The sequence below is a fragment of the Aquarana catesbeiana genome, linkage group LG02, assembly GCF_042186555.1.
Source record: "Aquarana catesbeiana isolate 2022-GZ linkage group LG02, ASM4218655v1, whole genome shotgun sequence".
Lineage (NCBI taxonomy): Eukaryota > Metazoa > Chordata > Amphibia > Anura > Ranidae > Aquarana > Aquarana catesbeiana.
This window is the reverse complement of record NC_133325.1, coordinates 666,870,761-667,014,939: the sequence shown is the minus strand read 5'-3', so window position 1 is coordinate 667,014,939 and position 144,179 is coordinate 666,870,761. Positions and strand designations below refer to the sequence as shown.

At 42.8% G+C, this 144,179-nt stretch overlaps 1 protein-coding gene across 1 annotated transcript; it reads right to left on the bottom strand.

Moving 5' to 3' along the window:
* Positions 1-71,659: 71,659 nt before the first annotated feature.
* Positions 71,660-139,378, bottom strand: SCARF1 (scavenger receptor class F member 1). Its single transcript, XM_073616634.1, has 11 exons — positions 139,102-139,378; positions 122,102-122,163; positions 117,066-117,167; positions 114,949-115,474; positions 111,593-111,811; positions 108,767-108,895; positions 93,380-93,483; positions 83,575-83,695; positions 78,001-78,125; positions 77,695-77,832; positions 71,660-72,842 (listed from the first exon to the last, which is right to left on the bottom strand). Exons 1-11 carry the CDS (start codon positions 139,206-139,208, stop codon positions 71,794-71,796), a joined length of 2,682 nt encoding a protein of 893 aa, XP_073472735.1. The 5' UTR covers positions 139,209-139,378; the 3' UTR covers positions 71,660-71,793.
* Positions 139,379-144,179: the final 4,801 nt, after the last annotated feature.

Below are 144,179 nucleotides of genomic sequence, written 5' to 3'. Positions count from 1 at the left end.
TTATAGAAATATTTCACATGTCCTATGACTTGGGGGTCACACAAGTCGGATCCCAGGTCGTGCAAGTGCGAAAGGACCCTCTTAGACTTGCAGTTGGGGAAGTGTTAAAAAATTTTGGTTGAGCCCTGTTTTTAGGACCCCAGACCACTCGCCTTAACTTTTACTGAGGTGGGGCGGTCCGTATAGGCACAATAACGTACCTGTACTTTGGAAGCAGTTTCAGGGTTGGGGGCACGCACGCGCCACCCCGCCCACCTATTCCTCTGTGATTTAACACAGTGGGAGTCCTTCAGCAGATCGCGGCCATTGATTCATGGCCGGGACCTGCTGATCGGCTGTATCAGAGGGAACGATCACTTTGTTTCTTTTCCCTGCTTTGATCAGTATGTAATAAGCAGCACATAGATCGCTGGACTAAACTCGCATAGTTAGTACAGTGTCTCCAACCCATGCTGTCAGTTTTTTTTTTTTTCGTGAAACCCACTGGATTGCAACACAAAAAACTGTAGTGTGTACCCGGCTTAAAGTGATTGCAAAGTCTCTGTTTTTTCTCTCTAAAAATAACAAACATGTTATACTTGCCTGCTCTGTGCAGTGGATTTGCACAGAGCAGCCCGGATCCTTCTTTTTCGGGTCCCTCTTCTGTGCTCCTGGCCCCTCCCTCCTGTCGAGTGCCCTCACAGCAAGCAGCTTGGAAACTGAAATATCACATGGTCCTAAGTATTCAGACCCTTTCCTGTAAGAGCCCATTCACACAGGGGCAACACGACTTCTAGCGCGACTTTGGGAGGCAACTTGGCCACGACTTGAGTATAAATCACAGCGCGACTTGGGGCGACTTTAGCGCGACTTGGGGCGACTTACAACACGACTTGAAGTCGCCTCCAGCACAGGGAACTTTACAAGTGGCCGAGCTTGTAAACATACAGCTCTTGTGACATACAGTAGGTGACCGAGATATTGTGTCAATCTCGCCGCTGTTATCGGCGAGGTTTGACACCTGCAAGCCCCGTTGCAGGAGCCAGTGCCGAGCTGGCTCGCTCATTGTTTTTTCCTTTCCCGATGAGCGACAAGCATTGCTGACATGTGTTTGTTATGAATCTTGAGGGGGAACTCCACGCCAAATATTTAATAAAAAACCGGCATGGGTTCCCCTCCAAGAGCAAACCAGGCCCTTAGGTCTGGTATGGATTTTAAGGGGAACCCCCTATGCCGAAAAAAATGGCATGGGGGTCCCCCCAAACTCCATACCAGACCCTTATCCGAGCACGCAGCCCGGCCAGTCAGGAAAGGAGGTGGGTACGAGTGAGCGCCCCCCCCTCCTGAACCGTACCAGGCCACATGCCCTCAACATGGGAGGGTGGGCCATTGGTTGTCGGGGTCTGCGGGTGGGGGGCCTATCGGAATCCGGGAGCCCCCTTTAATAAGGGGGCCCCCAGATCTCGGACCCCCACCCTATGTGAATGAGTATGGGGTACATTATACCCCTACCCATTCACCTGGGGGAAAAAAGTGTCAATAAAAAAACACACTAAACAGGACTCTCCGGCCTCTTCTCCCGCTCTCTGGCCTCTTCTCCAGGTCTCTGGTTCTTCTCCCGCTCTCCAGTTCTTCTGCCGGGCTCCTCCGCTATCTTCTGCTCTTTTGCTGCTCATTTGCTGGCGGTGGCCCGGTCTTCTCCGTCGTCTTGTTCCTTCTTCTCTTCTTCCAATGTTGACACGACGCTCTCTCCCGCTGTAATGCTGTGTGCACGGTGCGCAACAACTTATATAGGCATGGGGCGTGGTCACCGGGTGATGTCACCCGGTGACCCCGCCCCTTATGACATCACAGTCCCGGGGCATGATGGGACTGTGACATCATAAGGGGCAGTGTCACTGGGTGACATCACCTGATGACCACGCCCCATGCCTATTTAAGTCATTGCGCACCGCGTACACGGCATTACAGCGGGAGAGAGTGTCATGTCAACATCGGAAGAAGAGAAGAGGGAACAAGACGACAGAGAAGACCGGGCCAACGCTAGCAAGAGAGCGGCAAAAGAGCAGAAGATAGCCGAGGAGCCCGGCAGAAGAACCGGAGAGCGGGAGAAGAGGCCGGAGAGAGCGGAGAAGTCAGAAGAGACCCCCGAAGTCGGAAGAAGACCCCCGGAGCTGCCTAATAAATTACTTTAAAAACCTGTCTAGTGTGTTTTTTTATTGACACTTTTTTCCCCCAGGTGAATGGGTAGGGGTACGATGTACCCCATACTCATTCAAATAGGGTGGGAGGCCGGGATCTGGGGGCCCCCTTATTAAATGGGGCTCCCGGATTCCGATAAGCCACCCCGCCCACAGACCCCGACAACCAACGGCCAGGGTTGTCGGGAAGAGGCCCTTGTCCTCATCAACATGGGGACAAGGTGCTTTGGGGTGGGGGGGCAGCAGGGGAGGGGCGCTCACTCGTCCCCACCCCCTTTCCTGACCGGCCGGGCTGTGTGCTCGGATAAGGATCTTGGATTCTGGGGGGACCCCTACACCGTTTTTTTGGCGTAGGGGGTTCCCCTTAAAATCCATACCAGACCTAAGGGCCTGGTATGCTCTTGGAGGGGAACCCATGCTGGTTTTATATTTAAAATTTGGCGTGGAGTTTGCCTAGAAGTTGGGTTGAAGTAGTACAGGAACCTTTTCTGAAGTCGGAGCGACTGCAGTAGTGTGCATTAAGACGGATCCATTCACTTACATTGATTTTTTCAGGTAGCGTGACTTGAGGCGACTAGGGACGACTTGGGGCAACTTGAAGTTGGATCCAAAGTTGCCCCTGTGTGAATGGAGTCTGACACTCATATATTTAAGTCAGGTGCTGTTCATTTCTTCTGATCATCCTTGAGATGGTTCTACACCTTCATTTGAGTCCAGCTGAGTTTGATTAAACTGATTGGACTTGATTAGGAAAGCCACACACCTGTCTATATAAGACCTTAGAGCTCACAGTGCATGTCAGAGCAAATGAGAATCATGAGGTTAAAGGAACTGCCTGAAGAGCTCAGAGACAGAAATGGGGCAAGGCACAGATCTGGCCAAGGTTACAAAAAAATTTCTGCTGCACTTAAGGTTCCTAACAGCACAGTGGCCTCCATAATCCTTAAATGGAAGACGTTTGGGACGACCAGAACCCTTCCTAGAGCTGGCCGTCCGGGCAAACTGAGCTATCGGGGGAGAAGAGCCTTGGTGACAGAGTTAAAGAAGAACCCAAAGATCACTGCGGCTGAGCTCCAGAGATGCAGTCGGGAGATGGGAGAAAGTTGTAGAAAGTCAACCATCAACCTCCACCAGTCGGGGCTTTATGGCAGAGTGGCCTGACGGAAGCCTCTCCTCAGTGCAAGACACATAAAAGCCTGCATGGAGTTTGCTAAAAAACACCTGAAGGACTCCAAGATGGTGAGAAATAAGATTCTCTGGTCTGATGAGAGCAAGATAGAACTTTTTGGCCTTAATTCTAAGCGGTATGTGTGGAGAAAACCAGGCACTGCTCATCACCTGTCCAATACAGTCCCAACAGTGAAGCATGGTGGTGGCAGCATCATGCTGTGGGGGTGTTTTCAGCTGCAGGGACAGGACGACTGGTTGCAATTGAGGGAAAGATGAATGCGGCCAAGTACAGGGATATCCTGGACGATAACCTTTTCCAGAGTGCTCAGGACCTCGGACTGGGCCGAAGGTTTACCTTCCAACAAGACAATGACCCTAAGCACACAGCTAAAATAACGAAGGAGTGGCTTCACAACAACTCCGTGACTGTTCTTGAATGGCCCAGCCAGAGCACTGTCTTAAACCTAATTGAGCATCTCTGGAGAGACCTAAAAATGACTGTCCACCAACGTTTACCATCCAACCTAACAGAACTGGAGAGGATCTGCAAGGAGGAATGGCAGAGGATCCCCAAATCCAGGTGTGAAAAACTTGTTGCAGCTTTCCCAAAAAGACTCATGGCTGTATTAGATCAAAAGGGTGCTTCTACTAAATACTGAGCAAAGGGTCTGAATACTTAGGACCATGTGATATTTCAGTTTTTCTTTTTTAATAAATCTGCAAAAATGTCAACAATTCTGTGTTTTTCTGTCAATATGGGGTGCTGTGTGTACATTAATGAGGAAAAAAATGAACTTAAATGATTTTAGCAAATGGCTGCAATATAACAAAGAGTGAAAAACTTAAGGGGTCTGAATACTTTCCATCCCCACTGTACATGGGTGCTCAGCTATTTACTCTTTTTTTTACCGCTGAGTTGCGTGCAGGCAGCCCAGAGAAAGGGAATGTGGGAATGGATTGGCTGTACAGACTCACCCACATAGCTGAGTTTGAGAGGTATGCAGGGATGGATGCACAGACCTGGATGCACAGGTGTTGCCTCCAGGTTCATGCACCCGTCCCTGCACACCTGTCAAACTTGGCTGTGCGGATGAGTCTCTACAGCCATTTCACTCCCATTCCCTTTCTATGGGCTGCCATCATGCAACTCAGCTGTGAACACAATTAAACAAATGGCTCTGGCCAATGCAGTGGACTGAGCACATATGTTAATGAGCCCTAAAATCAGTTGTATCTAGTTAGTTCATCTTATGGAAAATATCTGCTGAATTTCCTGCTGCAGCAAAATAAGTTCAAACAACTTCCTTTTGCTGAGGAATGATTTCATCCCTTTGACAATAATAAAACGAATACTGTGCTGCTGCAAAAATCAGTATTTGGCAATAATTTGGAATCTAGGGGATGCCAAATAAAAAAATATGACCATGTGTCTTGTTTTGTGCATTGGGATTGCTCATGCAGGTGTACTTTTACAGCTTAGCCTTTATTTTTCTCTGATCTTTCCTCTTTTTCTTAATCTCCTTCATTCTCATATCTTCAAGTGGGTTTACTGCCTTACTCCCTCCTTCTTTGTTTCATCTAGGCCAAGATTAGGATTCAGCACTCCAGCCCATATTTGTGTCACCTAACTAAACTTTACTTAGAATGATCAGTCAATATTGTTTATGCATTAGCGTTATCACCAATTTAGTGGCATTATGGGGTCCAACAAGTAAGGTCTATACTCTATAGGCTATAGTAATGAATGCTGTTTTATTAAAACACGACTGACTGAGGATAAGCAATCGATGGGATATCATACTATGGAGTGCCAGGACAAGGTCCTTTAGCACCAAGGTTAAAAGGCTAAAGTGCGCCTCCCTACATTAGCTGCTTTCTTGTAATATAACATCACTCTCTTTTAACATGGCAGCAGTAAAGCCAGTTTTCAGGAAGGGTGCGTGTATAAAATATATGTTTGTTGGTTAGGTTGCCTGGTTAAAAGTGGCTGGCAGGCAGGTAGGTTGTGGATCTAAAGAAACAGATCTGCATGTGTCTCTAGTGCCATTCACTAAAATATATGTTTATGCGGGTCAACTGCATCAAACTAATCCCTATCTGGCCAGTCCCTACTCTGCTCTGCAAAACACAATTGCTCCAGTGGTTATAGTGCCAATATGGGGCAAATAGACACAAGTTGCAAGAGGGCTGCAGGTTCTGGTCTGGCCACTGACCATCAGTGCAATAGAAACAAGATATACCTGTGCTCAAATCCAAAAAGCCTATACATATACTGTATATAAGACATCAGGTGCTAAAGGGGTGTGACCACATGTTACCACTAAAAATTCAGAATGAATCAGAAACACAACTTCTGGCAAGATTTAGGTGTGCTAAATAAAATGTGGCTTGTTTGCTGTAACAAGTCTTAGAATTAAAGTTATTGTAAAGCTTAGAATGGTTTAATTAAAATAATAAACATGTCATATTTACCTACTCTGTGCAAGGTTTTTGCAGAGAGCAGCTCCAATTCTCCTCTTCTGGGGTTCCCCGTCAGCGCTCCTGGCTCCTCCCCCCACCAAGTGCCCCCCATAGGAAGCAGGTTATGTGATCACTTATGAAAAAAGATGTTTAGAAATTTTGTGTATGTACACTACTGTGCAAAAGCTTTAGGCAGGTGAGAAAAAATGCTGTAAATTAAGAATGCTTTCAGAAATAGAAGTGTTAATAGTTTATTTGTGTCACTTAAAGTGGAAAGTAAATGAACAGAATCCAAATCAAATCAATAATTGGTGAGACCACCCTTTGCCTTCAAAGCAGCATCAATTCTTCTAGGTACACTTGCACACAGTTTTCGAAGGAACTCAGCAGGTAGGTTTATAAGGAAAGAACCCTCAAAATGGGACTTTAGCGATACTAGGTCATTGGTATATTAGATGAATGAGAATTATTTCTTAGACCCCTTTCACACTTGTGCGACTTGTCCTGCAACCTGGGACTGCAAAGTCGCATGACAAGTCGTCCCCCTGATTTCCAATCAGTACCATTCATATCTGTGCGACTTCAAAGCAGTCCCTGTACTACTTTTGCCCGACTTTGATGTGAATTGAGGTCCATAGACCTCAAGTTTACACAGGCATTCCCTGAGATCGCAGCAAAATCACGTCAAAATTGCAGCCGCGAAATTGCGGTAAAATTGCGACAAAATCGTGCAACTTTGAAGTTGCAATAGAGTGAAAGGGGCCTAAGTAGAATAAAAGTTAACAAAACATTATTAATACAAATTGTGTAAAACATTACAATACATCTTAAAATAATGGAAAAAAGGTTCTTGATACTGTACTCAAGATGGAATCAACGAGAGAACAAAGGATGGAATTTGCTGAACACCCAAAGCTTTTCGAATGAGATTTTCTGCTTCAGCAGGTAGGTTGTTCCAAACATCTTGGAGAACTAACAACAGATCTTCTGTGGATGTAGGCTGCCTCAAATCCTTTTTACACTGAAGATAGTTCTTAAAGCGGAGTTCCACCCCCAAAAAAAAAAATTAGTAATGTGTTTAAAAAAAATTTAAAAAAAAAACATTTGGAGAAAATGTCTTTTGTATTCACCTCTAAATGCCTGTTGCTATGGGGTCCCTCATAGTCTGCCTCCTTCGGTGCCTGGGCTCCTGACTTCACTTCCCTCGGCGCAGGAAGGGAGATCGCCTCTCTACCCTCCCTCTTGTCAATCATCTGGGACACATGACCGGTCCCAGATGATTGCAGGGCCAGTGGCGGCGCAGCTCGCGCATGCGCAGTGGGTGACGGCTGTGAAGCCACAGCCGGGCGCCCACAGTTAAAATGCCAGCCCCGCCGAGTGGAGGGGGGGACGAGCGGGGCTTCAATCCCCCGCATCACTGGATCCTGGGACAGGTAAGTGTCCGATTAAAAGTCAACAGCTGCAGTATTTGTAGCTGCTAAATTTTCATTTTGTTTTTTTTTTTAAATGGGAACCCCGCTTTAATGACATTGGCTGTATGTTTGGGATTGTTGTCCTGCTGCAGAATACATTTGGGGCCAATCACACGCCTTCCTGATGGTATGGCATGATGGAGAGGATCTGCCTATATTTCTCAACATTGAGGACACCATTGATCCTGATCAAATCTCCAACTCTATTTGCAAAAATGCAGCTCCAAACTTGCAAGGAACCTCCACCATGCTTCACTGTTGCCTGCAGACACTTATTATTGTACCACTCTCGAGCCCTTCACGGACAAACTGCCTCCTGCTACAGCCAGATATTTCACATTTTGACTCATCGCTTCAGAGTACCTGCTGCCATTTTTCTACACCCTAGTTCCTATGTTTTTGTGCATAGTTGGGTCACTTAGCCTTGCATCCACATCGGAGGTAAGGCTTTTTGGCTGCAATTCTTTCATGAAGACCACTTCTGGCCAGACTTCTCTAGATAGTAGATGAGTGTACCTTGATCCCAGGTTTCCACCAGTTCTGTGCTGATGGCTCTGTTGGACATCTTCCGATGTCGAAGAGAAGTAAGCATGATAGGGGAGATTTGCTAAAATTTGTGCACACAGGATCTGATGCAGCTATGCATCAGCTTCTAGGTTTTATTGTCAAAGCTTAATTGAACAAGCTGAAGTTAGAAGCTGATTGGTTCCTATACACAGCTGCATTAGATTCTGTGTGCACCAATTTTAGTAAATCTCCCGCGATAAGTCTTTCGGCTGCATTAGGTTTCCTTAGCTGATTACTGCGTCTACGTCCTCAACATTGCCTGTTTCTTTGTGCTTCTTCAAAAGAGCTTGTGTCTTGTTGCTGTTCTCAGTCTTGCCATGGTATGACCTGTGACATAAAACTGTCTTCCACAACCACACCTTAGTAGCAGAGCTTGGCTCCTACACAGCTGATTTGGTTAATAACCATGTTTCAGGTCGGGTTCACACTGGTACGACACGACAGTGATACCACTTTAAATCCGACATGCACCCAACTTCAATGAACAGGGATGTGACTTTGATCCCCGACCGTGTCTGGTATGAATCTTTAGGGGGAACTCCATGCCAAATTAAAAAAAAAAAAAAAAAAGGCATGGGTTCCCCCTCCAAGAGCATACCAGGCCATTCGGTCTGGTATGGATTTTAAGGGGAACCCCTACTCTGAAAAAACGGCATGGGGTCCCCACCCCAAAATTCATACCAGACCCTTATCCGAGCACACAGCCTGGCAGGTCAGGAAAGGGGGTGAGGACAAGCGAGTGCCCCCCCCTGAACCATACAGGCCGCATGCCCTCAACATGGGGGGGTGGGTGGTTTGGGGCAGGGGGGGGTCCTACATCCCCCACCCCAAAGCACCTTGTCGCCATGTTGATGAGGACAAGGGCCTCTTCCCGACAACCTTGGTCGTTCGTTGTCGGAGTCTGCGGGCAGAGGGCTTATCGGAATCTGGAAGCCCCCCAGATCCCAGCCCCCCACCCTATGTGAATAAGTATGGGGTACATTTTACCCCTACCCATTCACCCCCCAAAAAATGTCAAAAACAAAACACATTACACAGGTTTTTAAAGTAATTTATTAAGGCCGCTCCGTCGTCTCTTCTGATTTTTTCTCCCCTCTACGACTCTTCTGCCTCCTCCACTGACGTCTTCTGTTGGTTTTTTCCCCCCTCTCCGGGTCTTCTCTGCTCTTCGTTGATATTTTCTAGCCCTCTCTGGTTCTTCTCCCTCTGTCCGTTGTCTTCTCCGCTGTCCGGGTCTTCTCCGCTAACTTCTCACTCTTTTGCTGGGTCTTCTCCGCTGTCTCCTCCCTTCATTCTTCTTCCAATGTTGACTCGACGCTCTCTCCTGCTCTAATGCCGGGTGCGCGGTGTGCCACTACTTATATTGGCATTGGCGATCCGACTTTGATCCAACTTCAGTGACATTCAATGGGCGGAAGTAGGATCAAAGTCGGACCAAAGTAGTGCAGGGAGCATTTTCAAAGTCGGACCGACTTGTGTCGGACCAGTTAAGACGGCTTTCATAGGGGAACATTGATTTTCACACATCATGCGGCATGAGCTCCCAATGTCGGAGCGTTTGTCGTACCAGTGTGAACCTGGCCTCAATCTACATATGAAATTGATGATTATTGGCACCTTCTTGGTATAATTGGTTAATCATACACCTGTCTCTAATCCTACAAAATCCCTGACTACAAGTGTACAAAGTGTGCAAGTGTTATGCCGCGTACACACGATCAGATTTTCCGACAACAAAACCGTGGATTTTTGTTTGAAGGTTCTTGGCTCAAACTTGTCTTGCATACACACGGTCACACAAATGTTGGCCAAAAATTCGGAACGTGAGAATGCGGTGATGTACAAGACGTACGACAAGCCGAGAAAAAGGAAGTTCAATAGCCAGTGCGGCTCCTTCTGCTTGATTCAGAGCATGCATGAACTTTTGTGCGACGGACTTGTGTACACATGATCAGACTTTCCGACAACAAGTTTTGATGGCGGAAAATTTGAGAACCTGCTCTCAAACATTTGTTGGCGGAAAGTCAGACAGCAAATGTTTGATGGAGCATACACACGGTCAGACTTTCCGACAACAAACTCACATCCAACATTTCCCTTCGAAAGGTCCGACCGTGTGTAAGTGGCATAAGAATTGATGCTCAAAAAAACTCAAAAACTAGTCACACAAATATTGATTTGATTTATATTTTTTTCCTGATCACTCACTTTGCATTTTGTAAATTGATAAAAATAAACAATTAAAATATATATTTCTGAAAGCATTCTTACTTTGCAGCATTTCCTCACACCTGCCTAAAACTTTTGCACAGTACAGTATATACACAAATATTTTTCCTTGCATTTCTATTTAAACTGTATGGGCTATTTTACAACCCAAAAGCAAACATTTATTATAATGCAGCTTACCAATTGATGTGATGGTTGCATTTGTTTTTTTAAGCTTTTTTCTTTTATTTTTACCTGGTTATCCAGCCAGCAGGTCTGTATTTTTACAGAACGAGCTGTAAAATCTTTATCCCAAAAGGAACCAAACTGTTGGTATAACTGCTTAAAATGCTAGCCGGAGTTTGGCTTCAATTTGTTTGTGTATCTAAATCTGCTAGTCCATCTAACATTACCCTTTCCCCAAATTAACAATGCTGCTATCCAAAAGCGTCTCTGTTGCTTCTCCATCCAGAGTGGGAGCTCTGTAAAACAGGTCGTGTGTTACTATCACCAGTGTAATCACCAGCTTAAAACAGAGGGAAAAAAGCTTAACAAAAAGAAAACTGATGCAGTCACCACATCCAGTGATTGGTAAGCTGCAATATATTACATTTTTGGTTTTGGGTATAATACTGCATTAAGGGTACAAATAACATTGTACATCTCATCCACAAGGCTGTGTAGCTTTGTTTTTACCATGGTTAGAGGTACAGATTGGATGAGAACAAGATAGCTGAAACTTGTTTGCATAATAGGGACAATTTTGCACACGGGTAGTGCCAGAGCAAGGAGATACCAACTTTTGGACCATATCACTGACAGAACAAGATAATTACTAGTAGTGTTAGAGATAGACCATGCAACCCACAGCTAAATAATCCATAAAGCAAACTAGGTTGGAGCCCCAACCCCAATCATTCTGTAAACCAGGGGAATATTGTTATTGGTCAAAGCTGTGCACCTGCCTGTCACTTCAAAAGGGAGAATGCACTGGTAGGCAGTTGGTATGTAGTTAGTGTATGATGGGGTTAGCCATGGGGAGGCTTCTCTGTGCCTACTCTAATCTTTATGAGTGCCAATCGGGAGGAAATGGGGGGGGGGGTTCAAAACTGCTACCTTGCCTGGGACCCCGTTCAGCCTTAATCCATCTCTGATGCTGCATGTTTGTAGTGTTAAAACATGCCACCTTTAATGCTGGGAAGAGGCCGTACCTTCTGGGTTCACTGAAAAATCAAGACATGCCATTTGGCAGAAATACTAGTAGATGGCATTTTATAATAGTAGCAGAGGCTAAGATTATGGAATTGGAACATGTCATTGCCCCCTCGAAATAATGTCTGCCAGTGGTTCTTCAATGTGAAAGTTAGTAAGGCCAAATCCAAATCACGCCACCTAGGTGAAAAGTCAGGGGCAAATTTTGCCCCATGTTCATAGTATTTGGACAAATTTTTAATTACAGAGTTAGGAAGACACCTACTTAATGGCACAAGAGCAACAATATACCACTTGCACATCAAGATAATGTGATCTGCCAAAAGTTCCAAATTCACAGCATGCCAGTGGTACCTCAGTCAAAAGGTTGCATACACTCTTGCATCAGGGTCCCTAGTGTTCCCCCTTACATCATAGTTCCCCCCCCCCTTTCATTAGGGTCCCCAAAGTCCTCTCCTTACATCATGGTCCCCAGAGTTCCCCTCTTATACCAGACTTCCTCCTTTCATTAGATCAGGGTCCCCAGAGATCCACCTTAGCTCAGGGTCCCCAGTGCTCCCCATTAGCTTAGGGTCCCCAGTGCTCCCCCTTAGATTGGAATCCCCAGTGCTCCCCCTTAGCTCAGGGTCCCCAGAGATACCCTATTAGCTCAGGGTGCTCAGAGATACCCTTAGCTCAGGGTCCCCAGAAATCCCCCTTAGCTCAGGGTCCCCAGAGATCCCCCTTAGCTCAAGGTCCCCAGAGATCCCCCTTAGCTCAAGGTCCCCAGAGATCCCCCTTAGCTCAGGGTGCCCAGAGATCCTCCTTAGCTCAGGGTCCCCAGTGCTCCCCCTTAGCTCAGGGTCCCCAGTGCTCCCCCTTAGCTCAGGGTCCTCAGTGCTCCCCCTTAGCTCAGGGTCCCCAGTGCTCCCCCTTAGCTCAGGCTCCCTGGAGATCCCCCTTAGCTCAGGGTCCCTGGAGATCCCCCTTAGCTTAGGGTCCCCAGAGATCCCACTTAGCTCAGGGTCCCCAGAGATCCCCCTTAGCTTAGGGTCCTCAGTGCTCCCCCTTAGCTCAGGGTCCCTGGAGATCCCCCTTAGCTCAGGGTCCCTGGAGATCCCCCTTATCTCAGGGTCCCCAGAGATCCCCCTTAGCTCAGGGTCCCCAGAGATCCCCCTTAGCTCAGGGTCCCCAGATATCCCCCTTAGCTCAGGGTCCTCAGTGCTCCCCCTTAGCTCAGGGTCCTCAGTGCTCCCCCTTAGCTCAGGGTCCCCAGAGATACCCCTTAGCTCAGGGTCCCCAGAGATACCCCTTAGCTCAGGGTACCCAGAGATACCCCTTGGCGTAGGGTCCCCAGAGATCCCCCTTGGCTCAGGGTCCCCAGAGATCCCCTTTAGAACAGGGTCCTCAGAGATCCTACTTATATCATGGTTCATTTCTTCTCAGTGCAGCTACAGGACATACAGGAAGAAGCTGTGGCACTGGGATCAGGCGGGTTGCAGGAGAAAGTTCCATTCTCCTCTTACTCTGAAGACCAAAGCAGGGCGAGCACCCGATTGGTTGCTGGGATCCCGACGGTCCTATCAACTAGCCACAGGATGCTATCAGCCAGCATATTTTCACTAACAACGGCGCTGTGACTGAGAAGCAAAGCCACAACAGCAGGGACGCTGAGTGGGCATTTGTAAATGGAAGCCCCTAGCACTGGTTAATGAGAGAGCCGCTCTCTCTTCTCCTGCACTGCCAACAGGAGAAAGGAGGGGCGAGCGCGGGAAACATTCGGACAGCCCGCAGCTCGCCTCTCCCCTGTCACACCACCGCTGCCTGAGTTCAGCTGAGCTGCAGCCCGCTGGCGCTCTCACCGCTTCACTGATGGGGGGAGGGGGCTTGACAGCACCCGTTACAATTGCCTGCTTCCTTGATGTCGTCACCCCTCTGGTGAGTGTTTAACCCTCCCTCCTATAGCAAAGCCACTGTAACAGCAGTGATTTGGTGGATCAGTGAATTGTGCAGCTTGCAATTTGGCTCCCCACCTCCAGCCTCAAAAGACTCCGCCCAGGGCAAGTGCCCCTCCCGCCCCTGCCTTGTACCGGCCCTGCCAGCTGGTGACTCTAATCAGCTTCTTCGGTGGCTGTTTAACAACTCGATCAGAAGGGTGTGCATTGATCTCCCGTCTCCGTCTTCCCTTCCCTGGGGGCTCATTTTTCTTTTTAACAGGCAAGGGAGGGGAAGATGTAGCAGAAGACATTTGTTATTTTTTTTCTTTGATTCCCTCTTAACGTTGGAGCGCTGTTTTCCTCCGGGACGCTCAACTAGCTTCTTCACTGAGATCCCCTGAAGTTTCGCACCTTCTGTAAGGCCTTTAAAACTTATGTAAGTAATTGTGGGCTGATTCCAGCTTTGGGGCACTTAGCCTGAAAGTGTCCAACTTCTCCACATCCATAACATCTCTTCTCTTGTATTCGAGGGAGCTTTAACCCTCCTTGGTGAAATCCTTGCTCTTGGACCTTCGCTTGAGTTTCCATTACTTGCATTAGAGCATGATACATCTGAGTTTGCGCTTGAGCTACTTGGGTCATTCGTTCAGCTGGTCCGGATTCGCCCACTGGCTTGTTAGTATCAGGAATAGCCAGACCTGCCTGCTCTGACTCTGTTTCACTGTCCTCATCCGAGAAACCTGCTTCAGCATGGACAGCTCGGGCAGCCACTTTCTCTTTCCTTCCTCCACTAGCGCCCAATCCTCTCATTCCTTGACTCTTTTCTGCCAATAGAGCTTCCTCTTCCCTCACTTCCCTCATCAACTTGTGGACTTTTCAGTAGTAACTTTAGGACAATGGGATAGTTGGGCCGAGCCCCTTGCAAAACTCGATCTAAACGAGCTTGATCAATGCCCTTCTTGAAGATAATCTAGTGCAACATTCTGTCCACTCGAGAGATGTAACTGGAGAGGCTCTCTCCCTTTTGTTGATGAGTGTGATTAAACTTGTACAGCAAGTCAGCAGTGGTTTCAACTGTTTCGAATACAGCATACAAAGCGTTTATGTAGTCCATAGCAACACAAGTTTCCTTTCCCATTCTCAAGGTGCTGAATTTCTTCAGCGACAGGCCCTCGAAGACTCTCACTGGGTCGCTGTCGTTTCACCTCTGAAACACTCCATTCCTCCATAGCCTGGATGACCTGACTCATCCAATCTCAAACTCATCTTCTCCCACAGGGGTCGGCAGCTACCCTGAGAAAAATCGGAGTCTCCAATAACTCTGACTTGCATTTCCAGTTCCATTCTTCACTAGACTGTCAACTAGCCGGCTCATGTCAGTATAGAAGAAAGCAGGAGGGGCACTGGCTCCATGGGAGTCTGTCTCAACAGACCCTAGGCTCCTTCCCTAGGCCCTCGATGATGGCTGCCTCTCAACAGTTTCTCCCCGCACTTGCAGTGGGATCACCCTGACAGTTACCCCTTCAGCTAAGCGTACCTCTTCTTCTTGGAAACAAACAAGTATCTCTTCCTGCCACTCCGTCAGTACCCTAATATAGTCCAGGGTGAATTCAACTTCCACATCCAAAATGTAGGCCCTCTGCTCTTGGACTAAAGCTCTCACCCACTGTTGAATCTCCTTCTCAGTGCACTCTCTTCCTGAGATCTCCAAAACAGTGCTTCGCTCAATTTGTGCTCCCTGGACTCTTCTCCAAGCAACTGCAGCCACTGAAGCTGCCTCCCTCACGGATCGTGGCTCTTGTCTAGGTTGGCTAGGGCCGGCTGCAGAGTAAATCCCCGCCGAGCCCCCAAATGTAGCATGGCCCTCTAAAGGGCTGTTTGATTTACCTGTTCATCTACATCTATCGCCCTGACCCTGTGGACACTCCAAACCACCTGGCACTCTCGGTTCAGTTTTCACTTTTTTTGCAGGCAGCAGGCACCTTTAAATGACATTTAACACAAGTGAAATATATATATATATATATATATAGAGGAATCCCCTTAAAGAAACAGCTTAATTACAGTTCAACAGGACAAACACAAAATACATATATGTACAGAGGAATACCAACTAGAGAATAAACTGAAAGGATTAAAAAGAATCCACTATTTAATGCAATATGTTACCACACTAAAGGGAAATCCCAGGCCAGCCTATTAAACCTTTATATCCTAATATGAGACCAGATAGAAGAGGAGCAGGATATGGGGCCCTCTAACCAATAACAACAGCAATGTCCAGAATGCAGGTCTGCAATAGTCTTCAATGGCAGTTATAGTCAGATTATATTCAATTATGGCACAGTGATTTGATGACAAGCAAGACAGCTTAAACAAGCTAGTGGTTTCCCTTCCATTGGGCAACTAACTCTATACACTATTTGGGTGATGACCTCACTTCTGACCCCGCTAACTTGTACTCGGTGAACTTCATCCCACTGCTAGCTCGTCTTAGAACTGATCTTCTCTACTGGCACTCCCTCACATTAACGTGGTTTGGCCGCTGTAGCGCCCTCAAGATGACAATGCTACCAAGGGTGTTGTACTTGATGCAGGCGCTCCCCATTCGACTTCCACCTGCGTTCTTTAAGCGAATCAACTCCTTATTTGGAGACTTCATGTGGTCTCATCGCAGGCCACGAATCAACTTCCACCTGCTTACTTTTCCGAAGCACAGGGAATATTTGGCCTCCCTGATCTGAAAGCATACTACAGGGCGACTCATCTTACAAGACTAGTGGATTGGCACTGCCACACGGCGGCAAAACACTGGGTGGCTATGGAAACAGAAGACCCCAACGGTACAGCCAAAAGTTGGCCGTAGCTCACATCATCTTTGCCTAAAGCCCTCACAGATCACCCCACCTTAGGCAGTATGCTGGTGGTGGCTAGGGACGCCTTCCAACAATCTTCAGTGTCGCCTTCCCCCTCCCCTATGATACCGATTCTGGGTAATCCAGAGTTTTCTCCTGGCCTCCAGAATCCCCACTTTCAACGTCTGGTAGTGAGCAGACGACTCCATCTATGCGACTATGTAGACCCAGACGGTCAATTGTCCTCCTTGGCCGGGGTGTCTGCTTCTGACCACTTTTGGAGTGGTCTCCAGTTACGTACCTTTCTTCGCAGGTGTCTCCGGATACCAGGCATATCTCAAGAGCTAACGGAATTGGAAAACATTTGTCACCGAGGGGAGCCGATCCGCCATAGTCTCTCAACAATCTACTCTCTTCTGATTCGACCGGCAGATGGTCTTGACCCCCTGTTTCTGTCTAGATGGGAATCTGACCTAGATACCTAATTTACAGAGTCCCAGAAAGAGAAGATCCTTCATTTTGCACAGAAGTCCTCCATAGCTACTAGAGTCCAGGAGATGTGCTACAAAATTCTGGCTCGGTGGTACAGAGTGCCTATCACATTACACCAATTCTTCCCTCAAGTTTCTAGCCTGTGTTGGCGCTGTGGCAACATGGAGGGCACAATGTTGCATATCTTTTGGGACTGTCCCAGACTTGGACCATTCTGGCAGGAGGTGACCGGCACAATCAAATATCTGACAGATGTTGACCTGGAGGGGAACCCTGCAGCCTGTTTGCTTCATCTTTCACCGCGACCGATTAAGAAATACAAGGCCTCTCTCACAATCCAAATACTGAATGCAGCTAAGGCGTGCATCCCCCTCTGTTGGAGATCGGAGACACAACCATCCAAAGCCCTGTGGTTTTCTAAAGTTAATGAACTAAGAGATATGGAAGATCTCACTGCCACCCTGCACAACTGGGAGGAGACCTTTCGTGAAACCTGGAGACCCTGGCATTACTTTAAGTATACTGACACATATCTCCAGGAGGTTTTGTAATTCCGGCAGACCTCCTGGATTTAGCGCTGATCACTGGGGCGAGAGGCACCTATTACCTACTATCCGCTCAATTTCTTTCTTCCCTTCTCCTTCACCCAGTTCTCCTTCCTTACTAGGGACAACCGCTATACTTTTTCCTCTCCCCATTAATTAATCCTTCCCCCCCTGCCCCTGCTTACTCAAATATTGCCTTAGTTATAGGTATCGCTTTTTCAAATTCTTTTTTCTGTCCCTTTTCTTTCCCTTTCATGTTATATTTTATTTCCACCCGGCCATTGGGAAGCATAGCATCCCAAAACTGTTTGAACCTTATTTTCTAGCATAGCTTGACATTTATGTTTTTCTGCTAGGGTCACTATTATGGTCATATGTGAATTCCCTCAGCTCTACCTGTTGTCCATCATTTTTCGAAACTAGTATATCTTATGTGCTCAGCTGAGTAGGGTATTGCTGGGACAACCAATTTGTATATTGGATGCTGTGACCCTATTGTTTCTATTTCATAATGATATTATATGTTACATGTTTATGTCAGTTACTTGGGATTTATACCATATCCTCTTTGAAAAATAAAGGAATTACAAAAAAAAAAAAAAAAAGGCTAGTGATATTCCTTGAAGTAGTTTAGAGTAAGGTTGTCTATGTACAGTGTCTTATGTAATGCAGTAAAGTGCCTCAATGGGCAAGGTGTCTGTACACAGTGTTCAAGCAAGATAACCAGATAAGGATTGCAACCGCTGGGCGACTGCCCTCTCACCAACGACAGGACTAGGTAGAAGCCTCTGGAACAGCGACCCTGGATGTGATGTCCCTTGGTAAGGAGAATGAAGGTATTTCGTGTGTTTCACATCTCTTAATGAGCTCAACATTCTTACAAGAGAGGTTCAAGATTTTAAAAAAAAACAAACAATTATACTCATCTAGGTGGATGCAACATTAATTCGATGTCCCCCGCTGGGTCTGTAGTGAGAACTGAGCAAACAAACACTGCTGATCACTCAGTTATCCCCCTCCGCTCTGCTGGTCCAGGCTTCTGCGTAAATACCGACCATATGGTCAGGATCTTTCCTGAGCCTGGACCGGCTGAGTAACGTCAGCACTCTTGTGATCCATAGGAGAAGTATGGCTAAAAAAGCTTTGGTCATACTTCTCCTTTAAGGCACTGCTTTGTGCTGCTCCTCAGTAAATTTTGCACTATATTGGCCCTCATAAGTTTCCGATGTAGATAACCAAATTACTGTACATCAGTGAGGACTAATTCATAAAAAGTCCAGAAAACCTTACAACTTAATCTGTTTACAAACGCAGCCTCTGGCTTCCTCTGCGCTGCTTCCCTGAACTTCTGGTAGGGGAGAGAGAACCCTAATGTCATAGAAAGTAATCTTAAGCCCATCCTTTAGAATACATATCCCATAATTCAAAGCGCCATTGCACATGTGTGGCCCCTGTGAGTGAATCACTAACCCTTGGAGCAGGGGCAGACACACGTCTTTTATATGTAGTGTTTTTGGGTTGCCTATGCATGTTGGCACAGGCAGTGTCATCATGTCAGCCTGTAATCCTGTCCCAGAAATGTGCACATAAAGGTGACTATGGCAGGGCTCCATCGGTTTCTGCAAGCCAAGGAACCACCCTCAAACTGGAAAGGGGAGCCAGCAAACAGTGGACTAGATGAAACTGGCAGAAAGGCAACATTTCAAACATGAAGACGCTGCATATAATCTGTTACTCTTAGCAGTTGAAAGTGTTACAAAATGATGGTTTACTATCACTTTAGATGGATAAACTACAACAAAAGTTGAGGTGGTGCTGCTGCAAATAGAATCTACAACTGAGATACACTGAGACATTCAGGCTGATCTACTAAAGGAGTGAGAATCTTCACTCAAATACAGTGCCTTGAAAAAGTATTCCTACCCCTTGAAATTTTACACATTTTGTCATGGTACTTTACTCATTAGGTAACTTCTGAAGGCAATTGGTTTCACTAGATTTTAGCTAGAGGTATAAGAGTAAAGGGGTTGAATACAAATGCCCCCCACACTTTTCACATATTTATTTGTAAAAATTCTTTAAAAACATTTATCACTTTCCTTCCACTTCACAATTTTATTCCTCCTTTGTGTTGATCTATCACATAAAATCACAATAAAATACATTACGTTTTTGGTTGTAACATCACAAAATGTGGAATATTTCAAGGGGTATGAATACTTTTTAAGGCACTGTATTGTAGTTATGTTCATGTTGAATACTCAGACGTACAGATGATATAAAAAAAATGGAATTTGCTTTTCACATGACTGAATAATCTCAGTGAATCTTTCCTCAATTTATCGTATGAAGATTCTCTCCTTTAGTAAATCATCCTTACTTAAAGTAGAATTATAGGCTTCAATCACTTTATTGGGCCAAGCTGGTCTGCATTGGCCCAGTGCAGCATCTCTGCAGTTTTCTGCACTACACTGGATATCAGTGCATGTCACTGCAACAGTTCAACATACCGTGCTAGTGTACAGTGACATGAATGACGTCTCATTATGTGGCACTTTAAAGAATAATTCCAGGCATTGGAATGGTATACATAGTTACATTGATCCAGCTTGGACCAATGTAACTGTGTACAGTATCTACCAGTGGTCTCCAAATTGTGGCCCTTTACTTGCCTTTATCCAGCTCTTTGGGCATCATTCCACCCCAACTGATACAATGCACTATTTCTCTTACTGACACCAACAACGAGGACCCATTCCTTCCACTGACACTAACAGTGGCATATAATTCCTCCCACTTCCACTGACACCAACAATGGGGCATCATTTCTCCCATTGACACCAATGATGGGGTACAATTTCCATCACTGATACCAATGTTTTGGCACTATTCCTTCCATTGACACCAACAATGGGGAACTATTCCTCCAATTTATCACCATTGATGGGGCACTCTTCCTCCCACAGACACCACCTAGAGGGTGCTATTCCTTCAACTAACTATCAATGATGGAGTACTATTCCTGCTCTTACTGACTACTGCTTTGTCATTTTCTTACTTCCGTGGTTGCACCTTCTGACTTTGGAGCATTTTCTTCTCCCATTGGCCACAGTTCAGCCCCATAAAGTCTGAAGGATAAAAATTGGCCCTTTATTTAGAAAGTTTAGAGACCCATGGTATGTACCATACCTGGCTGATCCCTCTGGAGGCTGGAAATCAATGAAGTAGACACCACTGCTCAAGTGATCTCTAATGATCTGACCAGCCCAACTCTCTTTAAAGTGGTCCTAAAGGCAGAAGGTTTTTTACCTTAATACATTCTCAGCATTACGCTAAAAAATCTTCTGTGTACAGGTCGCCCCCTCTAGCCTCCTTTTATTCTTACCTGAGTGGCTACTTGCGCTCTCTTTCTCCCCACTGGACATGAAGGCAGCAATTGCTGCTGTCTACCACACCCTGTGAGGAGGCAGCAGAGGGCAAGGCCAAGCTGCGCTCTGTGTCAATAGACACACAGAGATCGAGCCTGCACAAGTGCCCCCATAGCAGGCAGAATGCTATGGGGGCACTCAGAAGGGGGAGGAGCCAGAAGTATTGGCAAGGGGACCCCTGAAGAGGATGATCGGGGCTGCTCTGTGAAAAACCATTACACAGAGCAGGTAAGGATGACATGTTTGTTAAAAAAAGAAAAACATCCATTACAATCACCTTAATTCCAGCAGCAGATGGGAAGTTGCCCACAGTGGCACATACTGTATGTAGCTAATTCTAGGAAATAGTTCTTTGGGTCAGCTTGTCCCAAACGAACTATTTATTAACTTGCCGACCCCAATACTTATACATACATTGCGATTTGCAAGTGGAAGCTATTAGCCACAACCCTGGTACCTTTTTCTTTTGCAGGTGGCTGGCTTTCTCATGAAAGTGCTCTGAGTGGCTCATATGCCACTGGAACGCTTCCAGAATCAACGGGAGGGGACGTCCGATGTTCCCCTCCCACCGGTGTTTCTCGGGCTTACCAATTCCACCAGCGCACCCGAGAAGTTGATCTGACGGTGCAGCCGGCTGGTCACAGAGGTGGTAAAAGATTAGATCCTCTTTGATCACTTTTTTGGCCTTGGAGGACCGGAGTGATGTCATGACGTCACTTCTGATCCTGGATGAAAGTAAACAATTTTTTTTTTAAGCAAAGGATCAAAAAAAAAAATGTTTTTTGATCTTTTGCTTTTAAAGGTAAAGGAGAGATTTGAGGTCTTTTTGACCCCTGATCTCTCCATAAAGTGGACCTGTCATCCTTTTTTCTATTACAAGGGATGTTTACATTCCTTGTAGCAGGAATAAAAGTGGTTAAAAAAAATACAAATGAAAGGGATCATGTAAAAATAAAAAACAAAAGCAAACGCATACGTAGGTCGCATGCGCACATGTAAGTGGTGTTTATACATGTGAGGTATCGCCGTGAACATTAGAGTGAGAGCAATAATTCTAGTGCTAGACCGCCTCTGTAATTCTAAACAGGTAACCTGTAAAAAATGTTAAAGCATCACCTATGGAGCTTTTTAGGTACCGTAGTTTGTCGCCATTCCAGGAGCAATTTTAAAGCATGACATGTTAGGTATCTATTTACTTAACATGATCATCATTCATAATTTGCAAAAATAAATAAATAAATAAATACATAAATTATTTGCAAACAATTGGGGTACATATTGTGTTTTTTTTTTAGTTCATTAAAGTGTATTTTAGCCCAAAAAGTTGCGTTTGAAAATCGGCTGTGCAAATATCGCAACAAAAAATTGCAACAATCGCCATTTTATTGCCTAGGGTGTCTGCTTAAAAAAATTAAAATATAATGTTTGAGGGTTCTAAGTAATTTTCTAGCAAAAAATAGTGATTTAAACTTGTAAACAAAAGTGCCAGAAAAGGCTTGGTCTTCAAGTGGTTAAAATTCATTGAAACCTGTAATTTTGCTTTAACTTTTAGCAGAACACTTCAATGTATTCTTTGCCTGCAATGAATTAAAGATGATACTGTAACAAGACAGTTCTAGAGGGTACATGTTTTGGTAACTCTGTTGCATATACATCTTTACAGAACTGCAATAAATCTGGCTGCCTCTGAGCGTAGAATAGATTTGTTTTTGTACAGATGTTCTCCTTTTTCCAAACAGTACATTATTCCTTGACTGGAATTCATAGAACAGAAAATCTACAAATTACTGGACTAGAGAAGAATTTTAAACCCAGACTGTTTGCAGGAGCCAGCCGTATTTTCATTCATTCAAATCTCTTGGAAAGATTTGAGATTAAAGTGACTTTTTTTAGAGGTTGTTGTTGAATAGAGCCCTAAGCGCATTGTGTAATGCTGTCTTCTATAGGATGGAAAACAGGCCACACAGTGCCCTCTTCTGGATTTTTCTGACCAGTCCATGTGTTTACAATATGAGGTTGCTTGCAGTGTATGCTCCTTAGGATTCATTAACACCAGGGGGGTAATTTACTAAAGGCAAATCCACTGTGCACTTCCAAGTACACTTGGAAGTGCTCTTGGAAGTGCAGTCGCTGTAGATCTGAGGGGGACATGCAAGGAAAATAAAAAACAGCATTTTTGCTTGCACATGATTGGATGATAAAATCAGCAGATATTCCCCTTCTTTCAGATCTTCCCCTCAGATCTACACTGACTGCACTTCCAGTCACTCCACTCCCCCCCACTATTAGAAACACCTCCCTAGGGAACACTTAACCCCTTGATCACCCCCTAGTGTTAACCCCTTCTCTGCCAGTGCCACTTATACAGTGATCAGTGCATTTTTATAGCATTGATCACTGTATTGGTGTCACTGGTCACCAAAAAGTGTCACTTAGGGTCAGATTTGTCCGCCGCAATGTCGCAGTCCTGCTAAAAATCGCTGATCCCTGTCGTTACTAGTAAAAACAATGAAAAAAAGAAAAAGTCCCTAAATCTTTCCCCTATTTTGTAGACACTATAACTTTTGTGCAAACCAATCAATAAGCGCTTATTGCGATTTTTTTTACCAAAAATATGTCGCAGAATACATATTGGCCTAAACTGATGAATACATTTGTTTTTTATATATATTTTTTTAATGTATTATAGCCGAAAGTAAAAAATATTGTTTTTTTTTTTTCAAAATTGTCAGTCTTTTTTTGTTTATAGCGCAAAAAATAAAAACTGCAGAGGTGATCAAATACCACCAAAAGAAAACTCTTTGTGGGAAAAAAAGGACATCAATTTTGTTTGGGTACAACGTCGCACGACTGCGCAATTGTCAATTAAAGCGTTGCAGTGCCATATCGCAAAAAATGGCCTGGTCATTAAGGGGGTAAATCCTTCCGGGGCCGAGCAGTGATTTTGATGATACTTAAAGTGAAACAATAAAAATGAAAAATTCCTTTTAATTTGGTACCTGGGGGGTCTCCTTAGTCTGCCTGTAAAGTGGTGCATGTGTAACATGTAAAGAAACTGACATATATAAAGAAACAAAAAATTACATTTAAATTGATTTTCCCAGCAAGCTTTATTTATTTTGTAAACAACGGCTTGGGGAGCCAGTCTGTATGATGAGGCCACATTTTAGTGCATGTGCTTTGCTGCAGACAGATGAATGAAAAAAAAAAAAAAACATTTCCGGCAATACAAAAATGTGAAAAAAACAGCATGGGGGCTCCCCCCAATCCATACCAGGCCCTGAGCCCCCCCAGTTGTGTGACAATAGCGAATTAATATTCGCAATTGTCTTCCTGATTCTCCACCTGGCCAATCAGACCCGATTGGCCCGAAAGGAGAAGCAACCGTATTGGCCACTGAGGAGAAAGCTGCCGAGGAGGAGGCGACATAGGGGAAGCTGCCATAAAGCTGCCGAGGAGAAGGAGACGCAGGAAGGAGCCGAATCTGCCCACAATCTAGATGGGTTAAGTGCAGGGCTCGTGGGCGGATGAGCGACCGAAGGGGGGGATTGACTGATCGACTGACCAAACGAATGGTGGGGGTGGGGGTTGTTTGCCGCCCTCCCCCCTCAAAAAAAAAAATGGAGCACCAGCTGCCACTGTTGCTAGCTGATTGCAGTTGGGAATAGATCACTATTGCAAGTGATCAGTTCCTGCAGCACTGAAATGGTGGGCTGGATCAGGTCTCCTCTGGCTTGATCCAGAACTCCTATAAGTAAAAAAAAATAAAACAATTAAAAAGAGAATAAAATAAATGTCGTGAGTGTGTATTATTGTATACAGCAGCACTTTATTATTTTAAATATAATATATATTATTATTAGGTTATTTTTGAAGAACCTGGAAATACCCCTTATAGTAAGTTTTGGTGGGCAGTATAATTGCCCTTCTAAGAAAACAATATAAAGTTTCATAGTATTATTTTTTTGTAGCATACACAAATATAGCACACAGACCAGATTGGTCCAGCAGTATGGCCCTAGGTTCCATTCCTTGCTAGACATACAGCAGCCAGGCACACAACAATAGCAACTACTGATCGCCCAGAGAATGAAAAGGGGGCACAATATGGGCCCACTTGGGTGAGAGTGTGGCCATCCCACCCCTGGTGTATTTAGTCAGTGAAGCTAAATAGGAAGGATACTGCCCCTTTAAGGATAAGGAAAGCAGATTGCTGGCAGGATCCAATAAGAATTCAGGGAAGGTTCTGGAATACTGAAGAGGCTATATAAGGGGGTTATGCATAGGAATTCCCCCTCTTCCGGGAAACCAGCTGAGAAGACAGAAGCCCTGAGAAAATGGAGTCCCTTATTAGGCAGCTCTTAGAGAAAGCAGGCGGTGAAGGAGGAGAGGTGTTGCTTCGCCGCTGCCTGGAGTTCATGAACAGTAATGAGGAGCAGCCGGGCAGTAGTGGAGCAGCTGTTTTAGTCATGGAAAAAAGGAGGGAGCAGCTCAGGAGTCCGAGGCTGAGAGGAGCAGCGCTGGCACAGCATGAAAGAGCCAGGAGAAGAGCGCCACCGGAGCGGAGCCGACAGGATGCGGGAACAGCCGAAGAGAATAGAGAGCGGAGCGCAGCCGAAGCACAGGTCGGAGGTGTCGCAAACCGCAGCCGCCGTGCTGTGAAGAAGAGGTCTCCCCACTAGGTTTCCATTTGAATCTAACGGTTAAGGAAAAAATATGGAAAGGGGCATTTATAGATATACTGTCACTTTTACCTTTACATAAAGCATTTATGGGTAGGAATGACAGAAAGGGTGATGAGGAGGATAGGCGTAGACCTATACCACGGTCTTTTTATAATTGGCTTCAGGCTTTTTGCATATATGCTCGAGTACTGGCTGAAAAACACCCAGGGATGTGTGGGGGTCTTTTTCAGCATGTGGACCACATTCTTGAGGCATATAAGAATTTTGGTGGGCTGGGGTGCTTCTATTATGACGAATCTTTTAGACAAAAATTGTCCATTCACCCTACGCTAAGCTGGGGAATGAAAGATGTAGGACTGTGGCTTAATCTGATATTGCCACAGAAGCAGTTAGCAGTAAAGCCGCCCACAGTTAATGCTCCACATGCAACGTTTAGAAAAGGCTGCTGTTTTGCCTTTAATGAAGGTCAATGCCGTTGGAATACATCATGCAAATATAGGCATGAATGCGCTGTGTGTGCAGGAGCGCATCCGGCGGCGAAATGTTTTAAGAAACAAGGGACTGTGGGAACCAGCCAAGCGCAAAAAGATATTTTTTCCAAAAGCCTGCACGCCTGTGAGGCTGGAAAGAATGCGCCCGTGGTTGGGCATTTACCCAGACAGGGAGAAGGCGTGTTTTCTTCTTGAAGGTTTTGCAGGTTTCCCATTACCTGTCTTCTCGGGAGAGGGGTGTAAAGTGGTTGGGAATCTAAAGTCTGTGGAATTATTTCCTCACATAGTGAGAGATAAGTTGTTAAAGGAGTTGGCGGAAGGTAGGTTTGAAGGACCATTTGCGGATCCGCCCTTTTCAAAATTTTTGGATCTCCCCTTTGGGTGTCGAATGAGTTCTGTATTATCCATCATTTATCCTTCCCAAAGGGTAGTTTGTTGAATGATGAGATAGATGGGGATTTGTGCTCGGTCTCCTATGCAACTTTTGAAGATGCATTAAGTAAGATCCGATCATGTGGCGAGGGGGCATTGTTAGCCAAAGCCGATGTGAAGTCGGCTTTCAGGTTACTGCCTATTTCCCCAGCAGCGTTTAATTCGCTAGGTTTTTATTTTGATGTTTTTTTCTTTTTCGACAAGTCTCTTCCTATGGGATGCTCTTTGTCCTGTTCATATTTTGAGGCGTTTGCCACTTTTTTACAGTGGGTGCTTTGTTTACAAAATGGTTCAGATAGTGTAATTCACTATCTGGATGATTTCTTGTTTATAGGTCCACATGATTCTTCGCTATGCCTTGACTTGTTGAATAACTTTATGGCCATGTCTCAGTATTTCGGTGTCCCGCTAGCGGCAGAAAAGACGTGTTTGCCTGCTATGGCATTAGAATTTTTAGGGATTCAAATAGGCACTTGTGCCATGGAGTTTCGGCTGACAGACGCAAAGCTTTCTAAGTTGAGGTTGTTGTTGTCTCTGGTAATTAAAAAGAAGAAAATTCGGGTAAAAGAGATGCAGTCTCTTTTAGGTTCCTTGGCCTTTGCATGTCGGATTATGCCGGTTGGCAGAATTTTTTCTCGGCGGCTTTATTTGTCTACCGCTGGGAAAAAATCGCCTTTTGCCCATATTAGAATCACCAGTTCTCTTAAGGAGGACCTTTTGGTTTGGAACAAATTTCTTGTCAGCTACAATGGGAGGTCCCTTTTCCAGTCTGAATTTATTTCTGCGCTGGATTTTCATTTTTTCACCGATGCGGCGGGATCAAAAGGCTTTGGTGCGGTTTGGCAGTCGCATTGGTGCTGCGCACCATGGCCAGAATCATGGGTCTAGAGTCAGGCTACAAAAAATGTAGTTTTGTTGGAGTAATTCCCTATCTTGGTGGCGTTAGTTATCTGGGGGCCACAGTTTGCGAATAGAAGAATTATGGTGGAAACGGATAACAAGGGTGTGTTGTACGCAGTAAATTGCTTGTCGTCTAGCTCGTTTTGAGTCATCAAGGTGTTAAGACAGATCATTTTGTTATGTTTGCAATTTAACATTTGGCTTAAGGCCAAATATACACCGGGGATTTTGAATAATATTGCTGACTCGTTATCTCGGTTTCAGATGGACCGTTTTCGGCGGTTGTTACCAGAGGCGGACGAGTTTGGCATTCCATGCCCGGAACAACTGTGGGCAGTGATCTAACGGTGGCGGATGCAATTAAAGGTTCTGTCGCTCCAAAAACATGGTATAGTTACATGGCAGCCTGGAGAAGTTGGGTGTCATTTTCCGAGAGTAAAGGTTTTAGTTATAATACCCCTTCTGAGACCACAATTTTGGCTTTCTTAGCGTCTTTAATGCAGCAGCAGTTTTCCAGTCATTATGTTATGAAAACTCTTGCTGGCATTTCCTTTTTCTTTAAGTTACGGGGGTTGCTGCCTTGTTCTGGTTATTTCTCAGTTAAACAGGCTCTGAAGGAAAATAAGAGAAGATCGTTAATCCCTGATAGTAGAAGACCGATATCGGTGGAGTTACTTGGGGGTCTGTGTGAAGCAACTAAGCGAGTGTGCTTCTCAGAGTACGAAGCCTTGCTTTTCAATACAGCCTTTTCTTTTGCATTTTTCGGTGCTTTTCGTATTTCGGAACTGGTTCCTGCAAATAAGAAGGTATTGTTGGGCATTTTGTATGAACAGGTGGTAATTGACCAATTTGGAGTGCATATTTGGTTGCAGCGTTCAAAAATGGATCAGGCCGGCAGAGGCTGTTTGGTCAATCTACAGGCTCAAGAAAACGGGCTAGTTTGCCCAGTGGCTTTAGTTCAGCGATTCCTGGGAGTTAGGCCTCCAGTTGGGGGGCTATTCTTTCTTCATGCCAATTCAGAGCCCCTTACTAAATATCAATTTGATTCAGTACTCTGAAAATGTTTAAATCATCTGGGTTTACAGAATTTTAGATTCTCCTCTCACTCCTTTAGGATAGGCGCAGCATCAGAGGCAGCCCGTAAGGGGTTATCAGAAACGGCCATTAAGGAGATGGGGAGGTGGAAGTCTAAATGTTTTAAATTATATGTTAGACCTAACCTGTTCATTTAATCCCTAGGTATGCAGCACACGGTATGGATCATAGGACACTCGTTTATATACTGGGCACGTAAGAGAGCAGAGCACCGCTGTTACTCAGCTAATTTGTCCTTACAGCCTGAGCAGTTTAAGTTATTTTGGAAAGGAATAAGAGGCCTGCAGTGGTATCAATTATTTTTTCATTTATCCAGATTGTACCAAGTTTGGCCCCCTCCTTCTATTTTGTTAATACACTTGGGTGGAAATGATTTAAGGAATGTTAGAACACTGGACTTGCTGGCCATGATCAAGCGAGACCTCCATCATTTTCATTTGTCTTCTGAGGGTACTACTATAATATTTTCGGAAGTGGTTCCTCGTCTCTCCTGGTTGTCCTCTGATCAGAGGAAGGCTATGGAGAAGATGAAGAAGAGGCTAAATAGGGCAATGGAGAAGTTCATGCCCTCGATAGGAGGCTTGTCTTATCGACACATAGATCTTGAAGGTGGCATTCCGGGCTTGTACAGGCAGGATGGTGTTCACCTTTCGGATGTGGGTCTCGATATTTTTAATACAGGCTTGCAGTGTGGCATTGAGATGGCCGCGGCGGTTGGGGTGGGCCGGACTTGATACTCAAGTCCGGCTGGTGGGGACTGGTTATTGATATTATATTGTGGATGGCTGCTCGAGTTCTGATAACTGAGCAGATAATAGTAAAATAATATTGGTTGATCAATGATGTTATTGTTTGTTAATAAAAGAGTAATAAATATTTATGTGTTTAAACCAATAAAGGTGCCGCGGCCATATTTTTGCCATAATTCAATGTTTGGTGTTGTTTATTATGATGGTTTAATGGGTTTAGATTGTAGTTGGGTGGTGTGGCCTACAGTCTCATGAAAAGGGGGCACAATATGGGCCCACTTGGGTGAGAGTGTGGCCATCCCACCCCTGGTGTATTTAGTTAGTGAAGCTAAATAGGAAGGATACTGCCCCTTTAAGGATAAGGAAAGCAGATTGCTGGCAGGATCCAAAAGGAAATCAGGGAAGGTTCTGGAATACTGAAGAGGCTATATAAGGGGGTTATGCATAGGAATTCCCCCTCTTCCGGGAAACCAGCTGAGAAGACAGGAGCACCCTCCCGCCCGCCCTTGTTGCGAGCACTTTTATGTGGTAGGGTCACCCTGGAGGTCAGGGGGGACTGGTTATTGATATTATATTGTGGATGGCTGCTCGAGTTCTGATAACTGAGCAGATAATAATAAAATAATATTGGTTGATCAATGATGTTATTGTTTGTTAATAAAAGAGTAATAAATATTTATGTGTTTAAACCAATAAAGGTGCCGCGGCCATATTTTTGCCATAATTCAATGTTTGGTGTTGTTTATTATGATGGTTTAATGGGTTTAGATTGTAGTTGGGTGGTGTGGCCTACAGTCTCAGCTAGGAAAAGTTTTTAGGTCTAGAAGGCTGTTACTCATTGTTTCCTGATCTCAGTACAGCCATGTGCAAGGTCAGTCAGTTTCGGAACTTCAGTTGCCTGTGTTCTGGATCCTTAGGAAGCTTTCTGAAAATACTCCAGGTGCGTAGAACAGAAGTCCCCAGCCAAGCACTAGTTGGGGGCCCCATAAAAGGTGCTGGCTGTTCCAGGCAGATCTTCCAGGGATGCCACAGCTCTCAGGCTGGGCCATTGGCTGAGAGCGCTGATCAGGAGCTGATCAGCAGACTTTTTTTGGGTCATGGCCAGCTTCCGTCGAACCGGCTGCAGTACACACAGGCAGAATGTCGGTCAGTTTCTATTGAACCTGGTAGATTCCGCCTGACATTCATCCCATGGGTACGGGGCTTTAGGCAGTTTCCTATATTCCAAACCCTGTCATACTGTCACATCCACACATGTTCATGACAAAAAGAATAGCACAGCTCCTGTGCCGCTTATTATATTTTGGCATTTTTAGCAGCTGGTTAAGTGCTCAGTTGCTCATCTGTAGCTTTCATACCTTTTAACACTGTAACAAGTTTTGTAGAGGCTTCAGTGGGACTTTCTAACCACACTGTATAAGAAAAATGTGTTTTGCCTTTTCCTTAAACATACATTTATTGGAAAAATGCAATTCTCAAAATTAAGTATTATATTTCTTCTCATATATCACATAAATTGTAGTTCATTGCAAACAAAGTGTATATGTCATTGCAGATGTTAGGGACAAAAAACATGTCTGTGCACCTTCATTTAAATAATAAAAGTGCTGCGCAGATAAATTGTCCGTTCAATAATAAAAATAATAAAAATAAGATGGAAGATGAGATGAGATCCCCAGTGAATAGTCAAAACGCCTAGGATAGGATCAGAGGTGACTGAAAATCCCTTCACCATATATGGATGGCCCCTCACCTGCAATCTTCGACCTGAAACAGGTCACACAGCATGTAAACCAAACAGGTAAGCTGAAAACCGGGCGATATTAACTTCACATATGCTGCTCTCACTCCTATAAGGATAAAGCTATATAGAGTAGTTCATCATAGTGACCAAGAATACGAACAATCTTCATGAGGTAGTTAAAGACGCTAAGAGCTTATCCACAGCCTGAACATCTTGAGGGATGGAAGGCAAAAAATCACAATCGACTTGCAAAGTCCAGAACTGCTATTGCAGTTAAACAGTCCTTAGTTTCTGTTGCAGGTGCATTCCCCTAGCAAGAGGCTTCCAGGCAGGACACTGCTATTTACTGTTGCTGCACACCAAAAAACACCATCCACCATCCACATTCTCCTCTACACTCCATGGTGGAGGAGTGTAGAGGAGAATGTGGATGGTGGATGGTGTTTTTTGGTGTGCAGCAACAGTGAATAGCAGTGTCCTGCCTGGAAGCCTCTTGCTAGGGGAATGCACCTACAACAGAAACTAAGGACTGTTTAACTGCAATAGCAGTTCTGGACTTTGCAAGTCGATTGTGATTTTTTGCCTTCCATCCCTCAAGATGTTCAGGCTGTGGATAAGCTCTTAGCGTCTTTAACTACCTCATGAAGATTGTTCGTATTCTTGGTCACTATGATGAACTACTCTATATAGCTTTATCCTTATAGGAGTGAGAGCAGCATATGTGAAGTTAATATCGCCCGGTTTTCAGCTTACCTGTTTGGTTTACATGCTGTGTGACCTGTTTCAGGTTGAAGATTGCAGGTGAGGGGCCATCCATATATGGTGAAGGGATTTTCAGTCACCTCTGATCCTATCCTAGGCGTTTTGACTATTCACTGGGGATCTCATCTCATCTTCCATCTTATTTTTATTATTTTTATTATTGAACGGACAATTTATCTGCGCAGCACTTTTATTATTTATATGATCTTTGAGGTTTTTGTTGAATTGGCCTTCGTGCTTGCTTGCATTTATTTTTATTGTCCTTGTGTCAGCGCTGAGTTATTTCTATATTTCTTTATATGTGCACCTTCATTGGAACATTTTCCCTTTGATGCAACAAGAAGATGTCTCTGCACTTACATTAAACAAATAGATGTGTATTCTAGGAGTCTTGGACCTCGTGAGTAGACAACAGGTAGTTCCATTTCTGAATTTTTTGGAGGAACCTCTTTGTCAGCAGTGGTATCTCATGGAATCCCAGAAATGTTTCAGAAGGATGAGCACACCACACTGATTTGTTCATTCCAGTATGAGTTATTTTATTAGATATAATGAAAAAAATACAAATCTAATGTGTTTTGAGGACCCACAAGCCCCCCTTCACCAGAGTTTGTGTGCTGACTATGATAAGAAATCTGTACTGGACTTGTGCAAATATGATGGATAAGATAGCTATTGGGCTTCAGTATTATATGTTCTCTTGACACTGGTGAAGTTCAGATTCCTGTACACCATGTTGGAACATTTAGCCCTTTGATGCAACAAGAATATCAACCATTAAAGTGGTTAAACCCACATAAAAAAAACTATTAACAAATGCTGTATTACATGCTGTTCATAGTTACCCAGTCACTATGAGATTCGCTTTCTGTATTCTGCAAAAAACCTGGTTGATCCTGCTGCTCTCTACCTCCACCTTGTGTTCATGTCCCCAATTCAGGTAGAGATTTTGCAGCTGTGGTGGCAACTCTGCACATGCTCAGTTTTCAGTGAGTTTCTATGCTGAGCATTTCCTCCCTATCACATCTGAGCAGCCCACGTGACTATAGAGTCACATGTGGGCGTATACAGAGTGGTAAATGAGAGCCCACTCCCTCCCTCCTCCCCCATGCTCACTAACCAGCTAAACACTATGGGGGCGGGATATTACATGTAGATTGATGGAGGCTTCACCTCCCTGTTATTCTAAAACACAGGCTGGAGGTGCGTGACACAGCTTGTGACTGACAGAAATACACCCACACCATGTTATTGCCACAAAATAATAAAGATTTGATTTCAAATATATATTTGTATGACAATTTATTTATTTTAACTCCATAGTCCAAAGGCTGTTTGTTTTTTATTTTGAACATGTGACCAGCAGCAGAGGACTAGACGTTCCTCCTGCTTATGTTTCCCTGCAGACAGACTGGGAGAGAGCCGGGTCATGTGACAGCTGTAAATTGATTAGGAAAAAAGGTACTTAGATGTGTTTTTTTTATTAAAATAATTACAGTGCCATCATCCATGTACAGAAATAGAAGGGACAATGTAAATTAAACAGTGTGTGTTTAGTATTACTAAGAAAAGTAAGAATTAACTGTCTGAGATAGTTTTTCTTATTTTTTTTTTCATGCTTCTATGAACACAGAAGAATGTGGAGCACCTTTTTTTTCCAACATCTGCTGGAACTGGCTTGATGTCCTGTAGCACGATTGGTAATCCAGGAGTGTATCTTTCATCTCCTAGGCTTAATTCCGGACCTCGACTGTCACCTACATCCAGCGGTTCCAGAGCTGAAGGTGGCCGGGACCCCTAGGAGCCATTGTGCCAGTGCCAATTTAAACAGCACATGGAACTCAAGCAGTTGAGGGCTTGTGCACACGAGGATTCAACTTTGTGAAGGAAGTCGGAGCAGTATGCATGCACTAATTTTCCCCATGGGGAAAAAAATGACAACCCTAAGGTTACCTCAGAAATCGTTAGGGGTTCCTTGAGCTGTGGCTGATTGATATGCCATTTGATGGTGCTTGAATATTTCCGGGGCCAACACCACTTGGCTAAGCCAGCTGCATTGCACCAGTGATCTTTTTATGTATGTGTAAGGGTGGCATTCTTCCCACTGGCCACCAATGGAAGGGGCATTTTTCCTACTAATGCCCAGATAACTGGATTAAGCAGGGGTTCTTCGAGACCTGACAAATTATTTCAAGTGGTCCTCTGGGTTAAAAAGATTACAGCATCTGTAATAAAGATAACCTTGGAAAAGTCCACTTTCTGTATAATCACTACACAAAATCATTCATCTTGCAGGCAGCTGCCAAAAAAACTATTTTAATCTTGCATGCCAAAATAAAAATTGGATCCGAGGATAGAGGACAAAATGTTGTGCAAAGCTTGACATTTCCTGTAAATGACAAGATGACCTCCACCTCCCGACTTCCCTTTTTGGTCAATGACAACACTGATTACATTAAAGGATCATTAGGGAGGGACAGAACCAAGTGTGACTTTTACATGACAAGCCAAGGTTTGCATATGATTTCAGCTTCCTATAATCTTTAGATCTAGATGTGATCGTTTTGACGTGTTATGTTCTTTGAAAATTGTTAGATAACACCAGGCCCAGACTGGGACAAAAATAGGCCTGGGCATTTTAGACTGAAGCCCACTCTAAAATGCCAGGAGGGCGAAGTTAAAAAAGAAGAATCCTTGGCTGGAAGGGATGGATGGGGGGGGAGGGAACACGCACACCTCCACATTAGTACACCAACCCCCCTGCATTTACACGCACACAAACACGCTCGTATCCACATAAATACCATTGTTCTTTATGGGGAGGTAGATGTAAATGGACATGTGACCGTTTACACCCGTTGGCATCCGAACTGTGTGGCAGATTGGATCTGATGACAGTCAGATGTAAACAGACAGGCGGTTCGTATACATCCGACTGCCCCATAGAGAGCATTGGGCTGTACGCGTGTCCGCTTTGCACAAGCGGAGTAGACACGGACCTGTCTTCAGTTGTCAGCTGTGATCAGTGTACAAAACCCCCCTCTGCTGAGCAGACAGAACTGCTTGGTGGAGTCCACCAATGTGAAAGGACCCCAAAATAAGGAAAAAGCTGAACGTTTGTTCTATCGCAAAACCCTCAGAATCAATGAACATTTTGTCTGTGATCACCTCCCCCCCATTCCATCACACCTTCCTACCACAAAGCCAGCCATGGAAACAGAAATTTATAGCGTGAATCTAGCCTTAAAGGGAACCCATTTACTGGTGCAATCTTCATAATGTATTATACCTGTGATAGTGGGCAGCAGCTGCAGCATTAGCCATTCATGTGCTGGGTGTACACACAGTCTGACAAAGAAATATTATGAAGATTGCACCAGTTAATGGATCCCCTTTTCCTCCAAACCTTCTGTTTCCATAGCTGGCCTTGTGATGTGAAGGTGTAACGGGGGTGGGGGGGTGGATAACAGACAAAATGATCATGATTGATCTGATCTGAGGGTTTCATATACCCGGCTTCACAGAATCTGCACCCCTCATGGGGACTGGGGACTTTTACTATTGTGGACTCCACAATACTCCATAGTATACTGTGAGATCATGATGGCATGGGATGGGAAGGTCAGGTGTTTGCACCAAGAGACGGGAACTGGCACTCTGGGGTTGATTTACTAAAACTAGAGACTGTAAAATCTGAGACAGCTGTGCATGGTAGCCAATCAGCTTCTAACTTCAGCTTGTTCAATTAAGCTTTGACAAAAAAAACCTGGAAGCTGATTGGTGCAGAGCTGCACCAGATTTTGCACTCTCCAGTTGTAGTAAATCAACCCCTCTGTGTGTAAGATGCTTCCTGCTAATGGTAACCTGTGTCAGAGGGACTCCCAGGGATTGCCCAAGGACTTACCGCTGCCAATAGGCACATGGACACAGATTAAAAGACAGCCGTGAGAAGGACTAAGAGCTAGGTACCACTGTATAGCTTTCCAGCGCTGGACTGTTAGATGCCGCCCCCACCCTGAACAAACGTGATGATCGGTCCTGTATCCCTCTTTGGGACAGGGTCCATGGGGATCTCTGCAGCTCGGTAACTCTGAAGTCCAACTCCAGACAGTACATGGTTGCCTGTATGGAGGTGGCAGGCATCGAGCCGCCAACTCCAGCAGAGTGCAGACCGCTGGTTGTGGGGGCTGCAACCACAAATCATGGGGCTGCCTACTGCCAGCCAAGTCCAGATGAAGACAAAAGAAAAAATGTTGCCACTCCAGACAATAGCTCCTTGAAACACACGCCCTAACAGGGCACACAGGTGCAGGCTCTGCAATAGATCAAGAAGCAAAAAGGAGTCCTGGACGGCCACACACCGATACAACACCTTTATTGGTAATTTAAAATCCAACAGTCAGTCCATATGGTGTAGAGGCAATGATAGATAGCTAACACGTTTCACACCATATGTTGGTGCTTAATCATAGCTATCATAGCTAACACAGCACACACCATTGCACATGTATCGTGTGAACAAGGCTCATAGAAAACAATGGCTATGATCTATGCTGATCACCATAGCTCAAAGGACATAGTGAGGGCAAGCCCTTACAGATCGATTAGATTCCTTAGAGGCAGTGCCTCTGTTGTCCAATCAATATCTGGGAGGTTGTGAGGGGACCACTAATCCGAAGTCCCAATTTGGAGGAGCAGGGAGCAGCCAGCACAAATAAGTCTCGGAAGAGTCAAATGCTCATGACATATGGAAAAATTCCCTCATGGGGTTTTTTAGCAGCCAAGAAATTATTCAAGGATCATTTAGTTAAAAATTCTTCTTCGATTAAAGATAAATTAGTTCAGAGAGAATATAAGGTTAAATCCATTTAAAAAAAACACTGTCCTTCTACATATGGTTCCTTGCCCTGTGGACATTGTTCACACTGTTACCTCATTAGGAGAGGAAAGTCTTTCCTACTTCCCAATGGCGAAATGTTTGATCCCAAGCACTTTGCCAACTGCCAAAAATCTGGGGTCATTTACATAATGTCTTGCGAATGCGGGGCATACTATATAGGCAAGACAAAACAACAATTTTGGCGTTGAATCTCTCAACATATATACAGCGTGGAAATTGGAAACAGACATCTACCACTGGGTAGGCATGTAGTCTTACACCATCATTACCAAATGCCAAAAGTTACCTTTGTTGCTCTCGACAGAATACATATTTCTGATCGAGGTGGAGACTGGAATAAAGTGTTGCTTCAAAATGAGCAACGCTGGATTTTTAAATTACAGGCCACCACTTTTCCTGGCCTAAATGAGTCCATAACATTTGCCCCTTTCCTAAAAGGATTTGTGTCTTGCAAAACTAATTAAATGCGATAACGTATTTTTCATTCCATGGAAAAACTTTTTTGATTTATTTCAGTTATTATTTTATGGGAAGACGGAAAGAAATAAAAAATTCAGCCTGGTTTTGGGTTCTCCTTGAAATAAATTTAATGAATGTAAAAATATGCTTTAAATACAGAGCATTAAGTAACACATTTTTCTCTGTATTTATTTTGCAATTATGTACTGTTTAAAATATGAAATATTGAATTATATATTTATTTCTATGCATTTTTAAATTATGTATTCTCTTTTTTGCAGTTCTTGTTAGCATCCCAATTCAGTAAAAAAGAATTTTTAACTAAATGATCCTTGAATAATTTCTTGGCTGCTAAAAAACCCCATGAGGGAATTTTTCCATTATACAAATGTTTTGGAGTGTGCAGCACCATTCTCTCACCTATGTGTGTTTTTCTATTCTAAATGCATTTTGATCACTGAATTCAGGAAACACTTTTAACAGTATAATAAACAAATAGGGTTGCAGGTATGCACTTATTCAACCTGACTGACCATTGTGGTGAGTAACTAATAAACTTTGATCCGGGGACAGAGTCTCTTTAAACATTGCATATATTGATAATTATAAGGAAGTCCAAAGTCAGTAGCTCTGATGATTGCTCTGTACAAATGAATAACCAAGCAAGATAAGACCTTTTTTTTACAGGAACTGATGCACCCTCTGATGCAACAATGTTTTGTTGTGACTTTACCATATTTATGGATAATAATGCACAATGCCAAACACATTCAAGAGTGATTTCATAAATAGCAGAATTAAGTCCATGTTAGAACTAGAGGCTTTTCTTTTTTTAAATGAAAAAGATAGCAGGCTGTAAGGCACTTCACATATCATGACTCCATTATCAGAAGTCAACAGGATATCCTAGGGAAATGCAAGAGTCAAATTTCACTAAAGCCATGAACAGTGGTCAGGACCATGTTTTGTAAGTAGTCACAAAACAACATAAAATGCAAAGACATAAAAAAGGGAAAAGATAAACAGGGCAATAAAAGGTTTCTAATAAAAGGTTATTAGAAAGTGTAAGTGTACTAAAAGTGTAAGTGTGTGGCCAGCTTTACTCTTTTACTCTGTTTTTTACATCACTGGTGTACAGATTATCCCCGGAAATGTAATTTCATGCTAGTGTGATTGGACTACTGATTTTCTTAGACATCTGTGCTAAGATTTGAGCTACAATTTTATACTTTCGATGCATGAGAATTTTCATTTTTGGCAAGATAGTCCCTTACTAGGCAAAGACAGACTAGAAGCAGTTGAAAAACAGCGGTGAGAGCGTCAGCGGTAAAGCGCCGCTAGTTCTAGCGGTGCTTTACAGTCATTTTAGCGGCGCTTTTTGGCTGCTAGCAGGGAGCTTTTAACCTCCGCTAGCGGCCGAAGAAGGGGTTATTAGTGCCCACAAAGCGCTGCTGCTGAAGCGCTTTGCAGGCGCTTCGGCAGAGCTGCCCAATGGTTTCAATAGGCAGGGCATTTTAGGAGCGGTGTATACACCGCTCCTAAACCGCCCCAAAGATGCTGCTTGCAGAACTTTTTTTAATGTCCCGCAAGCGCACCGCTCCAGTGTGAAAGCACTCGGGCACCTGCATTGGCCGGTGCCAGATGGCATAATTCCTGCTAATGCATAGCGGTCGGTCATCCCGGCACACAGGGAGCATGCTGGCAATGAAAGCTGAGCTGTGCATGTGCAGTTCAGCTTACATGCTGGAGATTGTTGCCAGCAGGCAGGTAGGTGTATTTTAATGCAGAAGACACATTGCATGTCTATTTTGCAATAAGGAACTTGCCTGCTTGTGGTTTGTGACAGCTTGAACTTTAGTTTCGCTTTACGAAGAAGGTTATTTGGTTTGAAAAATGATGAATGTCTCTGCTGTGCATTGTTATTCAGTTTGATGCCCAATAGAATAATGAAAATGCATGTAAATGCGCTATAATGCATGAAAATCCACTAAAACATAGAAACAATCTGGGAAAAGCAAGGCAAGACAACTTTTCCTTTAACAGCGTCTACTGCTGCCAGATATTCAGTTTGTAAAAAGCACAGCGTGCGGTGAACAAAAAATCCAGTCTCTCCCTTCAAGACCTTGTTATTTCTCCACTGGGTGTTGCCATCTTGTTTCTTTCAATGCATAGAGAAGCTGAAGCCAAACTGAAAGCCCGCATTTGAAATCTCTGCCCTTTTGTGATACTCATGTGTTACTATTATCTGCATTTGTCAGCATCCAGGGGGTGTGCTACAGATAGTTTAGCCATTGACTTTTGAAAAAAGTCAACACTTACATAACAGTAACAGCTCTGTTTAGTCCGCTTGGGTTGTATTTTTTGGGAAAGACAAATGCATTGGTGATGGAGCAGATCTTTTTTTTTTTTTTTGCTGAAAAATTAGTAATACAATATAATATAATTTTTATCACTGTGTAAAGAAAAACTGACTGGAATATAACTCAATACGCCATAATATAACTCTAACATAGGTTAAAATCTAGGCTTAGTCTGAAGTAATACTTGTCAGATTAAAATCTGCTGTACATAAATCACTCCTAAAAAATATACAATAAAGATTTTGTCCCTCCAAATGACCAATAGGGTCCGATCACACCAGTCGGTGTATTATACAACACAGTGATTGATATGTGGTGCAGTCCAGGCCGACCAGTGCAGTGTTGATTCCCTGATCTCGGCACCCTTTAATTGTTTTTTAAAGATATAGTAACTTTTCATAAAGTTTGTCTGGCATGCAATGATCCACGCTATGCTGTAAAAAAGTACTGTATGCTCATTGTGGTGGGGGTGCGGGGGGACTGCGCTGGAATAGCAGCCCAATGCAGTCCCACCACACCTTGTGTAAATGGACCCTAAGCAAAATTGTCCCTATTCTCTTATACTATGCCTTAGTATGTTCACAAATAAGCCTGACTTGGACATTGGAGCTATGACAGGAGACATTCTTCATTTTTAATAAAGGACTTTGTCAAAACCTGTTTACTGTTTTTATTTATTTTTGACACTTTTTTGGTGAATGGGTAGGGGTACCCATACTCATTCATACGGGGGGGGGGGGGGGCGGTATCTGGAGGCCCATACCCCATGTCGCTTCGCCTTTTGGCCACCAGGGGCATGCATGCGTGCCCGCAGCGCATAAGGTGAGGAGACGGAAGGTAATGTCGTTTCGCCCAGCCATGCCATTCTGCCGCAGTAAAACTGCTGCAGCTGGGCGACAAGCGGTTAAATAGATTTACCCACAAGATCAATCTTAATTTTTAGCTTGAGGATTGTCATGTTATTGTCAATGTTAGACTTTTTGCCCTAATTTTCACCTGGTGATCCAACCAGTAACCCATTTTCTGTCTACAGCTGGCCATAGATGCAAGATGAATGGAGGAATCACCCCGCCGGGACATTGTATTCTGCCAATGGGACGCTCCGCTTTCAAAATACAATGATGAGCCACTGTAGCTGATTGGCTGCAGTTACGGATTGAGAAAAGTTTTCCAACATTCTCATTCAACAGAAATCAATCTAACAATTGACTTCTGTCGAGCTTGGACAGCCACACATGGATGGAAATTCGGCAGGTCCCTGTGGAAGGCTGCTGAAATTTCATCCACCTATGGCCTCTTTAGGCCTCTTTGCACACCGAAGCTTGCAAAAGCTCAGTACAACATTTTTTTTTACTGATCTAAAATGCACACAGGCATTTTAATCGGTAGAATTTTTTTTTAAAAAATCTGAGTTCACAGTCAGTATTTTGCACCAATATGTGGCCGCAAATACGCCTAACATAAACACCAGAAAATGTGTCAAAAATCCGAAAGCTGAAACCTCAGTACTGTGTGCAAGAGACCTTAGCATGTCTATATTCTGGATGGTGAAGCAACATAGACATTTAGTACAGCAGCATTGTCAATATGGGGATAGGGTTGCGTTAGATGCATCAGATTTAGGTAGACCTGATTTACTGGAGAAATGAATAGGTGAAAATAAATAAAAAATAGCCTAAAAAATAAAACTATGTCTGATCATTCAAATTACCGTAATCTCTATTTTTCTGAGTAAAATCCCTGTTATAAGACTCTAGATCTAAAGCCGGCCATAGATTGTTTGAATCTCAGCCAGTTCAGCAGGGACCAACCGAGATTCGATCCATGTATGGGCAGGCTAATTGTACCCAAGTCAATCTATCAATCAACTTGGGTACAACATGTCAGATATTTACATGCGATTATTGCCAGTGGCTATAGCCGCTAGCGGGAATTCCCCATCAACACTGACTGGGAATTGCGCAATTTTCTCATTGCACCATCTATGGCCTGCCTAACTCTTAACATCGACCCATCGCTCTAAGGATGACTTATACCTTTTTTTTAATATTTAGTTTACTGTACATTGCACCAAAGTTATTAATAAACCTTCTGTTTATTACATATTTTAATAACAGAAGCCCCTGCCTTTGTCATAGCCACAGTCATGCATGTAGGCAGATGCAGCCTGTATTCTCCTCTGCAGGTGATGCTTAACCGCATGCATGAGGAGAAGGTAGTTGTGAGGAACTTGGTTCCTCTATGATTTCCTGCAGTCACAGGGAGACAACTATCCAATTGGATGCTGATACCCAGGTGACTTTGGCCGCCATCTTGTGTGAGGGCAGAGCCTATTTAGGGCTCCCTGCTTTGGTGCGCATTGTGCGAGTAGTTCAGACCGCTGTTTCACCGCAGGTTGTAAGTGGATCCGGACGGGTGTGCCTTCCCGCCGGACCTGTTTGCTGAACTTTTCTACAATATATTGCCTTAACCTAGCTTGGACACTGCACCTGGCTCACATACATAACCTCAAAAATTAACATGAAGTGATCAGAAAATACCATATATTATGGAAAATGGCAATTTATGTTCAGGAAAAATATTATGGCAAGTGGCAGGCTATGGGCAGCTATGACCAGTGAACTACAAATAGCCATGTCATCATCCCTTCTAAACCTGCCTATTCCTAACGGATCAGATGAATAGATGACAACCCATTCTGGTGTTGTCTGATGTGGCATTAGGATCTTGTTACTCTGCACTTGAGGTTTTCGGCAGTCCATGGAGGAAAAATTCTGTCTTGAGAATAAAGAGAGAGAAAGCTACTCTATATATACACATTTATATCTCTCTCCTGAAAACAACTGCTACTCCATTCATAATTGGTGTCACCACCTGATATTTTTTTGATCAAACTGAAAACAAGGCAGCTCTATCCATGAGATAATGATCGTAAGCCCTGCACTATAACTCAAGACAGGATATCTTTCCCATATATACCACAACATCCTCTTATTGTCATCTTGGATGGATCCCCTTATAATATCCTCTGACCAATACTTCGAATGGATCTCCCTTTAATCTTAGAAAGCATGGACTGCCTATACTTTGTTGCCCTTTGCATCCTCCCAGCATTACCCATCTGGTCCCCTGTGAGCCACAGGTGAACCCTTGCTACTTATTTGTCATGGACAGCCAAGAGACAGCTTGAAATTTTTAAACTTAGATTTTGTTCTGGTTGAGGTGCAAACAATCCCCTTACTTTTTCAAGATGTCCTTATCCAGAGTTTGATCTTTATAATCGAAACGTGTTTTCATGGACAGGTGTAATAATTATTGGAAATTCCTGTAAATAATGTCACCTGCCATTTGTCTATAGATCATAATTTTTGTAAATTGGGGAACACCAGAGCTTATATTTTAACCTCTTGCCGACCAGCCGCTGTCGTACGGTGGCAGGTTGGCACGACTACGTGTACGTCGGCTGATTTAAGAGGTATAGGGGGCGTGACGCCAGAGCCGATGCACGTGGCCGACGGCCTAGATGTTCGCCGGCCACCCGCGATCGCTCCATAGTGATCAGGAATAGCGATCTCAGTACACTCCCCCCACAGTTAGAAACACCTCCCTAAGGAAAACTTAACCCCTTGATCGCCCCCTAGTGTTAATCCCTTCCCTGCCAGTGACATTTAGACAGTAATCAGTGGTTAACTTTTAGCTCTGATCGCTGTATTAATGTCAATGGTCCCAAAAAAGTGTCAAAAGTGTCCGGCCACAATGTCGCAGTCCCGCTAAAAATTGCTGATCACTGCTATTACTAGTAAAAAAAAATAAAAATAATAAAAATGGCATAAATATATTTTACCAAAAATATGTAGAAGAATACATATTGGTCTAAACTGATGAAAAAATTCATTTTTTTTTACATTTTTTTTGGATATTTATTAGAACAAAAAGTAAAAAATGTTGTGTTTTTTTCAAAATTGTCTCTCTTTTTTTTGTTTATAGCGCAACAAATAAAAAACGCAGATGTGATCAAATACCACCAAAAGAAAGCTCTGTTTGTGGGAAAAAAGGACATTATTTTTGTTTGGGTACAACATCCCAAGACCGCGCAATTGTTAAAGGGACGCAGTGCCGTATCGCAAAGAATGGCCCGGTCGGGAAGTGGGTAAATCCTCCCGGGGCTAAAGTGGTTAAAACTGTATGTGGATTTAAATTTTTAACTTTTATACTAATAAAAATCTTGAGAATATAATTGTTTGTACATTTATTGTTCCTGCTGCCTAAAAGCCCTTGGGAGATATTTTTTGGGTATTTAGATGACAACAATTTACTCTTCTCTTTCTTCAAGGGTAAAAATATGTTACATGAAATTGTAAATGAAAGTATAAATGAAAGTACATACAAAGGCTCCTGTATGACAACTTAAACAAATACCAAATCCAGTTACTGTGTGATGCACAAGCCTCATGAAGGAAACAAAAACTTAATTTACCCATCCCGACTGTGCCAAATTCTTCTTTGTTGTCTATTATGTGTATCCCCCTTCCAGACATTGCAGTTCAGAGTGGGAGAGTTTCCATAAGACCTAATGTACATGGGACGCTGAGGCAACCTCGTCTGAACAATTTTTTTGACAGTTTGAAACCGGCGTTTAAAAACGCCCGTTTAGCCGCGTTTGCATGCCGCGTTTAGTCGTGTTTAGCCGCGTTTATACGCGTTTGCGTCTAGGAGAATTTATTTAGGATAACATCATAAAACCCTCCCAAAGCACAAAAAACAGTATTATTTAACTATTTCAGCCATTCTGTGAGACCAGAGTGAGTAACAGCAGTGTACTTTTATCTACCTCAATTTCGGTGCTTTTACTATGGATCCCATAATGAGCATATGTGAGGAAATGCTCCTGACGTTGCTGTTGATGAGGCTGGAAAGACGTCGGAAATTGCATGCAAGGACCAGAGTTCGTTGCTACTGGACTCATTCATTGATTGCGCAACGCATCTCTGTAGGATATTTTTCCAACATGTATGTACAGCAATGCTAGTGGTGTATTGGATTGGAGCATGGGCTCATTAGGGGTATATAAATGGTCTATGAAGCATTGCAAGCAATTACAAGTTTTAAAAATATTTTTTTGTGGTTTTTCACCATTTGCTATCATTTTTTAAGTTTTTGTAATGTAAAAAAAATAGGGCACCTTTAAATGAAAACGTGGCTAAATGCCGGTTTAGACGTGTTTGGCATCTGAAACGTACGAAACTTCAGTGTCTGAACCAATTTTTTTGCCTTCAAAGAAAAGCTTCTAAAAGCAACTGCCTAAAAATGACATTAAACAAACCTGTGTACATGTACACATAAGATAACATTGGATGAGTTCATGGGCAGCTGAAAAAAGCAGCCAACTGCCTCTGAACGTCCATTTACCAGCAGCAGTGTACATTACAGAGGAGGTGCTGTCAATCTAGAAAGCAGTGAGCAGGCATAGGTGTGTCAGGTGCTGATTGACAAGCTACAGGATTGTAAATCAGCACTGACAATGCTGATAGCCATGCTTCCTCCTCCAACATTTTTTCACCCCACTGCAGTGCAAGCAGACACCACTTACATAAGAATGGCTTATGTAAGCATTTAGTTGATTTGGTGCAGCTTCATTGCCATCACCATCACAGGAAGCTGCATTAGGTGGACTTCACTGGCAGGTTCAACAGGTATTTGTGGCACTTTGCAGGGAGAGAAAACTGCAAGGGCAGATGCACTGATAATTAAGGCTACATGCACACTGGATGTTTAGTCGCATGTGTTAAATCCTGGCATTCGCATTCGCCTAGGATGAACAGGTTCAGCGTCCATCCCGACTGTCAGCAGTCTGTCAAAATCTATGACAGGCTGGGCAATTTCATATGGCCCCACTGGTAATTTGGATATATATATATCTTTTGTGGCCCCCAACAAATCTCTGAGTGCCGCGCGGCACTTGGGGATTCGTTGGGGGACCATAAAAGATTTATACCGTATTTATCGTTCCTCGGAGGGGACAGGGAGGGGGTGGGATGAGTGCCGTCAGATTACATACAGGGGAATCTCCTGTTTACTCAGCGGCCTCTGTAATAGGAAGTCTCGTCTCCTGGGCTGGCATTGGACGACTGTTCTATCATAGGAGGCGAGACTTTGTATTAAAGAGGCCGCCGAGTAAACACAAGATTCTCCTGTATGTAATCTGTTGGCGCTCATCCCGCCCCCCTCCCAGGCTGCAGATGGGCATGGATCAGGCTGCACTGATGGCAATGGTGAGGTTGCATTCATGGCAATGGTGAGGCTCCATTCAGAGGCTGCATTCATGGCAATGGTGAGGCTGCGTTCATGACAATGGTGAGGCTGCATTCATGGCAATGGTGAGGGTGCATTCATGTCAATGGTGAGGCTGCATTCATGGCAGTGGTGGGGCTGCATTCATGGCAATGGTGAGGCTGCATTCATGGCAATGGTGAGGCTGCATTCAGGCAATGGTAAGGCTACATTCATGGCAATGGTGAGGCTGCATTCATGGCAATGGTGAGGCTGCATTGATGGGCGCTGATTAGGCTGCATTGATGGGCGCTGATTAGGCTGCATTGATGGGCACTGACCCTTATTTTGCTTCACAGTTCTTTACAGTGCCTTGCAAAAGTATTCACCCCCCTTGGCATTTTTCATGTTTTGTTGCCTCGCAACCTGGAATTAACATGGATTGTTTGAGGATCTGCATCATTTAATTTACAGAACATGCCCACAACTTTGAAGATTTTTTTTTTTTTTTTTTTTATTGTGAAGCAAACAACAAATAGGACAAAATAATAGTAAAAGTCAATGTGCATAACTATTCACCCCCCTAAAGTCAATACTTTGTAGAGCTACCTTTTGCGGCTATCACAGCTCCAAGTCGCTTTGGATAAGTCTCTATGAGCTTGCCACATCTTACTACTGGGATTTTTGCCCATTCCTCCTTGCAAAACTGCTCCAGCTCCTTCAAGTTGGATGGTTTGCGCTTGTAAACAGCAATCTTTAAGTCTGACCACAGATTTTCTATTGGATTGAGGTCTGGGCTTTGACTAGGACATTACTACACATTTACATGTTTCCCCTTAAACCACTCGAGTGTTGAGGTGAACCTTTGTCCTAGCCTCAAATCACACACAAAGTGGTACAAGTTTTGCTCAAGAATATCACTGTATTTAGCACCATCCATCTTTCCCTCAACTCTGTCCAGTTTCCCAGTCCCAACTGCTGAAGAACATCCCCACAGCATGATGCTGCCACCACCATGTTTTCACTGTGGGGATGGTGTTCTTTGGGTGATGTGATGTGTTGGGTTTGCGCAAGACAAAGCATTTTCTTTAATGGCCAAAAAGTTTAAATTTAGTCTCATCAGACCAGAGCACCTTCCTCCATACATTTTGGGAGTCTCCCACATGCCTTTTCGCAAACTCAAATCCTGCCATTTTGGTTTCTGCTGAAAGTAATTTCTTTCTTGTCGCCACTCTGCCATAAAGCCCAACTCTATGGCGCGTACGGCTTATTGTCATCCTATGTACAGATACTCCAGTCTCTGCTGTGGAACTCTGCAGCTCCTCCAGGGTTACCTTTGGTCTCTGTGTTGCCTCTCTGATTAATGCCCTCCTTGCACGGTCCGTGAGTTTTGGTGTGCGGCCGTCTCTTGGCAGGTTTGCTGTTGTGCCATGTTCTTTCCATTTGGTTATGACAGATTTGATGGTGCTCCTAGGGATCATCAAAGATTTGGATATTTTTTTTTATAACCTAACACTTTGACGTTTTACATCATTTTTTTCTACATCATTTTTACATCATACTCAAGCTCCATAAATCCTTAATTAATCCACCCGGCAGACCCATAGTGTCCGCCATCAATGGCCCCCTGGAAAAAACGTGGAAATTCATTGACGCACTAATTAAGGAACTGGTCTATGACCTGCCTTCCAATGTACAGGACACAAGGGATGTACTTTTACGTCTAGACACTATGGCGCTGCTGGAGGGGACCCTCATTGTGGGGATCGACGTGGAATCCCTCTAAACGTCGATCCCCCACATATGGGGCCTTAGGGCGGTTCGGTTTTTCCATGAGAGGAAATTCCCACTCATGGGACAACAGAACAAATTTATCGTTGAGATCTTAGAATTCCTATTGGAACACAACTGTTTTCAGTTCCTGGGAACCCATTACCAGCAGATTAGGGGGACTTCCATGGGAGCACTATGGGCCCCCTCATATGCTTGCTTGCATCTTGGTCTGTGGGAGGAGGAACTTGTATACCCATCGTCGCTGTACCTCAGCCACAGTGCTCATGATATGGGGGGCACCCAACAGGAGCTGGTGAAATTCATGGAGGAATTCAATATTAATGACTGCAATATCAAACTTACTTTCTCTGTGCACCCCCACACCCTCCTTGATCTAACCATAGGAGTGGAAAATGGGCTGAGTTCTACTAGAACTCATAGGAAATCCACTGCAACTAACACTCTACTACAGGCCACAAGCGACCACCCTAAGTCCATGATTAAGGGAATACCAGTTGGTCAAATCCTTAGAATCAAAAGGAATTGCTCTCACAAACAAGACTTTGATGTTGAAGCCAGGGACCTCTATGTTAGATTTAGAGAGAGAGGCTATTCCCATTCATGTATTAGGGAGGCTAAAAAGAGGGCCATACAGACAGATAGACAGAACCTACTCGTGAGGGAAAAAAGTCCATCACCCCTGAATAAATCACAGGATCCAATTAGGATTATCACCAAATTTGGTGCCCAATGGGACCAAATTAAGGGGATATTGAGTCAACATTGGCACATTTTGGCTGAATCGCCCATTCTTGGAAATATTGTGGGCGACCGCCCTCTCCTTACCGCTCGTCGCTCTAGCAACCTTCAAGACATTCTTATCCACTCTGAATACCAGAGATCCCCTTCTCCCAATTGGTTAAGCCAACTCCCACCCTTGAAAGGCATGTACAGATGTGGCAGGTGCTCTGTTTGTAAATATGTGGAACGAACGGACGTGTTCGCAGATTCTGATGGGAAGAAACAATTTAAAATCAATAACTTGATTAATTGTAATACCACCAGAGTAATCTATATGCTTACTTGCCCTTGTGGCAAGAATTACGTGGGTAAGACCAAGAGACAACTTAAAATCAGAATCGGTGAACATGTCCAAAGTATCCTCAGTAAGGATGATGAACGTCCACTGTCATTGCATTTCATCCAGTTTCATCATGGCGATCCCACTGGACTCTCCTTCAAGGGAATTTACAGACTGAACCTCCCATTGAGAAGGGGGGACTTTGACAGAATTTTGTGTCAGAAGGAAAAAATGTGGATATACAATTTAAAAAGCATGCAACCTCGAGGATTAAATAATGAGTGCAATTTCTCTGTGTTCCTCACGCCTTAGTCATGCACAGCAATATAAAATCCCTATCCATGCTGTCCTTTGGTCTTATGTCAGTAGTAGGCCCTTTTTTCTTTTTAGCTTGGTTTGTTTATCTTGCCTTGCTTTGTTTTGTATTGTTTCATTAATTTATTTAAAAAGTTTATTTATCCCTTCCATATTCCTTTTTGTTATCATTCTTTTTCTTATTTACTTTTTGTTTGAGGATTCCTGCACTCCCAGATCTGCCCGCCGACTTTGTATTGTCTGCATTGTATGTTTGGCTGTTAATTAGTTGCGCAGTTACCCAGACAACCAGATGCTGACTCGTTTACGTAGTCTGATGCTCTGGCTATTAAAGGACGTTTTTCTGGCTTCTGCGCATGCTCTGAAGAAACCCGGGTGACGGGTGAAACGCATCAGCATGACGCCATCACGCTCCCTATAACGTACACAGTGATCCACCCACATGCCAAGGGGATTCCTCTGCCATCTCCAGGAGTGCCACAGGAGAGCCCTGAAACCTTGTGACGGCCGCGCTGTCTGGGCTACTCCTTCACCTAACACCTCCCCACCCGACTGGCACTATATGGACTTAATTGGCGATATCCTGCATCAAGAAGGAAGCCATCCTGATCAACTGTTGGGAGATTAACAAGCAGTAACCGCTCGTTCATCTGTCCGGTGATGCGGTCCGATATCCACATAGCGGTGAGATTTTACTTTTTACACCTCCCAATTGGGAGGGTATTACACATATAACCATACCGCTCTCCCGCGGACACCTATCTATCTGCTGACACTGGTGTCCCCGAACCTGCTTTTGCTCCCATGCAATTACAGCCTGATTACAGGAACTCCCCTCCAGTATATCCCTCTCCACTTCGACCTGTAATATTACAGTGAATTCTATGTCTAAGGCCTCATTACGAACTGTCCACATCACTAGTAAGTCTGATGCAGTTACTGACACCCTTTGGTCATTAATTTAGTGGATAAGAGGTATACATAACCGTACGGTTACCTACATTCCCCTTCAGTTTATTTCACTCATACTGGTGCTATTTGAAGGACAATCATCTTTTCCCCTTAGATGACCCAACAGTGACCATTACTCTCATCAACTATTATATATGGGGGGATTGTATGGATTAGTGTGTGGTGGCCATCTGTGTGTGTGTAGACAACGTTGTCTATTTTAATGAATTGTTGGTGGTACTTTTTTAATTATTTTGTTTGATCAGTGTTTAAGTGAATTGCTAATAAACTTTATATTTTTTTGCTAATTGCCTATTCCTCTCTTGCTTTTTTAGGAGTTGCTTCCTCAACTCCTTCCCCCTTTTTTCTAACCCTGACTTGTACTTCTCAACAACATTGTCCCTTACTTGTTTGGAGAGTTCCTTGGTCTTAATGGCAATGTTTGGTTAGTGGTGCCTCTTGCTTAGCTGTTGCAGCCTCTTGGGCCTTTCAAAAAGGTGTGTATATGTAATGACAGATCATGTGACACTTAGATTGCACACAGGTGCACATCATTTCACTAATTATGTGACTTCTGAATGTAATTGGTTGCACCAGAGCTTTTTATGGGCTTCATAACAACGGGGGTGAATACATACGCACATGCCAATTATCAGTTTTTTATTTCTGAAAAATAGTTTTATGTATATATTTTTCTAATTTTACTTCACCAACTTAGACTATTGTGTTCTGATCCATCACATATAATTCAGATTAAAAAAACATAGAACTAAAGACTGTAATGTAACAAAATAGCTAAAAAGCCAAGGGGTGAATACTTTTGCAAGGCATTGTAAATGAACAGAAGAGAATTCCAAATCAAATCATTATTTGGCGTGACAACTCTTTGCCTTCAAAACAGCATCAATTCTTCTAGGTACACTTGCACACCATTTTTGGAAGGAACTTGACAGGTAGGGTGTTCCAAACATCTTGGGGAACTAACCACAGATTTGCTGTGGATGTAGGCTGCTTCAAATCCTTCTGTATCTTCATGTAATTCCAGACAGGCTCCATGATGTTGAGATCAGGGCTCTTTGGGGGCCACAACCCATCACTTCCAGGACTCCTTGTTCTTCTTTACGCTAAAGATAGTTCCTAAAGTGGAGTTCCACCCAAAAATGGAACTTCCACTTTAAGTGCTGGTGACCCCCTGACATGCCACACTTGGCATGTCATTTTTTTTGGGGGGGGGGGGAGCGGGTACCCAGTTTTACAGGCACCCAGCTCCCACTTCCTCCTCTGGTGCCGGAAGGAAGTTCACCTCTCCCTCTTCCCTCCCTGCAATCTTCTGGGACACGTCACAGGTTCCAGAAGATTGCCTGGCCATTCACAGCACGGTGCGCGCCCGGCTGTGAAGCCACAACCAGAAACCCACAGTTAAAATGATGCCAGCGCCACGGAGAGGAGAGGGAGAGGAGCAAGGCTTTGTGTATCCGCATCACTGGAACTCCACTTTAATGACATTGGCTGTATGTTTGGGATTGTTGTCCTGCTGCAGAATACATTTGGGACCAATCCCACGCCTCACTGATGGTATGGATAAGTACCTGCCTATATTTCTCAGAACACCTATCCTGACCAAATCTCCAATTCAATTTGCAGAAATGCAGCCCAAAACTTGCAAGGAACCTTCACCGTGCTTCACTGTTGCCTGCAGACACTCATTATTGTACCGCTCTCCAACCCTTCGGCCAACAAACTGCCTCTTGCTACAGCCAAATATTTCAATTTTTGAAATAAAGTATTGTTGTCGCCATGTTATCCAGTGAGCGTGCAAATGATTAACACACAAAAAAAAAATGATTGCAGCCAGCAGTGAAATGCGTTCCTGGACCTGCAGCAATGGTAATATTATTTCTTGAAAAAGAGAAGCCCAATCACAATATAATCCAAAGAAACATACCACAAATGTGCAAATCCAAGTTCATTGCAATATGACCTAATGGTTTAAAGTGAAATTATATGGGGGGGGGTGTGGCCGGCAGTGGAGGAAGATGGCTGCTATCTAGCTGAGCTCTGCAGCACTGACTTTCCCTGAAACGACACACGGCAACTAAAAGAGGTATTGAGGGCACAAAAAGATACTGGAATATCTGGAGTAATAGCGTGTCACAATGGGGAAAAGGAAAGACCGCGGAGGACCCAGGAAATTGGGGTAATTTAAGAATCACTATAGTGATTCTGTGAGGAAAAATGGCACAGCTTTACCTCAGCACTCTAGGGCTGAACAACAGCCAGCGCGCCTCAGTGACAGAGACAGTGAGCTTGGTAACACTGAAAACGACAGATATGTGTCTGACCCTGACGTGGGGGAGGAGATTATTGGACCTCAGAGACAAAGGAGGATTTCCCCCTCAGATGAACATGCCAGTAGTTCACTGCCTGATTATGACCAGCCACCTGTTAATAATCCCTGTGCTGATAAACTGCTTGCCTTCCCCACATCTTGACAGCCTATACTTGATACAGATATCAAAGAAATGCTTCTGTCCCTGAGAGGAGCGATTCAACAAGATGTGCAGTCATATACGCACAAAACTAATGTGGCAATAGAAGGTATAGGAGTAAGAATTGATGACATGGAAAACAAAATGGAGGATGTCGCTGACGCGCATAATGAATTGGTAGACTCTCATTTTGAGCTAATAGAAGAATTGAGGCAACTTAAGTTGAAAGTGTCAGAAATCGAGGACAGATCCAGATGCAATAATATAAAATTCAGAGGGATCCCAGAAACTGTCAAAAATACTGAATTACAGGGATTTTTGAAAAAAATTATGTCTGACCTACTCCCCAAAATCCCACATCCGGAGCTGACAATTGACAGGGCTCATCGATTGCCAAAACCTTTGCATATACCAGAAAAACTCCCGAGAGATGTTATTGCGAGAATTCATTTCTATCATATTAAAGATCTCCTGGTGCACAACAACATGTCCCACTACCTGATCCATATGCAGGTATTTTTTTCTACTCAGACCTTTCACAAGCAACCACGGAATTGGCACGGAAAAACCTGAATTCCATTACTAAGTTACTCCGTACTCATAATCTCAAATATAGATGGGGTTTCCCAACAAAATTGATCGTTGATCGTAATGATGTTTCCTACAATATCCATACACTGGATGATGGCCTGAAGTTGTTGGGAAAATGGGGGTTGCTCCCTATGGATGAAGATAACAATCAGAGCAAATCATTTGCAGTATAAATCGCACAAGAAAAGCAACTTGGTCATGCCTAAACTCACTGGATTACTACAGTTCACTGCTTATATTGCTAGACCCTCAAACCTATCTGTTCTCAGGGAAACTTTTACCCTGGAAGGAAATGGTAAATTTCCCCCTATCTATAAGTGCACATTGGTGCACCCTACAGTTGCATGGAGACTCAAAGTTTTTCTTCAACGTTCTGAATTTTTATGATTGTTTCTATTTTTGTCTCCTTATATTTTTTTCTAACGGGATTTCAAAATTACTCATACATTCAATGAGAGTCTATCTTTTTTCTTTCAAGGTTGGTCTCTCCACTCAGGAACATGATCATTATATATCTTGGCTTATCCACAATAGGATGTCGCTGCTACTTATCATCAACACCTTAAAAAATGTTGCAACTTAAAATTTTTTCTTTGAACACCAACGGGCTTAACAGTCCTCATAAAAGAAAAGCTCTCTGGACTGATGCTATCAAACTTCAGAGTGACATCATATGTGTACAAGAGTCGTATTTTGCGAAAGATAAAGCACCTACATTTTCGCATCCTCTTTTCCCACATATCTTCTGCTCTAACAACCTCAAGAAGAAGAAAGGTGTGATAACGGCAATCAAAGGGACAGTCTCATTCCACCTTTTGGACTCAGTAATAAACGACCATGATCGGTATATAATTCTAGTTGCTATTATAGACAATGTTACTTACACAATAGCCAACATTTACGCTCCTAACAAGCATCAACAAAAATTCATCCGTAAGCTGTTGAGAAAGGTACGGAAAATACAGAAAGGGCATATTATCATCTGCAGAGATTTTAATGTTACTAATGTAGATACTACTAAAAGAGATCGCACAAATAGATTAAGTCTTGGTAATATTTTCGCTGAGGAAGATTTATATGATCCATGGAGGTGTTTACATACTACTGAAAAAGACTACACATTTTTCTCTAATGTACATAAAGCGTATTCCAGAATTGATTTCTTCATTGCAGACAAAATGCTCTTACAAAAAATTTCAGATGCACAAATTCATAATATCACTTGGTCGGACCATTCACCAATCACTTTATATATTACGACAGGCCAACAAGGCCTAACGTCAACCCTTTGGAAGAATAATATATTTCTATTCTCCCAAGAGAGATACGTGTCTGCAATGAAGAACAAATTGACAGAATTCTTTGATTTTAATGATAATGGCTCTACATCCACTACAAATCTGTAGTGTACACACAAAGCCATTATTAGGGGTATCCTTATCCAGATAGCATCTAGGGATAAAAGAAAAAGGCTAAAAATTTTTGATACCCTTTTAAAAGATATATCTAGTCTTGAAAAAGAACATAAGCAATCTCCAGAAAATTCTAACTTATTACAAAAACTCAAAAACAAAAGTAATGAGCTTAGGACAACTTTATTAACTAACCATGACAAATACCTCAAACGACTGAAATTAAATTATTACTCCCAAAATAATAGGGCAGGCAAATTGATGGCTTCTGTACTACGTCACCGCCAAAGAACACAAAAAATTGATAGACTAATTCATCATAAATCTGGGAAAGCTTTAATAAACACACAAGAAATAGCAGGTGCTTTCTCAGATTATTATGGAGATCTATACAACTTAAAAAATGACAAGGATACTATCCAACCAACGTTAAAAGACATTACAGTATTCATAGACAAAGTGAACTTACCCAAAATTGACTCTAATACACTTGACGTACTAAATCAACCCATATCGTTAATGGAAACCCAGAAAGTTATAAAAGACCTTCCGCTGCATAAATCGCCAGGTAATGACGGTCTATCCAACGAATATTACAAAACATTCATTAATATTTTAGCTCCGCACTTAACAAAACTGTTTAATTGCATAGCTACAGCCAAATGTTGCCCGAAAGAACTATTAGAAGCGGTAATAATTACTCTCCTGAAATCTGACAAAGACTTAAACTATCGACCAATCTCGTTGCTCAATTCGGACATTAAAATTTATGCCAAAATATTGGCCATTCGTTTGTTTGAAATTACCCTTTACCTTGTCGACTCTGACCAAGTAGGCTTTGTTAAGGGTCGTCAAGCCCTGGACAGCACGAGAAGGATGATCAATTTGATTAACTACGTTGAGAACACATGAATGCCTTCTCTGCTCCTAGGTCTGGACGCAGAGAAGGCATTCGATAGAGTGCATTGGAACTATATCTCCAGGACTCTTGAGAAGTTTGGATTTTCAGGATTTATCCATGAAGCAATTATGCTACTTTATACACAACCATCAGCAAAAGTTTCCACGAATGGCACCAGACAGGGTTGCCCACTCTCACCCATTATATTTTCTTTGGTAATTGAACCCTTAGCGGAAACCATTAGGTCCAATGAAAATATTTTAGGAAAAAAGATAGGTGATAGAATACATAAAATTGGGCTATTTGCCGATGACATCATTCTATCTTTAACTAGCCCCAACAAATTCCTGCATGTTCTACAATCAATACTTAACTCCTTTAGTAAAGTATCTTATTACAAAATTAACAATAGGAAAAGCTTTGCCCTACCTATGAATATATCTAACGATACCTCTACCATCTGCAAAGAAAAATATAATTATAATTGGGATGCATCTTCGTTCACCTATCTAGGTATCATCCTTACATTTCCCACAAAAAAACTATATGCAGCTAATTTTCCTAAGTTATTAGACTTCATTTCTAAAGATTTTCAAAATATAAAAAAAACGCACCTATCCTGGATAGGCAAAATTGCAGCTTTTAAAATGCAAACCCTACCCAAGATACTCTACCTTTTTAGAGCCATGCTTATTCCAATACCTTCAATCTTTTTCAAGATTCTAAATACTAAATTGAGAAACCTGGTCTGGAATAACCAAAAACCAAGGGTAGCTTTCTCTATTTTAACATCTTATAAAAACAAAGGGGGTATGAACTTACCTGATATGCATAAATACTACTACGCAACACTTTTGGATCAAATGAAATACTGGTTCTTCCCAAATGACGATAAGTTGTGGTTATCCATTGAAAGAGAAATCACCAAGGGAAATGATTTATTTGCCCTGTCAGTGGCTTACATGATATTCCCTAAGGTCATAGTTTCTAAATTGCTTTCCATTAAAGCTACCCAGTTAGCATGGAAGTTTCTTGTCTCAAACTTCCATGCTCTAGGGCATTTACAAAAGATACCTATACCACTCAGAGCCCTTGACTACTGTGGAAGCCGACTCTCGATGAACAAATGGATTGCTGAGCGCTTTAACTTTTACGTACACCTTCCCTCAGGATACAAAGCCACGATTGATAATAAGTTAAATAAGCTTAACCATCTGCAAAGCTTTAATCCACATCAAGATTTTGAAATTCTATCTTTAATTTGTTCACACCTCACCATTAACAAACCTGTAAAACATAAAAGTATAGCTTTCTTCTATAAAGTTTTTTCTCAGTATCCTAAATATGAGAAAAACCCTAATATGTATAAATGGGAAAAAGATTTAGGACAATCCTTTTCGGACGAATGTTGGTACAATGCTATGAGAATAAACCAAACTGCAACATCCTGCTTAGAGCATTGGGACAACTCCCAGAAAATATTGAATAGATGGTACCTAACTCCTTACAAATTAACTAAAATATATCCATCTTCATTACCACTATGCTGGCATTGTACAGATCAAGTTGGTTCCTTAGTCCACATTTTATGGAGTTGTAAAAATCTGACCAGTTTCTGGAACTCGATATCCACCTTTATTGCCTCTCTCACAGGCAACTTGTTAAAACTATCACCTGCTATGGCCCTTTTAGGTATCAACCTTGACACTTTCCCATTTCAATACAGAATATTAGTGGCGAATATTCTTATAGCGGCTAGACTTACCATAACGAAAATGTGGAAATCAATCGAGGCCCCTAACCTGTTTGATGTCATTCTTAGAGTCAACACCCAGGCGTACTTTGAATTACTGTTAGCACTTAAAAATTATAACGTAATTCACTTTAAGAAGCACTGGTATGTATGGATCATACATCCTAAAGCATCTACAATACTAAAAGACTTGTACTACGCTCAGTCTTAACTACCACTAGGTAGCCTGTTGGTATCACTTATTCCTTGTAGAGACTTATGCTGCTTTCATTTCCTGATTGGTTTGACTTGCTAGAATACATTGATTTACTAGACGACATCCTGTTCTCTCTTTTGTTTATTCAAGTTAGAATAGACCTGTTCACAGTTTGCTCCCCTAGGGGTAAATAGGTTTATTCTTGGAGGTTTACTAGCTAGAAACTGAATTAAAGATATGAATTTGAAGGATTATTCACAATTATTATACTGACTTAATGTATTTATCAAAAATGCATTCGCTATACTATGTAACTGTAATAGTATGAATCCTGTTATACTTTTCCTAATGTCTTTATTTGTTAATTTATGTTCTGATCACTAAATAAAAAATTGAATGCTAAAAAAAAATAAAGTGAAATTATATGAATTCATGCACAAAAAAATGAAATGCGTTAACATGCTTTAAAAATCACACTATCTAAAAATACCCCCATGTAAAGTTCATGTATAAATGTGAATAAAATATAATATGTACAAAAGTCCAATCCACAGTTTAGTTGATATAATCTAAAGGTGCTCAGTGTCCAAAAACCTGTGAATCAGTGATAATAGTTCAAGATAAATTTGCCTTACACCCAGTCAATCAAAGCCAGTGACAAGGGAGTGGAGGGCGGGCCAAGTCCTGCTGTCTATGTCAATAGACATAGACAGCGAGGCTCAGGAGCAAGCTTGCATGAGTGCCCCCATAGAAAGTGGCTTTCTATGGAGGCACTCAGCAGAGGAGAAGAACCAGAAGCGTCGGTGGGGTCACATGAGAACAGGAGGTTCAGGGCTGTTCTGTGCACAGGGCCGGTGCTAGACTATTTTGCGCCCTAGGCAAGACCAGCTACTTGCACCCCCCCAAAAAAAAAAACTTCACACATTGCCCCCCTTCCTGCACATAATGCCCCCATTTAACCCTACACTCCCCTTCCTATATACACTGCCCCCTTTAATCTTACAGCCTCTTTCCTGTACACACTGCCCCCCTTTAACCCCACACCCCCTTCCTGTACACACTGCCCCCCCTTTCTACACACACTGCCCCCCTTTAACCCTATACCCCCTTCCTACACACACTGCCCTCCTTTACCGCTACACACCCTTCCTGCACACACTGCCACATTTATTATTACACAACCTTCCTGTATACACTGCCCCCTTTAACTCTACACCCCCCTTCCTATACACACTACCCCCCTTTAACCCTACACCTCCCTTTCTATACACACTGCCCCCCTTTAACCCTACACCCCCCTTCCTGTACACACTACCCACCTTTAATCCTACACCCCCCTTCCTGTATACACTTCCCAGTTTAACCCTACACCACCCTTCCTGTATACACTGCCCCCCTTTAACCCTACACCCCCTTCCTGCACTAACTACCCCCCATCCTGCACGCACTGCCCTGTATAGACTATACCCCCTGTGATGTGTGTTGCCCCCTCATTGAACTGACCTGAGCTGCCTTGCCTGACACAGCGAGCAGCACATGGTAGGAGTACCTTGTCTGTCAGTCCCCGCTCAGTCCTGCCACCCGGCTTAGTGCTCCCACGGTTCCACCTGTCAGTAGAGTTTGTCCACCTGCTCCCCCAGCCTCTGGTTCTTACACTGCAGGTCGGTGATGAGAGCGGGCCCTGCCAGGTGAAGCAACATCCTCCAGCTGCCTCTCCACCCTGTGTCTAAAGTCCTTCATTTTGGCTTGCAGCCCATGCACTGTCCCCCATAGCGGACATTCCCTCTCCTCCTCTGGTACACTCCTGAAGACCAGCAACACTGGCACCACCACCCCAAACTCCATGCTGGTGGGTGATGACAGGCAGTGATTGGAAGCTTAGGGCTGCAGCGAGTGGCGATCCCATCATCCAGTTAATGACCTTGACCTTGCCAGGATCTTAGCTCACTTCCACTGTATGCAGGTGCACTGGTGTGTGTGGGGGAGGGACGGCGGCTCTAGAGGTAACATCCACCAGGGATGAAGAGGTGACAGGCGAGGAATGTAGTACTGGTCATGGCTGCGCCCTAGGTGGCTGCCTAGTTCGCCTAGTGGCAGCACCGACCCTGTCTGTACAATTCCACTGCACAGAAGAGGTTATTTTACACCTAAAGTAAACCCAAGTAAGTGTTAGTGGCACATTGGTCTGTAACCTCTGTTTACATATCTGTACAGGTTAGTGAACCAAGTAAGAGACCTCTGCCGGGTTAGCCCCCCCATATCAAAATTAAAAAAAAAATCTTATGCAGTTTGTTAGATCTTTGTGTAGCGCAGGTAGATTTTCATCTACCGCTTATAGGTAAATTTAGTGGGTTATCTGTTTCATGCATAGTCTGATTTAGCCTCTGTTCCAGTTTGGCTATGGTTCATGTAGTTTCACACTGTGACTGTGGGTGTCGTTGTCGCCATGGGTCGGTGTTTGAAAGGCAACACGTTGAAGCGTATGAGTGTTCTTCTGTCCCGGAGATAACTCGGTGGGGGTGGTCCTCCGAGTTGCATTCTGGGAGAGGGTATTTATGGGACAGACGCCATGTTTTAGGGTTCTTTCGTTCCACCTGCTGGCCCTCCTGGCCGACAGGTATGTGTTAGGAGTACTACCGCATGGTCCTCCGACCGGGGGGACCACGTTGCTGCAGCGTGTGGGTAAGCCCAGAAGTCTGTCTGGGGCCTACCACAGCAGCGAGGGAATGGTCCTGTGCTGTCTGTCCTATGGGAAGAAGCTGGACAACTGAGAAGATCCCAGGGGAGGACCCGTCATGGAAGGATCATGCAGAGTGCTGGTCTGGAGAGGGGCCTGGTGACTCAGTTGGAGGACGCATCCTAAAGTTAACCTACCGCATAGTACTGCCGGGTCGGCTTAAAGGTTCTAGTGCTGTGTTTGCTATCCATCGTAAACCATTACATCCTGTGGCAGAGGATCGTACGGGTTTCTATTCCATTCAAGTCTGTGGCGGAGACTTTTGTTCGTGCTGCGTGCCGGTTGCTAGGTTAGTGAGAGAAACCTATCCGGGCGGGCAAAGATTTAACTCTAAAAGGAGAGTATATTCATCTGCAAGATTCCAATTCTTAATATTACATCAAGAAAAGGTATTTAAACTTCCCTGCAACTTCCCTTCTACCTCTTTCCTGCTACTTCATTCAGTTACTCTTTATTAAAGCATTGGAAAAGATACTCAAGTGTCTGGCGTCTACACTGTTTGGCATTAAACTCAATGGGACCCTAGACCCGGTTCCGGTGAAATTGAGGTAACAAAGGTGACGGTAACAGCCCGCTTTAAACCAGCAGCTCCACCGTGAGTTAGTGCTACATTTGTCAGATCAAGTTAGATCAACCGTTGTTTGCGTTAGATCTCACACAGAAGAAGCAATATTAACAGTTATTTGCTACATTTAGGTATTTTGGAAGCTATTTGTTAGATTCGGTAAAATCAAGTGCTTTTAACGTTAGATCTCACATAATTAGAGACTTATTAAGTGATTAATGAGGGGGGGCTGGCCCCCCTTACCAAATTTTCTGGCCAAAAATCATTCAGGCTAATAGATATTTGTTAGATCTGGTAAGATCAAGTGGTTTTAACGTTAGATCTCACATCATTTCAGAGATATTCCACATCAAAATACAGATATTAGGTAGTCCATATGGATGGGTTAGCCCCCCTTATCAAATTTTCTGGTCAAAAATCATTCAGGCTAATAGAGATTCATTAGATTCGGTAAGATCAAGTGGTTTTAACGTTAGATCTCACATCATTTCAGAGATGTTCCACATCAAAATAGAGATATTAGGTAGTACATATGGACGGGTTAGCCCCCCTTATCAAATTTTCTGGCCAAAAATCATTCAGGCTAATAGATATTCATTAGATCCGGTAAGATCAAGTGGTTTTAACGTTAGATCTCACATAATTAGAGACTTATTAAGTGATTAATGAGGGCCCTTATCAAATTTTCTGGCTAAAAATCATTCAGGCTAATAGATATTCGTTAGATCCGGTAAGATCAAGTGGTTTTAACGTTAGATCTCACATCAGTTCAGAGATATTCCACATCAAAATAGAGATATTAGGTGGTACATATGGACGGGTTAGCCCCCCTTATCAAATTTTCTGGCCAAAAATAATTCAGGCTAATAGATATTCGTTCGTTCCGGTAAGATCAATTGGTTTTAATGTTAGATCTCACAGAATTTCGGAGATATTCCACATAATAATAGAGATATTAGGTGGTACATAAGAACGGGTTGGCCCCCCACATGCAATTTTCTGACCAAAAATCATTTAGGCTAGATATTCGTTAAATCCAGTAAGATCAAGTGGTTTTAACTTTAGATCTCACATAATTTCAGAGATATTCCATAAAAAATAGAGATATTAGGTCGTACAGAAGGTACATCCATCTTCAACCGTCTCTGGATGGTCTCTGGAACCTTCTTTGCATGGTTCTTCAGCGGGTGCCTGTAGTCTCTCCTCATGCCTCCGTTCACCCCCCTGCCTCATGGTGATCTCTCCTCAGACCAACAAGCTTAAGTCTTTAGCTAGCTCCCCCTTCTTGCAAAGCAGACTGGGCTTGGTAGTTCCACCCCCTGTAGAAATCAATAGGGCTGTATTGTGGGCCATGGCCCTCTGCTGCTGCTTGATTGGCTCCCTCTCCCTGCCAATAGGGACACAGGAAGAGGAGAAGGAGGGGGAGAAATCCCCCACAGGGACTGACAGGCGTGCTCTCCCTCAGTGAGTGCCTGTGTCAGTGTCTATTCAGTCCAGTGGTCTCTGGCAGGAATTGTGGGAGGTGTGGGACCACGGGTGATAGAGTAGCGCCCGCTACACACTCCCCCCACCAAAGAACCTTTGGTCCGCGAAAGGAGGTAAAGAGTCTATGACCTGTTACATGTTTTTGATATACTCAGGGAAAAAAAAACAGGTTAGTGTGCACAGGAAACCATACAATTTACATCTGCATAAAACCCTGGCAGAGGGACATCCCACCAATTAGCATAGAAGGGGAGGTTGTCCTGCCTACAGGCCACCTTAACTGGAATGGCACAGTTAGATAGCCAGGGGGTGAGTGTCAGAAACCAAGAAATCAGGCCGAGACAGAAATACAGTTAAATGTATCAATCAATGTAGTGGGACAGCAAGCAGGATCTGGAGCCAGAAGGGATGTCAGCAAAGCAAGTCTTGAACAGGATCACAGGAGATTGTTTCTGTGATGTTGACCAAGGCGAAGGCAGAGATCCTCTGGACTGGACGGCTTAAGTAGGCAGGACTCACGAGCAGGATATCATCAACAGCTGAGAGTCCTTTTTGCAATGAGAACGACCTCCTCAGAGCTTTCACCCAAAGTATCATATGTTAGTCTTTTGGGTGGGTGAATAACCCTTCGCTCTCGCTGTTCTTTAGGTTCTGGGGTTACAGGCATTCTGGTCTCTTCTTCTTCCTGCATATCAGCTTCAGCTTCCTCAATGAAGGATGGAAAGTCTTAGGGGTCTGTTGTCAGCAGGGAAGATTGAGGGTCTTCCAACTCTTCAAAAGGTGGACTTTGAGGTACAAACTCAGGAGCCTCTGGCCTGAGAGTCACCTCAGTCACCTTGGGAGGAGAAGAAAGGGGGGGTGGCAGGCCCTGGCATTTTAGATGGCCACAGACAATCTTTCTCTTCATCCTCGCTGTTTTCATCTTCAGCAAGGGGGACAGAGTGAGATCTAGTCACTGGTCGGGATCTTTGAGAGGCCGTGGGTGTGGACTGTAAATCTGGCTGTAGTGGCACACGAACTGCTTCTGACAGAGGCAACAGATGATTGTGATGCCAAGTCTTCAGCAGGCCTGTGCTTCCCTCTGGCCGAATTTGATATACTGGGTGTCCTGGCAGATGCTTGCAAACGACATAGGGCTGCGACTTTCAGCGGTTAGCCAACTTGTGATTTCCAGGGACACCCAGGTTTCTCAGCAGTACCTTGTCATCTGGCTGTAGGTCCTGCACTCGTACCCTAAGGTCAAAGTTTATTTTGTTTCTCTGTCCTCGGGCATATGAGGCAGCTTGAGCCTTATCATAGGCGGTTTTCAGACGTCCACATACCCTCTGTGGAAAGTTGCTGAGGTACGTTGAGGGATGTGCCGAAGGCTAAGTCTACTGGCCTACGCTCCGAACATCAAACTATAGGGAGAGTAACCTGTGGCATCATTGGCGGTGCTGTTATAAGCATGCACAATAGCCACTCTATGCTTGCTCCAGTGCTGCTTTTGTTCTGAATTTAGAGTTCCAAGCATATCCAGGAGGGTTCCGTTGATCCCTCTGGTTAAGGATCTCCTTGAGGATGATATGGGGTGGTTTTAGACTTCCTGATGCCCAATAGGTCTAAAAGTCTCTTGATGAGGCTACTCTTGAAATCTCTCCCTTGATCAGAGTGGATGCGTTGGGACAGACCATAGTGCACAAAGGATTTCTCCGTGAAGATCTTGGCCACCATGGATGCTTGCTGGTCCCTCATGGAAAACGCCTGGGCATACCGAGTGAAATGGTCAGTCACTACCAGGATATTTCCCTGCCCACTCAGATCAGGCTCCAAGCACAGAATGTCAATGCACACCAGCTCCATGGGTCCTTGATTCTGAAGATGGTCCATTGGGGCAGCTCGGTGAGGCAAAGTCTTCCTTTGGATACATCTGATGCAGGAGTGGCAATAGTCCTCAACTTCAGCCTGCATGCAGGGCCAGTAGAACCGGTCCCTCACCAGCAGAAAAGTCCTCTTGGGCACTAGGTGGCCATGGTTGTCATGTAGGTGTCAGGGCTGGGCTCAGCCCTTCCTTTTCTGAGCTGGCCGCTCAGCTGTCGGCTAATTGCCAGCTCCTATTTCTCTCCACAGTTACCTAGCTGTTGATTCTGCTCGTCAGTCCTGCCTACTTAAAGTCGTCCAGCTCACTTGATCTCTGCCTTCGCCTTTGTCAACATCACAGAGTCTTTCTCCTATGTTTATCTCTGGCTCTCTGACATTTGCTTGGCTGACTACCCGATCTGGTTACTGAACTCTGGCTTGTTTTGACTACAATCAGATAAATAGAAAAATAATAAAGTCGCGCTAACGGGAGTGGGTGAAAACTACAAACATTGAATGCCACAAATACTGATGACAAAAATGCCTCAATATCATGTACAAAGATTGTGCACCTTTAAATCAAAAAACGTGCAAACATAAATATTACCTCACTATTATACAGGTATAAAGAATTTATGCACCTTGAAATCAAAAACGTGCAAAATAAATACATTAAAAAATGTCCATACAATAAATCAACATAGAAGTGAAATAGTGAGGTTGAAAATGGAAAAAGAGACCATAAAGTGAAAAAAGTTCCTCAGTGATGAGTGATGCAAAAAATTCTTAAAGTGCCAAGTGCGTTGATGGGACCTCCACCTCAGACAAACACTGTCGCTTACCAGAGAGCGATGGTCCCTTGTTACAGGGGACCACGCTAAGCAGATGGCTATACCCCAGCCAGGGATCTCACAGGCAGGCACCAAATATCTCAGCGTCCATGGGGATCCATACCATCAGTCACAGCAAGATGATGTATTTTCAAGAAATAAAACACATAAGGTGCTCCTTTTATGGTTTATTGAATTTTATAAAAGACAAATGCACACTTACGATAAAAAGATGTAAAAACAGCAAACAGATTCATACAAGCCGGCCGGCTTCGGATCAGCCCTAGACGAACAGCGGTGACGTCAGGACGTGGCTCCTCCTCCCTACGTCGTTTCGTCACTAGCGGACGTGTTTTGACTACGCTTACTCTGTTTACCTTATTATTATTATTATTATTATTAAACAAGTATGATTTAACTATACTTATGTCTCTGTCTGATTCATGGTTCCTGATAGTAGGGCAGTTAATACTGTCTCCATATGTTTTTCAGGTAGGAATAGCTGCCATTTTTTTCTTCAGAATCGTCAGAGGGGCCCCTTCGGTAGACCAACCCTCTGTGCACCTGAAATCGATCCCACTCTCGGTGCAGCAGATGGGTTTCCTTCGGGGAGTCAGTGAGGAGCAAGTCAGGGCGTTGGCTCTCCAAGGCTTTCAATGCCAAGCTACAGGGAGGGTCCTCCAACTGGTCCTTCCGCAGGTCTTTGACAGCTTGGGCAGACCTTCATCCCCGACTTGGGCGACATTGCAATAACATCTGGGGACACCAGCAGCTGACACTCCAACCTCTTCGGTCCTGGATCCTACTCCAGGTTGATGTTCTGCTCCTTAACATAAGGCTCGTACCCTTCAGGTGTCAGCTGGGCCTATTCTTCTGGAGGGTCTCTGGAACAATGGGGCCTTCTTGACAAAGCATCCGCGTCTTGTTTCCTGACCCCGGTCGATACTTCAGGCTGAAAATAAACCCTGATAGACCAGCCAACCATCTGTGACCCGTGGCGTCCAACTTGGTGGTAGTGAGGATGTAGGTGAGAGCATTGTTGTCGGTCTTGATCACGAAATCCGCTCCATACAGGTAATCCCTCAGCTTATCCACCACCGCCCACTTCAAGGCCAGGAACTCAAGTTTGTGCATGGGATAGTTCTTCTCGGTGGGGGCCAAGTTCCGACTCATGTAGGCAACAGGCCGTAGATGGCAGTCATGCTCTTGATATAGCACCCCACCTAACCCACCTCGACTGGCGTCAAAGTGTAGCTCGTATGGCTTGGTTGGATCTGCATAGGCCATGACTGGAGCAGTTGTTAGGCTTCACTTTAGCTGCCTAAAACCTCTTCACACTTCAGAGTCCATTGTTCCTGAATGGACTCTCTGGGTTTTCTGGGCCCTCCAGCTGGTCTGACAAGCTTCGCCAGATCAGGGTCAGCGTCTTAGCGAATCCCTTGACAAATCTTCTGTAATAAGAGCAGAATCCCAGAAATGACCTAAGCTCAGTCACGTTGGTAGGCCTCGGCCAGGAGGTGACAGCTTCCAGCTTCTGGAGGTCAGTGGCCACTTCATCAGCAGACACAATGTGACCAAGGTAGTTGACCGAGGGTTGATAAAACTGGCACTTTTCCAGAGACAGCTTCAACCCCCTCATCATGGAGTCTCTTCAGGACCTTCTGCAGAAACTCTTCATGCTCTTCCAGGGTCTTGCTGAAAACGATGATGTCATCTAAGTACACCAACACCTCGATCAGTTTCATGTCACCCATGGTTTTCTCCATTAGCCTTTGGAAGGTGGCTGGGGCACCAAACAGGCCTTGATGCATACGGTCAAATCCAAAGATCCCCTCCGGGGTAATGAAAATGGTCTTCTCCCGATCCTCAGGGTGCATGGGGATTTGGTAATACCCACTCTTCAAATCCAGCATACTGAACCACTTTGCTCCTGACAGGCTCTGCAAGGCATCTTCTATCCTTGGGGTGGTATATTGGCCGGTAACGGTCGTTCGGTTCAGCGTCCGGTAGTCAATACCCAGCTTCAGTGACCTATTCTTCTTCCGTACCACCACTATTGGGGAAGCGTATAGACTCTGGGACTCTCGGATGATACCTGCCCTCTTCAAATCTGCCAGTTGTTCATGCAGATCCTCCAAGTCCCCTAAAGGAATCCATCAAACTCTTTACCTGAACGGCTTATGCACTCGAAGAGATGGATCCGGTATTGGGCACTTTTTGCACACCCCATATCAAAGTCACTCTTGGAGAATGCAGCCTGCCATCTCAGGAGCTGAGTCTTGGCCATTTCTTTCCATTCAGGCAAAAGGGGAGTATTCTTCGGATAGAGCTCCTCCACAGAGATCCCATCCTTTGCTCCCCCCACCAAATCAGACGGCGGGACTGGGGTGGCCAGATTCACTTGTCCCAGCAACATCTGAGCCGGCATCTTCACTGACGAGGCAGACACTAACCAAGATCATCCCGTGACTTCTTTGCAACCCTTTGGTTGAAACCACCTCGGGAATTATCTCCACTTCCATGTGTTCTCTCTGTCCGTCTGATTCAAGGACAATGAAAGGGCCTGCCAGCTTCCAATTTCCCTTGACAGATGCTCGTAAATAGGCCACACTGGTCCAAGCGCCAGATATTTCCCTTCTGTTTTTGTACCAGGTGCTGGTAGGCTTGTCTCAGCATGGGGTGCACACTTGTAGTTGAAGTGCCCGGCTCCAGAACAAGAGGTGTCAACAGCCTTCTGACAAGAACAGTATTGGTCTCTGTGATGAGAGAACTCTTACTGGCCCCTAGTGGGCGAGGACAGACCACTGCCTAAGTTTCAAAAGTCTCGGCTTTCCCAGCCATGGAGGGATCGAAGGTCAGCTTGAACGGTAGATAGCCATCATAAGGGAAGTTCTGAGTCACAATGCCCCATATCTGCAGCTCTTCCAACTTCTGCAAAGGCAGCTGCTTGAGGTGCCTGTCATAGAAGTCTCTGTAGAGAAGGGTCACTTAAGCTCCAGTATCCAGAAGGGCCTTGGTGTAGACTCCCTTTACTTGAATGGGAACAACAGCAGAAGGTCTCACCAGCTTGTCAGGGAGCAAGGAGGGAGTGGTGGCCCTGGCCTGTTCGGTGGTTTGTATCCGTGCTTCTCTGCGAGGTTCTGATCGGGCTTAATTCTGCGCTAAGTTCTGGGAGTCTGGTGTGCATTGACTCTCTGACACTAGGCAGCATTTGTCAAAAGAAACCGGACACTGGGTTGCTTGGAGGCAAAAACGGGGGGCCCTCTGCAAGGGTTTGGACTTTTGCTGCTGTCTATTCGTGTCATTGGTTTTGAGCCAGGTACCGTAAATGGGCACCCGGTTGGCTCCTTCACCAGAGCCCTCCGAAGTTTCCCTCTGGCTTCTGGCACTGTGCTTCAGGCTTCACTGGGCTTGGACACACCTGTCGATTATTGACCCACATAATTTCAGCATACCTCGCTATGCTCAATGGCACTCCTCACTGGATATGCACACTAGTATGGATATGCGTGCATCGCTACCAAATATCCATAATATCCCTGTAATTATGGATAATCAAACATTAAAATCACTTAATCGTACCGGATCTAATGAATATCAATTAGCCGGGGTGATTTTTTGGCCAGAAAATTTGATAAGAGGGAGCCAACCCCACTCATTAATCACTTAATAAGTCTCTAATTATGTGAGATCTAATCTCATCCTTATGTACTACCACCTAATATCTCGTTAAAACCACTTGATCTTACCGGATCTAACGTATATCTATTAGCCAAGAGGATTTTTGGCCAGAAAATTGCATGTAGGGGGGCCATCCCGTCCTTAAGTACCACCTAATATCTCTATTTTTATGTGCAATATCTCTGAAATTATGTGAGATCTAACGTTAAAACCACTTGATCTTACCGGATCTAACATAGCTATTAGCCTGAATGATTTTTGGTCAGAAAATTGCATGTGGGGGGCTAACCTATCCTTATGTACCACCTAATATCTCTATTTTGATGTGGAATATCTCTGAAATGATGTGAGATCTAACGTTAAAACCACATGATCTTACCGGATCTAATGAATATCTATTAGCCTGAATGATTTTTGGCCAGAAAATTTGATAAGGTGGGGGGGGGCTAACCCATTCATATGTGCCACCTAATAGCTCTATTTTGATGTGGAATATCTCTGAAATGATGTGAGATCTAACGTTAAAACCACATGATCTTACCAGATCTAATGAATATCTATTAGCCTGAATGATTTTTGGCCATAAAATTTGATAAGGGGGGGGCTAACCCGTCCATATGTACCACCTAATATCTCTCTTTTTTTTATGTGGAATATCTCTGAAATGATGTGAGATCTAACGTTAAAAACACTTGATCTTGCCGGATCTAACGAATATCTATTAGCCTGAATGTTTTTTGGCCAGAAAATTTGTTAAGGGGGGGCTAGCTCCCCCTCATTAATCACTTAATAAGTCTCTATGTGACATCTAACGTTAAAACCACTTGATCTTACCGGATCTAACGAATATCTATAAGACTGAATAATTTTTGGCCAGAACATTTGATAAGGGGGGGCTAACCCATCCATATGTACCACCTAATATGTCTATTTTGATGTGGAATATCTCTGAAGTTATGTGAGATCTAACATTAAAATCACTTGATCTTACTGGATCTAACGAATATCTATTAGCCTGAATGATTTTTGGCCAGAAAATTTGATAAGGGAGGGCAGCCCCCCTCATTAATCACTTAATAAGTCTCTAATTATGTGAGATCTAATGTTAAAACCACTTGATCTTACTGGATCTAATGAATATCTATAAGCCTGAATAATTTTTGGCCAGAAAATTTGATAAGGGGGGCTAACCCGTCCATATGTACCACCTAATATGTCTATTTTGATGTGGAATATCTCTGAAATGATGTGAGATCAAACGCTAAAACCACTTGATCTTACTGGATCTAATGAATATCTATTAGCCTGAATGATTTTTGGCCAGAAAATTTGATAAGGGGGGGCAGCCCCCTCATTAATCACTTAATAAGTCTCTAATTACGTGAGATCTAACGTTAAAACCACTTGATCTTACCGGATCTAACGAATATCTATTAGCCTGAATGATTTTTGGCCAGAAAATTTGATAAGGGGGGCTAACCCGTCCATATGTACCACCTAATATGTCTTTTTTGATGTGGAATATCTCTGAAATGATGTGAGATCTAACGTTAAAACCACTTGATCTTATGAATATCTATTAGCCTGAATGATTTTTGGCCAGAAAATTTTGATTTTGACCAGAAGTTTTGATTCAAAGTATAATAGAAACTTGTGCAATTCTGTTGCATGACATCAAAGGATTTTGTTTTGTTGACATTTTTGCAAATATTATTAATGGTTTCAAATCTGTCTTTGAGTTATTTCTCCCACGTATTTGCATGGCAATGTCAACAAAACAAAATGTTACAGAACATTGATTGAGTAGCAAGATAAAAAGTATGCTTAGTTTGGAAAATTAAATGTTACTTAAAGGCATAGTCCACCTTTTGCAAAAATGCAATAAATGCACCTACATTAATAAAAAAATTAAAAAAGTGAATCAATTACATTTCTGCATTGAAGCCTGCAGAGCACTGCAATGGGTGCAAAGCACAGGCCTCCTGTATTGTTTATATCCCAGCAATAGGTCCTTACAGAGATTCAGATCTTCAGCCATAGGATTGAAGGAAGTAACAACAGAATCTAAAGCTGATTAATACTAGTTGAAACGACACACCTTCTCTGTAGGGTTTCTAATGACTGGAATTATATTTTGTACAATGTATATATAGGTGTTAACCCCTCTATAAGGGAAAACCTCACTTTCAATAATTTTTGTTATGTAATTTGATGTATGCCTGTTGGCATGTGTTTGTACATGTACTGCTGATTTGTTCAATAAAAATCTGTTAAAAAAAAACAAAAAAAACCCAATAGATTACAAATGTAGTGATGTCATCACACTTGTGCTGGCATAATTTCATAAGTCCCTCTGCTGCGGTGGCAACGAGGACTTGTAGTCTTTACATTCACAGATCCCTGTGAATGAATCTGTAAATGGATGAGACAGCTTTGTGAGCAGAGACCCGCATAGCCATACATAACTGAAACAACAGCTGGGCACTTCAGGGAGAAGCACCCTGCAATTGAGGTAAGTGTGTGGGAGTGGGTAGGGGTGCAATTTGAAGGTGGGGGTTGGGGAATGTGACCATGTTTCATGTTACACCATAAAAATTGGTACCAAAGGTGGGCTATTCCTTTAAAGGATGATCCTGCAGTGGTACAATAATGAGTGTTGTCATCATATTAATGAAGTGCCTTTCCAAAGGTTCTGCTGGAAGGAAGTATTTACCTATGTTACAAGAGATACTTAGAAAAAAAGAGCCCCCAGTCTCACAAACATAGGCAGCCTACCTACCTAACATGGTATTTAATCTTTTGCCCATAGTTAGACTTTTAATGGGGAATAAAGTCCCCTAAAATCAACTCCCCTCCAGAGATGAGATGTCTGCAAGCTCCCTCCCTGCCACTAGTCTTCTTTCAGATTTAGTGTCTTCAAGCATCTTAGTTGGCCATCCCAGGAAGACATTACTCCCACATATGTGTACAGGAGTTCATTCATCCCAGAACCCATGGCATGCTGAGAAGAAACATTTTTGGCAAGCAGGTAAGAGGCATATACAGTATATATATCTTGCAGAGGAGACATACAAAGTCTCTTCGGCAATAAAAGCCTACCTACCAGCAATTTTTCTAACACTAAGGTTCCACATTAATTGGAATCTACCAAAAAAGGCATAGTTCCCCAAAATCTATCCATTCTTCTTTCATGCTTCTAGCTTAACCCCCCAAACCAACAATAAAAATTTGGTTTTAGAATGAGTCTTTTTTTTTTTTTAATCCATGCTGCTAATTTATTATTATTATGAAAACTCAAAATAGGTACTGTCACAGCATTTCTCTACCCAAAGGAGCTTTAAGGGACCCTCAGAGTTGCAATAAATCACATTATCAATCTCACATCCATTCACCAAAATCAAATGTGTGTGAACTAAGCATTAAACTATGACATCCTACGGGATGTCAGCTCCACAATCAAGCGTGTGCTTGAGAAGAGCCGGGTGAGGAAACGCACCGGAGGGAGCAGGAAGTGACGTCATCCCACACGGTACTCCTGGAAGTGATATTGGAACAGTGCTGTAAATGTGGTAATCAATATTGTTTGACCCTAAGTTTGGGTGTTGTAATACAGCAGTTCGTATATGTGTAATAGATCCTAGCGCTGGTGAATTGTGGTAATATTGATTTGTAAATACAAGTCTACACATTTCAAAAAAAGGCCCCACCAAGGGATCAGGAGCATTTTATTATCAGTTTTTGTTTTTAAAAAAATGAGAAAATAGCTCACATAACTTTTTGTTGATATAAAACCACAAATAATGATATGTAATTACTGTTTGTTATATACAACAAACTGTCCGTTAAGAGCTGGAAGTCTCACATGTCATTTGAGCATCTTCATAAAGAGAAGATGGGTCCTGTTCATTGTCCTCAAAACTTTTAGCTATGGTAACATTTTCATACTTTGGCTCTAAATCTTCCCTTTCATCTGGACTTTGGTAAATGTGTTCACTATTTTGAGCTTGTTGCAGGATTAATGGTTCCTGCAAGTTAGAATACATGTTCTCCAGCTTCCCAGAGCTACCAGTCCGCTCAGATCCATCTTCAGGATCGTTTTTCTTTAGAATGGAGGATGTTTGAATAACTGAATTTTTATTTGCATTGTCCAGCAACTTACTAACAGGAGAATCTTTATTTGTGACTTTTAAATCTTCCTCACAAGTGGTCTTTATCTGTGAAAGTCTGGCATTTGAATGCTGCAACAAGCTTTTTCTAACAGGTTTCGGAATCACTTTCTGAAAACTGCCAAAGCGTTTTAGAACAGCCTGGACCGCCCCATCCATATTGCCCTCTGACCTTCTTCGAGGCTTGTAAGACTTTCGAGGAGGACCAACACTCACATAAACAGTTGTAAGGTTATGACTTTTCTTTTTTGCTTCTGCACTTAAATCTTTTAATCCAGAATCTGTTGACTCAGCTTTAAAGATTGGCTTTTGAGCATTAGACATTGTCCTTCGTCTCCCAGCTGGAGTACACCTCTGAAGCTTGGGATGATCTTCTGGTTCTGGATTAGGGCTTACTTTGTCATAATTATCAGTGCCATCATCATACTGCTGTGACTCATTTCCTCTAAGTGTCTGAGACTGTATAGATGGTAGTTTTGGGAGGCTCATGGCTAGTTTTGGTTTCCTGGCAAGGTTAGGTGTATCAGTTGTGGAAGATCTTCTACTTTCAAACTTGGTCCCTTCAGCAAATGACACAGATGGTCTTTTCGCTTTGGCAATACTTGATGTCCTGGGAATAGAAAATGGAAGGCAGACCTCCTCTGCACTGAGAGCCATTGCTTCAGGAAACACATTACATTTAGAACTTATCTCTTGAAATCCATCAAGGTCAGCAACAGATAACCCTGTATGGCAGAAGAAGAGTCATCATTATTTCAAATGTCCAGGCATTCTTCCAAGGTATAGCTCGGGGTATTAGGAATGTACCCCTAATAAATACATACTGCAAAAATATCCAATATAAAACATTTCTTTATCCATTAGCAAACTAGAGGCAGGAAAACTATTAGGCAAAGGACAATTTTAATACAAAAAAGAAAATATAAAACAATAAGGTAAAAGCAGTCTTATTTTAACAAGTATATATAAAGGCATTTTAGGGATGTTTTGCCTCAGGTTCTTCAAGTTGACTACATTTATCCTTATGTCAGACTGGTTCTCTTAAATTCTGTAGCTGTTTTTTCATGGGCATTTGCCTTACTTTCTCTGATGCAGGTAGAGGATTTGCTAAAAAGTCTGAATTCATCTATGGTCTCTCATGTGTTTTCTTTTAAATGAATATCTTAGCATTTATAGTAAATCAGGGCCTTAATTAAAAAAACTGTAGTGTCTCACATACATATTAAGTTAGTATTATCACACCATACCATTGCCACAATGTGGAAAGGTGAGACTTATCTTAGATGATCCTTTCTGTTTGGTGTTTGAAGACAAGGTCCTCCTGCACTCTTAGTTTATGCTATGAATATTGGCTCATGCTCAAACAGTATTTTTAGGGGGACAATAAGTATCACTGGGGATGGCTGGCAGATCAAGTATTCTCTTTGTAGAGTTCTACAAGTTATACCATCTACAAATGATGGGATATATTTATAGAATTTTTATTTATTTTACTACTAATGGTGGCGATCAGTGACTTATAGCGGAACTGCGATATTGCGGCGGACAAAACGGACACTAACTGACACTTGACACTTTTTTCGAAACCAATACAGTCATCAGTGTTAAAAAATATGCACTGTCACTGTACTAATAACACTGGCTGGGAAGGGGTTACCATCAGGGGCGATCATAGGGTAAACTGTGTTCCTAGCCAATGTTTGTGTACTGTGTGGGAGGTGCTTTTCGGGGGAAGGCATGGATCCATGTCCCTGCTTTGCAGAAACACAGGATCCATGCCTTGTATACATCGGCAAACTGCTGTTCTGCCTGTGTAGCTGAACGATCGGCATCCGCGGTACCCACTGATCGTCTCACGCTGTGCATAATTCGCGCCCGCTACCCAGAAGTGCGGGATTACGTATATATGCACATGATCCTGCGCACAGCTGCCGCCCTGTAGCAATAAAACTGCTATAGGGCGGTCAGCGAGTAGTTAAGTTGTACTGCTGTGTATGTCAGAACAGGAAGTGATGGGATACCTCTCCAACAGGGACACAGACAAAAACAAATATTTAGTAGTGTGTAGAAGGGTTAGAACTTCTGACAGTGTTTTTATCACTTCTATGCTTTCCTATGCTGGTGACACCCTTCCCCCCTATTTTCTGCATTGGTGTCAGAGGAAAAGAAAGTAAGAAAAATATCCCACATAGGTTACAGACTTAAATATAACTCTTTCTCATCTAAAATGAAAAAATATTGGTGGTGTTAGCTTAAAGGGGTTGTAAAGGTTCATGTTTTTTCATCTGAATGCCTCCTATGCATTAAGGTGAAAAAACTTTCGGCGATTGCAGGCCCCCCAGCCTCCCCGTTTACTTACCCGAGCCCTCAAAAGTCGCTTGATGTCGGCCCGGTCTTCTCGGCTGTTCTCGGCCCTTCATTGGATAGATTGTTGGCAGCGCATCCATTGACTCGTGCTGCTGTCAATCAACTCCAATGATGCAAGGGCCGGGGGGCGGGGCCGAGTCCTGTAGTCGGCGGCTTATGAACGCCGGATACAGGACTCGGGAGCATGCCCGCATACTAACCCCCTTGGGAGAGAGCTTCCCAGAGGGGGTTAGCTGATGCAGGGGGAGCCGAGCCAGCCGCCGAGGGACCCCAGAAGACGTGGATCGGGGCCACTGTGTGCAAAACGAGCTGCACAGTGGAGGTAAGTATGACATGTTTGTTATTTTTTTTTTTTTTTTTAAATGAAGCTTAACAACCCCTTTAAGCTTCATGTTAGAAACATATTACCGAAGAAACAACAGAAAGAATATATGGTCCTTTTTGCTTGAAAAATGATATTTCAAAGTATATCACTTCTATTACTGATTTCCTTTATAAACCATGCACACACCCATGAACTGCAGGCACTCAATCCTTTCCTATTATTATGCTTCTTTGATTGAGCTCTGCACCTACAATGCTGCCCCCCCCTATTGGTTTATTTCACTGCCTTAGTTATAAATAATACAACTGCAGCTGTACACATCAAAGAGACTGATTACTGGATTAACTAAACAATATTAAGGGATAATGAAGAAGCATAATTTATTTGTGATGCATTCACAGCATTACCACATTGACACTTTTTAAATTAAATATCTATTTCGGAAACCTGTACACGTGTCTGGTTTAAGTACTGATGTAATCAAGTACAGAGTTAAAAAAGTGGGGTTTTAGTCAAACTTTTATTAGAATCAGTGGCAACCTAGATCCAGCTTTAAGTGGAACTCCAGGCAGCTATAATTGTGCAGCTTCATAGTTATTTATTCGTAAAAATCATTAAATGCATTTTTAAATACCTAAAGTATAATATCAAGTAACTTTTAATTTAATTCCCTGAAAAAACAAACTTTTCAAAAATGAAAAGCCAATCTTTGAGTCTCCATCTCTCGCTGTTGCACTGTGCATAGACTTGATCTTCCATCTTGACTTTGAGTTAAGCCCCATCCCCATTGAAACAAAGTATCACCCACGTTGTTCAAATATTGTTGAATGAAATAGATGGGTCTTTTCACTGGTGAGAATTTTTTGGACAGAACATAGACTATAGCATACATCTGGCTGGGAATTCTTAGTCCCCTGGGTGCACAGAAAAAGATTAACAAAGGTACTTTACGAGTATCATTTCTTTATGCCCCTGGTCCAACAGTGAATCCATAAACTCTGGGTTATAGCACCGATACAGTGTAATATTATAGAGCCATTTATTTCAAACTGCATACAGGTGTTTTGGGTTTTTGGCCATCATCAATGCAATGTTTGTAAAAAATAACTGCTATGAAGTAGGTCTTGGGGAGCAATAGGAAACCCGACACTGAACACAGTAGTAGTCAAAGGCTGCATGCTTGTCAGAACACAAAAGCTCAGCGGGGGAGATCACTGCACTTACTTCGGATAGTTAGTATAGCGGTTTCCACCGGAGCTGACAGTTTTTTTTCGTTCATCCCACTGGGTTGATCGAAAAAAATAAAAAAAACTCATAGTGTGTACCAGGCTTAAGGCTCGGTTTACACTAGCTGACTCCAAAGTTGTATCATTTTCAGTGCAACTTGGAATCCGACTTTGAAGTGACTTTAATAAGACTTTTACACTCTCTGACATTAAAGCCATGTCAAAGTTGGATCAAAGTAGTGCGGGAACCTTTTCTGAAGTTGCAGCGACCTCAGTAGTGTCAGTTGGAACGGCTCTCATAGAGATACATGGCATTTCACATGTCCTGTGACTTTGGGTCTCACAAGTTGGATCCCAAGTTGCAGGAGTGTGAACCGAGCTTTAAGGGATTACTGCAGGAAGGGGGCCCTGATTTCACTATGTATAGCTTTAATAAGACCTTATTTAGAATGCTGTGTCCAGGTCTAGAGACTTCCCTAAAGTGGGGTACACACTATAAGAAAAATCAGAAGAAAAATTCTGTACGCGGCACAATTGTTCAGTTTTCATATAGTGTGTACACAACTTTCGACATCCGATTCAGACTTTCCAAACGAAAATTTCTTAAGGGACAAACTCCAAAATTTGGATACAAAAGACTACACATGATTAGAAACAATAAACAAAAAAAGCCTCTGTCGTTCAAGAATTTTCGTATAATTAGCATCGCATACTAGTTTATTATGAAATACTTATCTTAGCACGAAGCCCCCACAGCGGCGCACGCACACCGCTGAGATGGCTGACATCTTCCCTAGAGTTTCTTCCAGGTTCGCGGGCTCCGGCGCACAGGAGCCACTGTTTACGGCACAGGACTCGGAAGGAGCGGCACCCGTGGCCATTCCTTCAGAGGGCATGCGCCAGTGATGTCACTGGCTGCATGTAATGTAAATATCTCCTAAACTGTACACGTTTAGGAGATATAGACACTACCTATAGGTAAGCCTTTTTATAGGCTTACCTATAAGTAAATGTCTGCAGAGGAAATTTACTTCCTCTTTAAAGTGGTAGTTACTGAAATAAAAAATAAAATTCCAGTCCGCCTGCAAATTAATGACATAATGTACTAGTATGCATTGCATACTAGCACATTATGAAAGACTTATCTGTTAAATGAATCCCTTCACCACTGTCAGGGCTTCCATTTTCACCCAGTCTTCCTTGCGGGTTAGCAGGCTCCGGCTGTTTGAATGGCCAAACCGCGACAAAGTCGCATGCACAAGAGTCACAGTTGTGGCACAGCACTCTGGATTGATGGCACATTCAGTATGCCCTCGATTCAGAGCACAGTGTGCATGCACCAATGATGTAATCGGCTGCAAAACATGGGAATATCTCCTAAATGGTGCATGTTTAGGAGATATTAATTTTACCTACAGGTAAGCTTTATTATGAGTGTACCTGTAGGTAAAAGTGACAAAGCAGAGTTTACTGCCACTTTAAGGCTTGTGGTATGTTGACTATCGGGGAGCAACCTTGGCATACCATATACAGTATATCTATTACCAACCACAGAGTCGGTCATTTTTTTGTGTATCTATTTTAAACACTTCCACAATATACTGAAAGTATTGTTTAGTAATGTGCCTCTATCTGTAATTAGATAACCTTCTATATCACCTTCTCTGGGAGGAACACAGTAGATTGGGTCTTCTTCATCTGACTCAAATGAAGAAAATGAGTTCTCAGAGATCCAGCCAGTGGAGGGGGATTCAATGAAACTGTGGTTGAAAGGAAGTTCTGTATCATGGTGAGAAACTGAAATAAAAAAAAAAAACAGCATGAGCTGAAAAAGCATAGCTTCAACTTCTTTTTCACACTTGGACAAAAATAAACATTGCTTGATTTATTACATTTTAATAAATATGGTTCATTGCTGTCACAAACTAATGTGATCAACAATAAGGTCCTTTGAGATTTTCTTACCAGTAACCCAGGAAACTTTATTGTTCCCAACAGAACAACACGGCAAGAGGGAGCTTATGTTCACTAAGGCACCCTGGAAATTGTGCTTCATTCTTGATAAACACCCTTCGTCTCCATTAGACACTCTATAGTGAAAAGCAGATACTAATAAGTATACCTCTAGGTGCCAGTAAATTCATAAAGTTTCTAAAACACAAAAAATCATAATGGAATATAACATATATTAGATGCTGGTGTGAATATACATGATAATATTGATTGGGTGTGTTAGAGACATGTTATACTTCAATGAGGGGGCAAGACTTGTGTTGTGGAGGGTTTAAAACAAGGATATGGGTAAGTGATCCAGTCCCACTGAGAACTTCCATATCAAGGATAATCATTTTTTTACATCTTTTACTTTCCATACAATCATCCATTTCTGCTTGTTCTTGGTGCCAAGACTGTGTGGTTTTGCCTGGCACATGATGGCCCAATATTTAAAGCGGAACTCCACCCAAAAGAGAAGGTTACGCTTTAAGTCCTCCTCCCCTGCCACATTTGGGGAGTGGGCGGGAGAGTGGGTACCTAGTTTTGACAGGTACCCGTTCCCAACTCCACTCAATTATATTTTGTGTGCCATTATTTTGAATTGCACCCCAACAGACTGTTAAAGTGCAGTGCAATGAATGAGCTACATCACACAACTTTTGGTGTATCTTTGCATATTTAAAGAAGGGGTTACTTTCAAGGCATACCTGCTCTAAGTTTATCAATTGATATATTTTTTTCAAAGTGCATGCACTAAACAATTGCTAGGTATTATATAGCGCTGTCAATTTACATATATGTTGTACATTCACATTGGTCCCTACCCTCAAGGAGCTTACAATCTAAGGTCCCTAACTCACATTCATATACTAGGGCCAATTTAGACAGAAGCCAATAAACCTACCAGCATGTCTTTGGAGTGTGGGAGGAAACCAGAGTACCCAAAGGAAACCCACGCAGGCAACATGCAACCTCCAGGCAGGTAGTGTCGTGGTTGGGATTTGAACCAGCGACCTTTTAACTGCTAGGCGAGAGTGCTACCCACCACACCGCTGTGCCACCCATAAATTGATTGGGATATTTGCAGTTTTTACTAGGCTGGGAAAAATTACAGTTTTTCATCAGAAGAGCAAATAGCCCATAAAACATTACAAAGGAGCATAAAGCATACCTGCTGGGCCATAGATAAGATTTTCTTTCCATCCACCATGGGTCGGAGGAAACAAAATCGCTGAAATCCCCCTTCAACACAGTCAGTGTTGATGGAGGATTCCTCCTGCTGTGCTATTGTATTCTGCCAGCATGGGGCGCAGGGAGCATTCCTGGTTGGCAGAATACAATGGCTATAGCCGCTGGCCGTAACCGTATGTGAAAAAAATCCAACATGCTGGTTGTACCCCAGTCGATCGATCAACTTGGGTACAATCAGCCTTACCATACATGGTTCAAACTTCAGTGCTGCCTATAATAACAAGAAAAAATAAGTAAAACAAAGTCCTATACATTACTTTTACCAATCAATTCTGCAACTTTTTGTTTTTAAATTATATATAACCATAGGAGTGAGTCTCCTAAACTTCCAGCCCCAGTTATCACACAGGAAGTCAGGGGAATACAGCAATAAGCAGGATAGCCACCATATTCCTAATAGCAAGAATTACAAAGTATGTTAAATAACTGATATTATTGAGACAAAAGATGAGCACCTTATTGTTTTTACCTATGAATAAAGGGATTTATTTAGTTAGTGACATGTGGGACAGTGTGTCTTATCTAACTTTTTGCTGCTCTAAATGTGGCCTTTCCATAGATTAGGGTCCCAGAAAACATGTTTGAACACCTAGGTCCCTGGACAGATGTACGGATTGCCTGTGTTTGTTTTCCTGACAATTGTGACCAAGACATACCATAGGCTGCAATGGAATATACAGCCATAGAAGTACTTTATCAATGTATGTGAGGTTCTTATACCACTTCTCCAAGTCTACCTTACGTGCTCCAGAAATTTGGTGAGGATGCTGAATGTCTGGATTTCTAAGATTCTCTTGTTGCTGTTGATGGACAAATCCATTGCATGTTGGGTCAATTTTAGTCAATACGAAGAAATGTTAGGCTCTGCTAAACTAAACATTTTCTTCTTGTCAACAGAAAAAAAAATGTAATGGTGTTGTATGTCTTATTTTCTTATTTCTCCAATAAAATATACTCCCAAAAGACTCTCCAAAGTGACGCTTCAAAGCATGTTACCTGTCCTATATAAAAATGTGTTTACACTTTGTTCTAAAAGATGGCTTGAGTCTGAAAAACATCCATTCTTTATCTCATTTGTTGACATTTGGAAGTGGGTAATTCATGCTTTGTGAATGTTTATTGATAATAGCACAGTGTTCATTGTTAATTATATACAACCTTGTTTAACAAATATTTTGAAAGCTGAATGGATTACCTATTAGTAAATGGTGTCGTTTGTTAAATTACCACTAGGTGGCAGGTTTACACAATGTTCAAAATTTGTAACCTTTATCTTCCAATTTGGGCAAATGTATGATGGGAAAATTAGATTTGTTTTTGTCACTTTGGAAACGCTGACATTTTTGAGAAATAAAACTGGTCTCTAGTTATTACTGTATATGCATAGCTCCCAACTGTCCCTGATTTCGAACAAAGTCCCTCTGTCCCTCTTTCCTCCTTGTTTGTCCCTCATTTTGGTCTGATCTATATAGTAGTATATAAAATGCACTCTTTATCTTTCTAAAAACGTTTCCTAGTTGCTAAACCTTTCATCCAATTTCTAAACCGCTGCATTTGTAAATGTCAAAAGCTTGTATAAAAGGAATAACAGTGGTAAAAAAAAAAATCACTCGTGCCTTTTTCTTTTTATAATTTAGAGGGCGTGCCATGGGGGCGTGTCCTATGCCTAGATACTTTTGTTAATAGGTGTCCCTCGTTCCCATCTCAAAAAGTTGGGAGGTATGTATATGCGATATAACAAGGTCAGAACCATGCTAAATTGTTGTTTTCAGTATTTGTTTCTATTTCATATTTACTCTATTTTACATTCTACCGCAGATTTGTACAGGCAACCCTACAGAAGATATGAATAGATGAATAGAAAAACAGGCCTGATATCTCAGTGTCCTCTCAAATTATACAGGCTGGGTGTAAGCAAATCTCATCATGTCAACTTGTTGCACACTGCATGAATATGCACAGACTTAAATATTTCCATTGGTATGCAGATGATATGATTTATTTATATGAAAATGTTTCTAATATACAGTATCTCACAAAAGTGAGTACACTCCTCACATTTTTGTAAATATTTTATTATATCTTTTCATGTGACAACACTGAAGAAATGACACTTTGCTACAATGTAAAGTAGTGAGTGTACAGCTTGTATAACAGTGTAAATTTGCTGTCCCCTCAAACTAACTCAACACACAGCCATTAATGTCTAAACCGCGGGCAACAAAAGTGAGTACAGCCCTAAGTAAAAATGTCCACATTGGGCCCAAAGTGTCAACTTTTTGTGTGCCACCATTTTTTTCCAGCACTGCCTTAACCCTCATGGGCATGGAGTTCACCAGAGCTTCACAGGTTGCCACTGGAGTCCTTTTCCAGTCCTCCATGACGACATTACGGAGCTGGTGGATGTTAGAGACCTTGCGCTCCTCCACCTTCCGTTTGAGGATGCCCCACAGATGCTCAATAGGGTTTAGGTCTGGAGACATGCTTGGCCAGTCCATCACCTTTACCCTCAGCTTCTTTAGTAAGGCAGTGGTCGTCTTGGAGGTGTGTTTGGGGTTGTTATCATGTTAGAATACTGCCCTACAGCCCAGTCTCCGAAGGGAGGGATCGTGCTCTGCTTCAGTATGTCACAGTACATGTTGGCATTCATGGTTCCCTCAATGAACTGTAGCTCCCCAGTGCCAGCAGCACTCATGTAGCCCCAGACTATGACACTCCCACCACCATACTTGACTGTAGGCAAGACACACTTGTCTTTGTACTCCTCACCTGGTTGCCACCACACACACTTGACACCATCTGAACCAAATAAGTTTATCTTTATTGGATATGTTTTATAGCAGAAAGAAAAAATAGTTTTTTTTCCAAGATTTTTTTTTTTTATTTAAGTAATAAAAAATGAAAAACCCAGAGGTGATCAAATACCACCAAAAGAAAGCTCTATTTGTGTGAAAAAAATGACATAAATTTCATTTGGGTACAGTATTGCATGACAACACAGTGCTTCCAGGTGATTGAGGAGTGCGGGTGGTTGAGGCGGGCTTTCGAACAGCCTTCTTGTTTTAGTTTTTTCTATTCTTTGTTGATTTTCTTGTATTCTTTGTCTCTCCCCCCCCTTTTTTTCCCCCTTTCCTTCCTTGATCCTACCTTGCTATTTTTTTTCACTACCCACTTCGGCTGGCCGGTGGGTGGCGGAGATGTTGAGATGCTATTCCTTCACCTTGTTGGGGGCCCCTGCTTGGGATTGATGTATGTTTTTTACAAGCGTTTTTTTTTTGTGCTATTTTTAACTTGTACTTGATCCTTTGTATTGTAGATGACTGTAAGGTATAATAGCCAGATCTCTTAGTTTTTGTTATTGATGTCTTGATATGTTCCACCAGCATTGTGGGTCTTACTCTATGAAGTCATAATTTGTCTACAATTTGTGTACTTTTTTGGAAAGACTCTTAATCTATATAAACAGAACGTAACACAGTGCTAATTGGCAAAAAATAGCCTGATCATGAAGGGGGTAAAACCTCCCAGTGGAGGTGGTTAAAGTGGTGGTTAAAAAAGATCAAAATTATTTCAAAAGTTTTCAAATTGCACTTGACAGTTGGAATCTAAATAATTAGCAAGTAGTGATGTGATCTGAACAAATCTATGTGAAAGTCTGTTGATTTCCTATTAACTAACAGCATCAATGTGGCAGAAAGTGACTAGTAAAGTTTCAAACTACAGTAAACCTCGGATTGCGAGTAACGCAGTTACCGAGCGTTTCGAAATACGAGCTATTATTTTTAAAAAAATCATGACTCGGTTTGCGAGCGGTCTCGCAAAATGAGCAGGATTCAAGCCTCTGCGGTGTGCAGTACCACATTTGGGCAGAGGTGCGGGGATGCTGGTAACACTCGGAGCCGCTCGGATGCACTCGGAGCCACTCGGAAACTCAGTTCGAGTGTTTCCGAGCCTCTCCGAGTGCATCAGAGTGATTTCCGAGTTTCTCCAGCGCCCCCCCACCTCTGGCCACATGCGGTACTGCATACAATAGAAGTCACTGTGGAACAAATTATCTAAGTTCCCATTGACTTCTAAGGGGAAAATCGCTCTGCTATATGAGTGCTTGGACTACAAGCATTCTTCCGGAATGAATTATGCTTGTAATCCAAGGTACCACTGTACTTAGACTATATCATCAGTCTATAGCAAACTGCCTAAAAATAATATCAGCATGGAAATTGGTGAAGAGGTTTCCTGCTAAGATTTGTGCTTGGTCAGAGAATTTGATTATGAAAGTAGAACACTCTTTACCTATGTTTATTGTCCATTTGATTGTTCCCACAGCAGCAACAACAGCAACAGCAGCAGAGGATGAACAGCAGGCATATGGGAATGAGAACTCCAGCGATTATTGCCCCTTTCTGGCTGGATGCTGTGCAGGATAATCAGATATATTCATTAATCAATGCATGCTACTATGTCACAACTCAGTTTAACGAACAAAGTGTATGTAAAAAAAAAAAAAAAAACAGCTTTAGGCCTCGTTCACACCATGGTGCAGGGACATCAGTTTTCTGCACATGTTCTGCAAGGGCTCAAAAAAACAAAGGTTCTCTATATGCCCTGTTCACACCACATACAAGGGCACATAACTGATGCACATGAAAACTAATGGAAACTGATGTGAAAGAGATATCAGTTTCCCCATCAGTTTTCATGCACGTATGGTGTGAACGAGCCATTGTCAGACAGGAGGGAAGCTGCAACCACTTTATGTCAAGAAATTCAGCCTAAGGATGTCAAGTGGTTAAAGGACAATGTGACACGCTTTGTGATATTGTTCTTTAATAAAATATCTACACGCCTTGACTGCAGCCCTCCTAGGATATTTACTTTCCTCACCAATCCAGCAATCTGTGACACATTGGGGTGAATTTAGTACATGCAAATAGACTGCGCACTTTGCAAGTACAGTTGCACCTTTTTTCTCCAGGGCTCAGTAAATGTAGTAAAGCCCTGCCGATTTCCACCATAAAATCATGTGCAAACAAAAATGCTGTTTTTTTCATATTTCTTGCTCCCAATCGGGTATTCTCTACAAAGTGAAGCATTATTATTTTGTATTATACAGGATTTATATAGCGCCGACAGTTTACACAGCGCTCTACAACAAAGGGGAGACAGTACAGGTGCAATACAATTTAATAAAGGAGGAATCAGAGAGCCCTGCTCATTAGAGCTTACAATCTAAGAGGGAGGGTCAAGAGATACAAGAGAAAATAACTGTGGGGGATGGGCTGATGGAAAAAATAAATGTGCAGTTGTTAACAGGGCCATCTAACATTGATTGGACCCTGGGCAATCATTTTCCTGGGGCCCCGCAGGCCCAACACCACCACCCCCGGCCCAACACTATGCAGTATATCTCTCCACCTGCTCTGAAACATACAATAAATAGCAGGTACACTCAAAATCAGTTTACTGCAGCAGATAAGGTAGCAATTGCAATTGGTTGTCAGAGGTTACAGCATATCATTACCCCTTACTGACTGGTTGCTAGAGGTTACAGCACACATTACAGCTCCCCGATTAGTTGCTAAAGGTTACAGCACATCATTTCTATGCGCTATGTGCTGATTGTTTGCTAGAGGTTATTGCACATCATAATCACTCATCCATTGGTTGCTAGAGGTTACTGCACATTAGTACCCTTCACCCATTGATTGCTAGAACTTACTGCACATTATTACTGCTCACTGATTGGTTGCTGGAGCTTACTGCACATCATTACCACACACCGATTGGTTGCTAGAGCTTATTGCACATCATTACTGCTCACCCATTGGTTGCTAGAGGTTACAGAACATTATTACTGCTCACTGATTGGTTGCTAGAGGTTACTGCACATCCTTGCCGCACACAGATTGGTTGCTAGTGGAGGTATTAACAGAGAGGTGTAGCAGACAATGAGCAGTGGGAAAGGTGGATGAATCTGGCAGTAGCATTCTCTATGGACTGAAGGGGGGATAGCCTATGTAAAGGTGATCCAGTGAGAAGGGAGTTGCAGTAGTCAAGTCAAGAGACAGGGAGTGAACTGGGAGCTTTGTGGTGTCATTGGTTAGGAAGGGGCATATTCTGAAGATGTTGCAGAGGTTGAGGTGGCAAAATTTGGACAATGATTGGATGTGGGGCCGAAAGAGTTCAGGATTACACCTAGAACCTTGGCATGTGGGTACGGGCTGATTGTAGTGTTATCGATCTTGACAGAGAAATCAGGGGAAGAGGCACGTGGGGATTATGAGCTCGGTTTTGGATAGATTGAGTTTGAGGAAGTGGTGTGACATCCAGGTTGATATGTCTGTTAGTAAATTAGTGATACATAAGGAGACTGAAGGAGTGAGCTGAGGGGTAGAGAGATAGATTTGGGTGTCGTCAGCATAGAAATGGTATCAGAAGTAATGGGAGGCTGACCCAGGGAGAAGGTGTAAATGGAGAATAAGAGAGGTCCAAGGACAGAACCTTGGGGGACCCTGACAGAGAAAGGAAGAGGAGAGGAAGAAGTAGAGCTGTAAGTAACGCTAAAGGTGCAGTTGGATATGTAGAATGAGAACCAGCGAATAGTACAGTCACATAGACCAAAAGTGTGTTTGAGGAGGAAGGGGTGATCCACTGTGTCAAAGACAGCAGAGAGGTCCAGGAGTAGAAGTACAGAATAGTGTCCATTGGATTTAGCTGTTAGCAGATCATTTGTGAGTTTTAGGAGAGCAGTTTCCGTGGAGTGTTGAGGGCGGAATACAGACTGAAGGGGATCAAGAAGGTTATTCTCGGCAAGGTGGACGCTCTCAGTTGGTTGTAGACCAGACGTTCAAGGAGTCTGGATAAAAAGGGGAGCAAAGAGATGGGGCGTAGGTTGTTAAGATTGGTGGGGTCAAGTGAGGGCTTTTTTTAAGTATGGGGGTGACTAGTGCATATTTTAGAGAGTTGGGAAAGATGCTAGAAGAGAGGGAGAGATTGAAGATGTGAGTTAGAGAGCATAGAATAGGGCCAGAGGGTGAACATATCATTTGAGAGGGAACAAGGGGGCAGGTGGTTAGGTGGACATTAGTGAAAGTTTAGCAACCTCATCTATAGTGGCGGGGTTGAATGAAGGAAATAAAGATTGTACCTGTGGACATGGAGTGTTAAGTGAGGAAAATACAGTATCTCCACAGTGGAGATCTCCTCACGAATTGTATCAAGCTTATGTTTGAAGTGATTGGCGATCTCCTGTGCAGTGATTGAGTTAGTGGATGGAAGCAGGGGAGGACGAAGTAGAGAGTTAAAGGTAGAGAAGAGCTGACGGGTACAGAATGATAAGTTGTTAATTAGCGTGATAAAATAGTTCTGCTTGGCAGTGAGGAGACAGGAATTGTATTTCTGGAGGGAAGATTTATATTGGTTGAAATCTTCCTTCGACTTAGTCTTACGCCACAGGCGCTCAAGACCGTGGCTATGTTTTTTCAGACTTCTTGTGTTATCAGTTTGCCAAGGTTGTAGAGGGCCTGATTCTGTGTGTAGTGTGTGTGTGTGGGGGGGGGGGCAGTATATCCAGGGAGGATAACAGTGAGCTGTTGTAGACAGAAGTGGCTAAGTTGGGGCAGCACAGGGATGAGATTTTGTCATAGAGGTGGTCAGTAGCAGAGTAGAGAAGAGAGGGGTTGCGGTGGCAAAGGTTTCCAATAAGGTTGTGCTCAGAGAGAGGTAAAGGATTGCTGGAGAGGTTGCATGGAATGCATAGGTGGGAGAAAACAAGGTTGAGGATGTTACCCATCAGAGTGAATAGGAGCATGTATCCATTTCTTCAGGTCAAAGAGGGAGGTTAGACTGAGAAGCTTGGAAGTAGCAGGAGTCCTAGTATTAACAGGGATGTTGAAGTCACCAAGAATGATTGTGGAGAAATCACTAATGCCAGGAGTCTGGCTGACAAGATGTGAGGACTAGAGCTGCTGTTGTATGAGGAGGATTTCAATTTTGTGGAAATTTCAGAGACTGGGTTCAACAGCACTCATGATTGGCTGGCAACCATTCAAGAATATTCCCTATATCGCAGAGATAGGGAGGGTAAAAAGGTGGAGGGATATGCCTGTATATCCTGAATGATGTACAAGTGAATGTGAGGGACGACATCACTAATGGAGCAAGGGAGGAGGTGGAATCCTTATAGGTAGAGCTTCAAAGGGAGGAAACCAAGGGGAAAGTAATAATGTAGTAGTAGTAATTTGCTATAGGCCCCCTAATCAGAGGGAAGAGGGAGAGGAGTACCTCCTATCACAGTTGGGAATGGTGGCAAGGATGGAAAGTGTCATTATAATGGGGTATTTTAATTATCCAGACAGACTGGGCGGAAAGAACCGCACATTCGTCTAAGGCTTGCCATTTCCTAAATGCCCTGCAGGACATTTTCATAGGTCAGATGGTAAACGCACCAATAAGAAACAAAGCATTACTAGACCTACTGATTACTAACAATACAGACCTGATCGCGGATGTGGAATTACGGGGCAATTTAGGAAACAGCGACCACAGGTCAATTCGTTTCAGCATAAATCACACAAATAGGAAACACAAAAGGCAATACAAAGACACTGAATTTCAAAAGAGCCAACCTCCCTAAACTGCGCTCCTTGCTAGAAGATATTAAATGGGATAAAATCCTAGGAACAAAGAACACGGAGGAAAAATGGGATTGTTTTAAGAGCATATTAAATAAAAGTATAGGCCAGTGCATTCCAATGGGAAATAAATTTAAAAGAGCTAAAAAAAGTCCTGGGTGGCTTAACTCCAACATAAAAATGTATATAAAAGCAAAGGAGAAGGCCTTAAAAAATAAAAGGCTGAGGGGTCATCGTCAGCATTCCAACCTTACCAAGAATGCAATAAGAAATGTAAGGGTGCAATCAGGGCGGCTAAGATAGAACACAAAGGCACATAGCGGAGGAGAGTAAAACAAAGATAAAAAAAAAAACAAGAAATTCTTTAAGTATATAAATAGTAAGAAAGGGAGGTCATAACATATTGGCCCCATAAAGGATGATGAAGGGAATCTGGGTACAAAAGATGAAGGGATGGCGAAGGTTTAAAATGTATTCTTTTCAATCTTCACGAGGGAAACGGGGGGTTTCAGTAACTAAGACTGCAATGTTTATCCTCATAACATGTCACAGGAAACAACCTCACGGCTAGCAGAGGATAGAATTAGAAATAGACTTGAAAAACTTAACATTAATAAATCACCGGGACCAGATGGCTTACACCCGAGGGTCCTAAAGGAGTTCAGTAAAGTGATTGCCAGACCATTGTTCCTAATTTTTATGAACAGTCTACTGAGTGTAATGGTACCATCTGATTGGAGAAAAGGCAGTGTAGCACCAATATTTAAAAAAGGGCCAAGATATATCCCTGGGAACTACAGGCCAGTTAGCCTAACATCAGTAGTTTGCAAGCTCTTAAATGGGATTATAAGAGACTATATACAAGATTTTAGTAATAAAAAAGGTATTATTAGCAGTAATTAGCATGGATTCATGAAGAATCGTTCTTGCCAGACGAATCTATTAACCTTCTATGAGGAGGTGAGCTGCCATCTAGATAAAGAAAAGCCTGTAGATGTGGTGTATCTGGACTTTGTAAAGGCATTCGATACAGTTCCCCATAAACGTTTACTGTACAAACTAAGGTCTGTCGGCATGGACCATAGGGTGAGTACATGGATTGAAAACTGGCTACAGGGGCGAGTTCAGAGGGTGGTGATAAATAGGGAGTACTCAGAATGGTCTGGTGTGGAAAGCAGGGTCCCCCAGGGTTCTGTCCTGGGACAAATCCTATTTAATTTATTCATAAACGATCTGGAGGATGGGATAAACAGGTAAATCTCAGTATTTGTGGACAATACTAAGCTAAGCAGGGCAATAACTTCTATGCAGGATGTGGAAACCTTGCAAGAAGATCTAAACAAATGGGGTGGGCAAATGAGGTTTAATGTTGAAAAATGTAAAGAAATGCATTTGGGTGCCAAAAATATGAATGCAATCTACTCACTAGGGGGAGAATTTCTGGGGAAATCTAGGATGGAAAAGGACCTGGGGGTCTTAGTAGATGACAAGCTCAGTAATGGTATGTAATGCCAGGCTGCTGCATGCAAAGCCAACAGACTATTGGCATTAAAAAGGGTATTAACTCCAGAGATAAAATGATAATTCTCCCACTCTACAAGACTCTGGTCCGGCCGCACCTGGAGTATGCCATCCAGTTCTGGGCACCAGTCCTCAGGAGGGAGGTGCAGGAGCTGAAGAGGGTCCAGAGAAGGGCTACAAAGCTATTAAAGGGAATGGAGGACCTCAGCTATGGGGGAAGACTGCAAGCATTGATCGTATTCTCTCTGGAGAAGAGACGCTTGAGAGGGGATATGATTTCAATGTACAAATACTGTACTGGTGACCCCACAATAGGGATAAAACTTTTCCACGCAAGGGAATTTATAAAGACACGTGGCCATTCACTAAACTTAGAAGAGAAGCGGTTTAACCTTAAACTGCGTAAAGGGTTCTTTACTGTAAGAGGGGTAAGGATGTGGAATTCTCTTCCACAAGCAGTAGTTTCAGCTGGGAGCTTCGATAATTTAAAAAAACTATTAGATGGGCACCTAAACGACCACAACATACAGGGATATACAATGTACTATTAACATAAAAGCACACACACAGGTTGGACTTAATGGACTTGTGTCTTTTTCCAACCTTACTCACTATGTAAGAAAGTAGGGTAGCCAGGCAGAAAAGTCATCAAGAAAGAATGTTACTTTACCAAATTACATTTACTAAGGAAAATGACTGCAACTGCACTTGCAAAGTGTACAGTCTATTTGACTTTTTACTGCATTTTGCAGAAACGCACTACAGTCCATTTAACATGATTTCCTATGGTACACATTCACATCTATGCGTTTTTGGAAAGGGACTTTTTTCCCTCAGCAGATTGCGCTTCACATGTAATAGACTTTAATGGGCCCGCACCAAAAATGCAAGTGTTTAATGCATTTTACATGCGTTGTGTTTTTTTTCTCCATAACAAACTATGAAAAGCCAGTTTTTAACCACTTGCCAACCAGCTCCTGTACATATAGGGCAGCAGGATGGCTCTCCTGCGCAAATCGCCATATATGTACGGCGGCTCCTTTAAGAGCCATAGCAGGTGCGCCCGCTGCAAGCCGGGGGACCCGATGCGCGTGGCCTGTGGGCACGATCACCGTCGGCCATCCACGATCGCGGGCACGAGAGCCAGAATGGGGATTTGTGTATGTAAACATACAAATCCTCATTCTGACAGGGGAGTAGAGACAGATCTGCTGTTTGCAGTAATTGCAAACAGCGATAGGTCTCCTCCCCCAGTCAGTCCCATCCCCCCACAGTTAGAAACACTAACTAGGGAACACATTTAACCCCTTGATCACCCCCTAGTGTTAACCCCTTCCCTGCCAGTGACATTTACATGGTAATCAGTGCATTTTTATAGCAGTGATTCTTTTGTGTGAAATACCTGGTATTCCCACTAGTCCACCTGCTTTCCAGTTTCAAACTGACTACACTAGGCATGAGAGCACATTCATCCGACTGTGGTCAGTTTTCTGGCTGTGCTGGGAGAACAGCCTGCCTGTCCTCCAATGATCAAACTTGTACTGGCACGCCCCCTGCACAGCCATTCACTGGGAAGCTCAGTGTCCTGCTGTTCCACCACTCACACCTCTTCATGCCCGATCACTCATTTAAAATATATATACACATATACATACAAATATACACACATACATATACACACACACACACACACCCCATGTGTGTGTGTGTATGTGTATGTATATCTGTATACAACCCCAATTCCAAAAAATCTACAAAAACAGAATGGAATGCTTTGCAAACCTCTTAAACCCTTATTTTATCCTCTTTTCGCCAAATCAGGTACTTGGTATGTTATTGTACTTCAAGTGTATCTGCAGGCATCACCCTGGTACCATTTTTTAGAGCCGACGGTCGGCTTTCTTGTAATAGCAATTTTGCTATTACCAGCAGTTGGAGGAGGGGACGCAGTTGTGGTGTGTCCATTAGGGGTGCACGGGCACCGCCCCCTCTCTCCAGCCACCCCCTCAGTGTATAATGGATAGATTCATGCATTGCACAAATCTAACCATGGCCACCCCCTATTCAGACGTCCGGCCCCTTTTAGGACGCCGGGCGCCTGGATTGCAGCGGCGGGGGGTGTTTTTGAAGCACCTGATTAGAGCCATAGGCTCTAATAGTCTTCAAAAAAGGTGCACTCATGGCGCAAAGCATTGCGCTACGAGCCCACCCAGGTGTGTTATGAAAGCGAATATTCATTCGCATTTCTAACAATGAACCACCTCTCAGCCAATCAGATGCGCAGGTCTGTTACCCGTTACCCGATTGTCTGAAAGTACAGGTGCTACGATTGGACGCCTCAGCAGATCACAGATGTAATGTCAGGCTCTTGCAGACTGTCTGTCAGTACACTGTCTGCACGTAACTCCAATATGGGCAGGCAGTTACTGAAGTCCAGAAAGCTCAATAGACTATGAGAGCGCTCAGCAGCACCCTCACAGTTCATTGAGAACTACAAGCTGTCAGCCTCAACGGGGTACGATACTTATAGGCATTGATTTACAGGAAGCTGTGAACGAATGACGCAGCTGTGTGAGCGGGGGCCCTACGCAGGTGCATTATTTTAAAATTGTAACAGTGGGCTGGGGAAAAGATCCCCCATGCGCTGTCAAAGGGGGGAGAGGCTGCAGATGCTGGAATATGTTACATGCTCCACCCTAATGCCGCGTACACATGATCGCACATTCTGACAACAAAATCCATGTTTTTTTTCCAACGGATGTTGGCTCAAATTTGTCCTGCATACATACGGTCACACAAATCTTGTCGGAATATCTGAACATCAAGAACGCGGTGACATACAACACATACGATGAGCCGAGAAAAATGAAGTTCAATAGCCAGTGCGGCTCTTTTGCTTGATTCCGAGCATGCGTGGAACTTTGTGCGTCGGAATTGTGTACACACGATCGGAATTTACGAGAACGGATTTTGTTGTCGGAAAATTTGAGATCCAGATCTCAAATTTTGTTTTTTGGAAATTTCAAGGAAAAATGTCCGATGGAAAATCAGATCGTGTGTATGCAGCATTAAAGTGGTTGTAAACCCTCACATATACCCAGTGAAGTGAATAGCCTCTGATGATACACAGAGAATAAAGAAATCCTCCTACATAGGTTTTACTTGTTCAACTGCAGTCTACAACCCTTCAAATTGCTAAAATCCTTATGCATCTGTGATTAGTACAGAGAAGTGGAGAACTGCAGCTATAGCTCTGGGACTGTGTGAGAGTTCATTGGAGGAAAGGGACCCCCCCCCCTCCACATAGGCACAGAAACAAAGGAACATGCAGAGCTGTATTCTGAATAGACAAGCTGTGTTCTAATCTCCCTCCCCATCACAAATTTTAGCTCATGTTCCCATGTGCCGGAAAAACGTCTCAGAAGTGGCTCATGCAGATAACAGAGGAACGAAGCACCAGAGAGAAATGACACTTAGAGCTTTGGAGAGAGACAAGTAAACACTACATATATATGTGCTTTGCTCAGATTTCATGACTGGGGTTTACAACCACTTTAAAAAGGGTAGAACATGTAACATGTTCCAAAAGCTGAACTTATTAAATTTTCTCAGTTTAAACATTTGATATGCTTTCTATTTTGTATTGTGAATAAAATATGGGTTTATGATTTGCAAATCATTGCATTTTATAGATTTTACACACTGTCCCAACTTTTTTTTGGAATAGGGGTTGTATATACAGTACATGCTTTGTCTTTCATTTCTATTTTAAACTGAATGGCTTATTTTACAAGGTAATGGTTAATATACTGTATACTTTAAAGGAATTGTACTTTAAACTATATATGCATACTCCTTATAAGAACTCAGAAATGACAGAAGATGCACCCTATATATACTGTAATTATAAAGACAGAAATAACATATCAGAAAAAAAGACTTACTGAGCAGACAAGTTCCATACAGTGGGTTACAAGGACCACCATCACATTCACAAGCACTTGAGCAGTTGAATCCAAAAAAGCCATGTGGACATGTTTCATTGCAGCTAAAGTATACATAAAACAAAACTATTATACTGAGAATTTAAATATACCTCTTTGACATGATATTCTCATATATTAAACATGGAGAAATCCATTGCTATCTGTGTTATTAATGAATACACATAGAAATCTGCTTGTGCTGCATCGCCATTACGATGCTCTAACACACTGTAATACGCACAACTCATAGCAACACATGAAGCACAGTACTGTGCTGTATACCCCAAAGCATCTACAGAATGCACCTGTGCTACAATATACCCAAGGTATAGTGTAAGTTGCTCTGCATAGAAAAAATGTAAAGCGTGATCAATTTTTTCGTGTTTGGTGCCCAGTTAAAATAAATGGCCTGTAGTAATGCAGCATAGCACAACACATGGCAAAGTGCATTGACTTGCACTTGGTGTGCATAGGCCATGTTACTGCATACTTGTTGTGAGTCAGTCATTTAATAAACAGTAAAACATATTCACTGTCTAAAACATACATATTCTTAATTTTCTCAGTTACATTTTATTCTTTTAAGGCCCATTCATAAAGATTAACACCAATGAGAATCTGCAATTCTTGCTGTTGGGGAAACTACCTCTATGCACACTCCGTTTGCTAACAGGTGCAACCAACCAGCGGTGCAGGCAGATTTGCACCCTGTACAAATCAATTGCCAGTGCTGCCGCTGTTCACATGTAGCCACTCATTTGATCATGCAATTAGGGCTTCCACCAGCCCTGGGCAAAGACAATTCACATTCAGGGATATGTTGGCCACACACAAAATGGATGCAGCTAATTGTCCAGTTTGTATGCCACAACACAGAATGATGCTGCATCCAAATACAGAGTTTAGCTGCATCAGAATGCTGCAATCCAGCTGTCTCTAGCCACCCTACTGAATGAGCTCTTACATGATTTTTCACTTTTTTGTGTCAGGTCCTCTCTCACTGTTTCTCTAATTGTGCTGTTCACTATTTGTAATCTGTATGCCTAAAAGCCACTATGTGTATAAAATATTTGCTGCGCTCAGGTGATTGCATCTCACCAGAGCTTCCAAGAGAAAAACTGTGAATGGATTAAGACCTGAAGACCTCTTTTTATGTTAAGCCCCAACAATACTGAACTAGAACCACTTTAGCTATAGAATCATTCAAGCATACATGCAATAAAAAGTATGGTATAATTTAACATACAGAATGTATTATACCAGGTAACTCCTTCTCTACCAAGCACATGTTTATGGGCATAGCCTCTGGGACCTACTGTCAGTTTGACAGCCAAGACCCTGATCTGTATAGCAGAGCTTTGGTCAGAGTCGGTGCTTATTAGAAAAAAAAAAAAAAAAAAAAAAAAGGGAATCTCTGGCTGATACTCACCTTCAATCCAGAGCTGCCTACCACACTACTACTATTTATTTTCTGCTATAGAATGTCCTCAGTCTTCTGAGTTGAATAACTCACAATGTCATGCTGTGAATGCAATTCGGCACCCTGCATCTCAATAGCATATTGGTGCAGAGTGTGGGACTAAGATCACCACATTACAACTGCATTTTAAATCTTGAAAGCTGTCCATACCTGGGGGAGGACTAAAGAGGAAGAGGACCTCACATGTCCTTAGGACAGGCTCTGAAGACTATAAAAAAAACACATTATAGCCTTGTAGGGTTTAGTGCCGGTTCACAACAGTGTGGCTTCAGAGTTACGCGACTTTGAAGCCGACATCCCTGCGTGATTTAATCGCGGATTGCATAGACCTCTAACAAAAGTTAATGCAAGTTGTGTTGAAGTTGCCCCAAAGCAGTGCAGGAATTTTTTTCTAAGTCGGCGCAACTTGATTTGCACCGATTAGAACAGTTCTATTGCAGTTAATGGGGCGTGACTGTCGTGACAGCGTGAACCAAGTGTAAAGAAACAGATACAGTACATTGTGATTAGATGCCCCTGTCAGGAACAGAACATTCCAATGTATTTATTTTTTAGCAAACAGAAACTGGAAAACCAACCAAGATAGAAGAATCATGTTTTCTATGAAAGCCTTCTTCTCACTACTGTCCTTAGGTAGTGTTTTTCTGTTTATTTCATTCTCTGCTGTACTTGTATCTATATAGTAACACTTTGTAAAACTGTCACACTTCAAACTGGATAGAAAGCATGTTTTCTATTTTTTATTATTTTTTTTAACGAAGGAATGGAAGGATTGGGACTTTACGTGAGGATGGGGGGCCGACTACATCCCATCCTCCATCCCGTTTGATATAATAAAAAGGTTTTTGAAGGTGTGGGACTTTGAGTGAAGCACACGGATGCAGTAAAGAAATTAATTAGAAGGTGGTTTAATTAATTGAGTCAATTTTTTTAGAACATAGATTGATAGTACATTGCGTATAATGTGTCATTGTTTCAAGATAAATCATCACATATAGATACATTATCATATTATAAAACAGTATTTTACAGATACACAGGTCACGTAATAACATGATTAATTGTATTGTAGGAATACTCATAAAAGTAGCTAGCGCATTAAATCGTCATTAGAAATGATAGTGGAGATAATATAAGTAGGAAAATAATGTTAAAAACTTGCATCTAGACTCTAGTAGAAAATGTAAGGCAGTATTTTACAGTTGCACGGGTCACATAAGGGCGTGATTAATTGCAGTGTAGGTAATACTGAAATCAGTAAAAGGATGCATTAAAGGGGTTGTAAAGGTAAACATTTTTTCACCTTAATGCATTCTATTTTTTTTAAAAAGAAAAAAATTTGCGCTAGGTGTACAAAAGTTATGAGTAAAAATAAACCTATTGGATGAAATATAAACCTGTGAAAAGGTATCCTGCGACTATATGCTATAACCCTGATAGGGGGCACCACTAAACATATAAACAAAAAAGCGCAGCGCTGGATATAAACAAAATATCGTGCTATGTGCCAATACTTTTAAAATATAAACAAAGAAAAGTGCACAATTTGTTCACAAAAAATAAATACATAAACATATAGTGAAAATAATTATGCTATGTGCAAACACTTATAACTGGAGAGAAGTGCACATTAATCCACCAAAATATTATCCGTGAATATTGAGTATAAAATAAGAATTGCTAATCCATTTGTATAAAGTCCATAAATTGTAAAATTATCGCTGTTGGATAACCGACTTCCACCACTGTGAATCCCGTCACCTCAGAAAGATTTAAGGCTTACCGGATAGCCTATGGAAAAAGGCATGAACCGATCTCCTCTTAGGATGCTGCACCTTCTGTGGATGGGTTTCGCTATAGAGTGCTAGGTGGATATTCTCAGATCGTCAGCCATGGAGGAAAGCCATTCGCAACAGCAATTGGTGTCCAGGAGAAAAGAAAGAGATGCTCCGATAGTGTAATAAAGCTTATGGTTCCTTTATTAAAACCGCCATATAGCCATTCAATATATAAACATCCTTGCAAGGAAAAGTTTAAAAACAGCTCCGGTGAATAACGAAAGTTCGCGCATGCGCAGTACGTGCGTGCGTGTCTACCCTACGGCCGTTTCGTCAGAAATGACATCATCAGGGGCACGCCTACACGTCCGCGCATGCGCTTTAAGTACCTGAGCGGCAAAGCGAAGGTACTTAGCCATTGGTTACATAATTACCGGAGTTAAAAACAGCTGAAGCATCAAACAAAATGAAATTACTCATTTGCATACAAAAACCTTAACCAGAGCCATCTTGTGGACAACTGGAATAATGCTTCAAGCTTACACTTAAATTTAATATTTTATTATTTAAATCTTGATAATTTAAAATAAAAATAAATATAAATGGCTGAAGGACGATTCGCATCCCCCTTCAAGTTAGAAACATTTTTTAATTACACAAGCCTAAATAGGTGAGAGAGAAAAAAAAAAAAGGAAAATCTCTCTCCAAAAACTAAAAATAAATAAAACAATATATCAAAGCAAAAAACTAGATATATTATATATTCTAACGTCACGATAGAATAAAAATCACCCTTTAGATGTGGGGTGATAGACCCCAGATGAAAAAAGCCTTCTTTTGATTCAGAAAGTATTAAAAACTATTAATCAAAAAATGCAAAAAATGATGCAATCACTCTCTATATAAAGATATTCAGGACAGAGAGATAAACTGACCGAAGAATGTGGAGGGGACATCAAAAAAACTCAAAAATGTTGTTAACTATTGTTAATAAAACAATTTATGTCCCACTCCACATTTAGACCCATAGGGACATGGCAGCCTAATCTATATATCCAATTAGTCTCACTTCTAGATATACTGCGTTTACCGTTACTGCCTCGCCAGTGTGATATATATTTTTCGAGGGCTAGAAATGTGGTACCGGTGGGGTCCCTTCCATGTTTAAGATCATAATGTTTTGAAACATTATGCTTATCAAAACCCCTTCGGATATTTGCAACATGTTCCCCAAGCCTCACTTGTAGCTTTCTAGTGGTATGGCCCACATATTCCAACCCGCAAGGGCATCTTAAAAGGTACACCACACATTTTGTGGAACAGGTGATAAAAGATCTGATTGGATATGTAGTACCTGTTCCTGTAGATGTAAATTCGGTTAACCTTCTCCCCCTGAAGGCATTAATGCTACAAATTTGACACTTTTTACAAGGGTAAAAACCCTTTAAATCACCAAAAAAGGAGGGTCTTACTGGTGGATCTGGGACATTAGGTGCTATAAAGTGCCTAAGATTTGAGGCGCCTCTAAACAGCACACAAGGTTTTTCTGCCAATAGTGGCCCTAGGAGTCTGTCGTTTTTTATAACAGGCCAGTGTCTTTTTATTATGCGTTTTATGGCCCAATGCTGGCTAGAATAGGTGGTCAAGAATGCTAAACCAAAATCCTCCCTTAACTCTATTCCTGGTGGTTTATCTACCAGAAGGGTTTGACGGTCCCTATTTTGCACTTCTGTTATTAGCGTATCGAGAGTTTGGCCATCATAGCCTTTATTTAGGAATCTAGTTTTGAGCACCTCAGCTTCTACTTTGAAGTCCTCCAGCTTGGAGCAATTTCTCCTGAGCCGTAAGAATTGCCCTTTTGGAACTGCTGACAGCCAGGAACGGTGATGACATGAGTCAAGTGGAATATATCCGTTCCTGTCTGTCGTTTTAAAATAAGTAGATGTGGTTATCACCCCATTTTCTATGGTTATTTTTAGATCCAAAAAATGAATTTGGGTGGGGTTAACTTCGTGAGAGAGAACGATGCTTCTGTCATTATTATTCAAAAAAGACAAGAAAGTTGTAACGGATTCAATGTCCCCGTCCCATATAAAAAGGACATCATCGATGAATCTTTTCCAAAAGATAAGTTCATTACGTCTCCTAAATAGTACCACATCCTCCTCCCACTTAGCCATGAATAAGTTGGCCATACTGGGAGCAAATTTTGCTCCCATGGCTACTCCTTTCCTCTGCAGAAAGTAGTTACCATTGTGCCAGAAGTAGTTATGTTTCATCGAAAAGTCCAGCAGCTCGACCACGAATCTCTTTTGCGTGATTGAGATGCTGGAGTCACGATATAAGAAGAATTGAACCGCCTCATGGCCCAACTGGTGAGAGATTGCCGTATAAAGCGAAGCTACATCCGCGGTTACCAATAGGTAAGTCGATTTCCACTCTATCTCCCCAAGCAAATTGATAACATGCTTTGTGTCTTTTAAAAAGGAGGGGGTGCCCATCACCAGTGGTTGCAAATACTTATCAATGTACTTACCAACCCTGGAAGTAACAGAGTCGATTCCACTGATGATGGGCCTCCCAGGTGGATTGATTAAAGTTTTATGTATCTTTGGTAATATGTACATAATTGGCAACCTCGGTGCCAAGGGTACCAAAAATTCTTTTTCTTTTTTATTCAAGATGCCCATATCATAACCCTTCTGGACAAGCGTTTTTAAATTCCGTTTGAAACTAGATGTAGGATCTGCCGATAGAGGAGAGTAAGTTTCGGAGTCAGTAAGAATCCTTGACATTTCATTGGAGTAAGTCTCCTTATCCAAGACGACAATGGCTCCCCCCTTATCAGCGGGTCGGACCACTATATCTTTTCTTTTACACAATGACTCCATACCTACAACAATATCCTGCCTAGATCGAACAGTTCTTGTGTTTAAGTTAGCCAAATCTTTAATAACCAGATCCCGAAAAATATTAACATTGGGGGCCAGAGTCCTCGGTGGGTTAAAAAGCGAGGCGTTAGCCAAGTTAGAATGTACAATGGTGGAGGTTTCCCTCATTTCTTGTCTAGCTGGGTTACTCATGATATACCTTTTAATGTTTAATTTCCGCGTAAATTTCCCGCACGAAATCTGAATAAGTTTCAAACTTTCATAGATATACATAAATTTACGCGGAAATTAAACATTAAAAGGTATATCATGAGTAACCCAGCTAGACAAGAAATGAGGGAAACCTCCACCATTGTACATTCTAACTTGGCTAACGCCTCGCTTTTTAACCCACCGGGGACTCTGGCCCCCAATGTTAATATTTTTCGGGATCTGGTTATTAAAGATTTGGCTAACTTAAACACAAGAACTGTTCGATCTAGGCAGGATATTGTTGTAGGTATGGAGTCATTGTGTAAAAGAAAAGATATAGTGGTCCGACCCGCTGATAAGGGGGGAGCCATTGTCGTCTTGGATAAGGAGACTTACTCCAATGAAATGTCAAGGATTCTTACTGACTCCGAAACTTACTCTCCTCTATCGGCAGATCCTACATCTAGTTTCAAACGGAATTTAAAAACGCTTGTCCAGAAGGGTTATGATATGGGCATCTTGAATAAAAAAGAAAAAGAATTTTTTTGTACCCTTGGCACCGAGGTTGCCAATTATGTACATATTACCAAAGATACATAAAACTTTAATCAATCCACCTGGGAGGCCCATCATCAGTGGAATCGACTCTGTTACTTCCAGGGTTGGTAAGTACATTGATAAGTATTTGCAACCACTGGTGATGGGCACCCCCTCCTTTTTAAAAGACACAAAGCATGTTATCAATTTGCTTGGGGAGATAGAGTGGAAATCGACTTACCTATTGGTAACCGCGGATGTAGCTTCGCTTTATACGGCAATCTCTCACCAGTTGGGCCATGAGGCGGTTCAATTCTTCTTATATCGTGACTCCAGCATCTCAATCACGCAAAAGAGATTCGTGGTCGAGCTGCTGGACTTTTCGATGAAACATAACTACTTCTGGCACAATGGTAACTACTTTCTGCAGAGGAAAGGAGTAGCCATGGGAGCAAAATTTGCTCCCAGTATGGCCAACTTATTCATGGCTAAATGGGAGGAGGATGTGGTACTATATAGGAGACGTAATGAACTTATCTTTTGGAAAAGATTCATCGATGATGTCCTTTTTATATGGGACGGGGACATTGAATCCGTTACAACTTTCTTGTCTTTTTTGAATAATAATGACAGAGGCATCGTTCTCTCTCACGAAGTTAACCCCACCCAAATTCATTTTTTGGATCTAAAAATAACCATAGAAAATGGGGTGATAACCACATCTACTTATTTTAAAACGACAGACAGGAACGGATATATTCCACTTGACTCATGTCATCACCGTTCCTGGCTGTCAGCAGTTCCAAAAGGGCAATTCTTACGGCTCAGGAGAAATTGCTCCAAGCTGGAGGACTTCAAAGTAGAAGCTGAGGTGCTCAAAACTAGATTCCTAAATAAAGGCTATGATGGCCAAACTCTCGATACGCTAATAACAGAAGTGCAAAATAGGGACCGTCAAACCCTTCTGGTAGATAAACCACCAGGAATAGAGTTAAGGGAGGATTTTGGTTTAGCATTCTTGACCACCTATTCTAGCCAGCATTGGGCCATAAAACGCATAATAAAAAGACACTGGCCTGTTATAAAAAACGACAGACTCCTAGGGCCACTATTGGCAGAAAAACCTTGTGTGCTGTTTAGAGGCGCCTCAAATCTTAGGCACTTTATAGCACCTAATGTCCCAGATCCACCAGTAAGACCCTCCTTTTTTGGTGATTTAAAGGGTTTTTACCCTTGTAAAAAGTGTCAAATTTGTAGCATTAATGCCTTCAGGGGGAGAAGGTTAACCGAATTTACATCTACAGGAACAGGTACTACATATCCAATCAGATCTTTTATCACCTGTTCCACAAAATGTGTGGTGTACCTTTTAAGATGCCCTTGCGGGTTGGAATATGTGGGCCGTACCACTAGAAAGCTACAAGTGAGGCTTGGGGAACATGTTGCAAATATCCGAAGGGGTTTTGATAAGCATAATGTTTCAAAACATTATGATCTTAAACATGGAAGGGACCCCACCGGTACCACATTTCTAGCCCTCGAAAAATATATACCACACTGGCGAGGCAGTAACGGTAAACGCAGTATATCTAGAAGTGAGACTAATTGGATATATAGATTAGGCTGCCATGTCCCTATGGGTCTAAATGTGGAGTGGGACATAAATTGTTTTATTAACAATAGTTAACAACATTTTTGAGTTTTTTTGATGTCCCCTCCACATTCTTCGGTCAGTTTATCTCTCTGTCCTGAATATCTTTATATAGAGAGTGATTGCATCATTTTTTGCATTTTTTGATTAATAGTTTTTAATACTTTCTGAATCAAAAGAAGGCTTTTTTCATCTGGGGTCTATCACCCCACATCTAAAGGGTGATTTTTATTCTATCGTGACGTTAGAATATATAATATATCTAGTTTTTTGCTTTGATATATTGTTTTATTTATTTTTAGTTTTTGGAGAGAGATTTTCCTTTTTTTTTTTTTCTCTCTCACCTATTTAGGCTTGTGTAATTAAAAAATGTTTCTAACTTGAAGGGGGATGCGAATCGTCCTTCAGCCATTTATATTTATTTTTATTTTAAATTATCAAGATTTAAATAATAAAATATTAAATTTAAGTGTAAGCTTGAAGCATTATTCCAGTTGTCCACAAGATGGCTCTGGTTAAGGTTTTTGTATGCAAATGAGTAATTTCATTTTGTTTGATGCTTCAGCTGTTTTTAACTCCGGTAATTATGTAACCAATGGCTAAGTACCTTCGCTTTGCCGCTCAGGTACTTAAAGCGCATGCGCGGACGTGTAGGCGTGCCCCTGATGATGTCATTTCTGACGAAACGGCCGTAGGGTAGACACGCACGCACGTACTGCGCATGCGCGAACTTTCGTTATTCACCGGAGCTGTTTTTAAACTTTTCCTTGCAAGGATGTTTATATATTGAATGGCTATATGGCGGTTTTAATAAAGGAACCATAAGCTTTATTACACTATCGGAGCATCTCTTTCTTTTCTCCTGGACACCAATTGCTGTTGCGAATGGCTTTCCTCCATGGCTGACGATCTGAGAATATCCACCTAGCACTCTATAGCAAAACCCATCCACAGAAGGTGCAGCATCCTAAGAGGAGATCGGTTCATGCCTTTTTCCATAGGCTATCCGGTAAGCCTTAAATCTTTCTGAGGTGACAGGATTCACAGTGGTGGAAGTCGGTTATCCAACAGCGATAATTTTACAATTTATGGACTTTATACAAATGGATTAGCAATTCTTATTTTATACTCAATATTCACGGATAATATTTTGGTGGATTAATGTGCACTTCTCTCCAGTTATAAGTGTTTGCACATAGCATAATTATTTTCACTATATGTTTATGTATTTATTTTTTGTGAACAAATTGTGCACTTTTCTTTGTTTATATTTTAAAAGTATTGGCACATAGCACGATATTTTGTTTATATCCAGCGCTGCGCTTTTTTGTTTAATGCATTCTATGCATTAAGGTGAAAAAACTTTTGACAGTACCGCCGCCCCCAGGCCCCCCGTTTTACTTACCTGACGCCTCGAATCTTCGCTGCTCGTCCTCGTCAGCTTCATTGCAGCTCAGCCTGGTCGCTGATTGGCTGCAGTGGATGGATTGAAAGCAGCGCAGCCATTGGCTCGCGCTGCTGTCAATCACATCCGATGACGCGGCGCGCCGGGGGGCGGGGCCGAGTGATACAGCGAGCGGCTATAGCCGCCGGCTGTATCACGGGAGCGCGCCCGCAAGCACTCACCACCGTGCGAGGGAGCTCGCATGAAGGTGGTAAATGCTTGCGGGGAGGAGCTGAAACAGCCGCCGAGGGACCCCAGAAGACCAGGTTCGGGGCCACTCTGTGCAGAACGAGCTGCACAGTGAAGGTAAGTATAACATGTTTGTTATTTAAAAAAAAAAAAAAAATAACTTTACAACCCCTTTAAAGCATCACATTAGGAAAAAAGGAGAACTAATACTTGGTAGAGAAAGACGGCCGTGGTGAATTCATGAATGGATGGTTGTAACAGTAGTTGTTAGCTCTACGCGTTTCGGGACCTTTAAGTCAATCGTCAGGAGCAAGACCGTAGTAAATATCTAAGGAGATAAGAATAATGATAGGGACATTATGATAATATGGAAAATGAGTGGGCAAATGCAGGGAATGTGCAATATCCCCTGACACATCCATACATTTGTCCATGCTACTTACATGCGTGTGGTTGCGCAGAGGGGGAAGCACCGCCGTGCAACTCAAACTGGCCGCTAATGTTAGTCCCGGAGCTGAGGGGACCTGTCCAGGCAGCATAAACCAGCAGCGACAACATCCCTAATTGGTAAAAGTGAAGAGGTGAGGATAAGGAGTGGGTGGAAGGAAAAAGAAGAAATGGACTGTGAGGACCCAATGTGGGGACCTGGTGGAGGAAGAGGGGCTTATGGAGGTGGTGCACATGAGATGAAGGAGGGTGTGAGTGAAAATAGAGGTGAAGCGAAGAGTAGAAGGAGTGAGGAACTAGCTGAAGTGAAGGGGTGAAGTGCTCAGGAGGAACAAAAAAAAAAAAAAATGATAAAGGAGTTAGAAAAAGAAAAAGAAAAATGGCAAGAGGAGAGAGGGAGGAAAAACACAGGAGGGGAGAGGGGGAGAAAGAGGAGTGAGAAGGGGGGGGGAGCTGTAATTAGTGACTGGAAGGTGAAAGTGAAAAATATATATACCTTGTGCAGATGAAAGGGCCAAAGTGCCAGAGGGAAACTGTGTGGTGAGGGGAAAATCGGAGATACAGGTGCAGGTCACAATTAGGGGGGAAGCCCCAGCAGGGACAGCCAACCTAGGCAAATCCCCAACGTCATGCTATTGAGCAGGAAGGGGGAGTGGGGGACAGGGGTCTGTCCTGCTGCGCACATTATTTGCACCATCAGTTCCATAGTCCCACTTCTTATTTATCCTCCTTTTTATTAAAGTTGTTCTTTATGCTAAGTGATTGCGCATAGGGGTCACTGGCCGTTGCTTTTCTCTTCCTGTGCCGCCCTTGTCTCGTCCTAGAGCTGTGACGTGCACTGGTGGCCTCCCCCCCGCCCCCCTCTCGTACGGGGTGGGTGGGGTTTCCCCCACTGCTCGTCAGCGTCATGCCTATTGCCAGCTGGTTGGCGTCTTTCTGGACGCCTATTTATCAGCCGGCAGGTTCTTCCATCTGAGCAGCGGGGACTGTCGGTAGGCGCCCATGGCTGGACACGCTGGGTTGGCGGCCAGGCATTTGGTGTGTCCCCCGCTCCCCCTTCCTGCTCAATAGCATGACGTTGGGGATTTGCCTAGGTTGGCTGTCCCTGCTGGGGCTTCCCCCCTAATTGTGACCTGCACCTGTATCTCCGATTTTCCCCTCACCACACAGTTTCCCTCTGGCACTTTGGCCCTTTCATCTGCACAAGGTATATATATTTTTCACTTTCACCTTCCAGTCACTAATTACAGCTTCCCCCCCCCTTCTCACTCCTCTTTCTCCCCCTCTCCCCTCCTGTCTTCTTCCTTCCTCTCTCCTCTTGCCATTTTTCTTTTTCTAAATCCTTTATCATTTTTTTTTTTGTTCCTCCTGAGCACTTCACCCCTTCACTTCAGCTAGTTCCTCACTCCTTCTACTCTTCGCTTCACCTCTATTTTCACTCACACCCTCCTTTATCTCATGTGCACCACCTCCATGAGCCCCTCTTCCTCCACCAGGTCCCCACATTGGGTCCTCACAGTCCATTTCTTCTTTTTCCTTCCACCCACTCCTTATCCTCACCTCTTCACTTTTACCAATTAGGGATGTTGTCGCTGCTGGTTTATTCTGCCTGGACAGGTCCCCTCAGCTCCGGGACTGACATTAGCGGCCGGTTTGAGTTGCACGGCGGTGCTTCCCCCTCTGCGCAACCACACGCATGTAAGTAGCATGGACAAATGTATGGATGTGTCAGGGGATATTGCACATTCCCTGCATTTGCCCACTCATTTTCCATATTATCATAATGTCCCTATCATTATTCTTATCTCCTTAGATATTTACTACGGTCTTGCTCCTGAGGAGTGACTTAAAGGTCCCGAAACGCGTAGAGCTAACAACTACTGTTACAACCATCCATTCATGAATTCACCACGGCCGTCTTTCTCTACCAAGTATTAGTTCTCCTTTTTTCCTAATGTGATGCTTTAATGCATCCTTTTACTGATTTCAGTATTACCTACACTGCAATTAATCACGCCCTTATGTGACCCGTGCAACTGTAAAATACTGCCTTACATTTTCTACTAGAGTCTAGATGCAAGTTTTTAACATTATTTTCCTACTTATCTTATCTCCACTATCATTTCTAATGACGCTTTAATGCGCTAGCTACTTTTATGAGTATTCCTACAATACAATTAATCGTGTTATTACGTGACCTGTGTATCTGTAAAATACTGTTTTATAATATGATAATATCATATATCATAATATCATATGTGATGATTTATCTTGAAACAATGACACATTATACGCAATGTACTATCAATCTATGTTCTAAAAAAATTGACTCAATTAATTAAACCACCTTCTAATTCATTTCTTTACTGCATCCGTGTGCTTCACTCAAAGTCCCACCCCTTCAAAAACCTTTTTATTATTTTTTTTAAATTATTATTACTTTTGCATCTGAAATATACAAAAAATATAAGTCATTTTGAAAGACAAAAGCACAGAACAAAAAGCTTTGTTTATCCAAAAAAAATTAAAAAATCACTTATGTGTCATAAGTAAACCAATAGGCCCATAGCTAAAATAAAAGGACAATGTCTAAAAAAAATAGCAATTGTGTGCCCATTCATGACCAGAAATATTATGGTAATGATGTAAAAAGGTTTTATGTTAAAGCTGAATTTCGGGCAAACCGCCAAGTACAGATAGATACTAATGTGTGAGCTGATTTATCGGCCAAAAGAATTTGTATTTTGTCTATCCAGTCCTGAGATTTACACACCTCTACACAGAACTTCCCTGTCCAGCAGGGCAGGAGACCTGTCTACTGCAATTAAGTTACCCTTATGCCGCGTACACACGAGCAGACTTTCCGGCAGACTTGGTCTGACGTTCTTCCCGCCGGACTTTCCGGCGGACTACCGCCGGACTTTCTGAACAGACGGACTTGCCTACACAGGACCGGACTTTCCAGCAGGCTATTTCCGCCCGTCTTTCTGACGGACTTTCGCCGGAGTTATGGCAGACTTTCAGAATGAACGGACTTGCCCACACACGGACAAGTCCATTAATTTTGAACGTGACTCGGGTACAACGGGACTAGAAAAGGAAGTCAATCTCGCCGCTTTTATCTGCAAGATTGACACTTTGCGAGCCCCATCGCGGGGCATACCAGGCCCTTAGGTCTAGTATGGATTTTAAGGGGAACCCCCTACGCCGAAAAAACGCTCGCTTTTCCCCACCCCCTTTCCTGACCGGCCGGGCTGCGTGCTCGGATTGGGGTCTGGTATGGATTTTAGGGGGGACCCCACAACGTTTTTTCGGCATAGGGGGTTCCCCTTAAAATCCATACCAGACCTAAGGGCCTGGTATGCCCCGTGCTCGCCGCAATAGGAAAATTTGTTTTTCCTATTGCAGCAAGTGCGAGATGCAGTACCCTGCCCTTGCGTTGTATCTGGTCCGTTGAACCAGCATACAGACGAATGGGCTTTCCGTCAGGAACTGAGTCCGGCGGACTTACGACGGAAAGATTTGAAACATGCTTCAAATCTAGGTTTGAAGCCTACACAGGATCGGATTGTGTGGCGGACTCTGGTCCGCCGGACCAAGTATGCCGGAAAGTCCGCTCGTGTGTACGCGGCATTACTGATCTTGTTCCTTTCACCAGCCTGTGACTAAACAGTGAAAGGAGAAGCAGCAGGCTGATCATTTCTCTGTCACTCTAATCTCTTCCTTATCAGCATGTCCTTTGTTAGAGAATTTGCACTGCAACACAACTGACTGGCTCCTTCTGCTGTACAGGGATTACAAGAGGATGCTACCAAGTAAAATTTAGGTAATTATGCTGCATAATTTTGAAACAAAAAATGACTGATGTTTGAATGAAAACAGAAGTTCATTAATTTGTGTATTTTATATCTGACTGGAGGTCGGCATTAACAAAACATAAAGCCAAGAACTTGTAAAAGTGTAGAGGGGGTTTGAGTTAGGTATCGTGTATTGGGAGGAAATTCTTAGTTGTTCTTCAGCACCGATATAAGCAATTTAGATAATATAAAATGTTAGTGGTTACAGTATATGTTGCCAGGTGATGGCTTCTCTTACTGGGGGGAGTATCCCTTTCTTTGAATAGGCAGAGATGTTTCTGCAATCTGCACTGGCTCCACACCACTCAGCGGAGTATATGAAGTGAAGGAGCCTTCCCTGAGCTTTCCCTCCTTGTCTGGAACCTGACCCTGTTCTAAGCATTGCCACTCACAAATAGGGTTGCCACCTCATCCCTTTAAACCCGAACACATCTGAATTACACAGGTTCAGATTTAATGCAGATAAGGCATTCTAATTTAATGCAGATAAGGCACTGAGTTTAATTTCCACCTTAATCAACCACAGAACCTGTGTAATTCATATGTGTTCGAGTTTAAAGGGATGAGATGGCAACCCTACTTACAAGGGAGTTCCTCTGCCTACCACACACTCACCAGAATCACAACAAAATGATGTGGGGTTCCATAATTAAAAGGTTCCCTCACCCAAGATGGCTACTGAAGTTTCAAGAGTTCACTGTCGAATCAGACTACCTTCCTTTCTCTAGACACTGTACGATTTCTCTAAAGGACCAATTCCCTTATAAAAGACTCCCCTTCCCATGCAATAATAGCACAAGGCCACCTACAGGTGGGGAGACTAACTGCACCTGTCTACAAACATCCTAACCTGATTTGTATGAACAATCAGTCTCTTACCTCTGTCTCCAGTGCCCCAAATCACAGACACAGTTCCCTGTTACTGGGTCACAGCTCCCATGAATGCACAGTGGACACAGATGCTGGCATCTCTCCCCATAACTTCCCTCTGGGCAGCTGAATTCACACCTTTAAAATGCACTGCAATTACTATACATTCCTTTAGACAAATATTGTCATTAAAAAAGATTGTTGCTTTAAAAACACTTGACATCTGCACTTATTGGTTGCATTGTGGCTTAGCGATTAGCAATTATTAAAAAATTGCGCTAAAGGGTGAAATCTAACAACTAGCAGCTAGCACACGATTAGATACAAAAATGGTAAAAACACATAAACCAAATTAAAGTGTAGTGGTCATAAAACAAAATCAAAACAAAGATAATAAAAGCACAGTGTGTATAGCTATCTTAAAATGTTCATGCAAAGAAAATAACTTCAACGTAAAATCTAGGTGAAATAATCTTCATATGAATCTTTGCATGATAATGTGGAAAACTTCCATATCATCATGCAGAGATTGTTTCGATTATGTTTTATGAGCACTGCACTTTAAATCTATTAGCAATTATGCCTTGCATCAATGAGGTCCATGATACTAGTTATATGGTGTGTTCATGAAAATATAGTCCTCCAGTTTTCTTACACACAGAATTTATTATACATTTATACAACTCTGTTATGGTCTGTTCAGAGGCATAATTACACATTATGATTTATCCATACAGTATGAAGGTCATACACCAGTAGAATTTCATTCAATGTTTTGTTCCAAATTCTGAAAGCATATTCTTTAGAGCATTTGATCTTGCCACCATTGAGTCAACTAATTTAGTTTGAATTTTATAAAGATCTGCTACTTGAATGGAATCTCAGACATAATAAATGGGTTCCTTTTTTGCCTACCGCATGTGCGTAGGCAGGTGCAGTCTATTTTCTCCACTGTAGGTGGCGCTCAACCGCAGCAGCATTGCAGGGGGAGAGGAAGTCAAAAGGAACCTAGTTCCTCTATGGTTTCCTGGGTCACAGGGAGTAGCAATCTGATTGGATGCTGGCACTCCATGTGACTCTTGGGTCAGGCAGAGTCTATTTAGGACCCTGGCTCCCGGGCTTGGCGTGCATTTCGCATGTGGCTAGAGTAGTGACAGGTCACCCATCTGTCAGGGACGGTGCTTAGCATCAGGGAGGGGTTCCTAAGGAGTAGGAAAAGTGCAGAGACACACCATCCTATCTGGAAGCTATGGACGGGCCAGGCCACTTCTGCTCCTCGTTATCGGCATACCTGTGGTCTTCTGCTACAGACACTTCGCTGTTACATCCTGTGAGTGCTCCCAAGTGGGTTGTCTTCCCTTTGGGCTTGTTGTGTATTACTGAACTTCAAATCACAATATATTTTTGTTCTCTGCACCTGGACTCTGAGTGTTTTCTGCCGCCGCACCACCCTGCACCTACCCACATGCGCATTACAATAGTTGCAGTTTTTCTATAACTTAAATCACAATCATGGTTAAAACTTTGTTCAGAATAGAAACAAAAACAAATTTTCATCTTGCCCCTTCAAATTTTCTCATCGTTATAGTCGAAAACAGTCATCTATTTGACCTTGCTAACCATTAGAAAATCAAACATTTTAAAAATACAAATTTTCAACAAAAAAAAATTCTACTGGTGTATGGCCAGCTTTACTGATTTAGAATGGCACCAGCCTTTGTAGCAAGGAAGCTGGGTAAACGAGGAGAGGAAGCATCATTGTTCCAAGGTACAGCCCCGGCCCTTTTATTTTACTGTCAGGGTGCACTCAGAAGAGGCCTGCTGGGCATCTATCTATCACAGGCTCACTAGAACAGCACATATTCATGCCATCAACCTCTAAGCAAGGAGGCAATGATTCAGAAGGTAACATGCCCAACACATTTTCTTCCACTTGAGCAATGCATGCAGTTCCATGTACAAGAAAAGAGGAGATACAGCATCACTGGCAAATGTGCAGAGAATACTGCCACAAGAGAAATTTTCCTTAGCTTAGTGAGTGCAGTGAAAATTAAATTTTGAAACAATACCCAATCACATACAAGAAAAAAAAATAGCTTGCACAAGATTTGATTATGGAAGTCAGCAGAACCTCGCCTCTTTCACTGAGACTCTTTATCTTGGAAAGTGAAGAGCCTACTTGCCTTGAGTAAATCAACTCCATTGCCACCATATTCTAAGCTAGGTGAGGATCAGAAAAGCAAATAAATGTTTTGTACAGAAAAGGTGATTCCAGCAGAGGGGTGTTAATTAGAACGCCAAACGAATGCACCTGCTGGCCTCAGTAGTAAAAAATATGCTTCTGGCTGTTCAGGGCGAGGGAGCCTAAATTTGGGTCATCGCTGAGAAGTGACACATCCATTAGGAATACAGGCATACCCCACTTTTAAGTGCACAATGGGGGTTATTTACTAAAGCTAGAAAGTACAAAATCAGGCTCACTTCTGCATAGAAACCAATAAGCTTCTAACACCAGTTTGTTCAATTAAGCTTTGGTAATAAAACCTGGAAGCTCATTGGTTTCTATGCAGAAGTGAGCCTGATTTTGCACTTTCTAGCTTTAGTAAATAAACCCCATTGTGTACTTAAAAGTGGGGTATGCCTGTATGCCGTTTCAGATTAGCCATGCTCACTTCTTGCCCCTCCTTTATATTCCTGGAATTTTGTATTTGGGAAGACAATCCTGCAAGGGGTTCTATAATAAATCTGAAACGGGCACCATCATCTGCATCTATGCCTCTGGAGCTGTATAATTACAGTAGGTTACCTGTTGCTGTGTTCAGTTAAAAGACATACCGGGGTCCCATCTTCCCAGGATCACAGTTCTGACAGGTCCCTGTCCCTGGGCTGCACACTTCATTTCCGAGGCATTTCGGGCAGCTCTGTGCACAGTTCTCCCCATAATATCCAGGCAAACAGGGCGTATCACATCTTGTACCATTCCAGCCAGGTTCACATGATGGGCAAGAGCCATCCATTGGGAAACATGTCTGTCCTTGTTTGCATCTTCCACAACTAAAGAAAAGATTTAATACATTTGCACATTTCGGGTGATTTTCAAATTTGTTGCTGTGTCATATGTAAATATTCATGTTGAATAAACAGATTTGTAAATGTTTTCTCTACGGTATACATGTTATACAGTATGTATGTCAGACTCTGCAGGATGCATGATGTAAGAAAATCAGCAGCATGATAAGCCACCTATAGAGCATTAAACCTCTTGCTAGAGAGCTGTCCATAAATCCACAATAAAAGAAGAAAAAAAAGAAAGTAGCATCACTGTTCTACTATGCAGGAATTACAGTGTTTATATAAAAAAAAAGTAAAAAACTGACATATCATCAATTGTTTACTGGAAGATATTGTTTTCTGATGTCTTTTCTACTTACAGCATTGCTCTGGGCAATTTAATTGCTAATTTTGTGGCATATTATAACTATTTTGTAGAAAGTTTTAACCTGCGACCTCAACCAGGGGCAGATACAGCAAGGGCTGAATGTAAATGAGCAAGGGTTGCCAAACATCTCTGAGAGGCTAACACCTTTGTTAGGTGACTATTGATCAATACAAGTGGACACTAACCCTAAAAATGGACCTTGCAGAGTGTACTGAGCCTTCTGTAACTCTCATTTGGGAACTAAACATCATCCTTTCATTAAAGCGGAGTTTCGCGAAAAAATTTTTTTTAGATGTCAGCAGCTGCAAATACTGCAGCTGCTGACTTTTAAAATAAGGTCACTCACCTGTCCCGGGGTCCAGCGATGTCGGCACCCGAGACCGAACCGTCCCTCGGTCCTCGGGTGCTGCCGCCGCCATTCTCACTGAGGGAATCAGGAAGTGAAGCGTTGCGGATTCACTGCCCGGTTTCCTACTGCGCATGCGCGAGTTGCGCTGCGCGTCTACACTGGTCCCCATTGTGTTGTGGGAACTGTGTAATTCCCACAACACAACGGGGGTGGGCGGGGGGTTTGCGGCTAGCTGCGGCTAGCTATACCCGGAAGTGGGTGCAGATACCTGTATTATACAGGTATCTGCACCGCCCTCCCCCCTGAAAGGTGCCAATTGTGACACCGGAGGGGGGTAGGAATCCGATGAGCGGAAGTTCCACTTTAGGGTGGAACTCCGCTTTAAGCTTAGTTTTGTTACCGATTGTAAGTGCATGTCTCCTTATAAGTGTGCCACCAAAAGTCTGTCCAGTCCAGAAACGCTGAGGGCCCTTAAAGTACACTGTGTACACCATGGTGAGCTGGGGGGGGGGGGCTTTGGTGAAATATCAGGGATATAAAAAGAACCCTGATGTCTCACATTTGAGACAGAGAAAGGGACTGAGGACATAGATTCATCAGTCCCTTTCTCTGCAACCTCAGCTTCTGCAGCACTCTGAGGCTTCCTAATCACAAACAGTTTACTATGCTTCACTGATGAATGGACACAAGAGTGATTGGTACCAACCGCTCACTGTGTTCATTCAGGAAAAGAAGCAACAGGTAAATATGACATATTTGCCAGTCCCTCACCTGCTCTGATCCCCCTGTGTCCCACAGCAGCTTCCGGCTGGAAAGGAGAGGAGGGAAGCTGTCGGCACTGCAGGGGAGAGGGGCACACGGGGGGGGGCAGAGAGCAGATGGAAGGGGAAGCAGATCCAAGAACTGATCCCTCCTGCAGGGCAGCTGGAGGGTGAAAGAGGAGTAAAAGCCGACAGCACTGCAGTGGGATTCACAAGAGCCACAAGTGTCAGAAATAAGGTAGTACAGCTGGCCTTCCTGCTCAGCAGGTGCCCTGGCCCTCCTTTTTGAATGGATGGGGGCTGGGCCACTACAAGAGGGTCGGCTGTACTGCCTTATGAGTAGCCCTGCTTGCTACAAGTCATCATTAATCCATTTGCTCTAGCTAAAATCACCAATACTCTAGCAAAGCCAAAGACACAGCTCTTAAAAGCCAACTCCAGTCTGTTGCCTGTATCCTCAATGGGCAGCTTTCTTTTGAATTCCTGTCCCATTAAAAGTCTGTTACCCATGTCACTGGGACAGCAGCAAGAAGAAGGCTTCCTAGTAGTAAGACAGACATCAATGAAAACCTGACATAGTTTCGCTGTTCTACTAACGAAATAAAGTATGTCTATTGATGTGTGTATTTTTTTTTGGAGAGATTTTGTATTTCTTTTTGGAGAGATTTCCTCAGGGGCAGGAAGTGAGGAAAAAGCTCATCAATGACAACACAAACAGCAATTAAACCTGACATAGGGTTTAAACTTTTCACTCTGTCCAAATCAAACTTCAATTATGCACGTACACACAAGCGGACTTTTCGACCGGACTGGTCCGACGGACCGAGTCCGGCGGACAATCCGATCGTGTGTGGGCTTCATTGGACCTTCAGCGGACTTTTACAGTCGAAAATCTGACGGACTTTAGATTTGAAACATGCTTCAAATCTTTCCGACGGACTTGAGTCCGGTCGAAAAATCCGCTCGTCTGTATGGTAGTCTGATGGACGAAAACCCACGCTATTGGCTACTGATGGACGAAAACCCACGCTATTGGCTACTGGCTATCAACTTCCTTATTTTAGTCCGGTTGTACGTCATCACGTACGAATCCTGCGGACTTTGGTGTGATCGTGTGTAGGAAAGTCCGTTCGTTCAAAAGTACGGCGGAAGTCCGTCAAAAGTCTGACGAAAGTCCGCCGGGATGGCAGTCGGACTTTTGTTGCCGAAAAATCTGCTCGTGTGTACGCGGCCTTAGGCTTTAAATTGTAAAGCATCCTCCTTGGAACTGGCCCCCCTACAGAAGATCCCAGATGATGAGTGGTGCAAAAGAGGGTCTCACTCTAGCAGAACCCAGTAGAATATCTTTTGAATCCTGTTACCTTTGCCAGCCTCAAAACAATTGCCTGGGCTGCACAGGCAGTATGTCTTCCCTTAGATATAACAGACTGCCACCATCATGATGGTTTAAATGCACTGGTTGGAAATTTCTGATAGTCAAGTGCTCACCATCACAGTAAAGAGATGGAAATGGTGGGTGCCTATCCTGTATCCTCCTGGGCTCCAAATATATAATTTATGTATCAGGTGGAATCTTTCCTGCCTAACATCACAGCTCTTTTGGAGGTCTATGTGTTGCTTCAGGCTTACTCACAGGACTCACCTCTTTTCACATTTAGGTCCATAAGTTCCAGGAGAGCAAGGTTCTGCACACCTCTTTCCTTGGTAGCCAATGTAACAATCACATTCACCATTGATTGGGTTGCATTTCCCATGTACACATTCACAGGGGAATTCACATCTGAGACCATGCCACCCTTCTCGACATTTGCAGTTTCCTTTGGTTTGCAAACAAGGTGATTTGTTGCAGTTACATTTTATACCGCATCTCTGGCCCCACCATCCGCTGTTGCATACACACTGACCATTCGTCTGGTTACAGTGAGAACTTTCCAAGTTACATAAACATTGCTTAGTGCAATGCTGGGCCCACCAGCCTGGCTCACATTGACATGATCCAGTGACAGGGTCACAAGTTCCCCGTTGGTTGCAGTGGCAGGTATGCTGACAATCCTGGCCCCAGCGATTAGGATAGCAGATACATTGTCCGGTCACTCCATTACATTTCCCATTGGGATAGCAAGAACAACTCTTTTTACAGTCTGAACCCCAATACTGGTCAGGACAAGCTAAAAAAAAAGGAAGAGGAAAGACGTTATTTTTTTCACTTTTATTAATTAATAATAATTGCCACATTATTTGTATTACTATACAGGATTTATATAGCACCAACAGTTTGCGCAGTGTTATACATTAAAGGGAGATAATACAGTTACAGTACAATTTAAAACAAGAGGGTTAGGGAGACCCTGCTTGTAAAAGCTTATAGAAAATAACCAAGGTGATTTTTTTACTACAGATGTGTGTTGCTGATGGGCAATATAACCACTTGGCTTGGAACGTATGTATAGTTATAATTTTTGGAGACTGGAGCAGGGGTAGACATGCCATTTATTCACACTGTGCAGCTGTACTGAAGCCCTGTTGGACATAGGGGCCATTTACAATAAATATAAGTGATGGGATCTCCTCCCATTAGCATGTAGACCTGGACTTGCTCTCTTGCAGGGGAAAGCGCCTTCACTCCCTGCCTGACTGGCACTGAGACATGTAGAGTGTGCAGTTGGTTAATAGTTGAATGGAGGGCTCAAAAATTGTTGTAAAGCTTTGTACTGTTTAAAGTAGATTTTTTAGACTGAGCACATACAATTATTGACTTCTGTGTGCTGCTTTAGACTTAACTATGTACTGAAATTCATAATGGTGGGTTTACTTCATCTTTTAATCAGTGCAAAGGAAACATAATTTGTTAGATTCAAATTTTCTCTGAGATAGTTTTAGCTCTTTTTCATGATTCCTAAGCATTCTGTACCTCATGCAACAGTGATGTGACTGGTTTATAAAAAAGAAAGCCAACAATATACGATTCAGGGCACATTCACAACATGTCAGTTGAACTTCATACATTAAAGTAGAACTAAACTCTCTCAATCAATATTAACAATGTTTAATGCTTATGTTTCTAGCATTAGTAAATAGATAGTAAGGAATATTATGTTTACTTGTTTCAAGTCTTTTTTTACATGTCTTCAGTTACTTCCCATGAATCTTCATGGACGCTTTTTTCCTTCAGCACAACCTCCTGCCTCCATGCCTAAGCTAAGGTAAGATAGATCCCAGGAAGTAAATGCTACAGTAAATAAAACATCTGCCCTTACTGGCCAATGTTAGAAACGCTAGGGGGTGGTTTGTAAAGTAATTTCTCAACAGTGGATGGATGGGTGAGTTTGTTTTGAATATCTATTAAAAATGAATTAAATAGCATTTTCACTTTGCCATGATCAGATACAGTTTAGTTCTGCTTTAAAGCAGGCTCAATGCAAGGGCAAATGGTAAACAATTTTTTTTCACATTTTAGCATGCAGGCTGGTGTGAATGAGCTCTAATCCATTGTTTGTGTTTGAACACAAATCATTTTGATCTGTACACTTCCATTGAACAGTTCAATTAGAGAGAGACAGTTTGAAAGCAAACAACTTCTGTAGACAACACATAATGCTTTGTGACATCAGTGTCATGGGTGCTCTCTGCAGGTTATTTTGTAAGAAAACGTTTATGTAAAGAGGGGAATAAAGATATACTACAACAAACATAAAAACATTAGAAAGAAATTGTCCCAACCCGTTATAACTTCCCTCTTAAAGCAGTGGCTGTACTCACGTGAATTGCAATCAGCTCCAAAGAATCCTGGCTTACAGCGACAGACTCCTGGTCTAATACAGACTTCATCTTTCTTGCATTCATCCGTTCCCTCACAGATAGCTAAGAGCAAGCAATACACATTATTATAAACACATTCCTAAATAAGCATTACTGTGATATAGGTCTCACTATAGCATCATACTCTGTTCCAGCTAACCTTGGAGTCTTTTGTTTTCTGCTACTAGGTAGGCCTGCACTCTAAAGAGCAAAGTTTTCCCTATTGCCAGCACTAAGAGACCCAAAACACTACATTAAGTTGACAAGGATATAAAGAGATGTTCTATATTTGTAGGGATCTACTGTCTTCTGCTGTCTGTATTTGTAAATAGCTGTGCTGCTTAATGTCACAGAGGTTTTTATGTACATCACTTTCTGTCTCTGTGTGGCTGGGTTATAAACCCCAGAGGGAGGAAGTAAATATAGAGAGAGGGTTTTGGAGACCACATGCTCAAATTGTTTCCATATTGGTGTGCATCTACAGTGCCTTGAAAAAGTATTCATACCCCTTGAAATTTTCCACATTTTGTTGTGTTACAACCAAAAATGTAAATTTATTTTATTGGGATTTTATGTGATAGATCAACATGACATGACTCCGACGTCTCCAAGAATTTCCCTACCAATTTGCTATCCCTGTTAGATACTTTTGCTTCACTCTTGGGACTTTGCGTTCATCCTGCCAAGACTAAGGCAATTAAATCAATTAAAGTATCACCACATAGTGGTATTGTGGATACATAGGGAGTATACACTATAGTCAACACGTTAATTAATGGTTCCTAGTTTTATTTATTTGATGACCTATATTTTCCAGTAAATCTGTTCCATGCTCCTGAGGAAAGCGATATGGCGTGTAACATGTTGAGCAAATTCCAAAAGACTTCTATTACTATCAACTACATAGCTCTCATCTGTATACGCAGTAAGCCTATGGCAGAATAAGTGCTATTCTACTTTTACATTTTCTCTATATATCATACTGAGCTATGTATGAATTGTATAACTGTAACTGTGTCTCTATGAACTGATTTCTGTTTTTGTATATATAAATCTGTTTCTGTGTTTTTAACTATTTTTTTATTTCTAATAAATTTAAAACTTTTTAAAAAACTTTACAATACTGGATATCGTGCCTATAAAGTCCAAGCCCCTAGAGATTTCTTTATTCAAGCCTAAGGCAATGTCAGTCAATCTTTCACCTTCCGAACTGGCTGATTTGAAGGGAGCCGTTCCTTTCCAGTGGCTCACTTCTCTGCCATACTTGGGAATTCAGTTCCCCCTGACCTATGAGGGACTTTACCACACTAATATTCCTTCTTTATTCAGGATGTTGACTGCGATGTTGTCCCCGGCCCAATTTCATTGTTCCTCAATAATATCTTTCAGAAGGCCCCCACTGCGACCATGCCATCTTCAGTGGGAAAATGAAATGGGGGTGCAGCTGGATCCAGAGGATTAACAGATCATGACCCTGGCGCCATCTAAGAGCTCTAAGAATGTACTTATATTGAAAAACGCCTACATAATCCTATACAGATGGTACTATATACCGGCTAGGCTGGCTTGCTTTATTCTTGCCTATTCCCCATGTTGTTTCCGAGGATGCTCACAAGTGGGAATGTTGACACACATTTGGTAGTCTTGCCAGACGGTGTGCAGACTTTGGGTCATGGTCTATGCACTTCTTCGCACTTTGCTTCACACTGATCTTAATCCATACAAAGCTCTTCTTTGCAAACCAATTACTGAACTGCTTTGCCCTGAATGACAACTGGCCTTGCAACTCTTTACTGCAACGAAATCGACCATTGTGAGAGGTTGGAAAACCCCAACTCTTAACTTCGAAGCTGTCAAATACCATATGAATGACACTATGGGCAATGAGAAATTGACAGCCATATTATCAGACACCCATAAGAAATTTCTTTGGGTTTGGCAACCCTGGATTGCCCACACGCAGCCATCTCAGTTCAACAATACTCTTTTTTCGATCTAGCGGTCCCTTGTCGCAGATTCCTGGGACGACTCCTCTCCTTTCCTTCTCCCTCTGTCTTTTCTTTATCCTGTTTCCCCTTTTTTCCCCCTCCTTTCGCCTTTTTATTTATTGCTTAACTAATATGGTTATCTGGCTGCCAGGCATTGGACTGGTCTGGACGGTTCTGACATGTGCATTTCTCATTTATGACAATAGAGCATATTTTAGGTTTAACACTTTATGGTTTATGTTAATATATATCCTAATTACAAAGAATAGAGCCGGCAACTCCAAAGGTCCTTGCTGCTTCTTTATTGGTACATAAAAAAAGTGAGTAAAAACATACAGTGGCTCACGTGTTCCGGCTTACAAGCCTTGATCACAGCTGTGATCAAGACTTGTAAGCCGGAATGCGTGAGCCCCTGTGCATTTTTACTCACCTTTTTATGCACCATTAAAGCAGCCTTTGGATTTGCTGGCTCTATTCTTTGTATTTATGTCTGTACCGGTGTAAGAAAGAGCATCAGAGCCAGAGCAACCATTGTGGATTTTATTACAAGCCTGCGAAGGACCTTCACTGATTTTGAGCATTGCATTATCTGATTTTACCAATATATATCCTAACATGTGGTTTGATGTCTCTGTGTTATCGAAATCTATACATTGGCTTGGATCCTGTATTTTCTTCTCTTTTTTTTTTTTTCTTAATACCGTAAAGCGTTGTTCCTTGGTTATGTACAGTATGTCCTTCAAGCTTGCATATGATCACTTTGCATTGTAGCTGTCCAATTGTTGGCTCTGTTTGTTTGACTGGACAACAATAAACATATTTGTAAAAGAAAGCCTTGCACTAATTTTATGCTTGCTGGCAGACTATATTAGGCCACTAGTTAAGATGATACTGTCTGTGCTAACAGAAAAGTCCCTCCACTCCCCCAGTGAAATCATAGACCGTAATAACAGCATTTTCAACCATCCACCACTCTATCCAAAAAAATAAGATTTTGGCTGAAGTTGGGCTTTAATCAATACACATCAACAGAAATATGCTTCGTAAAGGAGAACATTTAAAGTAGGATCAAGCATTTTGGATAGAGCAAGGGAAGGTTATAACTCCTATCAGATTTTTTGTACACCATCTGTGTCCCATTGCGGAGATTTCCCTTCACTTCCTGTCCCATAGCCAAAAAGGAAGTGAGGAAATACCTGCAAATTAAGGGAATTCCTTGGGGACCTTAAGGTCTCCAGAACTAGTGTCCCCTTTAGAAGATTTCCCATTTTACTTTTCTGGGGACAACCCAAAATTTGTGATTTTCTTTTACTTTCACTTTCAATAATAAAGGTAAACAGTACAAATAGAGAGAGCGGATCTCCCTAATAGGGGTCACAGACTGCAATAAAAACCTGACAGGGGTCTCCACTCTATCCAAAACTAAAAAGAAAAATTTTGCTTTTAGTTATATTTTAAAGATTACGTCCAGCTAAATATGATACATCAAATGTGTGTGATTCTCACTGAGCCAAAGTTGAATTGAATTGTAAGTATGCATTTGCCATACCTGTAGTAATCATGTGGTTACCACTACTACAGTAGTCACTGCTGTCTTCTGGGTCCCGTGCCCAGGGGCTGCCCTTCTGCATAGTAATCACAGGGGTTTGCTTGCCTGGCAAAGGTATTCACAGAACACCTTCACAGAACGCCTTGGGAATGCAAGGCATTCTCTGATTGGATGGAGTAGAGAGGCAAGGCGATGTCAAGATCTATACCTCATCCAATCAGAGAACTCTTTGCATTAATGAAGAAAAATGCAAGGTGTTCTGTAAATGGCTCCTGCCAAGTGAGTGACCCCCTGTATTTACTATGCAGCAAGAAAGGGCCTGGGTACAGGACCCTTAAGACAGCTGCAATCACTGTAGTAGCAGAAACTGCTACAGTAATTCTCTGCTTACACAGTGGTCCCACAGGTATGGCATATGCATACTTACATTGGTCATAGATGGACCAATATAGCTATGCAAGTAAATCCATAACTGGAATTCAGCTGCACATAACTTACAAGTTAACATATATTTGGGCAGTTTGTCCTCCCCCATTCGCATGTAGTCTTTATGAAGCTAAGTGAGTTTCACTTTCTCACTTCTACTTCTGCACTACATCTCGTGTACAATGTAGCAGACTAGACAAGAGGATAAAACTAGGAACTTTGTAGTTAAAATAAAAAAAAATAATTAAAATAAAAATCTGACCTAGGCACATACACTGTAGCTGTAGTGTTTACTCATCTCTCCAAAGCTCTAAGTGCTGTGTCTTTCTGCTGCTCCGTTCCTCTGTTATCAGCTTGATAACTTCTGACAAGCTCTCTGACACATTAGATGAAAGCAGCTAAAAATTTGTGTTGGGGAGGGAGCTTAGAGGTAGATTAGCAGAGAGCTGGTGTATTCACATCACGTCATGTTCCTTAGTTCCTCTGCCTATGTGGAGGGAGGGGTTGGTGCCTTTTCTCCAATCTGCTCTCACACAGCGTAAGCCCAGACTCCACACCCACTGCTGGAAGAGGAAGAAAGATTTGTAACACGATCTGCACTTTCTAAAGAGTGTAGAAAGCTGATATACATGTAAAACTTATATAGGGAGATTTGTTTCGTCTCCATGTATAATCTGAGGCTGTTCACTTCACTGGGTGGGTATAGGAGAGGGTTTTACCACCAGAGTTCCTAAGAGAAGATAGCAAATAATTCAGCTTGATCACATCCTTCTGATTTTATATGGATTTTTCCATTACCTTTATGACGACAATTGCATTCGCTTTAGATCTGCTGTTATTACTAAAACTCACATACCACCGAACTATATAGTATATTACTACTTCATATCAACATACTTTGTTCTGAAAGAGAACACCGAGATTGACTGGAAAGTGCACAGTGGCCCAGAACAATTTGTTTCTTGTCATCATTGCTAGTGGCATCCTATCTTCTCAGATTATTCTGCTCACTTTTTAAGATTTGCATTACTTACCAGCTGTACACACTCGCCCTTCCTGTTTCCAGCCGGGGCAGCACACTAAGGCCTTGGTGACACTAAGGGAAGGGAGAAGCAGGAAATATATTAATTCCAGGATGTCATCAAAACAAAATGGTGAAACTAAAGTCCAGTCAGAGGAAAAGAAAGATGCTCCATTAAACACTATTATAAGCATCTTCCTTCACTTCCCTTTACTCAGAGGCCCTGTGCTCACACAGATGCCACATACAGAACACTGCACACTGTGACCAGACTAGGAATTTAAAAAAATAGTTCTGCACTGAGACAAGTATACAAGATGCCATTGCTGACCTTCTTCTGATAATGCTAGTTACATGTCTATCGTTCTGATGCAACACATTCTAAGTAACGCCACATGGAGTAAGTAACTATGCAAAAAATTAGGTCAGAGCTACTAATCTACATAAATGGTTAAAGTTGGTGACTCTTTAAAGTACTGGAGCCATGGGATCAGCATTACAGCCAGTGCAAATAGATTTTTCAGAAGGTTAGCAGGAGTAGCCTACGTTATTATGGAGGCATTCATAAATCAGGCTGAACCAGGCAGGAATATAATCAAGTCTTATTAAATCACCCTCTTCTCCTGTCTTTGTACTCCCCACCACAGATAATGAAAATGCTAGACTTGATAAAATAACCTAATACTATTGATCAAATCAACCCTTCCCCAAGTCTGTGTAATGCTCCTGAATTACTTCACACTTTAAGGCTGGGTTCACACTATTGCGAATTGGATGTGGGTTTCCCTGCATCCAATTTGCATAGCAGGAGATTGTGACTAGCTCTCTATGGAGTCGGTTCAAACATGTCCGGTGCAAATTGCACAGGAGTCCTGTGCGTCTTTTGGTCCGTTTCAGGTCTGAATTCAGCCAAAAATTTGGGCTGAAATCGGACCTAAAACGGTGAATGGAGACTCACCAGACCCCTGCTGTGAGCCGCTCCGTGCTCCAGTCTGAACCCAGCCTTAAGCAGAACTATAGGCAAAAAAGGGCTCATGTACACACAGACTAGGTTGACCGCCGGCTGCTGGAAAATGCAAAACGAGGCCGGCGGTCAAAACGCTCCTATCCCGAACACGATTCTTCTGCGTTCAGAAGAGGGAGGTTAAGGGAAGTTAAACCTCCCCTAACCGCAGCAGCTTCTAAACTCTTGTAAAAGCCTATGTGTACATCTCGTGTACAATGTAGCAGACTAGACAAGAGGATATAACTAGGAACTTTGTAGTTAAAATAAAAAAAAAATAATTAAAATAAAAATCTGACCTAGGCACATACACTGTAGCTGTAGTGTTTACTCATCTCTCCAAAGCTCTAAGTGCTGTGTCTTTCTGCTGCTCCGTTCCTCTGTTATCAGCTTGATAACTTCTGACAAGCTCTCTGACACATTAGATGAAAGCAGCTAAAAACCTCCCCTAACCGCAGCAGCTTCTAAACTCTTGTAAAAGCCTTTGTGTACATGGACACATAGGCTTTTATAGAGTTGAGTTTAGGAGCTTTGGCAAAAAAAACAAAAAACACCAAAAGCTCCTAAACTCAAGTTTATAAGCTCTAGTATACATGAGCCCTAAAGAAGGGTCATAACCCCTGTCAGTGTTTTTTTTTTTGCCATCTGTGTCCCATTGGGGAGATTTCACTTCCTGTCCTGGACAAAACAGGAAGCGAGAGGAAATTCCTGCAAATTAAGAGAATCTCTTGGGGCTCCCCAAGTCACCAGAACTAGTGTTCCCATTGTAAGATTTCCCCTCTATTACCTTTCTGGGGACAACCCAAAATTTGGGATTTCCTTTTACTTTCACTTTCTTTTATAATGGTAAACAGGACAAATAGAGAGGATAAATCTCCCTAACAGGCGTTCAGAGAGCAATAAAACCTGACAGGTGCTGTAATCCATCTTTGTCAGGGGACCTTTGCCTTCCTTTGTCTCTTCCAACCCATATAGTTACTGCTTGCTGGACTGGGACTGTGTATGCAGGAGAATGTCATTAAAGCGGAGCTTCAGCCCCCCCACCAAAAAATTAAAAATCAGCATACACTATAGCTGCTGAATTTTACTATTAGGACACTTACCTGTCCAGGCCACCCCACGGTGTCCTCACCCAAGCCAATTCTTGAATCGGCTCTCGGGTGCTGGTGCCACTATCTTGGGTAAGGGAAACCGGCAGTGAAGCCTTGTGGCTTCTCAGCTGGTTTCCTACTGCGTATGTGTGTATTGTGCTGCACTTTCTCAATGGGCTGGCTGCCACGAGAGCCAGACTTCTGGTTGGGTTCGTCATGGCGAACTCAGCAGAAAGTGGTAGCGGGTACCTGCTAAAACCAGGTACCCGCTCACCCCTCCCCCCACAAGAAGCCAAATGTGGCACTGGAGGGGGGGGGGGGGAGACAGACAAGCTGAACTTCCCATTTTGGGTGGAGCTCCGCTTTAAGCTTGCTCTTAGGGGTATTCCTGCAAGTAATGGAAACTGACTCTTGAATTCCAGTTTTTCTTGCTTGTGATACAGTTTCTTCCAGCACATTTACTCATTTAGATTGCTAACTCTCTGGTTTACATTTAAAAAAAAATGTTTTGTATGCAACCTAATGGGTTGGGCTCTTTGGCCCTCACCTTCATTACACCCAAAATAAATACTTGGTAAAATATTATTGATCTGCTTTTGAAATTGCTTGTTGCCTGGCTGTCTCTGGCTCTAATACATTCAGAATCATAAACCAACATGAATGAAACAAACAAACATGAAGTCAGATTGAAGGTAGAACTCTTACTGACCCCAATGGCTCTTTGGGGTATTCAGCATGGAGCTGATTATCAGTGTTTAGATTTCCTCCGTGTTTTCCTGTTATAGGCAGTCTGATACTTTTACAGATAATAATCCAATTAAATAAGTATGTACTGAGCCAGTTCCTGAAAATTATATCTGAGTTGATTGTCTGTTAAACAGCTGTTAACTCATCTAACCTCTGCTTCTGTCAAAGAAAGAACAGCTATCTCTACAATGTACTGTAACTTTATCAGATGGCAAAAAACCTGGAGTACTGAAAATAACCTAAATAGGATTATTACGATCATCATCATTTTTTTGTTCCTATTTACTTTCTACATTATCTTTGAAGTACACTATGTATATGACTTAAAAGATTAAAGACACCTGAACACACTTATGAGCTTTTTGGAAGTTCTATCCCAAAACTATGACAATAATATAGGGCGAGGGTCAGCAACCTGTAGATGACAGGTGACTGGTAGATCGCAGTCTGGGCTTGCTGACCCGCCATCCCAGAGCATCAAACAATGCAATGCTGTAGTAGGGAGCAAGAGTCGCATAAGCCGATGCCTCCTCTGTAGTGCTGGCTCCTGTCCGATGTGGAGTGATACCAACTGCACTCCACCTCTTATCCCGGCTAGCGGTCTCCAAAGTGGCGCCAGCAGCAGGAGAGAAGAGATCTTTAGATCAGTATGAAGTAATACAAAGGCTATAATAATATAGGGCTGCTTTCACACTGATGCTCTGCGGTTAACCCCACACCTCTGGATGCAGTGCAGTGTACCTGCTGCTTTCCTGCGGGTTTGCTGTGCTTAGCCATAGGCTTCTATTATGTGCACCACACCTGCAGGATATAATAGAAGTCTAAAGGGAAAAGCGCAGCTAATCCAGGAAAGTTGCAGATGCACTGCACTCAGAACAGTAAGGGTCCATTTACATTTGCAGTTGGGGGGGTGGTAAAACCCCATAGTTAAGGCATCGTTTTTATCACCCCTGTCCCAACCACTTTGAAGAGGGCTGTCATGACCAAAACATGTTAGCTATTTTGTGCTGCTTTTAATGTAGCCTAATAAAGAATTTGGTACTTGGAACGTACCAAGTTGCCGGATAATTTTTTCTATAGTAAGATGCCTTGGGAACACACACTCCAGCCATAAGCACCAGCCCTCAGAAATCTATGTGGCAACAGACCAGTTGAGCTTGGGTAAAGTTTCTTCAGTTCATCCCACCCGCAACCCCTGGCCAGGGGTGTACACATGTCGCAGCCGCAGCAGGAGTTATATGCCCTGTCATGGTTGTAGCACCCTCCAAGCATGACCCATTTAAGTGAATAAAGCCGCTCCGCAAGCGCCCTGCAACCTTGTACAGTACAGCAAACAAAGGATTAAAGCAGACAGCGTTTTGTTGCTTTCTCACAACCTGCTTTAACCTCTTGGACCCCGCAGAAGCATGCAGTTGTGGGATGCTTGTAGATTGGCCCCATTAACTTGAATGGGTCGTGTTTGGCAGGCAGTCGGACCCACCAAAAGCAAAAGAAAAGGGGGCTTAAGTCCTGCTGTGGTATGTGTACACCTTTGACTGCTGCCTCAGCAGCTAAAAGGGGTAGGGATTTGGGGGGGCGGGGTAAAACCGTGACTGAACCGCAAGGTTTTAACCCCCCAACTTTACGCGTAAATGAGCTCTAAGGGTGCCACTGCCGAATGCAACTAAGGGCTTATTCACAAGTGCAGCTGGCACTGCTGCTCCTTTAAAAAGTGATCTGAGTGTGTTTGGCAGGAGGTGAGGAGGCAATATGTTGGCTCCTCATCACTTGTTTTTAACCCATGATTTCCATGCAATGCATGTGATTGCGACATGTTAGTACGGCAGTAAGAGGTGTAAATCAGATGTGAGGAGGCCACATTGTGCCCAGTGATCTTTGACTTCTCCCATGTTGTTCAGGTAGATCACCACCTCTTTAAAGCGGTGTTCCGGCGACAGCACAAATAAACTATGTTTTAATATATGCTTCCCATTCATAAACAGCTTGCTTATAGTTGTGATTTGCTACAGCTAATCACATGGTATAGGTAGCCAGGTACCATGTGATTGCTGTGGGCCAATCACAGATCACTACATTAAGAAAGCAGTTCATGAATGGAAAGCCATTTATGACAGGTTGTTTATATTGTTATCATGTGATCGCAATGACCAATCATAGCAATCACATGATACGCGGTTACAGTTAATAGTAATTCGCTGTGTCTCCTGGAAACAGCGATCAGAAGAGGAGAATGTTGCGCGCTCCTAACCTGGAAGAGGCCCAATCACTGTAGCAGGACAGCAAGTGGTTAAAATGTGTGCCAATGTGCATAAAAATGCATGTCATCACATGCCAATGGAAGGCAAATCACATCCATTTTTTGTTATTGCATGTTTATGTGTGAACAGGCCCTTCATATTTTCTCGCAAGATTTCTTTCTCCAACCTTCTGTGTGTCCCATAACCTGCTGTCCATTCTTTAAACTCTGCAATATCTTCCCTGACTCTGTAGAGCAGGCATGTCCAAAGTCCAGCCCACGGGCCAATCGCGGCCCGAGTGCCGGTTTTGAACGGCCCGTCTGGTTATCTGGACATATATATCTTTTGTGGCCCCCAGCGATCTCCCAGCGCCAGGGCCACGAAAGATATATATTCTGGGTGCCTTGGAGGGGACAGGGAAGAGGCGGGACGAGTGCCGTGCACACAGGAGTATTTCCTGTTTACACGGCAGCCTCTGTAATAGGAAGTCCCATCTCCGGAGCTGCCATTGGACGACTGTTCTGTCCATCAAAGGAGGCGGGACTTTCTTTTAAAGAGGCCGCTGAGAAAACAGGAGTTTTTCCTGTATCTAATCTTTTGGCGCTCGTCCCGCCCCCTCCCTGTCCCCTCCGAGGCTGCAGATGGATGGGCATCAGTCAGGCTGCACTGATTGCAATGGTGAGTCTGCATTCCTGACAATGATGGGGGCTGCATTCCTGGCAATGATGGGTGCTGCATTCCTGGCCATACTGGGTGCTGCATGCCCTGGCAATACTGGGTGCTGCATTCTTGGCAATACTGGGCGCTGCATTCCTGGCAATACTAGGTGCTGCATTCTTGGCAATGGTGGGTGCTGCATTCCTGGCAATGGTGGGTGCTGCATTCCTGGCAATGGTGGGTGCTGCATTCCTGGCAATATTGGGCGCTGCATTCCTGGCAATGGGAGCGCTGCATTCCTGGCAACACTGGGCACTGCATTCCTGGCAACACTGGGCTCTGCATTCCTGGCAATATTGGGTGCTGCGTTCCCGGCAATGGTGGGCGCTGCATTCCTGGCAATGGTGGGTGCTGCATTCCTGGCAATGGTGGGTGCTGCTTTGATGGCAATGGGGGTGCTGCATTGATGGCAATGGTGGGGCTGCAGACGGGCACTGACCCTTATTTCGCTTCATAGTTCTTTATTTAAAATTTAAGTTTTTTTCCTGAAACTTCCCTCTTAAAGTGAAGGTGCATGTTATACGCCAAAAAATACGGTATATCCAAATAACACGCCTGAGCTCATCTCTTTACTCACACACAGCCACAAAGGCAAGAGAATTCTTGTTGGGCAGTGTATTAGTGCTCGAACTAACACACAGACCGAATTTTAATGGTTCAAAGAATGTCAGGCAAAATGGTCGGCCCCCATGCATGTTCACTTTTTGAAAAAAGTTTGGACAACACTGCTTTAGTGTATAAAGTATTTTAAAGAGAAATAGTAATGTACTAGCTGTAACTAGAGATGTAAAATTTCCAGAAATTTTGAAGTCATGGGGAAAAAAAAGTTTTTTTCCTGTTTTGTTCTGGAAAAAAATGAAATTTTTGGAAGAATTGAAAAAGAATTCAGTGTGGGGTAGTTTTACAAATTGAAAGTCATTTTGTTACACTGGGAAGGTGAAATGCAATGTATAAAAAAGCATTATGCTCAAATAAAAGTTCAGCTTATTTAGTGAATAAAGTAAATTGCTTTTTAAATATTTATTTTATTACAAATGGAATAACAAGGATTGTATATGTTAAGAACATTTCACCTATACATGAGAACAGATAGCCACCCCCCTTTCCCTCATAATAATGTAAAACCTTCCTGCCAATATGCATTTCCAGTTATTGATAATGCTGACCCAGAAGCATATATTTTTCTTGCAAGAGCTTGATCATTTTCTCCTGATTTTCAGGTGTCATTTTATCTATAAATAAAGGGATTGTGTATTTTTGGGAGGGCGTGGTTTGTAACACTTCTTTACTTGAAGATGCTGGTGAAGAAACACTTTGTGATGATCCAGAAGCAGCGGAAAGAGTGTTTTTGGAATGAGAACTCTGGAGGGAAAAGCTGATCACATTTTCATTATGACCTTCCTCATATAATTCCAAAAATTATTTTTTAGTGTCTTTAGGGCACTTCTGGCATGCAAAAATAATATGTAGCACCCTCTACCAGAAGGTAGGTGCTAGTAAGGGTTGTTTTACTAGGTTTGTTCAGCACAGGCAAATTTAGGCAGGCCTATGCTGCAAGCTAGGCCTGTCTGCTTTGATTCTGGGGCTGGGAGTGGTTAGACCCCTTTCACAATGAGGTGCTTTACAGGCGCTACAGAGCTAAAAATAGCAGCTGCATAGCGCCTGTAAAGAGCCGCTCTTGTCTCTCCAGTGTGAAAGCCCGAGTGCTTTCACACTGGAGCGGTGCGTTTGCAGGACGTTAAAAGAACTTCTACAAGCAGCATCTTTGGAGTGGTGAAGGAGCGGTGTATACACCGCTCCTTCACTGTTTCTGCCCATTGAAATCAATGGGCCAGCGCGGCTATACCGCCAGCATAGCACTGCTGCAGCAGCGCTTTGCAGTGGTTTTAACCCTATCTCGGCCGCTAGCGGGGGGGGTAAAAGCTCCCCGCTAGCGGCCAAATAGCGCCACAAAATTGACGGTAAAGCACCGCTAAAAATAGCGGCGCTTTACCGCCGATGCACCCAGCGCCCCGGTGTGAAAGGGCCTTAGAGTAGCAGTGGGTGTGACCACCTGGGGTCCAGTTCTGAGGCACCTCCCCTGCTTCCAAGGAGAATGTTCTGGAAGTAGTCCATTTCCTAGAAGATAGACTTTAACCTACTAGGCCTCCGGGGAGAGGTTCTGCAGGCCTCAGGCCTAGTAGCAGCGAGTCACTAGCATAGTTGCCAACATTGAAAAAAAAATATGTGGGACACTTTTTTTTGCTGTAGGCGGAGCCAATCAATAATTAGGAGGCGGGGCATTCGTTTGTAGGCGTGGCCTAGTAAAAAATAATAGTTGCGGCGCGCGAAGCGCGCCGCGGCGAAAAATGGGCGTGGCTTACGCGGAAAGTGGGCGTGGCTTACGCGGAAAGTGGGCGTGGCTCAAGAGGGTATGGTTAGAGTCTGAGATGAATGGGGGAGAGGGAAAGGGGGAGAGGGAAAGGGGGAGAGGGAAAGGGGGAGATGGGAATGACGGGACAGCAGCCCCAGGTCCTACACAACAATAGAAATATGTGTATTCTAGAAAGTTTAACAATCAGCAGATAAAGATACTCCAAACACCTGGTGTTAACGCTTCAATCATCCCGGCACCATGGTTGTTATGGTGTCAGGATGATTGAAGCGCATTATTTCTATTATTACATTGTAATATAAAATTAAATCATTCAACTCACCATAATGCAGAATCAGTGGGATCCCTGAGCGTGTCACTAGCCACGTCGCCTGCCACCAGCAGAGTCTGTCCTTGCATCAGGTGCCCCCGCCAGAGTCTGTCCTTGCATCAGGTGCCCCCGCCAGTGCAGCCCCCCCTCAGTTAGTGCAGCCCCCCCTCAGTGAAGCCCCCCCTCAGTGAAGCCCCCCCTCAGTGAAGCCCCCCCCTCAGTTAATGCAGCCCCCCCTCAGTGCAGCCCCCCTTCAGTTAGTGCAGCCCACCCTCAGTGCAGCCCCACTCAGTTAGTGCAGCCTCCCCCCCTTAGTGCAGCCCCCCCAGTTAGTGCAGCCTCCCCTCAGTGCAGCCCCCCCCAGTTAGTACAGCCTCCCCCCTCAGTGCAGCCCCCCCCCTCAGTTAGTGCAGCCCCCCTCAGTGCAGCCTCCCCTCAGTGCAGCCCCCCCCTCAGTTAGTGCAGCCCCCCCTCAGTTATTGCAGCCCCCCCTCAGTTAGTGCAGCCCCACTCACTGCAGCCCTCCCTCAGTTAGTGCAGCCCCCCCTCAGTTTTTGCAGCCCCCCCTCAGTTAGTGCAGCCTCCCCCCCTCAATGCAGCCCGGCCCCCGCTCAGTGGAGGAGCGGCCGGTGTTCTGCCGAGAAAGTTCCCCTCGGCAATGGCGGACCCCCTGTACTGCGCAGGCGCAGCGCTTGCGCAGTACGGGGCTGGGGAACTTTCAGGAAGACACGGCGCCGGCGCCGTGTCTTCTGCTCGCTTCAGTGGAGAGGGGAGGGGCCGTGCAGCCAAAGAAGCCGCTTCATTGGCTGCACGGATCGAGCCCCCTTCCCCTCTCCACTAGAGGCAGCTAGAGCGGCAGCGCCGGCCGCCATTTTGCTGGAGCCCGCTGCTCCAAAAAAAAAAAAAAAAAAAAAAAAAAAAAAAACCAACATTCCCGATTTTCCTTATGGAAAATCCCGATTCGGGACACTCTCCAATCGGGACGAGGGTCCCAAAATCGGGATTGTCCCGGGAAAATCGGGACTGTTGGCAACTATGCACTAGAGCCAGTAGAGGGGCTTATTCAGAGTGAGTTCTTCATACCCATTAGAAGAGGATGTGTTATACCCTAATGTAATTACAAGTTGTGCAGGAGGAAACCAAGAGTGCAAGGAGAAGCAAATTTGGGCAGGCGGTGAAGAGAACTAAGACCATTACTTTTACACGGTCAAAAGTGATGTTTCTGTCCCTCACACGGTGATGGATGGAGAACTCTTAGTAACAGCAGTCTGCATGGAGATGCAGGGAGCAATAGTCAGTCTGCATAGGAGATGCAGAGGGGTAACAGTCTGCAGGGAGCGGCAGGAGAAGATTTCTACTTAGTCAAGTGTTCACATTCAATCTTCAGGCACTAAATATGATCAAAGTATATTGAAACCTGTAAATATGGCAATGATTAATTCTATGGGCATCCCATATCCCAATCCCTATCCAAGTTGTACCCCCCCCCCCCAATAAAACAACAAAAACAAAGCTTGCAAATTACTGTTAATTGCCTCTGGAAAGGATGCATGAAGTCTGTCAGTGGGGTGATTTAGCGGATTGTTTGTCAGTACTGCTAACACCATGGCTACACATATTTCTTCTCACAATATCATCAGGTATCACTGATTTACTAACAGACATATCAGACTGGATGTCACACCACTTCTTCAAACTCAATCTATCCTAAACCGAGCTCATAATATTTCCTCCCCCCACGTGCCTCTTCCCCTGACTTCTCTGTCAAGATCAAAAGGCACAACTATCGGTCCGTCCCCACATGCCAGAGTACTAGTGGTAACCCTGGACTCTCAACTGTCTTTTCAGGCCCACATCCAATCCCTGTCCAAATTATGCTACCTCAACAACGTCTCCAGCATACACCCCTTCTTAACCAATGATACCACAAAGCTTCTAATTCACTCCCTGGTTATCTCTCGCCTCAGCTACTGCAACTCCCTCCTCATTGGCTTACCTATACATAGGCTATCCCCATTCAGTCCATTATGAACGCTGCTACCAAACTCATTCACCTTACCAACCATTCAGTGTCTAGTACCCCTCTCTGCCAATCCCTCCACTGGCTTACGCTCACCCAACAAATAAAATTCAAAGTACTAACAACAACTTATAAAGCCATCCACAACTCTGCTCCCAGCTACATCACTAGCCTAGTCTCAAAATATCATTCAAATATCCTCCTCCCATGCTCGCCTCCAGGACTTCTCCCAAGCTTCTCCCACCCTTTGGAACTCCCTACCTCAATTTGTCAGAATATCTCCTAATCTATCCATCTTTAGACAATCCCGGAAAACCATTCTCCTTAAAGAAGCCTACCCTGCTTCTAACTAATACACTGTTTTTACTTTCTCCATCAGCTCACCCCCCCACCCCCCCCCCCCCCAGTTATTACTTTTTGTATCACTATGTATTTGATTGTGAGCTCTAACGAGCAGAGCCCTCTGATTCCTCTCGTACCAAATTGCATTTTAACTGTAATGTCTGCCTCCATTTTGTAAAGTGCTAAGCAAACTGTTGGCTCTATATAAATTCTGTATAATAATCTAAAGACATGCTGGTAAGGTAATCGGATCCTGTCTAAATTGGCCCTAGTATGTATGTATGAATTTGTTAGGGACCTTAGGTTGTAAGCTCCTTGATGGCAGGAACTGACGTGAATGTTCAATGTATATGTAAAGTGCTGCGTAAATTGACGGCGCTATATAAGTACCTGGACTAAATAAATAAAAATAATAATAATTTGCAAATTGCAGCTTTGCTCTCACAGAAATTGCACTGTGGAAATGTTTCTACACTCTAGCTGTTGGTCTCACCTTTTTACTGAGAGGGGGAAAAGAAGAAATAATTTACTGACCAGACTATAGAGAAAAATTATGCTGTGATGGTGGCGAACATTAATAGGAATCATTTAAAGGTTAAATAAGATAAACACGTTTTTCAGACAAACGTACCGTTGTACCTCTCAATAAAGGCCTGAGAGGACAGACAACTATCTACTGTATCCCAACAATCACCGAACTGTAGGAGGTAAAAAAATGAAGCCTACCAGAAAACTAAACTGAAGCCTTTCCCCTGAAGTGCCCCCTAGTGGCAGAAATGCATATTTCTCTTGTTTGAGAACTGCAAGTACAGTGTTAATTGAACTGTATTCCAGGATTTGCTTGCAATAATGTAAGACTTTACATGTTATATAGTTGCATATCATGTCAAAGACATATTACTGATCATTGCAAAGGAACATTTTTTATACTTTTTTTCAATTTGTCGTAAAAAAAACAAAAGAAGGCTTTGGAAAAATGCCTTGTTTTTTTCCAATTTTTCAGGGTTTTTTCCAGGCCTTTCCATCTTTAGCTGTAACCCATTACAACCATTTTAACATCTCCTTATTTCAGATAAGCACACATAGTCCATTAATACTTTATGTAATAAAATTAATCCATGACATGGTAAAATATCTACCTACATGCTGTATAATTACAATTATAACAGTCTAATAAAGGGCTGGGGTTCACTGTTACATTCAGGTATGGTGTGGTGAATGCTTATTTTAGGAATTACTCCAGCTCAAGAAAGATCCTACACCTTGATTGGGTGAGGTTACAAAGAGGTAAAAAACAAAGGTCATTCAAAGGAGCCATTGTGGTGGGGACTGCGGGAAGGCAAATGTGGTCAGTGATCAGAAAACTGTTGGAGATTGATGACAGCGAGTAGAAAGGCCTTGTAGTACCCCAAATAGAGAAGGACTATGTGAGATGAGATTATGCCACCAAGCTGCAGTGTACCAGACCAATAAGGAGCCTGGAGTAGTTGTTTTTCCTTCTGAATATGCCTGTTCCTCCTGTGTATTCCACAGCAGCCAAGGCATGAAACAAACAACAAGAAATTAGGCAATGATAGGCTGAAATATTTTGCAGTTAGCTATGTAACTTCATCTGCAAGTTTCTTTGAGATCATTGGTCATGGCAATTTTAGTACAGTTTTTTTTTTTTTACTAATGTAGGAGGTGCTCATATTTCAGGTGGGTTGGCAAAGTCTTTTCCTGAATGCATAACAATGGAGACTAGGGTTGCACAATACCATTTTTCATCGCCAATACTGATTACCGATACTTTTGCGGTGCGATTCGAGCCAATACAAAATGAATGGGCTCAAATCACTGCAAAGAATCGCATGAAGTTTGAACAAGAATGTGGTACAATTCCTGTCCACATCACATGTGCTTTCCCGCACCGCTCCTGTGTGAACCCAGGCTGAAGTCACTATGACATGCCTCGGTTCACACAGGAGCAGTGAGGTAAACCGTAAGTGATTCGGACAGGAATCGCACTGCATTTCTGTTGAAATCACATGCAATTCTTTGCAGTGTCATTTAAACCCATTGATTTTGTATGGGCTCAAATCGCACTGCAAAAGGTATTGGTTTCAGGTATTGTTGCATTTGCACAAGTAGGAGTACTTGTGCAAATGCTTTGTATTGGTACTGATACCGACCCTAATGGAAACATTTATGCTTGGCGTTAAAAAATAGATATGATTTTGAGACCCAGATGCACACGTTTAACAACTGTTATAGGATCAGAATTTTTTTTTGAGACACTTTTGATCTCTATATTCATATCTTATGTTTTTATGCTATACCATACATAAATAAGTATACAGTAAATACAAGTATTATTTGATTGGATCTGGACAAGTTTGGCTGTAGACCTCCCACACATCTGTAAACTATTCCCCACATACTAATGAAAGCACATGCCAGTCTGCAATAAATTAACCTTTGCTCACCATGTTTAAAGCTTTGTGCAACATTCCATCTGTAGTTAAAATCTCTGCCCCCTTTGACCTTTACCATTGTTTTATGCAGCATTGACTTATTAAAACAGAAAGTACATGTCATTACTGCCAACATACATTTAAAGGGTTTAAGTATCATTTTACAATGGTTGGTATAGCTGCGCAAACAATTTCATTATACCACTGCTAGTCAACTGTGTATCCAGAATCAATGACCCATACCACCGACGCAAACTAAAATTACAGAACCATTTATTTTCGGGTTACGTAGAGCTGTTGGCTTTTTTGACAATTTTAAGGTATCGAAAACAAGGCTTTCTAGGGTTTGGGGACTATGAAAATGTTTTATTGAGGTAATAGGAAGCAAAAAGCTCTCCAATAAACCACTGTAAAGTGCAACACTTGCTTTATGAGCTCACCTTACCTTCCAAGTCCACACAAGATGCTTTTCCAGAGTGCCTGGGTATTCCTGAAACCTGAGTACTCTATTGTGCAAATATCAACCACAGGTTCTGTGGTCACTCTTTAGCCCATCTTCTCCAGTCCTCTACACCTTCCTGTTGGTAAACCATGATGGAAATCAGTGATGATGTCCATCATAGCTGGTGGCCTACAAAAAGGTGTAGAGGGCAAGTGGAGGTGAACCAGGAATTCACAATGACAGCTGAGTTTGATATTTGGTGTTCATTGCCCAAGCCCCATCTCCAGCTGGACGCTCAACATAATTATCTTATCATTTGAGGCAGGAAAAAAAAAGTGTATGCTTCTGCAGAGGGAACATTACAGTTTGCCTGCAACCAGGAATATTGTGCACAGCTTATGACATCCGATTTTCAGTCCTCAACTTTTAGACATATTGCCCTTCTATAAACTTTCAAAAGATCCTTAACTTGGCCAATGTCCACTTACCTTGCATGATAAAAGCTTCCTCTGGTTTAAGACTGCTTTTCATTTATCTATTTATTTATCTAGAAATAATTTTTTTACTCTGGTTGCTCCCAGCACCAAACTTAGGTACAACCAGGCTGACGGATTTGCTTTAGATTATCACCAGTGGCTGCTATTGACGCAAGCAATAATCATTGTCTTCTCTGCATGGACACAGATTGATTGCTGTGGCAATCTGACTGGAAGTGGGAGCAGGTACCTCCCCCTACCCCCCAGAAAAGCGCCAATTAAAGGGGGAGGGGGGATGCAAACAAGCAGAACTTCCCCTTTTTGGTGAAGTTCAGTTTTAAACCTGCTCCCAACCCCATTCAAAGCCCTATACTGACTGCCCTGTAAAAGAAAGCTGTGTATACTTATCTAATCTAAGGGTGCTCTGCATTGGCGGCCCGTCCATACAGGGCGCAGGGGCATCGCCTCCCTAATCCATGTGCCCAGCCCCTAATCTACATGCAGGACGCTGGATGCATGGATTCCAATGGGGGTTTTATTTTTTTTAAAAGCACGTGATTAGAGTGATGATCACCCCCTGAGGAGGATACGAAATTCCCTTGTATCGACACATGTAGGGGAAGGGGACAGGGCGGCACGCTTAGCAGATCAGCTGTTAGGAGCGATCAGCATACCATACCGGCTGGTTTCAACCATTCATTTTTTGCTTGATGTAGAATGGCGCACTGAAACGCCTGGATATTGTGAATACCCTGTGTGAGGACCTGTTTATTTTTTGGTTCAATAAATTGCATAAGCATACTACACTATGAGATCCTTTTTTCATTGATTTACTGAGGCACATTGGTGATTGATCCAGGATCCCGGGCACACTGTTGAACCCTGTAGTGGTTCCAAAGCGTGTATTGACCAAGCTTTACAGCAAGGTCACACACCTTAAGGTGAGCCTTCATTACATGGGGGGGAGCACCTGAGTGAGAACACAGCGTCTGATTATCGCATCACTTTCACAGCATACCGAATCGCATGGAGTGTGGAGCACGTATAAATTGGATCAATTTGAACTTTGCACAGTGCACTTAAGCACTTTTTTATAATTCCAGTATTTGGATCTGTTTAGATTTCCATGGACTTATTTGCTTTAATATTTTTTATCACTATATGAATGCACATTGTCACTTTATTATTTGGCTATGAAGCACGTGTCTTTTTTATATATTTTTCATCATATATTTTATACATTATTATTACCACGGTGTAGAGCAGGGATATGCAATTAGCGGACCTCCAGCTGTTGCAAAATTACAAGTCCCATCATGCCTCTGCCTCTGGGTGTCATGCTTGTGGTTGTCAGAGTCTTGCTATGCCTCATGGGACTTGAAGTTCTGCAACAGCTGGAGGTCCGCTAATAGCATATCCCTGGTGTAGAGGATATATTTTTACTATTTCAGAGGCATTTTGCTTATACCTTTGATAGCACAGCGTTTTCAATGCGATTTTAGGGGTTATAACCCTCCCTATCCAAAATGAAAAAAAAAAGTTTCGCTATTAGCCATACTTTAACCACTTGCCGCCCGCCCACGTCAAATGACAGAGGGACGGTGCGGCTCTCGTTCTGGATGGACATCATATGACGGCGTACCGGAACAGCCTCTACTGCATGCCCCCAAAGGCGCGCAAGGCGCAGTGCTTGTGGCAGCGCCATGTTGCTGACGCAGCTCTTTAACTATGTGATTGGCTGTGTCCAATCACAGCCGGTCGCATGTGATTGCGGAAGTGCTGGTAATCGGCTCTCAGCGCCTCACACTGACAGAGTGTGTGGTGAGGAGAGTCGATCAGCGACATCTCCTTGCAGGGGACAGCAAGAGATGTAATCAAGGCACTGATCAGTGCCCTGATTACAGTAAAGCACCAGAAGTGCCAGCAATCAGTGCCCACCAGTGCCCATTAGTGATGCCAGTCAGTGCTGCCCATCAATAACACCCATCAATGCCCATCAGTGCCGCCCATCAGTGCAGCCTATCAGTGCCCACCAGTGCAGCCTCATCAGCGCACATCAGTTTTTTTTTTTTTTTCAAAATTTTCAGTCTTTTTTTTTTTTTTTGCAAAAAATGGTCTGGGCAGGAAGGGGGTGAAAGTGCCCTGTATTGAGGTAGTTAAACAATAATGTGCACTCCTTCATATCAGAAGGGTCTTTACGTTTTCTTGTTCTATCATTCAAATGGCAAAAGAAGATATTTAAATATGGTCAAGAGAAGCTTACATATTTCACAATGGCTCTTGAAATAACTAGACATAATAACAATAATACGTGGCAATTATATAAAGATAATGAGCACAGACAATGTCTGGATCTGAAACATACAACAGCTCCATTTTAATATTCTATACACTCCTTAAAATCTTCAAGTACATAGCTTCATATCTTTCAAGTCCTTAGACTTATTTTTTTCTATCTTCCAGATTATAAATAAAGATTCAAGATAAATGACTACATAAGGCCAAGAGAAGTTTGTGCATGTCACAATGACTCTTGTAATAACTAGAAAAAGTACTGACAATTATACATTGCAATTACAGTAATGAGTGCGGATGAAGTCTACTTCTGAAACATATAACAGCAGCATTTAATTATACTAAACACTCTGCAATGCTGTTATTCCACATATGAAAAACCAAAGACTGTACAAAGTATCTGTTTTCCGGGAAATACAGAGTTAGCTGGAGTTTTCTTTTCCTAGAATGAAGCACCGGTTCAGGAACATACATTAAGTGGGGGCCGCATAGTAATGAATGCTTACCCATCAGATATACAGACATTTTTCCCACTGGGATCCAGATCCTGAGAGTTCAATCCAGGCAGCCAAATCCACAATAATACCATCAGCTTTGTGATGTGAATGAGCATGGTCCCTGTTCATGGAGTCAATACAAAGCTAAGAACTCAAGATCCTAGACAGCATAGGGATAGAGAAGGCAGAGGTTGTGCTGGAACTCTTGAACCATATTTAGAGCAGAGTTGTCTCTTCCGTACACTGTCCCACACTGAATACCCTGGGATCAAGTTCCTTCTTCATATTTTTCCTGAGGAAGTATAGGAGGGGATGCAGAATTCCTGCCATTGAATCCCAACAGTGGGAGGGGGATCAATGACACACAGGATCTGAAGTGCAATAAAGACCTAAATGCCAGTACACAACAACATGAATAGATGCTAAGGTGATGATAAGTTTTTGTGCATGTATTGTGATGTAGTTGTGTAAGATGCATTCCCTTTCAAAGGTATTCCACTTACAGATGTTAAAAAAGATTTGAATTATACTTATATAAGTACACAGCAATTCAAAATATAATTTGCATGGGGTTTGACATATTTCATGTTGGTATCCCCCTATTTAAATGCTCTGTCCACTCGGAAACTATGTCATTTCTGGGGAACTTATGCTTGTGAATTAAAGTATACCTAAAGCTAAAACTTGGTATTTTTTAGTTTAGGATAGAGTATGGAAACATTAATATCCCTACCAGGTTTTACAGTTACCTGTCTCAATGGGGAGATTTTCCTTTTGCCTCCTGTTCTGTAGACACAACAGTAAATGACATGTATTCCCCTGTCAGATATTTGTGCCCGGAAAACATGTCCTCTTAAAATGATTTAAATTCACCTCCTGTTCCAGGGACAACTCAAAATCTAAAATATTCCAATACTTTACGTTAAGAACTGTGCACTGCATCATGGCAAGAGGTCTTGTGCCCCCCTCCCCTCCCCCATACCTGGAACCCCAGGCACTTTGTGATGACAGGAGAGCACGGTAGAGGTGAGTATATATGGTATATGGGAGACAAATTCTCCTTAAACAACCCAACATTTTTTAAACCACTTGGGGACTTCCGTGTTGTTATCTGTGTGCTTTTACTTTTACTTAGTGCTGAAGTCCCCAAAGGATGAAAGAAGCTAGAAGGTGATTTAGTCCTGTACTATCAGTTTTGGGTGAATGGTCCATTTAGCCACTGCTATTAATGTCCCAGTGTTGATACTCTAACAGATGAGTGTTGGGCCCCTAGTTCATAGGAACCTTTTAATAGTGTTAGGTGTTAATTACATCTACTATGCTTGACTGAGGGGTAAGAGTGCTGGGGAGCTTCTTTGTTTATTACACTGATAAATGTATCTTATGAAGAATACAAGAGGTGGTGCTGGAACATGAAAAGTTGGACAGGAACACATACATTTTTTTTCTGTAGTCAGGAGTTATGGAAGAGAAATCTCACTGTTGGGTTTCCCAAAACAAGAAGCAAGGGTTTGACTCACAGGCTCTCATAATATCCAAAACATCAAAGGTGCAGAGCATACATAATTAAGAACTGTAAATACAGCATACCTATCAAAAACAAGGGTATACAATATTGTGCGCTATTATGCAGTGCTGGCCAGTAGACCCAGAGAGAGAGAGCCCAGGGCGCCACCAAGCTAAGGATTCATAATCGATAGCTAGGTCTAGTCCCGTAATGTCCAAAACATTTGCAAAAAATTCAAAGCAGAGCCAGAAAATTTCCTTACAGTCCCAAAGAAAAAGCAGCATTCCCCTCCACAAAATAGAGAAAGGAAAGGAAAGGGGGAAGGCTGCTCTATTGATGGCTAATTAGTTCTGAGCAGTATGAGTATTCCAGAGCAGCCAGATTTCATTATATTTATCAAGCATATTATTCAGTCTAGCCGCCATCTTGATCTCATTGATTCTAGCATAAAATTCCTAGAACGTTTGCAGAGCAGGAAATTTCCAATCTAGAGCTATGAGGCAATGACTTACAGTCAGTATACAGTGCCTTGAAAAAGTATTCACACCCCTTGAAATTTTCCACATTTTGTCATGTTACAACCAAAAATGTAAATGTATTTTATTGGGATTTTATGTGATAGAACAACACAAAGTGGCACATAATTGTGAAGTGGAAGGAAAATTATAAACGGTTTCAACATTTTTTTACAAATAAATATGTGAAAAGGGTGGCGTGCATTTGTATTCAGCCCCCCTGAGTCAATACTTTGTAGAACCACATTTTTCTGCAACTACAGCTGCAAGTCTTATTGGGCATGTCTCTACCAGTGTTGCCCATTTAGAGAGTGACATTTTTGCCCATTCTTCTTTGCAAAATAGCTCAAGCTCTTTCAGATTGGGTGGAGAGTGTCTGAACTGCAATGCCGCATACACACGAGCGGACTTTACGGCAGACATTGCCCGGCTGACTTTTCAACGGACTTTACGACGGACTTTCTGAATGAACGGACTTGCCTACAACAATCAACCAAAGCCCGTCTAATTCATACGTGATGACGTACAACCGGACTAAAATAAGGAAATTCATAGCCAGTAGCCAATAGCTGCCCTAGCGTGGCTTTTTGTCCGTCGAACTAGCATACAGACGAGTGGACTTTTCGACCGGACTCGAGTCCGTCGGATAGATTTGAAACATGTTTCAAATCTAAGTCCTTCCAACTTTTGAGAAAACAAAGTCAGCTGGAGCCCACACATGATCGAATTGTCCGATGAAATCCCGTCCGCCAGGCAAAGTCTGCCATAAAGTTCGCTCGCGTGTACGCGGCATTTCTTTCAAGTCTTTGCCACAGATTCTCAATCTGGATTGAGGTCTGGACTTTGATTGGGCCATTCTAACACATGAATATGCTTTGATCTAAATCATTCCATTTTAGCTCTGGCTGTAAGGTCGTTGTCCTGCTGGAAGGTGACCCTCCACCCCAGTCTCAAGTCTTTTGCAGACTCTTAACAGGTTTTCTTCTAAGATTGTCCTGTATTTGGCTCCATCCATCTTCCCATCAACTCTATATAATTATACATTCTACAAAATTCTAAAATGTTTCATAAGCTTTTGATTAAATATTAATGGTGAGCTTTCAGCAAAAACAAAATAACTAGAGGGAACAAATCATATACTGTATTCCTGGGGAAAAAACGGTTTAGTCAAGCCCTGTCTATCTGCTCCGTCTAATGTGATTTCAGTCAACCAATTGCACAAATTAATATATGAAATAAAGTAAATAGCCAACACTATCATATCAACAAAAAAAATAGACTCAGAACATTCAAGGGTATACCCTATACCGCAAGGATAGAGAGGGTAAAAAAGGGGGAGGGGTATGCCTATATATCAAGAATAATGTACAAGTGAATGTGAGAGATGACATCACTGAGGGAGCTAGGGAGGAGGTGGAATCTTTATGGGTAGAGCTCCAAAGGGATGAAGCTAAGGGGAAAATAATACTGGGAGTATGCTATAGGCCCTCTAACCTGAGGGAGGAAGTGGAGACGGATCTCCTATCACAAATTGGATTAGCAGCAAGGATGGGAAGTGTTATCATAATGGGGGATTTTAATTATCCAGACATAGACTGGGCGGAGGAAACCGCGCATTCATTTAAGGCTCGCCAGTTCCTTAATGTCTTGCAGGACAATTTTATGGGTCAGATGTTAGACGCACCAACTAGAAATAAGACATTACTGGATCTACTGATTACCAACAATACAGACCTGATCACAGATGTGGAAATACGGGGCAATTTAGGTAACAGCGATCACAGGTCAATTAGTTTCAGTATAAATCACACAAATAGGAAACATGAAGGGAACACAAAGACACTGAATTTCAAAAGAGCCAACTTCCCTAAACTACAAACCTTGCTAAAAGGCATAAATTGGGATAAAATATTAGGAACAAAGAATACGGAGGAGAGATGGGTTTGCTTTAAGAGCATATTAAATAAGGGCATTAGCCAATGTATCCCATTGGGTAATAAATTTAAAAGAGCGAACAAAAATCCTGGATGGCTTAACTCCAATGTAAAAATGCATATAAAAGCAAAGGAGAAGGCCTTCAAAAAATACAAGGTTGAGGGATCATCCTCAGCATTCAGACTTTATAAAGAATGCAATAAGAAATGTAAGGGTGCAATTAGGACGGCTAAGATAGAACATGAAAGACACATAGCGGAGGAGAGCAAAAAAAATCCCAAGAAATTCTTTAAGTATGTAAACAGTAAAAAAGGGAGGACAGACCATATTGGCCCCATAAAGAATGAGGAAGGACATCTGGTTACAAAGGATGGGGAGATGGCAAAGGTATTGAATTTATTCTTCTCCTCAGTCTTCACGAGTGAATCAGGGGGCTTCAGTAACCAAAACTGCAGTGTTTATCCTCATGACACAACACAGGAAGCACCTACATGGTTAACAGAGGAGGGAATTAAAACTAGACTTGAGAAACTTAACATTAATAAATCACCGGGACCAGATGGCTTGCATCCGAGGGTACTTAGGGAACTCAGTCAGGTGATTGCTAGACCATTGTTCCTAATTTTTACAGACAGTATATTGACTAGAATGGTACCAGCTGATTGGAGAAAAGCCAATGTAGCACCAATATTTAAAAAGGGCCCAAAAAACATCCCTGGGAATTATAGACCAGTTAGCCTAATATCAATAGTATGTAAACTCTTGGAGGGGGTGATAAGGGACTATATACAAGATTTTAGTAATAAGAATGATATCATTAGCAGTAATCAGCATGGATTCATGAAGAATCGTTTTGCCAAACCAATCTATTAACCTTCTATGAGGAGGTGAGTTGCCATCTAGATAAAGGAAGGCCCATAGACGTGGTGTATCTGGATTTTGCAAAAGCATTTGACACAGTTCCCCATAAACGTTTACTGTACAAAATAAGGTGCGTTGGCATGGACCATAGGGTGAGTACATGGATTGTAAACTGGCTACAAGGGCGTGTTCAGAGGGTGGTGATAAATGGGGAGTACTCAGAATGGTCAGGGGTGGGTAGTGGGGTTCCCCAGGGTTCTGTGCTGGGA

What these genes read in the sequence shown, in the direction of transcription:
- SCARF1 (XM_073616634.1), bottom strand. Translation starts at nt 139,208, where the DNA reads ATGCTCATTCACATCACAAAGCTGATGGTATTATTGTGGATTTGGCTG. An exon ending in TGGAGCTGATTGCAATTCAC is followed by an intron (nt 115,475 to 117,065) that starts GTGAGTACAGCC and finishes CTTTTTTTTTAG; the next exon opens with CTTGTCCTGACCAGTATTGG. An exon ending in GGACCTAAATGTGAAAAGAG is followed by an intron (nt 111,812 to 114,948) that starts GTGAGTCCTGTG and finishes TCTTTTCTTTAG; the next exon opens with TTGTGGAAGATGCAAACAAG.